This window comes from Pelobates fuscus, chromosome 9, assembly GCF_036172605.1.
Source record: "Pelobates fuscus isolate aPelFus1 chromosome 9, aPelFus1.pri, whole genome shotgun sequence".
NCBI classification, from domain to species: domain Eukaryota; kingdom Metazoa; phylum Chordata; class Amphibia; order Anura; family Pelobatidae; genus Pelobates; species Pelobates fuscus.
Window position 1 is genome coordinate 118456900 of NC_086325.1, and position 144179 is coordinate 118601078.

General features: G+C 43.8%; 1 protein-coding gene across 2 annotated transcripts; it reads left to right on the plus strand.

The window, feature by feature from the left end:
* The first annotated feature begins 16548 nt into the window (after positions 1-16548).
* On the plus strand, positions 16549-80862 carry ZBTB6 (zinc finger and BTB domain containing 6). 2 transcript variants are annotated; one of them, XM_063432336.1, is made up of 2 exons: positions 16549-16697; positions 77781-80862. In XM_063432336.1, the coding sequence occupies exon 2, from the start codon at positions 77791-77793 to the stop codon at positions 79042-79044; it is 1254 nt and encodes a 417-aa protein (XP_063288406.1). In that variant the 5' UTR covers positions 16549-16697; positions 77781-77790; the 3' UTR covers positions 79045-80862. The 2 variants fall into 2 exon arrangements, with proteins under 2 accessions (XP_063288406.1, XP_063288407.1); XM_063432337.1 differs by lacking the exon at positions 16549-16697 and adding an exon at positions 75150-75185.
* The last annotated feature ends 63317 nt before the right edge of the window (positions 80863-144179 follow it).

Below are 144179 nucleotides of genomic sequence, written 5' to 3' on the forward strand. Positions count from 1 at the left end.
TAATAAAATTAATCATAATAATTAGTAATAATAATGAATACGAATTAATAATAATAATTGTAATAATTTTAAAATAAAATACCCAGAGAGCACTGACTGAAATCCCAGGGTTAAGTAACCCTCAGGAATGTAGAAAGAATTACTCACAAATGCACTAGGAGTAAAGAGGGGAGCTGGATCCAATCACTAACTAATACTGGACACCAACTCTGATAACAGAAGAAGGGTGGTCCAGATAAAAAAAAAAACACGGGAAAAAATGGTTGCGCAATGGAGTTAGGAACCAAAAGATGGCCACCGGGGCAGGGTTTAACAGTGCTGGGACGTGCGTTCGGGGGAATACTGACTGCCGAAGCAACTGGAATAATGAGAATAAGTTGCTAAATGTGTTAGTGTTCGTATGAATGCAAACGCGACAAACTGCCGAATTCCAAGATGGCCGCCACACGTGTTCCTGACATAAAGCACAAGCGCGGCCGAATAGACAGCTCCGAGAAACAGAGCAAAGAGTAAGCAGGCTTCGAACAAGGGGAGAACCAAGTGGAGAGCGCGGTAGCGCAGTGTAGGTAGGAGAAACCTCCAAAAGGTCTGCCAAAGAGAATTAATGAAAGAGTGCAGCATATTAGGAGCCTCTGTGTCTTTAATAAAATCAGATGGCAAACTCCTAGAAAAGTCCTGAATCAAAATTATTCTTCTTCACCTTAGCTGTACCTTCTTTTGGATCAGCAGCAGTAAAATAGATATGTGAAAGGCCAAAGATGACGGGCTGTGACGAGACCAATCTCGCCACATTGCATTCAAGGAGCCTGGTTGCCCGCCTGCTGCCTTTGGATTATGGACCGGCAGTTAAAGGGTTAATTTTACTGTGCAGAAAGATTTATTTCTTCCTTTCTGCACAGCCGTTCGGTAGATTCTATCTACCGAACAAACAGCCTTCTATCAGCCTCCCCAGAGCCGTGGGAAGCAGTCCGGCACTGTTAATGGGCCACCCAGAAGCTGGCGTGTGCCTCCAATCGACCTCCCTGAAGCCGCGGTTAACCGTGGCTTAACGAGCGTGTGCCGGCAACTGACCACCCAGTAGCTGCGGTAAACCGCAGCTTAATTGATTGTTACTGGGTGGTCGCGGTTACACTTAGCCGCCACACGATGGCGGTGTTCTGGAGCTCCCCGGGCAGCCAGCGCTTTTCTGCACGGCTTTCATGCACTAAAAGCGGACACTTTTGCGTGCAGGCACCGCTGAGCCTCCAGCCCCCTGGTTCCTATTCGGGACATTTTAGCCAAACACCTGGAACTTCGGGAGTTTATTTTATGGGAATGTTGTAACCCAGATAGCTATGCCATGGAGCCTGTTCGTGGAATTAAAAGACTTTGGCTCCATGGCAATTAAACTGTATTCGAGTGGTCTGAGTGTCATTCACCTAATAATGTACACTCAGACCTGAGCTATCTGGGAATATGTGACATGTCTGTTTTATGTGTAAAAAGAGGACTTTATGTATTTTAAAGTGTTTGCTGTTTTTGTGTCCCCACTTGTGTAATGGAGTTTTGTCTTTGTCTTGGGAGATAATTGAATTACTTCTCAATTATCTCCAGGGTAGAAGAGAGGAAGCCAGGATGCATTGTGGGGATGTTTTACTGCTGTGTGTCTGTAATTGGTACTTGTCTGTCCGTTGTTACAGTCTTCCATCTGGTCCCCTAGGGGAGTGTCCACCAGGTGGGAGACCTGCATAAATACAGGGGCAGGTAGCCCTCAATACAGACCACTGCTTGACCCTCAACACGGAGCCTTGTCTCGTTCTTGGGGGGGATTCACTGTATGCTGATAGAGACTGATTGCCAGGTGAGGTTCCAGTTCAGGAGTTTGGAGTGCTACCTTATTCCCTTGTATGCAGTTCGGGGCTAGTAACCTAAACAGACACACTCACTGACAGGCTGTCGGGAGCTGGAGTGCTGGAGTGGATCCTTTCTCTGGGATCCAGTGTGGCTTGTGTGATCTTCAAGCTCTTTTTACTCTGCTCTTTCATGCACTGTTTAGTAATATGGGACTAGAGTTACATCATATTCTGGCTCCTGGCATCACAGCAGGGTGCGGTAGGGAGCAAAGCAAGAACAGTAGGAAGATTTCTGCTCCCTTGCCACCCCGCTCCACGCTCCTGCAGGCTGACACCAAGGTGGCAGGACAGAATCCCTAATTGCCTCTAGAGGCAGTATTGGCTCTTTAATGTAAACATTGCCATTTCTCTGAAACTGCAATGTTTAACATTGCAGGGCTAGGGGTGACAGGGACACTGCACTCAGACCACTTCAATGAGATGAAGCGGACTCGATGCCTATAGTGTCCCTTTAACCCCGTAAGGATCAAACTTCTGGAATAAAAGGGAATCATGACATGTCACACATCTCATGTGTCTTTAAGGGGTTAAAGCTGAAAATAACTTTCAGATAGAAATCGCTACCATTACACTCAAACAAGACACATCATACACATCCGTTCCTTGTTAAGGTTATCCTCTCTCAACTCTTTGCTGCCTACCTTGATAAGAACATGTAGCTGCAGAATAAACTGATATTGCTTCTCAAACTTACTTACTGTGACAGATCCATCTGTATAGACTGAGATTGCTGGTTCGTCTGTTTGCCCCTTTTTCGTTTATTTGCTTGTCCGTATGCCCCTGTTCGTTTGTTCCAGGAAATACCGATTAAAACTACCGAACGGACGGCCACCCAGGAGAGAAGTGTGCTGCTGGTTAACCTCTTGGCCCCTATTAGAACGTTGTGGTTAACCGCAGACATCTCTCCATTCTATCCGTATGCAGGGTGGTCGTCGTTCGTATGCCGACCACGAGGCAGCGGCCATTTTAAACACGCGAAAGACCAGTGGTGTTCGGCGAGGATTCTATGGAACTATAAACGGACACTTTATCTACCGAACACCGCTGAAACTACCAATCTCCTTCGTCTTCGTCGAGGCATACGAACACCGGTCCGTTCGGGAGTTTAGAACGTATGCATGGACTTAACCCAGATAGGCATCCCATGGAGTCAATCGTATACCGAAAGACATGTGAAAGACTTTGACTCCATGGCGATTGAACTGTGTGCATTGGATCTGAGCACTGTTTGGTAGAAATATGCACTCAGATCCATCCAGGCTATCTGGGGATATGTTGCACGAAGCATCTGCATTCGGTATTTGTATAATTATATATTTTTATGTGTTTTTACAGTTGTATTTAAAATGGTGATTTGCCTCTATCCCTAGATATAATTAAATTCCTTCCCAATTATCTCCAGGATAGAGAGGAGGGATTTATGCATGTAAAGGGGAGTGCTTAAACCTGAGCCACTGCGATTGGCTTCTGTCCAATATATGTCTCAGTCTTCCATCTGGTCCCCTAGGGGAGTGTCCACCAGGTGGGAGACCAGGGCCGTCGGTAACGCGGGGCAAACGGGGCAGCTGCCCCGGGCCCAGTTGCTCCAGGGGGGCCCAGAGCAGCTGCTCCGTGGGCCCCGCGATTTGCGCAGCCCCTATGGACCGGGCGGTGCGGCTCCCGCACACTGAGGCTCCCCGGGTGGCCCATGCACTAAGGGCCACCCGGGGAGCATGTGTCAGCAGGGGCCTGGTCGGGGCTTCCTGTTCTGCAGCCAGCTGGGAGGAAGTGATGTTACTTCCTCCCACCGGAGATAATAGCCGCGTGGGAGGAGAAAGGCACGGAGGGGAGTTCCAGAGGAGGACTCCCATCTGCCTCAGCCTGTCACTGGACCAGGAAAACCACCCTCCAGGAAAAGGCAAGAACCTGGAGGGTGGCTAAATGTATGTCAGTATGTCTGTGTGTCAGTATGTCTGTCAGTGTATGTGTCTGTGTGTGTGTATGTGTTTGTCAGTAGGCCTGTGTGTGTGTCAGTATGTCTATGTGTTTATGTATGTCTGTGTGTGTGTCAGTATGTCTGTCAGGATATATTTGTGTGTCAGTGCCTGTGTGTCAGTATATATCTGTGAATGTTTTAATGTCTATCTGTGTGTATGTGCCAGTACATATGTCTGTGTGTGTGTCAGTGTGTATGTCAGTATGCCTGTGTGTGTGTCAGCATGTCTGTGTGTGTGTCAGCATGTCTCTGTGTGTGTCAGCATGTCTGTGTGTGTGTGTCAATATTTCTGTCAGTGTCTGTGTGTGTCAGTGTATCTGTCAGCGTATGTGTCTGTGTATGTATGTATGTATGTGTGTGTGTCAGTATGTCTGCCAGTATATATTTGTGTCTCAGTGACTGTGTGTGTCAGTATGTATCTGTGAATATTTTAATGTCTGTCTGTGTGTGTATGTGCCAGTACGTCTGTCAGTGTGATTGCAGGTTGGGCGTAATTGGGGGGTGAGGCGTGGGAGGGGCAGGGCCCTGGGGGCCCAAGAAAATGCATTGCCCAGGGTCCTAATCATATTATAGACGGCCCTGAGGGAGACCTGAATAAATACCGTGCAGGTAGCCCTCATTAAACAGATTCCTGTTTTACCCTGAAGACAGAGCTTGGTCTCGTGTTTGGGGAGATTGCTACTTGGAAGGATTTATTTCGTCTGTTTTAGTCATGAAAGGAGTTCGGCTGATTTTATGTTCGTGAGTTACCGCATTCCCTTACACTCGGTTCGGGAGTTTGGCGGTCGGCCGTGCAGAGCCTGCATTTCTGTAAAGGGGGATTATCGGCTAAACGCCGGTTTCATCTATTTAAGCGGTGAGTGTCTTAACACTTACAATGAGCTAGGCAGGCATCGGGTGTTAGATGTTTTGCTCAGGGACACATACTGATGAGGTGGTCTGACTAAGTTATAAGGCAGTGATGTTACACTGCTTGAACTGGCATATCCGTTTTTGTGTTCGCCTGATAGTTTTACTCTGACTTTTTTTTGTAAAACACATTGCGGCGCTATTGATGTATGAATAAAGTGGTGCAAGATTGCACCTTTCCATCCAAACAAATGTTTCCATTTTATGTGACAGAAAGCAGTCATCATGATTTTCCTTTTCAAGGACAAAAAAATTCAGATTGTGAATGTGTTTTTTTTTGCAAATGTAATTTTTTTTTTTTAAATGTTCCTAGTAATATAAATCTTTATCTCAAAAAGGATTATTACGTATTATGCAAAAGACAGAAAACAATGTCCTAATGTATAAAGGTAGATTAACAGTTTCCTGAATTAGAAACTGGAGCATTCACACAAACCTCGCTCAAAAGTGATTGCTACTATTTTTATACTTATAGGAACACTATTGTGTCAGGAATGCAAACGTGTTTTCCTGACACTATAGTTCTACTAGCAATATTTAGGTCACTGGCCTCTGTGTCAGCAAGCTGAAAGCTGATTTACTCACCTTTTTTCCAGCTCCTCGTGGCTGGTCCCACCCGTGTTCTGCTACCTTCGCTGAGATTATCAAATTTGAAGATATCAGGCAATCCAATGCTTTCCCATAGAAAAGCATTGGGAGGCTATCATGCATGCGTGGCAAAATGCCACGCTGCGCCAATCAGCATCTCCTCATTGAATCAATGCATCTCTATGAGGAACATTCAGTGTCCCCATGCTGACCGTTGAGATGCTGAATGTAGCATTGACCCAAGGAAACACCTCTATTAGCCATCTGAGTGACTGTCACTAGAGGTGTTCCTAGGCAGTAATGCAAACACTGAATTTTCTCTGAAAAGGCAGTGTTTACATTAAAAGGCCTGTATGGACAGGCTGTAGACACAAGAACAACTACATTAAAGGATCACTATAGGCACCCAGACCACTTCAGCTTAATGAAGTGGTCTGGGTGCCAGGTCCATCTAGGGTTAACCCTGCCTGCTGTAAACATAGCGGTATCAGAGAAACTGCTATGTTTACATATGGGTTAATCCAGCCTCTAGTGGCTGTCTCATTGACAGCAGCTAGAGGCGCTTCCGCACTTCTCACTGTGATTTTCACAGTGAGGAGACGCCAGCGTCCATAGGAAAGCATTGAGAATGCTTTCCTATGGACTGACTGAATGCGCGTGCGGCTTTTGCCGTCCATGCGCATTAGGCCGAGGACGTTGGAAGGAGGAGAGTCCCCAGCGCAGAGGGAGCCCGGCGCTGGAGAAAAGTAAGTTTTTAACCCCTTCCTCCCCCTAGAGCCCGGCGGGAGGGGGACCCTAAAGGTGGGGGGGACCTATTGACACTATAGTGCCAGGAGGCGAGTTTGTTTTCCTGGCACTACAGTGGTCCTTTTGATACCGGAGAAACTGACGGAAGCCAAGCACAGAGAGATGGACACAGGTTTCTTCAGGAAGGAAGAGATTCTTTATTGGATCACCGATCGGGACTCAGAGGGACTAGCGTCACCAAAATACAGCAAAGTCTGAGTACTGAATACATAGAGTACATTCCTTATATAGCACTGTAGCTCCTCCCACAATTAACTACACCCACACATACCCTTAACCTATTTAATGAATAGAGTCTAAACTCATCCATCCGGTCTAACCACGTGGCTCATCTGATACAAAGGAGAGGGACGCGTAATTCCAGTTCTTACATTCCTGCACCTGGTCAGTACAGTGATGACAGTATCTTAGCTACGTGTTATTAACTAACTGATACTACAAACACATATACATACATATGCCTTGTGGCAATCTTAGCCTGCTAAACTTGTATTTTACTGGAATTACATCACATTCCCCCCTTTGATGCCTCTGATATTTCACAATTACTTGAGGCATCACTTAACCTTGGTTTGCATATACCTCAGGTTACCATGAACCAGACCAGACTTATCTTATGATGTGAATCTTCAACATTCATCTTCTTGCATTGGTTCTCCCTGATCTAGAGCCTTATACTTATATATCGCCATTATCTGTGCAGCAGCCTTCCTCTCTGCTATACTTCCTATCAGGCTTTGCACAGACCTAACTACTAAGGGTATAAGACACGGTAGGAGTAGACACAACAGTAAAATCAGTAGGACTCCACCTACCACTGCCTTAAGCCCTCCAAACCACTCATACCAGCTACCAAACCAACTACTTGGATTGTACCCTTTCCATACCTGAGTAGGCACATGCGCTAGTTTAACCATATGGCTAGTAAGCTCAGCTATTGCTTGCCCTTCGTCATCTATTTGAAGACAGCAATTACTTAGGTTAAACTTCCCACATACACCTCCCTCTACTGCCAAAAGGTAATCCAAGGCTAATCTATTTTGGTAGACTGCTGTCCTCATCCTGGTGTTATGCTTCGCTAGAAGATTGAGCGCTTGTGATGTCTCATTTGTGATAATCTCAACCACCGCCTGTAATCTTATAATACGGTTGAGCATATAAATAGGGGTTCTATAACCAAAGGTACCATCCTCAGCCCACGTGGCTGGCCCATAGTAATCTATAATACGCTGGGGAGGCCATTCATCATCTTCCCAGGCGCCTATCTCTATGGGTCCCCTTTTCTTCCTATGATTCACATCATACACTTTAACACCTAAAGTCTCACCTGTTTCAATCGGTAACAAGAAGAAGGATGGTTTGAGCATACCCAACACACATGCCCCTTCCCAGTCCTGTGGCAACTCCGAATAGGCTTTCTTACCACAGATCCAGTACAAATTTGCTGGGGCTCTCCAGGTAGATGTGATGGATAGATCAAACCACACATCCTTTAAATTGGCATATCTAGCAAACGGGTTAGATGGTTCTGAGACATTTGAAGCCGACCACCAAGTTGTATTCTTTGTATCATCATCATAAGCTTTTTGCCCTAGACAAGTTAATTCTCCTACAGAAGTATTATACATTATTCCTTTCCTTGCTATGCAAACATAACCTATGATGGAGGTCTTTAATCTCCACTCAGATTTACCTCTAACACTCATATGATAATCGGCTTGTGTAGATATTAATTGGTCAACTGCCTCAGAACCGGACATTACCTCCTTTGTTTCCCAAGGCCATTGGTCTCCCATGTTAGTACCTCCACACACATAGCAGTTGGTAACATTAAGACTACCGGCAATACTTTCAGCTAAATCGATGAACAGGTTTTTAGCATTATGGGGGATCTTATTATCTATACTCATCTCTTCGTAAAAGGAATGGTATACTTGATGAGTCTGGGAGGATACCGTATCAGTCTCTATTCCTATAAACAATAATGTCCCAGGATCTAAACCCGTCCCGTATATTTGAAACCCAAATAAATTTCCATACTTATCTAAGAACTTGTCGGGGTTATTAATGAGTATATGGACTGGGTTGCATTCCATAGACTTACAATAAGGGCTAGTCGGCAACTTAGTCACTATCATGTCTTTGTCTACTGTCTGTCCCCAAGTTGCCCACCCCACACAAGACCAATATGGGCAAAAGTTATAATCTCTATTTGGGCATCTAGGACTTACATATTTATTTTTGCTACTGGGACAAATATATTTATCGTTAGACCCATACGTCCTCTCCCATCTAAGATCCCCACATACATTCCACGGCTTTCTACCACTCGATATCGCTTTACACGCATCAAATAGCAGAACACCCGAAGAATGTACGGATTCTAACACCGTTTTCTTAATTAGGGTCCCCTGAGGATCTCCATTCCTGAGAGTCAACCAGATTGTACGAGGTTGATACTCCGGACTGAAGCACTTAGGTTCTCCTACTCCTAAATGGCACACACTATAATCTATATTTAAGTATCTACATCTCGATACATCTCCTTTACACTCGTATTGTGAATGCCAAATTAGGGTTTGGGAAATATGGTTACCTGTTCTCGTAGTCTTAATGCATACCTCACAGCTAGGAGTGTCGGTACCTCTACCTTCCTGAATATAAAAACACATGTAAATAAACACAATCAAAAGCACATCTTTCGCCGTCATCCTCAGTCTTCGTCCGTGCGATGGAACCTCAGCTTCCAGGATGTGAGGGCTGCAGGGAATGGAGTTCTGCTCGTCTTCACAGGTGTCCCTTCGAGACTTTCCTGGCTTATACACTATGTGATGGTAAGCGGACAGGCTTTATTATGGCCTTCTCACTCACACCTGTAACAATAAAATTTGTAATCCACAATAATTCCTCGTTACTCCGACTGAGTAGTGCGTTTTAACCGGATCTTGCAGGGATTCTCTGGATCTACTGTAACTTGCCAAGAATCGACTGCTGCTGGTTTAACCCTGGAGTGATGTATCCACGGAGTCACTTCTGCTACTTTTATTGCTGTAGGGGTAGACAAAAGAACAACATAAGGACCTCTCCACTTGGGCCCTAACGGTACATTATTCCACTCTTTAATCCACACTTGATCTCCTGGATGATAACTATGAACAGGGGGATAAATATTCACAGGTAATCTATCTTGTACCCATTTCTGTACCTCCTCCATAGTCTTACCCAACTCTACAACCTGCTGCCGGGTAATTCCTTCTCCCAACTGACTCAAGTCCCCCCTTAAGTTACCAAGTACGGGAGGTGGTCGCCCATACATGATTTCAAAAGGAGAGAGGCCCATCCTTCTGGTAGGGGTACTGCGGATTCGCAATAAAGCTATGGGTAAGAGAACGTTCCACTTAAGTTGGGTTTCCTGACACATTTTAGCCAACTGGTTCTTTATAGTTCTATTCATTCTCTCTACCTTACCAGAACTCTGGGGTCTATATGCAGTATGAAGCCTCCACTTTATACCAAGCATATGAGTCAGTTGTTGTAGGCACTGATGAACAAAAGCTGGACCATTGTCCGATCCCATAGAACAGGGTAGTCCATATCGGGGTATTATTTCTCGTAGCAGGAATCTCACAACTTCTCCTGCTTTCTCTGTACGAGTAGGACATGCTTCTACCCAGCCTGAATAGGTGCACACAATTACCAGCAGGTAACGATGTCCACCCGATTTAGGCATCACTGTAAAGTCTATTTGTAGATCGGACATGGGGAGTCCCCCCATAAACTGAACTCCTGGTGGCTTTACTGGTCCTTGTCTTGCATTATTCTTAGCACACGTTACACATCTGCGTACAATGGCCTGAGTCAAGTTGGACAATCTTGGTATGTAGAAATGTTTTCTAAGAGATTCTTCAGTACTGTCTCTCCCAGAATGTGTCCCGTTGTGATAATTTTGGACAATTTCTACCGCTAGCGATGCTGGTATAACTATTCTTCCATCTTCTAGCTGATACCACTTGTTCTCCAGATACTTTCCCGGTTCAGTCTTTAACCACTCCTCTTCTTGAGCTGTATAAACTGGAGTCCATTGGGACAGTGGAGTTGGTATAAGAGCAGCTATATGCCCTACATACTCCTGTCTTCCTGATTCAGCAGCACGCTTAGCTGCACTATCTGCCATCCGATTTCCCTTGGTTACATCACCATCACCTCTCAGATGTGCTCGACAATGAATAATACCGACTTCTTTCGGCTCCCACACTGCTTCCAATAGTTGTAGGATTTCAGCTGCGTACTTGATTTCTTTGCCCTCTGAATTCAGTAGTCCTCTTTCTTTATACAAAGCTCCGTGGGCATGAGTGGTTAAAAACGCATACTTAGAGTCCGTATAGATATTTACTCTTAAACCTTCAGCCAATTGTAACGCTCGTGTTAGTGCTATTAATTCTGCCTTTTGTGCTGATGTTCCTTTCGCCAGTGGCCGAGCTTCTATCACCTTGTCTATGGTTGTTACTGCATATCCTGCATAGCGGATCCCTTCTTTCACATAACTACTGCCGTCGGTGTAATATTGAACATCGGGGTTCTGGATGGGAAAATCACGAAGATCTGGTCTACTTGAGAATACTTCATCCATTACTTCCAAACAATCATGTTGACTTTCAGTAGGTTGTGGCAAAAGGGTAGCTGGATTTAAGGTGTTTACAGTCTCTAAATGCACTCTTGGGTTTTCACACAACATTGCTTGATACTTGGTCATACGGCTGTTACTAAACCAATGATTTCCTTTGTAATCCAACAACGTCTGTACTGCATGTGGGACTCGTACATAAAGTTCTTGACCCAGAGTGAGTTTATCGGCTTCAGCTACTAGCAGGGCGGCTGCAGCTACGGCTCTTAGACAAGGTGGAAGTCCGCTGGCCACTGCATCCAGTTGCTTAGACATGTAGGCAACAGGTCTTTGCCATGATCCCAAGTACTGTGTCAATACTCCCACAGCCATTCTTCTTTGCTCGTGTACATATAAGTAGAATGGTCGTGTGTGATCAGGTAGACCTAATGCTGGGGCACTCATCAAAGCCTTCTTCACATCTTCAAATGCCGTTTGCTGTTCTTGGGTCCATAAGAAGGGGTCGTGCTCTGTACCTTTGATAGCTGCGTACAGAGGTTTTGCTAGTATCGTATAGCTGGGAATCCATATCCTACAGAAGCCTGCTGCCCCCAAGAATTCTCGCACTTGTCTTCTATTCTTGGGTATTGGTATTTGGCAGACAGCTTCTTTTCTCTCTGGCCCCATAATTCTTTGACCTTCAGAGATATGGAATCCTAGATACTTGACAGTTGGCAAACACAACTGAGCCTTCTTTCTAGACACCTTGTATCCTGCCTTCCAGAGAATGTGTAGTAGATCGTGCGTTGCTTGCTGACAGATTTCTTTTGTAACTGCTGCTATCAACAAGTCATCTACATATTGTAACAATACACACTCTCCTGGGATGGACTCGAAATCCAATAGATCTTGACTTAGGGCTGAACCAAATAGGGTAGGTGAATTTTTAAACCCTTGGGGCAGTCTTGTCCAAGTCATTTGGCGTTTTGAGCCCGTTACAGCGTTCTCCCACTGGAAAGCGAAAATACATTGACTTTCTGCGGCAATTCGGAGGCAAAAGAAGGCATCTTTGAGATCTAAGACTGTGAAGTAAGTAGCCCCGCCCGGAATTAAAGCAAGCAGGTTATATGGATTGGGTACAACTGGATGTATGCTAACAACCGCATCATTGACTGCTCTTAAGTCCTGCACAGGTCGATACTCATCTGTGCCGGGCTTTTGAACAGGCAGCAATGGGGTGTTCCAGGGGGAAGTACAGAATTTTAGGATACCATACCGTATGAACTTATCCAGATAGGATTGGATGTTCTTCTTAGCCTTCTGCGGAATGTGATATTGTCTTAGGCTCACTGGATAAACCCCATGTTTCAGTTCAATTTTTATTGGTGGAATATTGCGGGCCAGTCCTGGTGGGTTGTTCTCTGCCCAAACTCCTGGTATGTTAAACAATGTCTCATCACTCCTAGGGTTTTGGCTAGTCAACACTGTATAAAGTCGCCACTCTTCTTCCTTTGGTACGGATAAAGTCATAATACCTGAAGGTCCATTAAACTTTAAAGATGTTGTTCCATCTGGTAGGAACGTAATCTGCGCTTGTAATTTGGATAGCATATCACGTCCCAGCAATTGGACTGGACATTCAGGCATATAAAGGAATTGGTGTTTTACTACGTGGCCTCCCAATGTACAGAGTCGACTTTTAAGAACCGGTTTTTCAGCACTTCTTCCAGTTGCTCCTATCACAGTAATAGTCCTTCCAGATGGAGGAGCAACTAGATTAGTCACCACTGAATGTTCAGCACCAGTGTCGATCATGAACGCACTCCTTTTCCCCCCTATTGATACATCGACCATAGGCTCCGCTCGACCAAGGGGGATGGAGCCCGGTCGGTATCAATAGTCCTCCATGACCGTGTCAGCCAATCCTACGAAGTCCCTACCTTCTCTATCGCGGGACCTTTGCGCTGCTGGAATATACCTATCTTCCCTAACACTTCCTCTGTTCCCATTACTCCCTCTATACCCATTACTCCCTCCGGGGCCTCCTCTACCTCTCGCTCTGCCTCTAAAGTTTCCGTAGCCTGCCCTGGGTTGGTCTCTCTCGTACTGCTCTCTTTGCGGACATTCGTTCCTCCAATGCCCTTCTTCCTTGCAATACGCACACTGATCCCTACTCAAAGGCTCCCTACTCCATCTATTATTGCCTCTATCTGGGCCCCGTTTATCTACGCCTGCGATCGCTACCGCTAGCATATCAGCCTTTTTACGCATCTTGCGCTCCTCCTCTTTCTTGCTTTCTGTTTCCCTATTCATATAGACCTTATTAGCTACCTCCATTAGTTGGGTGATTGACATACCTGCAAACCCTTCTAGCTTTTGTAGCTTGCGCTTAATATCTCCGTAAGCTTGGCTGACAAAGGCGGAGTTCACCATTCGGGAATTGTCTGCGTCTTCCGGATTAAAGGGGGTGTACAAGCGGTACGCCTCCAATAATCGGTCATAAAAGACACTGGGCGCTTCATCGCTTTTCTGGATCACCTCAACTGTCTTCGACATGTTAATGGCTTTCTTTCCTCCGGCTTTCATGCCAGCAATTATAGCGTCTCTATAGGCTCTGAGTTGAACCATATCAGCACCATTTACGTTCCAATCGGGATCAGTGTTGGGATAATGTGTTGCGGCCCATGCTGCTGGATTAGCTTGGTTCAAAGCACGGGCTCTATCTTCTAATGCTTTAATGGCTGCTTGATTTATTCTTGTCCTTTCCTCATTGTTAAATAAAGTCATTAGTAACTGCTGGCAATCAGCCCATGTCGGATTATGCGTCTGTACTATTGAGGTGAACAGATCAGTCATGGCTTGTGGTTTCTCAGTATACGAGGAATTGTGGGTCTTCCAGTTTAAAAGATCGGTTGTAGTGAAGGGAACATATACGAAGACAGGGTCAGCTTGTGCCATTTGACCTGCGGCATTAATATAGGCTGACCCGGGATTCAGACGAAGAGGCATCTGATAGTGTCTCAATTGTTGGGCACCGGTCAACTGTCGGGTCTGTATGGGGCTACGTGGAGGGGCGTCAGTCATGGGTTCCGGTCGGGGAGAGATAGGGTATGGGGATGTGGGAGGTTGGTTTTGGGAAAAGGTGGTAAATAGAACACTTCGGGCCGAGCTAGATGAAGCTTGACCGGAAGTCTGAAGTGGCGCCAAATCAGGATATTCGTTTCTAATGGAGGTTGGTCTATCTGGTTCCGGAAGGGGGGATTTAGTACGAGGGGGGGTGGATCCTGCACTGGAGGAGGAAGCGGAAGTGGATGAGGGTAATGAGGGAAGGGTTACAGGACTTCCTGTATTTGCGTCACTTCCTCTTACCGGAAAGTAAGGGGGCGGCAAAGGGATCTCGGACTCAGGGGGCGTGTCCAAAATGGGCCTAACACCAGTCCTAGTGGACGAACAAGTCCTAGCTACCATGAGGCGACACTGCTCCTCGTGGCATGTCCGGAGCCATTTTGGCGAGTCATTTACGGCCTGTCTCCAACAATCAATATAAGGAAACTGGCCGTAAAGTTCAGGCCTACCTGATACAGCCACGTGTAAGCGCTGTACCAGAGTTGGATCCAAACTGCCACGTGGCGGCCATGCCGCAACCAAAGTAGGCCACTCCCTAGTGCACAAAGTGACCAAACGTACAGGAGACATCTTTACCCCAAAATCACAAACTTTGAATCCCTTTTTAAAATTCTTAACCATACATCCTAAGGGATCCGGAATCGTTGACTGCGACGCACCCATATTTAACAGTGGAACGTCGTCGACAACGATTACTATACACGCGTACTATTCAACAGTCACACCCGTTTCCTCTGGCAACAGCACCACGTGGTACGGTTACCAAGTGAAACGTACACAATAACAATAAACACTCAGGGAATTCCCGTACACACACAGCTGCTACACCAGTCACTATATAATCAATATTATGCCCTTTGGCGTAACTACACAGTCACCCACGCTATAATTCTCTATATACGAATTACCCGTCTATAACACACCCCAGTAACATCGTCTTTTACAAATAGCGGTTACAGTACGGTTAGCATAGGTCAAAGCACAAGTTAAGGTCACAATACAATTATTAGTGGTTATGGTGTTAAACATGCAATGGACGACAATGATTAGTACTTATTATATAATGTCAGTAAATATACAGGGTTATGGTACCGTGCACTATAATACAGCAACACACTATTAACACTCTCGCTAGACGGCTGAGCTCGCGCTATCTAACAAGATATACACTTTACTAAAACAATCGTTAACACATTTACAATTCCCAACTAAACTATTGGCCAGTACCTTGAATGGACTACCTAAAACTATATACACCCGTTTTGGTTAGCCACACTGCCCAATCACCACATATACATAGCGAGCTAGAGAACCGAATTTACACAGGCGCCTCTTAGTCGCACTATACAACGAGCTAGAGATCCGAATTTACACAGGCGCCTCTTAGTCGTACTATCAAAAGTCTAGTGGGTTCCAAATTTACACGCCTTCCCACTTAGCCCAGATAGGATGAGAACTAGCGAACCGAATTTACACAGGCGCCGCTTAGTCTCCCGGTCCCTCCGACCTAGCGAACGTAATATACACCCTAGAACGCTAGTCTAGACAAGACACCGGTGTCCGGCTAGGGCTATCTTACACCAGGACCCCGCCTGACTAACCAAATCAAACGGTCTGACTAAAGAGCGTTCGATCGAGCGGTGCGCCTTCGCTCCTTCCCTCCGACAGAGGGGGCAGATACAGATTCAAAAACCCCTTTGGGCCTACCGCACAATCGGTATACCCCTAGCGGGTCCTGCCGTCTAAAACAGCAGTTATCTTACCTCCTCGTTCCTGAACCTGAGTTCACACTCATCGACGGGGACACCCCAGCACTTCTCACGTAGAGGCCGATGATCTCCTGGACAACAGACCAGTGGCGCCGAGACGAAGGGAGGTCCACGCAGAAGTTCAGGGGTGCAGCCGTAGAGAACGTGGGCAAAGATAGACCGTCTCACGCCTCTGCCTCTCAGCTACCGTTGAACGATGAGCCAATGCACCAAATGATACCGGAGAAACTGACGGAAGCCAAGCACAGAGAGATGGACACAGGTTTCTTCAGGAAGGAAGAGATTCTTTATTGGATCACCGATCGGGACTCAGAGGGACTAGCGTCACCAAAATACAGCAAAGTCTGAGTACTGAATACATAGAGTACATTCCTTATATAGCACTGTAGCTCCTCCCACAATTAACTACACCCACACATACCCTTAACCTATTTAATGAATAGAGTCTAAACTCATCCATCCGGTCTAACCACGTGGCTCATCTGATACAAAGGAGAGGGACGCGTAATTCCAGTTCTTACATTCCTGCACCTGGTCAGTACAGTGATGACAGTATCTTAGCTACGTGTTATTAACTAACTGATACTACAAACACATATACATACATATGCCTTGTGGCAATCTTAGCCTGCTAAACTTGTATTTTACTGGAATTACATCACACTTTAAGTTGTAGTTGTTCTGGTGTCTATAGAGTCCCTTAAACCACAATTGTGCTTACAGCCTTTTGAATTATAATAGATAATGCCATTTTCTCAGGTCAAACGGCTCTGTATTGAACCAAACACTTTTAAATTACGGTTTTCAGTACTAGCTGTAAACTATCAGATCTTCATCTAACGCTCTGGGGCTTTGAAGTTGCTCCACCAAAATGGCCATTGTAAAGGAGACATGTTTTTGTATCTACTGCTTAGAACTCTGTGGTCGTATCATGGTTGCTGAAACACGTCACGCTCAGCGCCCCTGTGACTGGAGTAGATCGGGCTAGAAGGGAACAGATGCTGGAGTTGAAAATCAAGTGGAATAAGGTATTTAATCAAGAACGGAGGTGATGTGGGAAAAGGTTCGCCGTGACAAAGGAGGAGGGTAATATTTTACATTCGGCAGCATCGAAATACAGCGATTACATGTCATCTATAGTGAGGAAGCGGCTATGCACTACAACTCCCTTGATGCTTAGCCTTTCATTTAGCTGGTTGAGCGAAATAGGAAATAAAGTCCACAACAGCTGGGGTACTAAACGCAGTTTATAATTGGCCCTGGTAACCGACACATCATCAGGTGTGTAGTGGCTGAATGGTAGATATACCCCTCTAACCCACAGCTAAATGGTAGGTTTATCTGTCTGATTCCTAGCTGAATAGTACATATATCATTCTGATTCCTAGCTGAATGACAGATATACCCCTCTAACCCACAGCTGAATGAAGGGTATATCTTTCTGATTCCTAGCTGAATGGTAGATATACGCCTCTGGCCTCTAGCTGAATGGTAGATATACCCCTCTGGCCTCTAGCTGAATGGTAGATATACCCCTCTGGCCTCTAGCTGAATGGTAGATATACCCCTCTGGCCTCTAGCTGAATGGTAGATATACCCCTCTGGCCTCTAGCTGAATGGTAGATATACCCCTCTGGCCTCTAGCTGAATGGTAGATATACCCCTCTGGCCACCAGCTGAATGGTAGGTATATCTCTATGGCTCCCAGCTGGGTTCTACCTGTACAACTTAGAAGATGCATTTCCCAGTTGTAACTCTATTGATTAGGACACCAGTGATTTAGGTTCCGTTTTGATTGTAATACCTCTATTCCCATTTGATTTTTTGTGTAGGTAACAATACGAAGGTATAGTGGGCAGGTTCCAGTGGGAATAGAGACAAAACAGGGAAGTCACTATATCACTATCTGTTATTTATCGATGCGTTAGTGGCTGCCCATGAGCAGTGGCTTCAATGACGTTGAAGTGATAACATACCACCATTCAGGCACTTTTTTTTTTTTTTTTTTTTTTTTTACAGCTATTTATTTATTGGATTGTTGAAATAAGGAAATTGAAGAACTTTACAAAAAAAAAAATTTAAAAGAGGGATACCTGAATTGTGTACCAAAAGACAATGCTGTACCTTGGGGCGAATAATTAAAAAAACCTTAACTGCCTTAAAGGGACACTATAGTCACCAGAACAACTTCAGCTTAATGAGGTTGTTGAGGTAAGTACAATAGATCCCTGCAGGCCTTTTCATGCAAACACTGTATTTTCAGAGAAAATACAGTGTTTACCTTAGAACCTAGAAACACCTCCAGTGGCAGTCACTCCGATGGCAACCAGAGGGACTTCCTAGTTAAGTCCTGCCTGATGCGCAGTACTCACATTTAACGTCTTCACATTTTAGCTTAAAATATCAAACATACTATCAGGACACAGCAGGCACTGTGAACGCGCTTGCTGTGATCTGTAATATAGTAACCCCGGAGGCTTTCAGCAGTCAGAGCCGACAGTGTGGGAGATAAGATCTTCTACACAGCGTGCCGACGTCAGACTAAGGGCAGTACTATGGGACGGATTTACAAACACCCTCTTATGTTTTCGGGGCATGACTACATTAATCACGTCCCCAAACACACAAAAGCTCAATGTTTCAATGCCCTGTTGTGGTTCCTAGCCTGCTAGTGTCCCAAGAGTGTGTTTGTATCTGGTTTAGGGTTTATCTGGTTTTGACTCTGCTTCTTCCCTGACTATTCTGATTTCTGGTTCCTTTGACTTGACTCTGATATTTCATATTTGCTGTTTTCTGGAGACCTATTTTCTCTTTTGCATATGCCATTGATGTGTGATACCACTCCAGAGACATCTTATTCAACATTTGAAGACTTTTAAAACCTCCAAAAGGACATTTTTATCACTTATAAATGTGAGATAGGAGTGGTGATGTTGGACTAGCCAACGTCAGAACCCCAAAGTCGGTTACAAGAGGTAACACTGGGGCTTAACCCCACACAAGTAAATTAACTACCAACTGAAAGAGTGGGATAGAAAAAAACACTCACTCAAAAGTGAATGGGATTCAATCTCACTCTAGAAGATTACCTCCTAAAGTAAACGTAACAAAGAAAATGGTAATAACCTTTTATTAAACTAAAATTAAGCAAAGAAAATATATATAATAGGTTTAAAGCTTACCCTGGATAGAAACACCATAGAAAGTTGTGTTAGTGAAAATCACATTAAGGTGAGGAATTAAAAACCTTAAGAGGATCAAATAAGACTATAGGGACATCCGATATGTGGACCAATATATAAGAGAAACGGAACATAAGTACAGACTGCTCCGTACAAAAGATGAAAATTAAATAAACCAAGTCGCGCAAAAACTGTAAAATCCGTAAGTAATATATATAGCTGGGATCGTGGTACCTAGCGATAGTAGAAATGCCGATTATAGTACTAGAGTTAAACTGTGGTCATTATAAATAGTGTCTCAATAGAGTATACAAGATAGCTCACTGGTGGAAAATAAATTCACAAAGAAGCACAAACGGGTGTAGAGCTATGTAGCCGACCCTGCTGTACAGCTATATGTCTCGTTTGGCAATATAAACTATAGGGGAAATCCATTAGTGATATATCCCCTAGTATGAGACTAAAAGATACATAAAATCCACAGCGGTATATAACAGCAGTACCTTAAATCAAAAAAAGCCCCCTCCGAAATTATTAACTTTAGAGGAAAGGAGACAATATCCTAGAAAACCCTGGGCTTACTATCTAGCCCACAGGCAGGCCATAGATACTAAACTGCCACTTAGCGGACTTTATACGTATGTGCACATACAATATATATATCATTTTCTATGAGATTAAGGAACATATCTGTAACGGATCACCTGGCACCCCGACTGGGTACCTCCGTTAAAGGATGCTCCTAGTGCTTCCTGAGGACTTCAAGCACTGCAGCAGACACCACAACCACCGAATCTGAGAAACATAAATCTTCTCAAGCCTCTGAATGCTGTAGACAGTTGAATAGGAACCATATGAATAGGTTTGCACTCCTAGCAGTCAAACTGAAACAGCATGCAATAAATCCTCCCCTAAGAATGAGACGACACTTCACTCTGAGGGTTAAAACAGGAACTCCAGATTTATTCACACAACCTCTTTTGAGACATTCTCCCATTTAAGATGGCTGCCGCCACGTGTTTATTTCCCGAATGGCGGCCACCCAGAGGACAAAGAACACATTACATAGATTGCCAATTACCCGTTTGCAACATTGTTGCAAACAGTAATTGGAGGCACACTTATTCCTGGGTGGTCTGGTTGTTCGGTAGTTTCACTCAATATAATGAATGGAGTGATTCTACCGAACAATCAGTTGAATGCTGTATACATGAATACAATTTAACCGAACACATAATAACATACATATATACTTAAGACAGTATTACTGCAATATGCTACAAAGTCTTAAAGGGACTTTATTCCCAAAAGTCCCAATATGTCCACAGATGATTCTAAAAGGGCCAGCAGCAATACAAAATACAACATGCCCAAATATAGTTCAAACGTACCAATTTTCCAGGGGCCATAGTCAGCAGGTAGGAGGCAGGCAGCCAGGCCCCTCCAATGCCCAGTGGCGAGGCGGGTTCCGCCACAATATCCCCAGGTTTTTAATTCCTCACCTTTATGTGATTTTCACTAAAACAACTTTCTATGGTGTTTCTATCCAGGGTAAGCTTTATACCTATTATATGTATTTTTCTTTGCTTAATTTTAGTTTTAATAAAGGTTATTACCATATACTTTGTTACGTTTACTTTAGGAGGTAATCTTCTAGAGTGAGATTGAATCCCTTTCACTTTTGAGTGAGTTTTTTTCTATCCCACTCTTTGAGTTGGTAGTTATTTTTATCTATTACTCTGTACCTTTTTTGATTACTTACCACAATATTGTATTTATTTTGGCGCTACCTGTATCCTTTTGTTCTGTTTGTTCGATTTATCCTTGAAGGTTTTGAGGGTTACCTTCCTATTTAGGTGTGCAGCCCCTTTGTGATCAGTTATTGCAGCGCTGTTCCACCCTTGCTTTTTGTGTTCTATCCCTTTGACTTTGGCCTGTTTTGACTATTATCTTTATTTTTACATTCAGTCCGGTTTTGGTAATTGTCCTTTTACCTATTGGATGGTTAATATTCCGTGTGTTGGGTCACTCCGTTTTCAGGGGGAGTAAGGGAGTGAGTGAAGGTGAGAGAGAAAGAGTTGGAGTAAAAGAGTCAGAGATAGATACATAGCTAGATACAGATAAAAAGTGATATAGACAGACAGAGATACTGTGGATAGAAATAGATGGATAGTCAGATATAGATAGAGTGATAGATATAGTGTGTGTGTTTGTGTACACTATTTACAATTTGTGTTTGTATACAAACACTATATATAGAGATCTCTATATATAGTGTTTGTATACAAACTTAACAGGGTTACAGGCATAGACTGCTAGGTGAGCTGTCAGCTCAGCTCGCGAATGCGCATACCGTGTACATGCGCGGTAGAGCGCTCAGTGTTTATTCATAGAGCGACATTTAACGCTTTGGCATTCAACAATTTGGTGCTGCGCATGCGCACCAGAAAGCGATTACTCTTCTCCAAGAGAAGCGTCTGAGCCGTGCTACTTCATCATTTTGACTAAAAAGGGGGCGTGGCCTGCAGAGGATCTTTGGCGCTGGACTCGAAAATATAGATTTATTTTTTTTCAAGAGAAAATTAAAGGGACACTATAGTCACCTGAACAACGTTAGCTGAATGAAGCAGTTCTGGTGTATAGAACATGCCCCTGCAGCCTCACTGCTCAATCCTCTGCCATTTAGGAGTTAAATCCCTTTGTTTATGAACCCTAGTCACACCTCCCTGCATGTGACTTGCACAGCCTTCCATAAACACTTCCTGTAAAGAGAGCCCTATTTAGGCTTTCTTTATTGCAAGTTCTGTTTAATTGAGATTTTCTTATCCCCTGCTATGTTAATAGCTTGCTAGACCCTGCAAGAGCCTCCTGTATGTGATTAAAGTTCAATTTAGAGATTGAGATACAATTATTTAAGGTAAATTACATCTGTTTGAAAGTGAAACCAGTTTTTTTTTTTTCATGCAGGCTCTGTCAATCATAGCCAGGGGAGGTGTGGCTAGGGCTGCATAAACAGCAACAAAGTGATTTAACCCCTTAACACCGCAGCCAAATGTACAAGTTGTGAACGAAACAAAACGTAAACAAAACCTGGCATTTGTGCTATATGTCTGTCCAACCGTAATTCACCTCTTTCTTATTAAATGCACCCCCCCTTATTATATATCATTTTATTCAGGTGAAACAGGGCTTTCATTTAATATCAAATATTTAGCTATGAAACATAATTTAATATGAAAAAAATGGGAGAAAATAAGATTTATTTAGTTCTACATGACATTTTAACTGTCAATGTCATAATACTGTTTGCTTTTACTGCAATAAAATACACATATTTGTATTCAGCAAAGTCTTACGTGTAAAACAGTACCCCCTATGTACAGGTTTTATGGTGTTTTGGGAAGTTACAGGGTCAAATATAGCGTGTTACATTTGAAATTGAAATTCGCCAGATTGGTTACGTTGCCTTTGAGACTGTATAGTAGCCCAGGAAATAAATTTACACCCATAATGGCATACCATTTGCAATAGTAGACGACCCAAGGTATTGCAAATAAGGGATGTCCAGTCTTTTTAGTAGCCATTTGGTCACAAACACTGGCCAAAATTAGCGTTAGTATTTGTTTGTGTGTGAAAAATGCAAAAAACGCCAATTTTGGCCAGTGTTTGTGACTAAGTGGCTACTAAAAAAGACTGGACATACCCCATTTGCAATACCTTTGGTTGTCTACTATTGCAAATAGTATGCCATCATAGGGGTAATTTTCATTCTTGGGCTACCATAGGGTCATAAAGGCAACGTAAGCAATCTGGCGAATTTTAATGTGAAAAAAATGAAACACAAGCCTTATATTTGACGCTGTAATTTTTGAAAACACCATAAAACCTGTACATGAGGGGTACTGTTGTACTCGGGAGACTTCGCTGAACACAAATATTTGTGTTTCAAAACAGTAAAAAGTATTGCAGCAATAATATCGTCCACGTAAGTGCTGTTTGTGCAAAAATGAAAAATGCAAAAAACGTCACTTTTACTGGCGATATCATGGTTGTAATATATTTTACTGTTTTGAAACACTAATATTTGTGTTCAGCGAAGTCTCCCGAGTAAAACAGTACCCCCCATGTACAGGTTTTATGGTGTCTTGGAAAGTTATAGGGTTAAATATAGTGCTAGCAAATTAAATTCCCTATACTTTCGGCATGGGTGGTCAGGCAGGTCCCGCTAATTGTAATTAATTAGGATACCTAATTATGTAAAATTATTACATAAATATATGTGTAGAATATATATATGTGTGTATGTATATATATATATATATATATATATATATATATTTTTTTTTTATATTTTTATTTATATATAGGTATATATATAGTGATATATACGTATATATTTATGTATATATATATTATTTCGTTCTACGTGTATTTTGATATAAATATATATATATATTAATATCACAATACAGTTAGAACGAAATAAAACACATCTATATATTTTTTTTATATTTTATTTTTAATTATTTTTTTAATTTTATTTTTTTACGTATTTACATATTTATTTTTTTATATTATTTATAAATATATATAACAATCATTATATATATTTAATCAGTATCAGTCTACGTGTAATTTGATATTAATATATATATATATATATATATATATATATATATATATAATTATATACATATTAATATTAAAATACACCTAGACGGTGTATGTGTGTGTACTTATTTGTGTATATATATAAAATAAAATCAAATAAAGTTAAAAGTGTAAAAAAAAAATATATATACTTAGATTATATATATATATATATATATATATAATCTAAGTATATATATTTTTTTTTTACACTTTTAACTTTATTTGATTTTATTTTCAGCCAGCAGGGGCACTAACTGTCATTACAGTTGGTCCCCCTGCTGGCAATGCCTGAGCCAGCTATACCGGCCATGTGATTGTGAGGTCCTCGCAAGGACCTCACTCTCACATAACCGGGAGGGACCGGAGGATGAAGATCTGCCGCGGGGGGGCTCCCTGGGAGTCCCCCCAACCGCGATCGCCGGCGTGGGACCGCCGGCGACCGGGTAAGTTACTAAAAACCGGAGGGCGTACTATTACGCCCTGCGGCGTTTAGAGCCGCTTTTAAAAGGACGTAATAGTACGCCCTCCGGTCTTAAAGGGTTAACTCCTAAATGACAGTGAATTGAGCAGTGAAATTGCAGGGGAATGATCTATACACTAAAACTGCTTTATTTAGCTAAAGTAGTTTAGGTGACTATAGTGTCCCTTTAATATAAAAGCAAGAAAGAAGTAATGGGGACCTGTCTTTCTTGCTTTTATATTTTGACTACAGTGTTCCTTTAATGAAACATATTGGCGGATTATTGATCACTCTTAAGTGAACCATAGACCTCTTGAAGATTTGTTAGCAAATACTGATTCTAAAGGCACCGAAGAAGGATAAAACAAAGTCATGGGAAAAAAGGTGTGGATCCCAAATGAATCTTTATGAACTAAACCCAAAATGTGTATAATTTTTTTTTTTTTTTTTTTTTAAGCTAGATCACCAAATAGCTGACAAGTTATAGAACATCTATTGTATTGAATAAAAAACTCTTTGGCCGAAGCTCCTTTTTAGAATTTGCTGAATGACAAACTCTTTAACCCTTTAAGGACCGAGGACGGATCAGGACCGTCATTGGCATTTTTGCCTTGCCGACCGCTGACGGTCCTGAACCGTCCTAACGGTCCAATATACTTACCCGATCGCTGTTGTTCCACCGGCGGCGATCGGCGTTGGTCCCGGTGTGGGGAGACTGCCTGCAGCCCAGTCACCCCATGGCGGATTAGGACCCCTGTGGCCATGTGATCGCCCAACAGGGAGACCACATGGTCACAATAGGTGTCCATGTGTCTGCCTGCAGGGGGACTGTCTGTGCTGACAGGCAGTCTCCCTGCTGCTGTAAAATCCTAAAAAAAATTAAAGTTGAAATTAATAAATAAAAATAATAATTATATATAGACGTATATTATATATATAATATACGTCTATATATCATATATATATATATGTCATACTAAGTGTATTTTTATATTAATATGTACATATATTAATATAAAATACTTATAATTAAATTACACACGTGTATATATATATAATGTGTATATATAATGTATATATATATATATAATGTATAATATAATGTATATAACTATATATATTATAAAATACAAATAATAAGTAATTTAAATTAAATACAATGTAAAAATAATAACAATTAAAAAAAATATTTTTCTATATGAAATTTTATTCTAACTGTATTTTGATATTAATATATATATTTATATCAAAATACTTAGAATGAAATTGTGTATATATATCTATGTATATATAAATAAATAAAAAGAATACGAAATATACATATGTCCATATACAAAACTACATAAATAATTATATAAATATACACGTAGACTTCAAATATTATAAATATGCATATATATTTAAATTCTACATGTGTATTTATGTAATATTTTTACATAATTAAGTAATTTTATTGATTGTAATTTAAGGGACCTGCCTGACAACCCAGGTCGAAAGTCCAGAGAATTTAATTTGCTATCACTGTATTTTACCCTGTAACGTTCTACGACACACTAAAACCTGTACATGGGGGGTACTGTTTTACTCGGGAGACTTCGCTGAACACAAATATTAGTGATTCAAAACCGTAAATCTTATCACAGCGATGATATTGTCAGTGAAAGTGACTTTTTTTTTTTCCACACACAAACAGCACTTTTACTGATGATATAATTGTTGTAATACATTTTCCAGTTTTGAAACGCTAATATTTGTGTTCAGCAAAGTCTCCTGAGTATAACAGTACCCCCATGTACAGGTTTTATAGCGTTTTTGAAAGTTACAGGGTCAAATATATGGGTCAAATATTTTTACATTGAAAATGGCCAGGTTGGTTACGTTGCCTTTGAGAGCTTATGGTAGCCGAGGAATGAGAATTACCCCCATGATGGCATACCATTTGCAAAAGAAGACAACCCAATGTATTGCAAATGGTGTATGTGATTAAGCCAGGATTATTATCTTTACACTTGAAAAAGCCTACTGTTTGGCGAAACGCGTTGTGTATTTTTACTCTATTTTATATTAAAGTATTTTGTTACTACCTTTTACTTTGGGTTAGTTCATTTACTTTATATGCTGCTGTCTTATCCTGGCTGATTTTTTTATCATCATTTTTAACGAGATCCAGTACTGCAAAAGAAATCCCTGGTGGGGATTATTCCACCTACGCCTGGTTCATAGAGCAGTGTGGCTGCTCTGAACACTGTAAGTACGTTTCTTTTTATTTCTTTGTCTTTTTTATATATGGAAAACACTATGGGCCTTGTCTTGTGATTTTATTTTTCATAAGACCGGCACTACAAGCATCACTAGAGGAATATCCTACACGTGGGGAGTTCAAATACCACTGTATGCTGTTTTACTCAGAGCTGGATATAGCTCTTTAGATTGTAAGTTGGCACTCTCAGGACATCTGTGTTGTCTGTTCGTTGCAGTACCAAAGTTATTGCACCATTGGGTTTTTCCTTTTATATATTTTATATGCTGACGTCTGTCTCAGAAGTTTTAAAGAATCGTGTGGAGACTCCAATTGCCCAGTTATATCCTACATGTGGGGAGTATCAAATACCACTGTAAGCTGTTTTACCTAGAGCTGGGCTTAGCTCTAACAATTGTAAGTTGGCATTTTTCTACGTCTGTGTTGTTGGTGATCCTCTCTACAATACGGTTTTGCACTATTGGTCCCCCCTTCTCTGCTTTTGTGTTTCATATTCAACTACTGCGATTCCAAAGCGAGAAGAAAAGAACAGTTACTCAAGGTCTTCACTGTACCTATAGAGACTTCCTTTTCCGTGTTTACATTTCCGTTTATTTTATCCAGCGCACCCTGTATTTGTTGTCTTTTGTTTTCTCCATTTTCTGAAGGGTTTGAGGGTTGCCCTTCCTCTCAGGTGTGCAGCTTTATTCCCCCTTGTGATCAGTACTATAGCGCTGTTCCCTTCCTACCTTTTCTCAATGCAAATGGTGTATGTCCAGTCTTTTTTAGTAGCCACTTAGTCACAAACACTGGCCAAAATTAGCGTTCAATTTAGTTTTTTACTTTTTTCACACACAAACAAATATGAACGCTAACTTTGGCCAGTGTTTGCGACTAAGTGGCTACTAAAAAAGTCTGGACATACCCCATATTGAATACCTTGGGTTGTCTACTTTAAAAAAAATATGTACATGTGGGGTGGTTTTCAGAGATTTATGACAGATAATAGTGTTACAATGTCACTATTGATACATTTTAAAAATGTATGTTTTGAAACCGCAATATCCTACTTGTACTTATAGCCCTATAACATGCAAAAAAATAGCAAAAAGCATGTAAACACTGGGTATTTTTAAACTCAGGACAACATTTTGAATCTATTTAGCAGTTTTTTTCATTCGCTTTTGTAGATGAGTAAAAGATTTTTCACATAAAAGTAAAAAAAACATGTATTTTTTTCAATTTTTCATATTTTTTCTTTTTTTTTTTTTTTTTATTAAATTACATGAGATTATAAAAATAATGGTATGTAAAGAAAGCCCCTTTTGTCCTGAAAAAAACAATATATAATTTGTATGGGAACAGTAAATGAGAGAGCGGAAAACTACAGCTAAACACAAACACCACAAAAGTGTCAAAAAGATGCCTGGTCGCAAATGTACAACATCGCAAAAACAGTCCGGTCCTTAAGGGGTTAAAAAGCTGGGGTTTTTTTTGTTTGTTTTTTTAAATAATACCTTTACCCCTTAACCCCTTAACACCGCAGCCAAATGTACAAGTTGTGAACGAAACAAAATGTAAACAAAACCTGGCATTTGCGCTATATGTCTGTCAAACTGTAATTCACCTCTTTCATATTAAATGCACCCCCCTTTATTATATATCATTTTATTCAGGGGACACAGGGCTTTCATTTAATATCAAATATTTAGCTATGAAACATAATTTAATATGAAAAAATGGGAGAAAATAAGATTTTTTTTCATTTTTTTAGTTCTACATGACATTTTAACTGTCAATGTCATAATACTGTTTGCTTTTACTGCAATAAAATACACATATTTGTATTCAGCAAAGTCTTACGTGTAAAACAGTACCCCCTATGTACAGGTATTATGGTGTTTTGGGAAGTTACAGGGTCAAATATAGCGTGTTACATTTGAAATTGAAATTCGTCAGATTGGTTACGTTGCCTTTGAGACTGTATAGTAGCCCAGGAAATAAATTTACACCCATAATGGCATACCATTTGCAATAGTAGACGACCCAAGGTATTGCAAATAAGGGATGTCCAGTCTTTTTTAGTAGCCATTTGGTCACAAACACTGGCCAAAGTTAGCGTTAGTATTTGTTTGTGTGTGAAAAATGCAAAAAACGCCAATTTTGTCCAGTGTTTGTGACTAAGTGGCTACTAAAAAAGACTGGACATACCCCATTTGCAATACCTTGGGTTGTCTACTATTGCAAATAGTATGCCATCATAGGGGTAATTTTCATTCTTGGGCTACCATAGGGTCATAAAGGCAACGTAAGCAATCTGGCGAATTTTAATGTGAAAAAAATGAAACACAAGCCTTATATTTGACGCTGTAATTTTTGAAAACACCATAAAACCTGTACATGAGGGGTACTGTTGTACTCGGGAGACTTCGCTGAACACAAATATTTGTGTTTCAAAACAGTAAAAAGTATTGCAATAATATCGTCCACGTAAGTGCTGTTTGTGCGTGAAAAATGCAAAAAATGTCACTTTTACTGGCGATATCATCGTTGTAATACATTTTACTGTTTTGAAACACTAATATTTGTTTTCAGCGAAGTCTCCCGAGTAAAACAGTACCCCCCATGTACAGGTTTTATGGTGTCTTGGAAAGTTATAGGGTTAAATATAGTTCTAGCAAATTAAATTCCTTATACTTTCGGCATGGGTTGTCAGGCAGGTCCCGCTAATTGTAATTAATTAGGATACCTAATTATGTAAAATTATTACATAAATATATGTGTAGAATTAATATATGTGTGTGTGTATATATATATATATATATATATATATATATATATATATATATATATATATATATATACATATGTGTATATATATATTTTTTTTTTTAAATATTTTTATTTATATATAGGTATATATAGTGATATATACGTATATATTTATGTATATAGATATATATATTCGTTCTACGTGTATTTTGATATAAATATATATATTAATATCACAATACAGTTAGAACGAAATAAAACACATCTATATATATTTTTTAATTTATTTTTAATTTTTTTATTAATTTTTTTTACGTATTTACATATTTTTTTTATATTATTTATAAATATATATATATATATATATATAACAATAATTATATATATATTTAATCAGTATCAGTCTACGTGTAATTTGATATTTATATATATATATATATATATATATATATATATATATATAAAGTAATATTAAAATCCACCTAGACGGTGTATGTGTGTGTGTGTGTGTATATATGTATGTATATGTATATATGTATATATAATATATATATATATATGTATATATATAATCTAAGTATATATATATTTTTTTTTTACACTTATTTAATTAATTTTAATTTGATTTTCAGCCAGCAGGGGGACCAACTGTCATTACAGTTGGTCCCCCTGCTGGCAATGCCTGAGCCAGCTATACCGGCCATGTGATTGTGAGGTCCTCGCAAGGACCTCACTCTCACATGACCGGGAGGGACCGGAGGAGGAAGATCTGCCGCGGGGAGGCTCCCTGGGAGTCCCCCCAACCGCGATCGCCGGCGTGGGACCACCGGCGACCGGGTAAGTTTTTAAAAAAAACGGCGGGCGTATATTTACGCCCTGCGGCGTTTAGAGCCGCTTTTAAAAGGACGTAAATATACGCCCGCCGGACTTAAAGGGTTAAGGACCAGCCTGTTTTTGCGATGTTTGTACGTTAAGGACCAGAGCAGTTTTAACACTTTTGTGGTGTTTGTGTTTAGCTGTAATTTTCCGCTCTCTCATTTACGGTTCCCATACAAGTTATATATTGTTTTTTTCACGACAAGAAGGGCTTTCTTTACATACCATTATTTGTATTATGTCATATATTGTATTAAAAAAAAAAAATATGGTGAAAATTTTTAAAAAAAACATGTTTTTGGACTTTTACTTGAAAAATCTTTTGCTTATCTACAAAAGCTAATGAAAAAAACTGCTAAATAGATTCAAAATTTTGTCCCGAGTTTAAAAACACCCAGTGTTTACATGCTTTATTGCTTTTTTTGCAAGTTATAGGCCTATAAATACAAGTAGGAAATTGCTGTATCAATAGTGACATTGTAACACCGTTATCTGTCATAAATCCCCGAAACACACCTAACATGTACATATTTTTTTAAAGTAGACAACCCAGGGTATTCAAAATGGGGTATGTCCAGTCTTTTTTAGTAGCCACCTAGTCACAAACACTGGCCAAAGTTAGCATTTATATGTGTTTGTGTGTTTAAAAATGCAAAAAACGCTAACTTTGGCCAGTGTTTGTGACTAGGTGGCTACTAAAAAAGGCTGAACATACCCCATTTGCAATACCTTGGGTTGTCTTCTTTTGCAAATGGTATGCCATCATGGGGCTAATTATCATTCCTTGGCTACCATACGCTCTCAAAGGCAACCTAACCAATAAAAAGTAAAATCAAGCCTTATATTTGACCCTGTAACTTTCACAAACACTATAAAACCTCTACATGTGGGGTACTGATATACTCAGGAGACTTCGCTGAACACAAATATTAGTGTATCAGAACAGTAAAATATATCACAGCAATAATATCCTCAGTGAAAGAGCTGTTTGTGTGTGAAAAATGCAAAAAACTTCACTTTCACTGACAATATCATCGCTGTGATATGTTTTACTGTTTTGAAACACTAATATTTGTGTTCAGCGAGGTCTCCCGAGTAAAACAGTACCCCCATGTACAGGATTTAGGGTGTCATAGAAAGTTACAGGGTATATTTAATTACATAAATATGCACGTATAATTTTAATATATATACATATTTATATATTTGACGTCTGTGTATATTTATGTAATTATGTATGTGGACATATGTATATTTCGTATTATTTTTATTTATTTATGCATAGATATATATATCATTACATTCTAAGTGTATTTTGATATAAATATATATATATATCAATATCAAAATACTGTTAGAATAAAATTGCATATATATATAATTTTTTTTAAAAAAATTTTTTTTGTTATTTATTTTATTAACATATTATTTGTATTTTATAATAATATATACCATATATATAGTTATTATATATATATTGTATATATTCGTGTGTAATTTAAATATAAGTGTATTTTTATATTGATATATGTATATATAAATATAAAAATACACTTAGTATGACTATATATATATATATATATATGATATATATACATATATTATATGTAGGTATATATAGATATAATACATGTGTGTGTGTATATACATCATATATATATATATATATATATATATATATATATATATATATATATATATATATATATATATATATATATATATATATATATATACATATTATATTTTTTTTTTTACACGGATTGTTTTTTTTTTTTGTAACAATTTTTTTTATTTTTCACTTGCAGGGAGACTGCCTGTCAGCACAGACAGTCCCCCTGCAGGCAGATACACAGACACCTATTGCGGTCATGTGATCGAGTGATCACATGGCCGTGGGGTCCTGATCTGCCGAGGGGGGACTGCCCGGGCATACAGGCAGTACCCCTGGACCGGGAGGAGAGCTGATCGCCGCCGTGGGACCGACGGCGATCAGGTAAGTTGCCGCAGACCATTATGACCGTTCAGGACCGTCAGCGGTCCAAACGCACGTTTTACCGCTGACGGTCCTGAACCGTCAGCGGTCCTTAAGGGGTTAAGGAAGAAGGGAAACCAAACAATTGCATAGTTAACCCCTTAAGACCGCAGCCAAATGTACAGGTTGTGATCCAAAAAAAATGTAAACAAACCACAGAATTTTACTATATGTCTGTTCAACAATAATTTACCTCTTTCATACTAAGTGCACCCACACTTATTATATATCATGTTCAGGGGAAACAGAGCTTTCATTTAATATCAAACATTCATATATGGAACTCCATTTTATATGAATAAAATCTAAAAAACTTGAAAAAATTATGAAATCTTGTTATTTTTCAATTTCAGCATGGCAATTTAACTGTTAATGTCAGAATACTGTTCGGTTTTCCTGCAATAAAACATACATATTTGTATTCAGAAATGTCTCACGAGTAAAACAGTACCCCCCATGTATAGGTTCTATGGGGTTTTGGAAAGTTAGTCAAATATACGGCTTGTCCATTATTTTATTTTCTGCATAGAAATTTGACAGATTGGTTTGAGTGACCTAGGTTGCCTTTTAGACCGTATGGCAGCCCAGAAATGAAAATTACCCCCATCATGGCATACCATTTGAAAAAGTAGACATCCCAGGGTATTGAAAATGGGGTAGTAGCCACTTGGGCACAAACCCTAGCCAAAGTTAGCGTTTTTGTTTTTTTACATAAAATCTGTACTTTCACTGATAATATTATTGTTAGTATATTGTTTACTGCCCTGAAACACTCCTAGTTCTGCTCAGTGATGTCTCACGAGTGCCATGGTACCCCCCATGTATAGGTTTTATGGTGTTTTGGAAAGTTACACTGTCATATATACGGCTTATCCATTTAGGCTTTATTACATTGAAATTTGGCAAAGTGATTTTCTGGGCATATATCGCATTTGAGAGAGCATGGCAGCCTGGGTAATAACATTTCCACTATTATGGCATACCATTTTCAAAAGTAGGCAACCCAGAGTATAAGAAATGGTGCATTGCAAGATGTTTGGTCTAACCACTTTATCAGAAATTAAGGGCCCACATAGCGGTTATAGCTTTATTTGTGCTTTTTCACAGGACATTTCATATTCCTGATATGAGTTATTGCAACAAAGCCTCACTATTTGTATTTAACATTGTCTCCTGAATGTAACAGTACCCCCATGTACTAGATTTTCTGTTTTGGGGGGGGGGGGAAGTCACGGGGACAAAAATATTAGATGTCCTTTTCAAAGTTGGCAATTTGACAAAGTGATTTTCTGGGTCTATCTCGCCTTTGAGAGAGCATGGCAGCCTGGGTAATAACATTTCCACTATTATGGCATACCATTTTCAAAAGAAGGCAACCCAGAGTATAACAAATTGCATAATTTGAGATGTTTGGTCTAGCCATTTTAACAGAAATGCTGGGCCCATGTAGCGATTTCTACTTTGATTTTTGTTTTTTTTAATCAGATAAATTGCATTTTCACTGGAAATGTCATAATACTGATATTAGTTAGTGCACTAGAGACTTGGGATTTTGATTAAACACTGTCTTCTGAATATAACGGTACCCCCAAGCACTATTATTTCAGATTTTACTGATAAGTCACAGGGCGAAATATATTAGATGCCCTTTCAGCTTGTAAGTTTGCCAAAATTATTTTCTGGGCCTATGTAGCTTTTCAGAGAGTATGGCAGCCTGGGTAATAACATTCCCACCGTTATGGCAAACCATTTTCAAAAGTAGGCACCCCGGAGTATAACAAATGGCATAATTTGAGATGTTTGGTCTAGCCATTTTAATAGAAATGCTGGGCCCATGTAGCGATTTCTACTTTGATTTTTGTCTTTTTAATCAGATAAATAGCATTTTCACTGGAAATTTCATAATACTGATATTAGTTAGTGCACTAGAGACTGTGTTTTGATTTAACGCTGTCTTTTGAATATAACAGTACCTACATGTACCATGTTTCCAGGTTTTTAATATATCACCTGAATAGAACAGTACCCACATACACTTTGATCTGAAGGCAGAGAGAGGCAGATAGATCTTTGATATCACATAGAGAGTCACTGTGTGAAAAGTTTGAGAAGTGTAAAAAAAATATTATTTTTTGTAACCCTTTCAGTGCTAATCACAGCATTAACCCTGTGATCACTTTTTTATTGGGAAGTCACATTTCAAGTACTACAAATGTAGTATTTTGAGTTGTTTGGTGTAACCACTTTAGAATGGCTAGCGTAAACAGGGACAGGCCAAGGTCAGGGGAATCCAGAATTCAGAGTAGTCGGTAAAACAAGCCAATGGGTCGGTACAGGCAGCTAACAAAGCGTAGTCAGGACAAGCCGAGGTCAGAAATCCAGGTAAATCAAGCAAACAAACTGCCAAAGTCCCATACAGAGTGATTCAGAAGTTCAGCTCTGTATGGTAGACTTTGAAACAGTCTGTTATGCAGAGGGCGGGTAGAGATGGGCAGGTTGGACAATAATAACTGGAGTCCTTTCGGACTTCTTTCTTGTAGCAAACACGGCACTTTCTTTGGGGAGCTTTTTTACTAGGAGTGGATGGAATTTGGGAAGGGAAGTGTTTGCCACAAAGTCTTTGGAGATCTCCTGATTCCAAAGTGGGATTGGGGGGCTGGGTAAATAACATACGGGATAAAATGCTTAATGTGAATTCGAGGAAAGGGCAGGGCCTACCTATGATCTCTTTTGTATAGAGGACATAGGCATTGAAAATTGCAATCTGGCTCACGTAGATTGCAATTTTCTTGTACCAGGTCCTAGTTTTTCGGTTCAGCAGATAGGGCTGTATGCATTGGTCAGCCAAGTCTACTCCCCCCATAAACTTGCTGTAGTCTACAATGCACTTCGGCTTTTCCAGATGCTCAGTGCTACCTCTCACAGACACTGGCACTGTACTTTCGTCATGCATCGTAGACAGCATGTATACCTCTTTCCTATCTCTGAAGCGAAGAGCAAGCAACTCATCCTGGCGGAGAGCTGAAGAGGAACCTCTACTGCTTCTGCCTCTTGCCAGGGCTTGGGGGAAACCCCTGCGATTCTTCCTCACTGTGCCACAGGCTAGGGTTTCAAAACAATATAAATTTTTAAATAATTCTATACTGGTATAATAATTGTCAACCCATAGCCTATATCCCTTATTCAACAAGGGAAGGATTAGATCCCAAACAATCTTGCCACTTGTACCCACAGAATCAGGGCATCCTGGTGGGTCAAGATGGCTATCCTTCCCCTGGTAAATGCGAAACGCCCATGTGTAACCAGTACAGGATTCACATAATTTATAAAATTTAACGCCATACCGGGACCGCTTCGATGGAATATATTGCTTAAATAGCAGTCGACCTTTAAATTTCATAAGGGACTCGTCAATTTAAATATCTTTATCGGGGACATAATTTTCAGAAAATCTGTCTGACAGGAGTTGAATAAAGGGCCGAATTTTATATAGCCTGTCAAACAGTGGGTCGTTTCTAGGGGGACACAGCGAGTTATCATTAAAATGAAGGAATCGCAGCAGTTGCAGGTAGCGATCCCTCAACATAACCTCAGGGAAAAGAGGTGTAGCCAGGATACGTTGCTTGCTCCAGTAGGACCTGATACTGGGCTTTTTAACAATACCCATCATTGGGGTTAAAGCCCAAAACCGCTTCATCTCTGCGACATCCGTGGGTCTCCACATATTCCTGCGACCATGATGGGACCCCGGATGTGCAGAGAGATATTGCATAGCAAACAAATTTGTTTGCTGAGCCATGAGCTCAAATATATCGTCTGACATAAAGAGCTCAAAAAAACGAATTGGCTCGCAGTCGTCCACTGTTACAGTGATGCCAGGTGTAACAGTGAACGGCGGTATTTCTGGGGCCATCATATTTGGAGGCACCCAGTCTCCGCCTGGCATTGGGCTTGCTGAGCGTCCTCTTGTGAGTGGTGGTGGGGCACCATCACTTGAGGTCTCACTCAGAGGCTCAATGTCAGAGGCAGTGATAGTGGCATACGCCTCCTCGGCTGAGTAGCGACGTGCCATTCTAGGGGGACTAATTAATTATCTACCTGCCTAACACCTACTACCCGCCCTCAAAAAATATTATAAATGTACTGATCACAGTATAGGCAGCTGCAATCAGTACACTGAAAGGGTTATTTTTAGATCTATAAAAATAACCCTAACAAAAAAAGTCAGTCTGATCAGAGAGCCCTCTGATCACAGTGATCACTGATACAGTACTGTACAGCAACAGTATAGTGATCACGGCAGCGGGGAAAGGGTTAACCCCTTAAGGACACATGACATGTCTGACACGTCATAATTCCATTTTATTCCAGAAGTTTGGTCCTTAAGGGGTTAAGGGAGATTTGGGTTGCTGCGACTGACACAAAGGGTAAAAAAAAAATTAGAAATAATTTAAGTAACATGCTGTGATCAGCACTGAAAGGGTTAAATAAAATGTAAATTTTAAAACTTTTAAAAAAATGTAAAACTTTATTTTTCCACAGGAGCTGCAAAAGCAACGATCTCTTTGCCTCTCTCTCTCAGATCGAAGTGAGGTGAGGAGAGGGGCAGAGACAATGTGTCAGCCAGTGATCTGAGATCATTGGCTGACACATACTAACAGTGATCACAGTGACTGGCTGTCACTGTGATCACCTCCTACAGATCGCGGTAATTGGCCACAGGTGGAGTGCCTGGGTGGTACAGGCATGCCCCCCACCGCGATCTGTAGGGGGCTAATGGCTGCAGTTACATGTGTCAGCCAATAGGCTGACACATAGTAACACTGATCGCACTGACAGGCTATGGCAGCCTGTCAGTGTGATCAGACTGTAGCCTGACAGTGCAGATCGTGGTCACTGACGCCTGGGGGGCCAGGCATGTCCCCCGACCGCGATCAGCTGCAGCAGAATGCGTCCGGCTCCATGTATCAGCCGATTTCAAATCGGCTGACACATGTTAATACCGATTGCAGTGACAGCCTGTCACTGCAATCAGAAGCTGCAGACCGCGGTCCCCAGGCACAGGGGGGCTGCCTGGGGGGCCAGGCATGCCCCCCGACCGCGATCTGCAGCGGCCATGTGCCACCGGCCACGTGGGGGGTAAGACCGCACAGGACGTTCTATGCCGTCCTGCGGCGTTTAGAGCCGGCCAATTAAGGACGGCCTAGAACGTCCTACGGTCTTAAGGGGATAAAGGGACTCTCCAGTGCCAGGAAAACATTTGTTTTCCTGGCACTGCAGGACTCTGCAGTGCCCCTCTCCCTCCCACCCCCCATTCCCATGTTGCTAAAGGGGTAAAAACCCCTTCAGTGACTTTAAAATTTATATTTTATTTAACCCTTTCAGTGCTGATCACAGCATATTACTGTGATCAACCTGATTAGGGTATTTATTTATTATTATTTTTTTGGATCAAAAAAAAAATATTTCTAATTTTTTTTGATCCTTTGTGTCAGTCACAGCAACCCAAATCTCCATTACCCTTTCCCCGCTGCCGTGATCACTATACTGTACAGTATATCTGCTGTACAGTACTGTATCAGTGATCACTGTGATCAGAGGGCTCTCTGATCAGACTGACCTTTTTTAGGGTTATTTTTACAGATCAAAAAATAACCCTTTCAGTTTTAAAAACTTTTTTGGGTCAAAAAAATTATTTCTAATTTTTTTTGACCCTTTGTGTCAGTCGCAGCAACCCAAATCTCCATTACCCTTTCCCCGCTGCCGTGATCACTATACTGTACAGTATATCTGCTGTACAGTACTGTATCAGTGATCACTGTGATCAGAGGGCTCTCTGATCAGACTGACCTTTTTTAGGGTTATTTTTACAGATCAAAAAATAACCCTTTCAGTTTTAAAAACTTTTTTGGGTCAAAAAAATTATTTCTAATTTTTTTTGACCCTTTGTGTCAGTCGCAGCAACCCAAATCTCCCTTAACCCTTTCCCCGCTGCCGTGATCACTAAACTGTACAGTTTATCTGCTGTACAGTACTGTATCAGTGATCACTGTGATCAGAGGGCTATCTGATCAGACTGACTTTTTTTTAGGGTTATTTTTATAGATCTGAAAATAACCCTTTCAGTGTACTGATTGCAGCTGCCTATACTGTGATCAGTACATTTATATTATTTTTTGAGGGCGGGTAGTAGGTGTTAGGCAGGTAGATAATTAATTACCCACTTTAGTATATAAATTAATTAATTTGTCCCCCTAGAATGGCACGTCGCTACTCAGCCGAGGAGGCGTATGCCATTCTGGCAGGCAGTGATAGTGACACTCTGCAAGACAGTGACACTATCACTGCCTCTGACATTGAGCCTCTGAGTGAGACCTCAACTGATGGTGCCCCACCACCACTCACAAGAGGACGCTCAGCAAGCCCAATGCCAGGCGGAGACTGGGTGCCTCCAAATATGATGGCCCCAGAAATACCGCCGTTCACTGTTACACCTGGCATCACTGTAACAGTGGACGACTGCGAGCCAATTCGTTTTTTTGAGCTCTTTATGTCAGACGATATATTTGAGCTCATGGCTCAGCAAACGAATTTGTTTGCTATGCAGTATCTCTCTGCACATCCGGGGTCCCATCATGGTCGCAGGAATATGTGGAGACCCACGGATGTCGCAGAGATGAAGCGGTTTTGGGCTTTAACCCTAATGATGGGTATTGTAAAAAAGCCCAGTATCAGGTCCTACTGGAGCAAGCAACGTATCCTGGCTACACCTCTTTTCCCTGAGGTTATGTTGAGGGATCGCTACCTGCAACTGCTGCGATTCCTTCATTTTAATGATAACTCGCTGTGTCCCCCTAGAAACGACCCACTGTTTGACAGGCTATATAAAATTCGGCCCTTTATTCAACTCCTGTCAGACAAATTTTCTGAAAATTATGTCCCCGATAAAGATATTTCAATTGACGAGTCCCTTATGAAATTTAAAGGTCGACTGCTATTTAAGCAATATATTCCATCGAAGCGGTCCCGGTATGGCGTTAAATTTTATAAATTATGTGAATCCTGTACTGGTTACACATGGGCGTTTCGCATTTACCAGGGGAAGGATAGCCATCTTGACCCACCAGGATGCCCTGATTCTGTGGGTACAAGTGGCAAGATTGTTTGGGATCTAATCCTTCCCTTGTTGAATAAGGGATATAGGCTATGGGTTGACAATTATTATACCAGTATAGAATTATTTAAAAATTTATATTGTTTTGAAACCCTAGCCTGTGGCACAGTGAGGAAGAATCGCAGGGGTTTCCCCCAAGCCCTGGCAAGTGGCAGAAGCAGTAGAGGTTCCTCTTCAGCTCTCCGCCAGGATGAGTTGCTTGCTCTTTGCTTCAGAGATAGGAAAGATGTATACATGCTGTCTACGATGCATGACGAAAGTACAGTGCCAGTGTCTGTGAGAGGTAGCACTGAGCATCTGGAAAAGCCGAAGTGCATTGTAGACTACAGCAAGTTTATGGGGGGAGTAGACTTGGCTGACCAATGCATACAGCCCTATCTGGTGAACCGAAAAACTAGGACCTGGTACAAGAAAATTGCAATCTACGTGAGCCAGATTGCAATTTTCAATGCCTATGTCCTCTATACAAAAGAGGTCATAGGTAGGCCCTGCCCTTTCCTCGAATTCACATTAAGCATTTTGTCCCGTATGTTATTTACCCAGCCCCCCAATCCCACTTTGGAATCAGGAGATCTCCAAAGACTTTGTGGCAAACACTTCCCTTCCCGAATCCCATCCACCCCTAGTAAAAAAGCTCCCCCAAAAAAGTGCCGTGTTTGCTACAAGAAAGGAGTCCGAAAGGACTCCAGTTTTTATTGTCCAACCTGCCCATCTCTACCCGCCCTCTGCATAACAGACTGTTTCAAAGTCTACCATACAGAGCTGAATTTCTGAATCACTCTGTATGGGACTTTGGCAGTTTGTTTGCTTGATTTACCTGGATTTCTGACCTCGGCTTGTCCTGACTACGCTTTGTTAGCTGCCTGTACCGACCCATTGGCTTGTTTTACCGACTACTCTGAATTCTGGATTCCCCTGACCTTGGCCTGTCCCTGTTTACGCTAGCCATTCTAAAGTGGCTACACCAAACAACTCAAAATACTACATTTGTAGTACTTGAAATGTGACTTCCCAATAAAAAACTGATCACAGGGTTAATGCTGTGATTAGCACTGAAAGGGTTACAAAAAATAATATTTTTTTTACACTTCTCAAACTTTTCGCACAGTGACTCTCTATGTGATATCAAAGATCTATCTGCCTCTCTCTGCCTTCAGATCAAAGTGTATGTGGGGTACTGTTCTATTCATGTGATATAATAAAAACCTGGAAACATGGTACATGTAGGTACTGTTATATTCAAAAGACAGTGTTAAATCAAAATACTAAGTCTCTAGTGCACTAACTAATATCAGGATTATGACATTTCCAGTGAAAATGCTATTTATCTGATTAAAAAGACAAAAATCAAAGTAGAAATCACTACATGGGCCCAGCATTTCTGTTAAAATGGCTAGACCTAACATCTCAAATTATGCCATTTGTTATACTCTGGGGTGCCTACTTTTGAAAATGGTTTGCCATAACGGTGGGAATGTTATTACCCAGGCTGCCATGCTCTCTCAAAGGCGAGATAGACCCAGAAAATCACTTTGTCAAATTGCCAACTTTGAAAAGGACATCTAATATTTTTGTCCCCGTGACTTCCCCCCCCCCCAAAACAGAAAATCTAGTACATGGGGGTACTGTTACATTCAGGAGACAATGTTAAATACAAATAGTGAGGCTTTGTTGCAATAACTCATATCAGGAATATGAAATGTCCTGTGAAAATGGAGTTCATGTGCGTGAAAAAGCACAAATAAAGCTATAACCCCTATGTGGGCCCTTCATTTCTGATAAAGTGGTTAGACCAAACATCTTGCAATGCACCATTTCTTATACTCTGGGTTGCCTACTTTTGAAAATGGTATGCCATAATAGTGGAAATGTTATTACCCAGGCTGCCATGCTCTCTCAAATGCGATATAGGCCCAGAAAATCACTTTGCCAAATTTCAATGTACTAAAGCCTAAATGGATAAGCCGTATATATGACAGTGTAACTTTCCAAAACACCATAAAACCTATACATGGGGGGTACCATGGCGCTCGTGAGACCTCACTGAGCAGAACTAGGAGTGTTTCAGGGCAGTAAACTATATACTAACAATAATATTATCAGTGAAAGTACAGATTTTATGTGAAAAATGCAAAAAAAACAAACAAACACTAAATTTGGCTAGGGTTTGTGCCCAAGTGGCTACTAGAAAAGACTGGGCATACCCCATTTTGAATACCCTGGGATGTCTACTTTTTCAAATGGTATGCCATGATGGGGGTAATTTTCATTTCTTGGCTGCCATACGGTCTCAAAGGCAGCCTGGACACTGCAAACTAATCTGACAAATTTCAAGGTGAAAAAGCATAAATGGATAAGCCGTATATATGACCCTGATACTTTCCAAAACCCCATAAAACCTATACATGGGGGGTACCATGGCGCTCGTGAGACCTCACTGAGCAGAACTAGGAGTGTTTCAGGGCAGTAAACTATATACTAACAATAATATTATCAGTGAAAGTACAGATTTTATGTAAAAAAAAGAAAACACAAAAAAAAACGCTAACTTTGGCTAGGGTTTGTGCCCAAGTGGCTACTACAATAGACCATACCCCATTTTGAATACCCTGGGATGTCTACTTTTTCAAATGGTATGCCATGATGGGGGTAATTTTCATTTCTGGGCTGCCATACTGATACCGGAGAAACTGACGGAAGCCAAGCACAGAGAGATGGACACAGGTTTCTTCAGGAAGGAAGAGATTCTTTATTGGATCACCGATCGGGACTCAGAGGGACTAGCGTCACCAAAATACAGCAAAGTCTGAGTACTGAATACATAGAGTACATTCCTTATATAGCACTGTAGCTCCTCCCACAATTAACTACACCCACACATACCCTTAACCTATTTAATGAATAGAGTCTAAACTCATCCATCCGGTCTAACCACGTGGCTCATCTGATACAAAGGAGAGGGACGCGTAATTCCAGTTCTTACATTCCTGCACCTGGTCAGTACAGTGATGACAGTATCTTAGCTACGTGTAATTAACTAACTGATACTACAAACACATATACATACATATGCCTTGTGGCAATCTTAGCCTGCTAAACTTGTATTTTACTGGAATTACATCACATTCCCCCCTTTGATGCCTCTGATATTTCACAATTACTTGAGGCATCACTTAACCTTGGTTTGCATATACCTCAGGTTACCATGAACCAGACCAGACTTATCTTATGATGTGAATCTTCAACATTCATCTTCTTGCATTGGTTCTCCCTGATCTAGAGCCTTATACTTATATATCGCCATTATCTGTGCAGCAGCCTTCCTCTCTGCTATACTTCCTATCAGGCTTTGCACAGACCTAACTACTAAGGGTATAAGACACGGTAGGAGTAGACACAACAGTAAAATCAGTAGGACTCCACCTACCACTGCCTTAAGCCCTCCAAACCACTCATACCAGCTACCAAACCAACTACTTGGATTATACCCTTTCCATACCTGAGTAGGCACATGCGCTAGTTTAACCATATGGCTAGTAAGCTCAGCTATTGCTTGCCCTTCGTCATCTATTTGAAGACAGCAATTACTTAGGTTAAACTTCCCACATACACCTCCCTCTACTGCCAAAAGGTAATCCAAGGCTAATCTATTTTGGTAGACTGCTGTCCTCATCCTGGTGTTATGCTTCGCTAGAAGATTGAGCGCTTGTGATGTCTCATTTGTGATAATCTCAACCACCGCCTGTAATCTTATAATACGGTTGAGCATATAAATAGGGGTTCTATAACCAAAGGTACCATCCTCAGCCCACGTGGCTGGCCCATAATAATCTATGATACGCTGGGGAGGCCATTCATTATCTTCCCAGGTGCCTATCTCTATGGGTCCCCTTTTCTTCCTATGATTCACATCATACACTTTAACACCTAAAGTCTCACCTGTTTCAATCGGTAACAAGAAGAAGGATGGTTTGAGCATACCTAACACACATGCCCCTTCCCAGTCCTGTGGCAACTCCGAATAGGCTTTCTTACCACAGATCCAGTACAAATTTGCTGGGGCTCTCCAGGTAGATGTGATGGATAGATCAAACCACACGTCCTTTAAATTGGCATATCTAGCAAACGGGTTAGATGGTTCTGAGACATTTGAAGCCGACCACCAAGTTGTATTCTTTGTATCATCATCATAAGCTTTTTGCCCTAGACAAGTTAATTCTCCTACAGAAGTATTATACATCATTCCTTTCCTTGCTATGCAAACATAACCTATGATGGAGGTCTTTAATCTCCACTCAGATTTACCTCTAACACTCATCTGATAATCGGCTTGTGAAGATATTAATTGTTGAACTGCCTCAGAACCGGACATTACCTCCTTTGCTTCCTAAGGCCATTGGTCTCCCATGTTAGTACCTCCACACACATAGCAGTTGGTAACATTAAGACTACCGGCAATACTTTCAGCTAGATCAATGAACAGGTTTTTAGCATTATGGGGGATCTTATTATCTATACTCATCTCTTCGTAAAAGGAATGGTATACTTGATGAGTCTGGGAGGATACCGTATCAGTCTCTATCCCTATAAATAATATTGTCCCAGGGTCTAAACCCGTCCCGTATATTTGAAACCCAAATAAATTACCATATTTATCTAAGAACTTGTCGGGGTTATTTATAAGAATATGGACTGGATTGCATTCCATAGACTTACAGTATGGATTGGTAGGCAACTTAGTAACAATCATGTCTTTGTCTACTGTCTGTCCCCAAGTCGCCCACCCCACACAAGACCAATATGGACAAAAGTTATAGTCTTTATTTGGGCATCTAGGACTCACATATTTATTTTTGCTACTGGGACAAATATATTTATCGTTAGACCCATACGTCCTCTCCCATCTAAGATCCCCACATACATTCCACGGCTTTCTACCACTCGATATCGCTTTACACGCATCAAATAGCAGAACACCCGAAGAATGTACGGATTCTAACACCGTTTTATTAATTAGGGTCCCCTGAGGATCTCCATTCCTGAGAGTCAACCAAATTGTACGAGGTTGATACTCCGGACTGAAGCACTTAGGTTCTCCTACTCCTAAATGGCACACACTATAATCTATATTTAAGTATCTACATCTCGATACATCTCCTTTACACTCGTATTGTGAATGCCAAATTAGGGTTTGGGAAATATGGTTACCTGTTCTCGTAGTCTTAATGCATACCTCACAGCTAGGAGTGTCGGTACCTCTACCTTCCTGAATATAAAAACACATATAAATAAACACTATCAAAAGCACATCTTTCGCCGTCATCCTCAGTCTTCGTCCGTGCGATGGCGCCTCAGCTTCCAGGATGTGAGGGGCTGCAGGGAATGGAGTTCTGCTCGTCTTCACAGGTGTCCCTTCGAGACTTTCCTGGCTTATACACTATGTGATGGTAAGCGGACAGGCTTTATTATGGCCTTCTCACTCACACCTGTAACAATAAAATTTGTAATCCACAATAATTCCTCGTTACTCCGACTGAGTAGTACGTTTTAACCGGATCTTGCAGGGATTCTCTGGATCTGCTGTAACTTGCCAAGAATCGACTGCTGCTGGTTTAACCCTGGAGTGATGTATCCACGGAGTCACTTCTGCTACTTTTATTGCTGTAGGGGTAGACAAAAGAACAACATAAGGACCTCTCCACTTGGGCCCTAACGGTACATTATTCCACTCTTTAATCCACACTTGATCTCCTGGATGATAACTATGAACAGGGGGATAAATATTCACAGGTAATCTATCTTGTACCCATTTCTGTACCTCCTCCATAGTTTTACCCAACTCTACAACCTGCTGCCGAGTAATTCCTTCTCCCAACTGACTCAAGTCCCCCCTTAAGTTACCAAGTACGGGAGGTGGTCGCCCATACATGATTTCAAAAGGAGAGAGGCCCATCCTTCTGGTAGGGGTACTGCGGATTCGCAATAAAGCTATGGGTAAGACAACGTTCCACTTAAGTTGGGTTTCCTGACACATTTTAGCCAACTGGTTCTTTATAGTTCTATTCATTCTCTCTACCTTACCAGAACTCTGGGGTCTATATGCAGTATGAAGCCTCCACTTTATACCAAGCATATGAGTCAGTTGTTGTAGGCACTGGTGAACAAAAGCTGGACCATTGTCCGATCCTATAGAACAGGGTAGTCCATATCGGGGTATTATTTCTCGTAGCAGGAATCTCACAACTTCTCCTGCTTTCTCTGTACGAGTAGGACATGCTTCTACCCAGCCTGAATAGGTGCACACAATTACCAGCAGGTAACGATGTCCACCCGACTTAGGCATCACTGTAAAGTCTATTTGTAGATCGGACATGGGGAGTCCCCCCATAAACTGGACTCCTGGTGGCTTTACTGGTCCTTGTCTTGCATTATTCTTAGCACACGTTACACATCTGCGTACAATGGCCTGAGTCAAGTTGGACAATCTTGGTATGTAGAAATGTTTTCTAAGAGATTCTTCAGTACTGTCTCTCCCAGAATGTGTCCCGTTGTGATAATTTTGGACAATTTCTACCGCTAGCGATGCTGGTATAACTATTCTTCCATCTTCTAGCTGATACCACTTGTTCTCCAGATACTTTCCCGGTTCAGTCTTTAACCACTCCTCTTCTTGAGCTGTATAAACTGGAGTCCATTGGGACAGTGGAGTTGGTATAAGAGCAGCTATATGCCCCACATACTCCTGTCTTCCTGATTCAGCAGCACGCTTAGCTGCACTATCTGCCATCCGATTTCCCTTGGTTACATCACCATCACCTCTCAGATGTGCTCGACAATGAATAATACCGACTTCTTTCGGCTCCCACACTGCTTCCAATAGTTGTAGGATTTCAGCTGCGTACTTGATTTCTTTGCCCTCTGAATTCAGTAGTCCTCTTTCTTTATACAAAGCTCCGTGGGCATGAGTGGTTAAAAACGCATACTTAGAGTCCGTATAGATATTTACTCTTAAACCTTCAGCCAATTGTAACGCTCGTGTTAGTGCTATTAATTCTGCCTTTTGTGCTGATGTTCCTTTCGCCAGTGGCCGAGCTTCTATCACCTTGTCTATTGTTGTCACTGCATATCCTGCATAGCGGATCCCTTCTTTCACATAACTACTGCCGTCGGTGTAATATTGAACATCGGGGTTCTGGATGGGAAAATCACGAAGATCTGGTCTACTTGAGAATACTTCATCCATTACTTCCAAACAATCATGTTGACTTTCAGTAGGTTGTGGCAAAAGGGTAGCTGGATTTAAGGTGTTTACAGTCTCTAAATGCACTCTTGGGTTTTCACACAACATTGCTTGATACTTGGTCATACGGCTGTTACTAAACCAATGATTTCCTTTGTAATCCAACAACGTCTGTACTGCATGTGGGACTCGTACATAAAGTTCTTGACCCAGAGTGAGTTTATCGGCTTCAGCTACTAGCAGGGCGGCTGCAGCTACGGCTCTTAGACAAGGTGGAAGTCCGCTGGCCACTGCATCCAGTTGCTTAGACATGTAGGCAACAGGTCTTTGCCATGATCCCAAGTACTGTGTCAATACTCCCACAGCCATTCTTCTTTGCTCGTGTACATATAAGTAGAATGGTCGTGTGTGATCAGGTAGACCTAATGCTGGGGCACTCATCAAAGCCTTCTTCACATCTTCAAATGCCGTTTGCTGTTCTTGGGTCCATAGGAAGGGGTCGTGCTCTGTACCTTTGATAGCTGCGTACAGAGGTTTTGCCAGTATCGCATAGCTGGGAATCCATATCCTACAGAAGCCTGCTGCCCCCAAGAATTCTCGCACTTGTCTTCTATTCTTGGGTATTGGTATTTGGCAGACAGCCTCTTTTCTCTCTGGCCCCATAATTCTTTGACCTTCAGAGATATGGAACCCCAGATACTTGACAGTTGGCAAACACAACTGAGCCTTCTTTCTAGACACCTTGTATCCTGCCTTCCAGAGAATGTGTAGTAGATCGTGCGTTGCTTGCTGACAGATTTCTTTTGTAACTGCTGCTATCAACAAGTCATCTACATATTGTAACAATACACACTCTCCTGGGATGGACTCGAAATCCAATAGATCTTGACTTAGGGCTGAACCAAATAGGGTAGGTGAATTTTTAAACCCTTGGGGCAGTCTTGTCCAAGTCATTTGGCGTTTTGAGCCCGTTACAGCGTTCTCCCATTGGAAAGCAAAAATACATTGACTTTCTGCGGCAATTCGGAGGCAAAAGAAGGCATCTTTGAGGTCTAAAACTGTGAAGTAAGTAGCCCCGCCCGGAATTAAAGCAAGCAGGTTATATGGATTGGGTACAACTGGATGTATACTAACAACCGCATCATTGACTGCTCTTAAGTCCTGCACAGGTCGATACTCATCTGTGCCGGGCTTTTGAACAGGCAGCAATGGGGTGTTCCAGGGGGAAGTACAGAATTTTAGGATACCATACCGTATGAACTTATCCAGGTAGGATTGTATGTTCTTCTTAGCCTTCTGCGGGATGTGATATTGTCTCAGGCTCACTGGATAAACCCCATGTTTAAGTTCAATTTTTATTGGTGGAATATTGCGGGCCAGTCCTGGTGGGTTGTTCTCTGCCCAAACTCCTGGTATGTTAAACAATGTCTCATCACTCCTAGGGTTCTGGCTAGTCAACACTGTATAAAGTCGCCACTCTTCTTCCTTTGGTACGGATAAAGTCATAATACCTGAAGGTCCATTAAACTTTAAAGATGTTGTTCCATCTGGTAGGAACGTAATCTGCGCTTGTAATTTGGATAGCATATCACGTCCCAGCAATTGGACTGGACATTCAGGCATATAAAGGAATTGGTGTTTTACTACGTGGCCTCCCAATGTACAGAGTCGACTTTTAAGAACCGGTCTTTCAGCACTTCTTCCAGTTGCTCCTATCACAGTAATAGTCCTTCCAGATGGAGGAGCAACTAGATTAGTCACCACTGAATGTTCAGCACCAGTGTCGATCATGAACGCACTCCTTTTCCCCCCTATTGATACATCGACCATAGGCTCCGCTCGACCAAGGGGGATGGAGCCCGGTCGGTATCAATAGTCCTCCATGACCGTGTCAGCCAATCCTACGAAGTCCCTACCTTCTCTATCGCGGGACCTTTGCGCTGCTGGAATATACCTGTCTTCCCTAACACTTCCTCTGTTCCCATTACTCCCTCTATAACCATTACTCCCTCCGGGGCCTCCTCTACCTCTCGCTCTGCCTCTAAAGTTTCCGTAGCCTGCCCTGGGTAGGACCCTCTCGTACTGCTCTCTTTGCGGACATTCGTTCCTCCAATGCCCTTCTTCCTTGCAATACGCGCACTGATCCCTACTCAAAGGCTCCCTACTCCATCTATTATTGCCTCTATCTGGGCCCCGTTTATCTACGCCTGCGATCGCTACCGCTAGCATATCAGCCTTTTTACGCATCTTGCGCTCCTCCTCTTTCTTTCTTTCTGTTTCCCTATTCATATAGACCTTATTAGCTACCTCCATTAGTTGGGAGATTGACATACCTGCAAACCCTTCTAACTTTTGTAGCTTGCGCTTAATATCTCCGTAAGCTTGGCTGACAAAGGCGGAGTTAACCATTCGGGAATTGTCTGCGTCTTCCGGATTAAAGGGGGTGTACAAGCGGTACGCCTCCAATAATCGGTCATAAAAGACACTGGGCGCTTCATCGCTTTTCTGAATCACCTCAACTGTCTTTGACATATTAATGGCTTTCTTTCCTCCGGCTTTCATGCCAGCAATTATAGCGTCTCTATAGGCTCTGAGTTGAACCATATCAGCACCATTTACGTTCCAATCGGGATCAGTGTTGGGATAATGTGTTGCGGCCCATGCTGCTGGATTAGCTTGGTTCAAAGCACGGGCTCTATCCTCTAATGCTTTAATGGCTGCTTGATTTATTCTTGTCCTTTCCTCATTGTTAAATAAAGTCATTAGTAACTGCTGGCAATCAGCCCATGTCGGATTATGCGTCTGTACTATTGAGGTGAACAGATCAGTCATGGCTTGTGGTTTCTCAGTATACGAGGAATTATGGGTCTTCCAGTTTAAAAGGTCGGTAGTGGTGAAAGGGACATATACGAAGACAGGGTCAGCGTGTGCCATTTGACCTGCGGCATCGATATAAGCTGACCCGGGATTTAAGCGAAGAGGCATCTGATAGTGCTTTAATTGTTGGGCACCAGTCAACTGTCGGGTTTGGATGGGGCTACGTAGGGAAGCGTCAGTCATGGGTTCCGGTCGGGGAGAGATAGGGTATGGGGATGTGGGAGGTTGGTTTTGGGAAAAGGTAGTGAATAGAACACTTCGGGCCGAGCTAGATGAAGCTTGACCGGAAGTCTGAAGTGGCGCCAAATCAGGATATTCGTTTCTAATGGGGGTGGGTTCTGGTTCCGGAAGGGGAGATTTAGTACGAGGGGGGGTGGATCCTGTACTGGAGGAGGAAGCGGAAGTGGATGAGGGTAATGAGGGAAGGGTTACAGGACTTCCTGTATTTGCGTCACTTCCTCTTACCGGAAAGTAAGGGGGCGGCAAAGGGATCTCGGACTCAGGGGGCGTGTCCAAAATGGGCCTAACACCAGCCCTAGTGGACGAACAAGTCCTAGCTACCATGAGGCGACACTGTTCCTCGTGGCATGTCCGGAGCCATTTTGGCGAGTCATTTACGGCCTGTCTCCAACAATCAATATAAGGAAACTGGCCGTAAAGTTCAGGCCTACCTGATACAGCCACGTGTAAGCGTTGTACCAGAGTTGGATCCAAACTGCCACGTGGCGGCCATGCCGCAACCAAAGTAGGCCACTCCCTAGTGCACAAAGTGACCAAACGTACAGGAGACATCTTTACCCCAAAATCACAAACTTTGAATCCCTTTTTAAAATTCTTAACCATACATCCTAAGGGATCCGGAATCGTTGACTGCGACGCACCCATATTTAACAGTGGAACGTTGTCGACAACGATTACTATACACGCGTACTATTCAACAGTCACACCCGTTTCCTCTGGCAACAGCACCACGTGGTACGGTTATCAAGTGAAACGTACACCATAACAATAAACACTCAGGGAATTCCCGTACACACACAGCTGCTACACCAGTCACTATATAATCAATATTATGCCCTTTGGCGTAACTACACAGTCACCCACGCTATAATTCTCTATATACGAATTACCCGTCTATAACACACCCCAGTAACATCGTCTTTTACAAATAGCGGTTACAGTACGGTTAGCATAGGTCAAAGCACAAGTTAAGGTCACAATACAATTATTAGTGGTTATGGTGTTAAAACATGCAATGGACGACAATGATTAGTACTTATTATACAATGTCAGTAAATATACAGGGTTATGGTACCGTGCACTATAATACAGCAACACACTATTAACACTCTCGCTAGACGGCTGAGCTCGCGCTATCTAACAAGATATACACTTTACTAAACAATCGTTAACACATTTACAATTCCCAACTAAACTATTGGCCAGTACCTTGAATGGACTACCTAAAACTATATACACCCGTTTTGGTTAGCCACACTGCCCAATCACCACATATACATAGCGAGCTAGAGATCCGAATTTACACAGGCGCCTCTTAGTCGCACTATACAACGAGCTAGAGATCCGAATTTACACAGGCGCCTCTTAGTCGTACTATCAAAAGTCTAGTGGGTTCCAAATTTACACGCCTTCCCACTTAGCCCAGATAGGATGAGAACTAGCGAACCGAATTTACACAGGCGCCGCTTAGTCTCCCGGTCCCTCCGACCTAGCGAACGTAATATACACCCTAGAACGCTAGTCTAGACAAGACACCGGTGTCCGGCTAGGGCTATTTACACCAGGACCCCGCCTGACTAACCAAATCAAACGGTCTGACTAAAGAGCGTTCGATCGAGCGGTGCGCCTTCGCTCCTTCCCTCCGACAGAGGGGGCAGATACAGATTCAAAAACCCCTTTGGGCCTACCGCACAATCGGTATACCCCTAGCGGGTCCTGCCGTCTAAAACAGCAGTTATCTTACCTCCTCGTTCCTGAACCTGAGTTCACACTCATCGACGGGGACACCCCAGCACTTCTTACGTAGAGGCCGATGATCTCCTGGACAACAGACCAGTGGCGCCGAGACGAAGGGAGGTCCACGCAGAAGTTCAGGGGTGCAGCCGTAGAGAACGTGGGCAAAGATAGACCGTCTCACGCCTCTGCCTCTCAGCTACCGTTGAACGATGAGCTTCCCGGCCAATGCACCAAATGATACCGGAGAAACTGACGGAAGCCAAGCACAGAGAGATGGACACAGGTTTCTTCAGGAAGGAAGAGATTCTTTATTGGATCACCGATCGGGACTCAGAGGGACTAGCGTCACCAAAATACAGCAAAGTCTGAGTACTGAATACATAGAGTACATTCCTTATATAGCACTGTAGCTCCTCCCACAATTAACTACACCCACACATACCCTTAACCTATTTAATGAATAGAGTCTAAACTCATCCATCCGGTCTAACCACGTGGCTCATCTGATACAAAGGAGAGGGACGCGTAATTCCAGTTCTTACATTCCTGCACCTGGTCAGTACAGTGATGACAGTATCTTAGCTACGTGTAATTAACTAACTGATACTACAAACACATATACATACATATGCCTTGTGGCAATCTTAGCCTGCTAAACTTGTATTTTACTGGAATTACATCACAATACGGTCTAAAAGGCAACCTAGGTCACTCAAACCAATCTGTCAAATTTCTATGCAGAAAATAAAATAATGGACAAGTCGTATATTTGACCCTGTAACTTTCCAAAACCCCATAAAACCTATACATGGGGGGTACTGTTTTACTCGTGAGACATTTCTGAATACAAATATGTATGTTTTATTGCAGGAAAACCGAATAGTATTCTGACATTAACAGTTAAATTGCCATGCTGAAATTGAAAAATAACAAGATTTCATAATTTTTTCAAGTTTTTTAGATTTTATTCATATAAAATGGAGTTCCATACATGAATGTTTGATATTAAATGAAAGCCCTGTTTCCCCTGAACAAAATGATATATAATAAGTGTGGGTGCACTTAGTATGAAAGAGGTAAATTATTGTTGAACAGACATATAGTAAAATGCTGTGGTTTGTTTACATTTTTTTTGGATCACAACTTGTACATTTGGCTGCGGTCTTAAGGGGTTAAAACACTTCATCTCTTTTTATCCATGGTATATACTGCCATACGTCAAAGATACTAATAAATACTGTTTATAAACACAATATCCGGCACATAAACGTCTGTACTATTCATTTTCCATATAATCACGCTGTCACATATTTTTGGCTTTACAGACTGCATCGGTTTCTTGCTTTTTCTGCGCTAAAGTTGTTTATTTCAAGGTCTTTTATTACAGGAACAGGTATTGTATTTTATCACTTTGCGTTATAAAGCCATAGGCCTAAAATGTTTATATTGGGTTTTATTACTTACCGTCACACCTGTCGTTAACTATGGAATTTTTCTTCGGTTAACCCTTAGCTCCAGTATTATTCTAGGCTTCCCCCGGTTCTACACAGTTAAACCATTTCGCATAACGTAATTTCTTTACGTCAAACCAAGGTATAGTTCACAACTCGTTTGTTACTACACCTCATATAAAACCTATCACGGTCTCAAGTTCATTACTACTTTTCCACGGGCTTACGCCCACGGTACGTTAATTCTTTACTATTATTTCTACTCAGACTTACGGTCATACAGCCATCAGGCTCCGGAAAACACCAAAACCTGACCCGGTACTCAGCCATACCTTCAGGTACTTACGTCTATACCCAAATATGTCCAATCGTCACCCCAAGGCCTCATCCAGCCTTCTCACAAATATCTATTTCAGCCCAGTCACACACTTAAACCTTCCAGATCCCTCAATGCAGGATCTCACGTTGCGCCCCTAACAAACAACCTACTCCCAATTCAAACCATACGCCACCACGATACGCATAAATACGTCAACATCCGTCTTAAATCCTCAGGACTCTTCCTCAAGGACAGCATAAGACGAGACTTACCACACTTATTACCACCAGAAGGTTCCAGATACCATTCGCAAGAAGTCAAGGTTAGTATCAACACAACATTCCAGTCCTCTCACCTTATCCTTAAATATACAACCGAACTGGCTACAGGGTCTAGGCTAATGCCTATCAGAAAACGCACCCTATCAGAAAACCCGTCCCAGCGAGGCCTTCCATCCCCCCCCCACCTCAACACGGAGGTACGGCCCCACGCCCAAATCATAGTTACAAGCCTCGCATGCCCTACTACAGGGCCTCACCTGTCACGGCCACACGTTTTGATTTCGCTCTACTGTCACCGAGAGGCCAACATCCCGCCACCACATCTGTGGCAACTACGTCATAAGCCAAATCATAGGTAGAGCCTCTCACCGCCACTTGGCATTAGCAGGGCCTCACCTATCCAAACATTCAACAGTTAAGTTTTTCGCTTTGGCATCTAGCATTACAGTCCAGTTCTTCCATATACACCACCCCACATACACCGCCTACTTACCTTACGCCCCTTCTAATATATCTTTCACATAATCATTCCTTTTAGAATGTCCCAAGAAAAAAAAAAAAACCCTCAATAGCAGGCTATCTAAGGTGGAAAGCGCCATCTCCTCCCCAGGTACTACCACGGTAGTCCCAGTCGCTATCACGGCTGTACCTGCTATACCAACATGCCCTCCTATACTCCCCCCTCCAGCACCGGGCACAGCCATTACACCATTTGAGTCACCAGCACACTCCGTCCCTGACTCTATCAGGAAAGATATCCTAGACGGGAAGGATGTGTGTCTGGTGTCCTTGCTCATAGCCTCACAGGATGTACTTGAGAACAAGGCATTCAATTACGGTGATATCTCTGTGGTGCTCAAGACAAGGGATCCCAGGCTTAATAAAAAATTGTCCATACCCCAGTTTGTGATAGCTTTCGGGATATACCGAGACGTCATTTGCACGGTGTATCCCCACAGGAGAGAAGAGTTAGACCTTTATCTGCACAAGGTGGTGGATCTAGGCATCAAGTACGGGGGCTCCTCTTTCTATGACTACCACAAGTCAGTTTCAGCGAAGGCGGCGACCCATCTGAAGCAGTTCAATATTAAAATGAACTGGGGTCAGATGGACACAGAACTGTTCTGTCGCCACTTCGCTGGACTCAGGCCCCCAGCTTGTGCCATATGCAATTCGACATCCCACATGGCGGACTTATGTCCCGTCGAAGCAGATCCCACCACCTCCACTCCCACCCCTCATTCTACTTTCACACCTCACTCCACTTTCACCCCTCACAACAAGTCAGCGGGTGGTCTTCGGGATAAGCTAGGTAGGCCCATCTCCTTTTTAGGGAAGGCGCAGGTGTGCAATAATTTCAACGCAGGCTCCTGCAGTTTCAGCGCCTGTAGATTATTGCACATCTGCTCCATATGTTTCAGGGCACATACCAAGACCATGTGCCCAGCCAGGTTGTCACCAAACAAATGACTAACCGACATAAACATTGACAACCTGTTTTTTTACCTAAGGTCTCACCCTAGCAGGCATCTGGTGGATTATCTCACCACAGGGTTCACTAAAGGGTTTCTCACGGGTATTGTAGCCATTCCCACAGGTACACTAGAATGCCCTAATCTCCAGTCAGCACGTTTAGACCCAGTCTCCATAGACACTCTCATTGCCTCTGAAATCACCAACGGTTTCATGATCAGGCCCCTTCACCTCTTCACCATTCTCCTCCTGGCGCACTAACCCCATTGGTATTGCTATTCACAAATATTCTAATAAAAACTATTGATTTATCGGCACCGCACTCCTCTTTTGTTCCAAGCATAAACACACTCATTCCAGCAGACAAATTCTCACTTCAGTACGTAACCATCGACGACGCCATACAGTCCATCATATCATCTGGTAATCGACCCTGGCTTAGCAAAACGGACATCACAAACGCGTTTAAATTACTACCCATGCACCCCTCACTCTGGCACTTACACGGTGTTAAATGGCGAGGGAAATATTACTTCTCTACACGACTCACTTTCGGTTCTCGAAGCAGCCCCAAACTGTTCGACATTTTCGCAGAGTCACTATGCTGGCTGCTTCTGAACGTCATCAGGTGTCACTCCGTTATCCACTACCTCGACGACTTTTTACTAATAGAGCCAGGGTCACCTTCACCCACAGCAATCAGAAGCACATCCCGGGTATTCACAACACGGCCGCTGACGCTCTCTCGTTCTCAATTCCAGGCATTCTCTCAGGCACTCCCAACGGCTCACCTACAGCCATCCAGGACACCACGGTTCCACGAACTAATCCTGGATTAAGCACACTCTTGAATCACGCTAGAGCACTCACTCACCAAGCATTATCACCCAACACTGCTATCACTTACAATAGGGCAATTCATATATTTAACAAATTCACTGCAGAATTCGGTCTACAAGGTGACTTCTCTATTCAAACCATGGTGTCTTTTGCCTCTTTCTGCCACCTACACCTTAAACTATCTCACAACACCATTAAACTTTATCTCACGGGGGTTCAGCACCACAGCCTCACCTATTTTCCTAACAATACTCCTTTCCTGTCATCATACCCCATCAAAAAGGTCTTGAAAGGTATATCAAAGGTTTCACCTCCACTCACTACCACTAGATTACCTATAGATGGGCCTATCTTCAGGTCACTTAGCAATCTCCTTGACACAGCCCCATTCGACATCGGCACAAATACGGTGATCAAAGCTGCTATATATCTCGCTTTCTATGGTTTTCTCAGACCTAGAGAGTTCACCGTGGTTTGCCAAGGAGATATTACGCTAAGCCTTAAAATATCACACCTCACTAAGATAGAGGACCACTATCTGCTTTCGATCCCTACCACTAAAACCAACCGATCACTACACCCTACTATAATTCCTCTCTTCCCTACTGATAATGCCTGGTGTCCGGTAAAAGTACTAGACCACCTACGGTCAACTCTGCACGGTCACCTACCGGACTCTCCGCTCTTAACACTACAAGGGCACCCGTTAACCACAGCAAAATTGATGGTTCACATCAGATCTCTGTTATCTAAGCTCGAACACAACCCGACTGCATTCTCCGGGCACTCCTTCCGTATAGGAGCCGCCTCTGCAGCCTCTAGCACTAACACACCGGTCCATATCATCAAGAGACTGGGGCGGTGGAAATCCTCCATATATACTGCATATATTCCACAGCCGGAGAAAGAGCTTCGCCAAGCTTTCAGGAACTTGGTCTTGTAAAAAATGCAATAAAGTGTGTATTTCTCGAATTTATCTTTTGCCCTCTTTTATTTACAGGCCCACTCGTACGTTGGTTTCGGCACACCACAACCAACTTTGCTCACAGTTACTATCCATTACGTATTTAAATTCCGAGCACAAGTTAAAAGGCCTGAACTTGTGGAGGCCTGAATTTGTGGGAGGAGTAAGTCCCCTACTTAAACTCCCAGCCCCTACTCACCTCTGCCGTTCAGCTGATTGTCCCCACGCACCTACACCCTGTTATAATTACATTCTCCTTGGTGGGCCCTCTTTTATTTACAGGCCCACTCGTACGTTGGTTTCGGCACACCACAACCAACTTTGCTCACAGTTACTATCCATTACGTATTTAAATTCCGAGCACAAATATATATATATATATATATATATATATATATATATATATATATATATATATATATATATATATATATATATATATATATATATATATATATATATATATATATATATATATATATATATAATAAATATAAATAAATAAATATTTCATTAGTCCTTTCCACGCTCTGGACAAATGCCTGAAAAAGACGTAGGCATTACCCTTGATTCAAATTTGAATATGCCCAAAACAGACTGTAACCTCTTAACTGTTGTATTATTAACAGGTTACAGAGGTTAAATAGAACTTTTCTTGTTTTATTTTGCCGATCTTATCAGGTACACAATTCAATTAACATGTATTTACTTTTTAGAGTCAATAATCACTTCTAAAGCTGTAAGAACTGTAAGCAGGTCCTAGATTAATCAGTTTTTTTTGTTTTGTTTTGTTTTGTTTTTTTAAACCAACCAATTCCGAATTGTAGCATTATAAGCATACAAAACTGTACTAAATGAATGCACTCAGAGGATCCTCCTGCTTTACCCATGAAAAGGAAATCATCCAAACAGTGAATTGTTTGTAAACCATAAACTTGCTTAAGCACCCACTTTCAAAAACATTCAAATGTCTCAAAATAAAAGTAAGAAGCAGACCAGCCCATATGCAATCATTTGACAAAGTTAAATATGCCTCAAATTTGAAATCCTAATGATCCAAAACAAACAGGATGACTAGGTAAAAATCTAAATACTGCCTCAATGTCAACTTTAGTCATGAGTGCACACTGACTCATTTTAAAGCATCTTCAAAGGAAGTGTATGAAACGGAAATGATGGATGCATCAATTTCATCATTAAATATACACCATCTGGGTATGAAAAGTGAATAAGCCTGAAAGTTCCTTTCCCTTTTTTTAATTTTTTTTTTTTGATTATTATTTATTTATATATTTCTTTATTATTTTATCTCTCTAGCAGAGCTCCCTGTTCCCTGGCTGGGTACCTCTGCCAAGGATCGCTTCCTAGCTGGAACAGGGGACAAAGCGCAGCACTTCTGCCCACAGTCGCCGTGGCTTGACTGGGGCCCTGGAACCGCTCCCTCCTGGAGCCGAATGTGGAATTCGCTCTAGACACCCCCAGGCACAGGACGACACTCTTGGGCGCTCTAGTCCTTACAAGGTCTTTCCCCGTTGAATCCCCTGCAAGCTGGAACAGCAGACACAGGGTTAAATCAACACACCGTTTTGGAGTCCAAGCTGGAATCTTTAATGGCAGCCACAAGTGGCCTTATATGCATGTCCCCCCCTGGACCTTGTGGGGGACTGCAGCACAAAGTCACAGACCAATGACAAAGGTGTTTAAATACATGACACTCCCATATACAATCCATGCCCTCTGTCTTGAAGATAATTGGATCAGTAACTGTACTAATACAATTATCTCCAAGCACAGAAAAAACAGACTAAACTCCAAAAGTACCCCTAAAATATATGGAAACCCCACGAAAGTCATATCCCCTGATAGCCCCGATCCGGGGGACCAATATATCCAAAAATCACCCAGATCGGTTCGGGATTTCCATGAAAGTCCTAATTTTGACCGATCATGTACATGGTCCTATGCCCAAAACAGTTCCATGAAATCAGTGCTAACGGTCAGTCAACTTTGGTAGTCTTTTTTTTACAGGTTTCCCTGCAGGGCCCATAGTCTGTGGGCAGGAGGCTGGCAAGCAAGCTCCTCCAGGAGCTTGTGGGAAGGGGAGTTTGTCACAATCTCTAATTATCTTGAAATGTATTTAATAGAACTAAGATTTACAACAAGATGCCAAAAGATTTGCAACTGCAAACAGGAATCCTAAAACCCAAATGGCAGCCATCATCAATTTTATTAAAGACCCGGAGGCTCCTATTATGCTGCACTCTTTCTTTATTTCCCTCAGCAACAAAGAAACATTATTGAAAAAAAACATTAGAAACAGGTCTGCCTTCCAACAGGCAATGTCCGCCTAGCAACATGCTCATCCAATCAGCGACATCCTTTCCCTATAGCTGGCGGAGCGTTGATGACCATTTCCTCTTTCTTTGCTGCTTTCCCTCAGATAAGTAGATCTCTCACAGTTCTCCAACTGTGGGATCCTCTAATGATTATTATAATTGATTTACTATTAGTACTTTAATTGTTTGTGATTGTTTTGCTAATTACTGTATTAGTTATTGAATTATCTGTAATAGTACCCTGTACCTTTATTGGTACTAATTGGTTTCATGTCTCATTTCTTTGCATTTACTCAGGACTTAACACTTTAGTGGGTGCCCTGATTTGCAGGACTTTACAGGTCCTGGTTGCCACTTAACAATTGCCCGCTTTATTTTCGCGGGCATCTGACCCGACCGCGCATGCGCGCCCAATCAGGGAAGCCCCAGCGGGAATCCTCTGGTCCGGCTGTATACCGCGGTCGGATTTAATTATGACTGCACTGTCAGCCGCACACCACCTCTCTCTCCCCTGCGGTTGGGTAGCTAACAGTACCGCGATCGGCGGTTACTAGTTCTGTAGTTTTCTTCCGCGGCGGCCATCTTTTTGGTTTCCGTCGTCGCGGCGGCCATTTTCTTTCGTTTTTTTCCCGCCCTTTAACCCTGGAACGCCCACTCCGTCCCTTGATCGGAGTTGGTGTCCAGTATTAGTGGCGGACGGTCCCCCCTTTCTCCTGCTCCCCCCATTATTTGATAATACCTGTGAGTAGTTTGTATTTGCCTGCTTTTTCAGTCTTGTGTATCTGGTAGTGTTTTCTGGGTTACTTAACCCTGATCTAACTTAGAATTAAAGTCAGTTAACTATTTTCTGCCTGTCATTTCAATTGCAATAATGCAATCCCCTAATGATATACCTGGTCCCTCAGGTACAAAAGCTAACCCTCAAACAGCCTTGGGGTTTCCCCCTGTAGTTTCTGGGGATGAATTGGATTTCCCAGCATCAGAGGAAATTCAGGCTATCATGGACACTACTGTGTCCAAGTCTGTCTCTAAAGCCCTGGCATCTGCCATGGACATTATGTCTTCCTCCATATCAAAGTCATTTACCCAAGCACTAAGGCAGGCCCAACAAATGGTCCCTCCGACCGCCATGCCAGTCGCGATACCATCCACTTCTCACCCACCACGCCCCGGCCGCAAAGCCTCGGCAAAAATAAAGCACTCCTCCAAACCAATGATGGCCAGAAAAACAACCTGTCACAGATGGCGCAAATATTAATCTACCGCGCAAAAGAGCCTCTAGCCGGGCAAAAGCGGCTAGACAATGGAAGTGGGCTAAAGCCCAACCTGAATATACTGAGTCAGAACTCCGTTCGGATGAGGAGAGTGCCCCTAACATAGACTCTGATCAGTCTAATGATTTATCCGACTCAGACTCGGACTACGGAATGGATGAGGAGTTTAATCCCTCCAATAAAATAGATAACACTGGCACGTCCAGTTCTGATTTAAACAAACAGGGAAAAATCCTTGACCCACAGGGCGAACCATTGTTCGAGCCGGATGATTTACGTCACCCCCGCTCTGCGGAATGGTCACCGGCCGAACATGTGGCGCAATATGTTGCTTCACGGATTCGTAAGCCTTTGGATAAGGCGACACGAAATAAGCTGAGGGCCGAATGCCCACGCCCAACCGTACCAGACGAGGTCGGTAAGACACCCCAAGTCGACCCAAAAATCATACAATTTCTGAGCAAAACGGGTTGGAAACCTAAGAAAGGCTTAGACTTTTCGCTCTATAATTGCCAAGACAAAGTCTTGGATATCTTAGGTCCAGCAACAAAAATTTTTGAAGCCGTGGAGGAATCCTTGGCGCAAGACAAGGCCTTAGACCGCCTCACTATTAGAGGTTGGATTCAGAGGGTGATATGCCTCATAGGCAATGCCAATACAGCTCTTGCTACAGAGCGTCGCAAATCTATACTGATTAAAATAGAGCCCAAACTCGTAAATATGGCTATTACTGAACCAGGTGCCCAAGCAAAAGGGTATCTTTTTGGAGAGTCTTTCGTGAAAGACCTGGGCTCATACGTCCAAACATTCACGGTCTTGGACAAGGCACAATCAAATCTAAAGAGGGTGTTCCACCCAAAGGTTTTTGTTGGGGCCGGCAGAGCAAGGGGCCGTCTGTCCGGCAGAGTCAATAGAGGCTCGCGCCCGAGCTGAGGCTCCTATATGGGGAGAACCCCCTTTCCTGACCAGAGGTCCGCACCGACCTTCTTCCCCCAACGAGGCAGACCTTGGGTGTCGAGAGGTGCACAAGGCGCTCCTTCAGGAAGACGTCCTTACGGTAAGCTACCTTTCTCACTTTTCTTCGCATATGGCGATAGGGGGCAGACTCACACATTTTTCCCACGTCTGGGCTCTAATTACGTCAGACGTGTGGATCCTCAAGGCAGTCCAAGGGTATCTCATAGATTTTGTGTCCCTGCCTACTCAACTCTCCCCACCCAGGGAGATTGCTTTTTCCCCAATAGACACGACCCTCGTCTCCGAGGAAGTTCGAGATTTGGCACTCAAAGGTGCTATTCAAGAAATCCCAATGTATACCCCGGGTTTTGTGAGCAACTTATTTATTGTCCCCAAAAAAGGAGGCGGATCCCGCCCGGTCATCAACCTCAAACATTTAAACACCTACGTAACCTACCATCACTTCAAGATGGAAGGCATCCATTGCCTACGGGATTTTCTCCAGCCAGCGGACTGGATGGTCAAACTCGACCTAAGAGACGCGTACCTCACAGTACCCATTGCGCAGGCGCACCAAAACTTTCTGCAATTCACATGGCAGGGAAGGAAATGGCGGTTCCGCTGCCTTCCCTTCGGGCTCTCTTCCGTACCTTGGTGTTTCACCAAGCTCATGAAGCCCGTTATCGCGCTACTACGCAGTCGGGGGATTCGTCTAATCATATACTTAGACGACATCCTGCTGTTATCCCAGTCAGTATCACTACTCCATATTCACCTCGGTTGGACCACAACCTTGCTACAGAATTTGGGCTTCATTATAAATTGGGAAAAGTCCATCCTAGTCCCCACTCAACAAATAGAGTTCCTAGGTCTCTTGGTGGACTCAGAAACGCAAACATTGCATTTACCAACCTCCAAGATGAGAAATATAAAGAAAGAGATAAGACGAGTTCTTACCTTTCCGCAAATATCGCTCAAACACCTGGCCAGAGTGATTGGGCTTCTAACGGCCTCCATACAGGCCATATTTCCAGGCCCCTAGCCTAGAGTTCACTCTCACCACTGGACCACCAGGGAAGGAAGCATGGCAGCACGGCACCCCCCCTCCCCCCCAAGGCAGCACGGCACCCCCCCTCCCCCCCCCCCTCCCAGGCTAAAGGTAAGAAAAGAGGGGGGGAAATATAACTTTTTTTTTATATATAATAAAAAATATATATTTAAATTTAAATAAATACATTCACTCACACACACACACAGCACAACACCCTCCTCAGACACACCACCCAGACATACACAGCGCACAGTCACTCACACACTCATATACATATATACATACACACACACACACACACATATATAAAATAACCCTCAGTGAGTTAAAAGACAAAGAAAATTAGAAACCTAGAATGTGACGGCAGATAAAAACACCCTCACACACAGCACCCCTCTTACATACACACACACACACACACACTTCTTCCATTTTATATATATATATATATATATATATATATACACACATACATACATACACACACACACACACACACACACACACTACAGCACCCCTCACACAGCACAACTACATACATTACACTCCAGATACACGCTAGATCCCTTACACACTCTGGGTCCTTTACACACTAGATCTCCTACACACACACACTGCACCACCTAAACACACACTACATTCCTTGTCAGCAAACACATACTACATTCTCTAAACACACCCTCTCTACAACCCCTACACACAATACGTCACCTATACACACACACTACAGCCCGTAAGCACACACTCGCTACATGCCCCATATACACACACTCTGTACAGCCCCTAGCCACACATTACACCACAAACACAAATGAAATTGACATATTTACACAATACCACACCACACTCTACACACACGCAATCCCACAAGCAGGCTCCAAACACATGCACCATACACTTTCCTGGCCCTTTTGTCCTCTGGTATCCCACTTGTGGAGACACCAGAGACAATTTAAAAGCCAACTCAGTGCAAGCATGTTATTAAATTTGCTTGCGCTGCGCAGAACAAATTCAGGGTCTTTTTCTAATGCTAGAGCTCTTTAGCGGGGCTCTGCGCATTGAACCAACATGCTCACTTTGAGGGGGGCGTGCCTTTCATTAGTGATGACAAAACACATCCTCTCTGTCCCCGCCCCCTTCTTAGGGGGCCACTCTGATTGAAAAATGAAAATGCCCGGGCCTAATTTTTTTCCCAGTCCGGCCCTGCTTACCCAGCTTCTGAAAGCTGACAGGATTTTTTCTTCTTTCTTCCTGAATCTCTTGTTTTCTCTTGCTTCTTCTGGTGGAGGATTTTTTTTTTTAATAGATATTCCCATGCCATAGTAGTGACAGACATTTGTTGCGCTTCCTCAGTTATCCCCTTTACAGCCTCCTCCTCTTCAGGTTTTACTACTAATTACAGCTGGCCGTTCCTATGGGTGTGATTTTTTTTTTTTTTTTTTTACAGGAAAGGGCACTTATTAGGCACTGCATCGGCCATTCAGCCACTCCATTGCTGTGTCCTCCTTCCTTTCCTACAGGAAAAGCTCCATACTAATTCAGTATGAGAGAATACCCACAGTCAGCAGCAGGGAGAAGGCATAGCAGGAAAAGGCAAGCAGCTGATCCAGCATAAGATTTTGAAGGCGCCCAGTTGACTGTTTCCTTCATTTGGTGCCAAGCAGCTACCACACACCTGCTTATATACCACATTTTCCCACCAAAGTTGCAGACAAGCTCTCCAATTGGAGCGCTGACCGCTAGGACACTAAAGATAACTGCCGACCGCGTGGGCATCATGTAAAATGTAATGCCCTCGAGCTGCTGAGCGAGCGCATGCAGCATGCGGCGCAAACTAACTTTCCCAACCCCGCAGCGCACATGTGTACATGGTCAATTGACCATGTACAGTCTGTCTTTGCAAACTCCTCCCCTTTCCTCTGACACAGACTTTCAGTATGTGCTGTGGAATTTATCAAAGGCGTCTCATTGATAAGCCTCTGTGCTAGAGTAGTGAGTAGTGATGTCACGAACATAACATTTTCGGTTCGCGAAGGGCGAACCACCATAGACTTCAATGGGCAGGCGATTTTTAAAACCCACAGGGACTCTTTCTGCCCACAATAGTGATGGAAAAGTTGTTTCAAGGGGACTAACACCTGGACTGTGGCATGCTGGAGGGGGATCAATGGCAAAACTCCCATGGAAAATTACATAGTTGATGCAGAGTCTGGTTTTAATCCATAAAGGGCATAAATCACCTAACATTCCTAAATTGTTTGGAATAACGTGCTTTAAAACATCAGGTATGATGTTGTATCGATCAGGTAGTGTAAGGGTTACACAGTGACAGACCAAACTCTCCGTTTAACGCACCGCAAACAGTCCATTTGCACAACCGCAAACTCCCCATTTGCACATGTTTTAGTGCAAACTAGTCTAACTACTAATATAGTTGAAACATGCTACTTTTATTCATGCCATGTATTCTCTATATACAGAGTAAACATGGCTCCCCTCTATATACCGTGTAAACATGGCTCCCCTCTATATACCGTGTAAACATGGCTCCCCTCTATATACCGTGTAAACATGGTTCCCCTCTATATACCGTGTAAACATGGCTCCCCTCTATATACCGTGTAAACATGGCTCCCCTCTATATACCGTGTAAACATGGCTCCCCTCTATATACCGTGTAAACATGGCTCCCCTCTATATACCGTGTAAACATGGCTCCTGATCTGCGGGTGGGGGCCCTACTGTCCTCCCCCCGGCCCCCGCTACTGAGCGGCGGGTGGGGGCCCTAAATGAAAATCCCCCCCCCTCCCCCATCAAAGGTGACTAGGGGTCCCCAAGCCCCTAGTCACACACCCAAATAAAAAAGCCACCCGCACTAAAAAATAGTGAGGGGGGAATAAAATTACTACCCTGTAAAGTAAAATTCAACTTCCTATTCAACATCTTCGTTTTTCTAAAATCTTCATTTTTCAGCCCCAAAAAAGGCCATCATACCCGTCGAACTTAAAAATAAAGTAAAAAAACCCGAGCGCAAAAAAAAAATGAATCCATCTTCACCCATGGAGGGCTCCGCGCAGACTAGGGTATTAACATATACCCTATTGTTACTTGAAAAGCAGGAGGAATGCCGTTGGGGTACCAATATGCTCATTTGTTATACCTCCATGCACTACAAAAATAAAGAATAAATAAATAAATAAATGTATGCAGCTTCCAAATGAATCTAAAATGGATGCTGTCCAGGAGGTGGGAGGGTCTGCTAGGGAGGGTGTGCTGCTGATTGTCTGGAATGTGTCTGCTGACTGCGAGGTACAGGGTCAAAGTTTACTCGACGAATAGGGGGCGGATCGAACCGCGCATGTGTTCGCCCGCTGTGGCGAACGCGAACACACTATGTTCGCCAGGAATTATTCACCAGCGAACCGTTCGGTACATCACTAGTAGTGAGCGAGCATAGACTTTGGGGACTTTCCAATGACTCCAATGTGGTTCAACTCATTGAGAAGGGAGGGGAGGCAGACATGCTGTAGCCCAGCACGCACCACTTCTCTTAGCTCTCTGGAGGTGATGGAAGCAAAAGAAAATTCCCCGGCTGTATGAGTGATAGGCAGGGAGGCATTTTTGCTCCAGACTCCAGAAAAATAAAGGAATTCAGCAAGCTCCTTTTTTAAGCTTGCAAATTTTAGTAAGTATAATCCACACGATTGAAAACTTAAATGTGAGCACCGCAAAGTACTTAAAAGATCTTCATGAAATGCTCATAAGCACTGTCTTTGGAATTTCACTGCGGGACTTTTGTCAACACCTCCCCTGACATCATCAGCGCGAGGGGCATACTAATGCGCATGCGAGTGCCATGCGTGCATTAGACCTCAGTGCTTTCCTCTGGGGATTTAGTAGAAGCTGGGCGTACTCATGCAAAGTGTGGGGATGTCCAGCGTCGCTCCACGGAATTAAACTTTGTGAAACAGGAAGTGTCTCTAGTGGCTGTCTTGTAGTGTTTTTCTAAAACTGCAATGTTTTCAGCTACTGGGTTAAGGGGACACAGACAGTGCACCCAGACGATTTTAATGACCGGAAGTGTTCTGGGTTCCTATAATGTCCCTTTAGAGAAATACTACATTGTTCAGCCACAACATTGACACCACCTGCCCAATATCATATAGGTCCCTCTCGTGCGGCCAAAACCGCTATGATGCGTCAAGGCATGGACTCCACCAGACCTCTGTACATGTCCTGTGGTTTCTGGCATCAAGACATTAGCAGCAGATCCTTTTAGTCCTGCAAGTTGCGAGGTGGGGTCCCCATGGATCAGATTTGTTGCTTCAGCACATCCCACAGATGCTCAATCGGATTGAGATCTGGAAATTTGAAAGCCAAGGCAACAATTTGAACTCTTTGTTATGTTCCTTAAACCATTCCTGAGCAATATTTGCAGTATGGCATGGTGCATTATCTTGCTGAAAAAAACTGTCATCAGGGAACACAATAGCCATGAAGGGGTGTATGTGGTTTGCAACAATCTCTAAGTAGGTGGTCCATTTTAAAGTAACATCCATGTGAATGCCGTGATCCAAGGATTCCCAACAGAACATTGCCCGCCATCCTTCCTTCCCATAGTGCATCCAGCTGCCATCTCCTCCCCAGGTAAATGGGCAATATGCAGCCATCCATCTGATCTAAAAGAAAATGTGATTCATCAGACGAGGCAACCTTCTTCCATTGGTCCAGTTCTGACGTTCACATCCCAATTGAAGGCACTTCCGGAGGTTGACAAGGGTCATCATGGATACTTTGACCAGTGTGTGGCTAAGTAGCGCCATACATGGCATACATTGATTCACTGTGTATTTTGACACTTTTCTACCATTGCCAGCATTAAGTTTTTCAGTAATTTGAGTTACAGTCGCTCTTCTGGGTAATGGGACAAGACATGCTAGACTTCGTTCCTCACATGCATCAATGAGCCTAGGGGACCCTGACGCCTGTTTGCCTGTTGTCCTTCCTTGGTAGTTACTAACCACTGTATACCGGGAACACCCCGCAAGACTTGCACTTTTCAAGATTCTCTAATCCAGTCTTCTGTCCATCACTATTTGTCCCTTGTCAAAATCACTCAAATCTTTTCGCTTGCCCATTTTTCCTGCTTCCAACACATGATATTCAAGAACTGACTACTTGTTGCCTAACCTATTCCTTTGGCAGGTGCTATTGGATTCAGATCTCCCTTTCCCAATGAGCTGCTTTTCATGATGCTTGATGTCCTCGCACAATGCATGAGGATGTTGCACATTACATGTGTCAAACTCTGTTATCGCAGTGGAAGTTTGTCACTGCAGTGCTAAAAATACAGTGCCACTGCACTCAGACCACTTCATTTAGATGGAGTGATCTAGTTAACTTTTAGTGGTTCTTTAATGAACTCCTTCTTGACTAACACTGTACATCACCATTACCAATACAGTTAGTGGTAATGACATACAGGCAAAAACAGCAGCTTATACCCCAAAACTGGGGGGGCGCTCACCAATCCCGATTGTATAGTCGAGAATGTTACTAACATATTAATCTTGCAAAAAGTGCAGGGGAATAGCAGTTATCCAAATGTAGCACATAAAGCTATATTGGATTGCATCTCCATATTTGGTCATTATTGACATTTTAAACCATAGCTGTTTAAAAGCCAGAGGCTATATATCAGTGTAGTAGGATTAGAGAAACTGTCACTGTTGAGATTTGTGTACATCATCAAATAATCTTTTATCTATTTATTTTAAATTTACATGCCATTCCAAGCATGGCATTTAAATCAGATTAACCCCTGTAGTGGCATGCATGCACACGTAGAGAATGAATGAGTTTGTGCTTTTAACATAAGTTCTTATTTTTTTTATTTTTTTTTATTATTCTTTATTTTTGTAGTGCCTACGTAAGAACCACAAAGTGGACATGACCGTAATACAAATACAAGCTTAGGTAGGCAATATAGTTAATACATGTCAAAGGTTCAGTACTTTTTTTATAATAGTGATTTTAAAATCCCAGGTTACTTTTGGGAATTAGACATAATGTAGAAAACTGAAAGTCCAAAAGCCTCCGGGAGGAAAAAAGAACATAGTTATCACTGTCTAGTACTGTTTAGCTGAATTTAGACCATGATAAGTATGGGTAAAAGTAAATATATGTAGATGTGTGTAGTGTACGAAAGCCAACCATCAAACTAAAAGTTGACAGAACACTCGCTCTAATGCTGAGTGGGCATATATTAGTGGCGGTATCGTGGAAGGCTTATCTAGCGTGGGATCATTTTAACTGCAAGGCAAACCTTAAAGGACCACTCCACACTTCCAAACCCTGTGGCTTTTTAAATTGCAATTAGTGTCTGTGTATAAATAGTCAATGCGTTTGTCAGCTCACACGTGTATGCACTAAGCAGACTAAATACTAAGCCAAAAGAAATGTCAAAAGACCTGTGTAACAAGGTAATGGAACTTTGTAAAGCTGGAAAAGGATATAAAATGATATCCAAAGCCTTGAACATGCCAGTCAGTACTGTTTAATAACTTATTAAGAAGTGGAAAATTCAGGGATCTCCTGATACTAAGGTAGACCAAGAAAGATTTCAGCCACAACTGCCAGAAGAATTGTTTGGGATTCAAAGAAAACCAGTCTTTACTGCGCCAATGACATAAACAAGCCAGTTTCAATATGCCTGACAACACCTAGACACGGCTTCTGGCCCACTGTAATTTGAAGTGACGAGACCAAAATAGATTTATGGTCACAACCATAAGCGCTATGTTTGGGGAGGGGTCTATAGTGAAAAGAATACCATCCCCACTGAAGCATGTGGTGGCTCACTGATGTTTTAGGGGGGTGGGGGGAATGAGCTCTAAAGGCATGGGGAATCTTGTGAAAATTGATGGCAAGATGAATGTAGCATGTTATCAGAAAAATACAGGCAGACAATTTGCATTCTTCTTCTGCACAAAGGCTGTCCATGGGACGCTCTTGGACTTTCCAGCATGACAATGACCCTAAGCACAAAACCAAGTTGACCCTCCAATGGTTACAGCAGAAAAAGGTGAGGGTTCTGGAGTGGCCATAGCAGTCTCCTAATCTTAAAATCATGAAGCCACTCTAGGGAGATCTCAAACATTCGGTTCATGCAAGACAACTTTGCATGACCTAGAAACATAGAAACATAGAATGTGACGGCAGATAAGAACCATTCGGCCCATCTAGTCTGCCCAGTTTTCTAAATACTTTCATTAGTCCCTGGCCTTATCTTATAGTTAGGATAGCCTTATGCCTATCCCACGCATGCTTAAACTCCTTTACTGTGTTAACCTCTACCACTTCAGCTGGAAGGCTATTCCATGCATCCACTACCCTCTCAGTAAAGTAATACTTCCTGATATTATTTTTAAACCTTTGTCCCTCTAATTTAAGACTATGTCCTCTTGTTGTGGTAGTTTTTCTTCTTTTAAATATAGTCTCCTCCTTTACTGTGTTGATTCCCTTTATGTATTTAAATGTTTCTATCATATCCCCCCTGTCTCGTCTTTCCTCCATGCTATACATGTTAAGATCCTTTAACCTTTCCTGGTAAGTTTTATCCTGCAATCCATGAACCAGTTTAGTAGCCCTTCTTTGAACTCTCTCTAAGGTATCAATATCCTTCTGAAGATAGGGTCTCCAGTACTGTGTACAGTACTCCAAGTGAGGTCTCACCAGTGTTCTGTACAATGGCATGAGCACTTCCCTCTTTCTACTGCTAATACCTCTCCCTATACAACCAAGCATTCTGCTAGCATTTCCTGCTGCTCTATTACATTGTCTGCCTACCTTTAAGTCATCAGAAATAATCACCCCTAAATCCCTTTCCTCAGATGTTGAGGTTAGGACTCTATCAAATATTCTGTACTCTGCCCTTGGGTTTTTACGTCCAAGATGCATTATCTTGCACTTATCCACATTAAATGTCAGTTGCCACAACTCTGACCATTTTTCTAGTCTACCTAAATCATTTTCCATTTGGCTTATCCCTCCTGGAACATCAACCCTGTTACATATCTTAGTATCATCCGCAAAAAGACACACCTTACCATCAAGACCTTCTGCAATATCACTAATAAAAATATTAAAGAGAATGGGTCCAAGTACAGATCCCTGAGGTACCCCACTGGTGACAAGCCCAAGCTTCGAATATACTCCATTGACTACAACCCTCTGTTGCCTGTCACTCAGCCACTGCCTTACCCATTCAACAATATTGGAATCCAAACTCAAATATTGTAGTTTATTGATAAGCCTTCTATGTGCAACAGTGTCAAAAGCCTTACTGAAATCTAGGTAAGCAATGTCTACTGCACCACCCTGATCTATAATTTTAGTTACCCAATCAAAAAAATCAATAAGATTAGTTTGGCATGATCTCCCTGAAGTAAACCCATGTTGTCTCTGATCTTGAAATCCATGTGTTTTTAGATGTTCAACAATCCTATCCTTTAACATGGTTTCCATCACTTTCCCCACTACTGAAGTTAGGTTACTGGCCTATAGTTGCCCGACTCCTCCCTATTACCTTTCTTGTGAATGGGCACAACATTCGCTAACTTCCAATCTTCTGGGACTACTCCTGTTATCAATGATTGGTTAAATAAATCTGTTAATGGTTTTGCTAGTACACCACTAAGCTCTTTTAATAGCTTTGGGTGTATTCCATCAGGTCCCATTGACTTATTTGTCTTTACTTTTGACAGTTGAAATAGAACCTCTTCCTCTGTAAACTCACGTGTAATAAATGACTCATTTATCCTTTTTCTTAACTGAGGTCCCTTTCCTTCATTTTCATCTGTAAATACAGAACAAAAATATTCATTGAGGCAGTCAGCTAGACCTTTATCCTCTTCTACATACCTTCCTTCTTTTGTTTTTAATCTAACTAATCCTTGTTTTACTTTTCTTTTCTCATTTATGTATCTAAAAAAGGTTTTGTCCCCCTTTTTTACTGACTGTGCTATTTTCTCTTCTGTGTGTGATTTGGAAGCTCTTATAACTTGCTTAGCCTCTTTCTGCCTAATCTTATAGGTAATTCTATCTTCCTCACTCTGGGTTTTTTTATAATTACTAAATGCTAACTTTTTGTTTTTTACTATTTTGGCTACATCTGTGGAGTACCACAGTGGTTTCTTGAATTTTTTGCTTTTACTGACAAGCCTAATGCAATTTTCTGTTGCCTTCAGTAGTGCAACTTTTAAATAATCCCATTTCTTTTGGACTCCATTTAAATTGCTCCAGTCTGATAATGACTCCTTTACACATATTCTAATTTTGGAAAAGTCTGTTTTTCTAAAGTCTAAAACTTTTGTTTTTGTGTGGTGTGACTCAGTCACTGTTCTTATATTAAACCACACTGACTGATGATCACTGGATCCTAAACTTTCACCTACAGTAATATCTGATACCAAATCTCCATTTGTTAACACTAAATCTAGTATGGCCTCTTTACGAGTTGGCTCCTCAACGACTTGTTTTAGAGACAATCCCAGTAGGGAGTTTAGAATATGTGTGCTCCTGGCACAAGTAGCTATTTTTGTTTTCCAATTTATATCAGGAAGATTAAAGTCACCCATGATGATAACTTCCCCCTTCATTGTCATTTTAGCTATTTCTTCAACTAGTAGATTATCTAACTCTTCAATTTGTCCTGGGGGCCTATAAATCACACCTACACGAGTTACTGTGTGATTACCAAATTCTAACGTAACCCAAACTGACTCTGTTCGCCTCACTAACCTTTATTAGGCTAGATTTTATGCTATTCTTTACATACAGGGCCACCCCTCCCCCTTTCTTGCCTTCCCTGTCTTTTCTATATAAAGAGTACCCTGGTATTGCTATGTCCCAGTCATTTTTCTCATTATACCATGTCTCAGTAACAGCGACTAAATCTACACTATCAGTTGCCATTATTGCCACAAGTTCATGGATCTTATTCCCTAAACTGCGAGCATTTGTAGACATGACTCTAAGCTTATCATTTTTTAACACACTTGCTACAGGCACCTTCTGTCCTTGTTTTGGGGGACAATTGGATTGATGTTTTATCACCCTTTTGCCCCCCCCACCTGGAGGCATTTTGCCAAGACTACACCACCTGGAAGAATTAGGGGCCTCATAACTATTACAAAAGACTGCACAAGGTATTAAGAACTAAGGGTCTTTTAAACAAGGGTCGTTGAATTTTTTTCTTTGTTGCCATGTTTTGTTTTATGATTGTGCCATTCTGTTATAACCTACAGTTGAATATGAATACAGTAGAATATGTTTTGCCTGCTCACTGTTTTCTTTAAAAACTTTTGAGCACAACTGTATGGAAAGACAACAAAAATAGTCACAAAATTCTTAACAAAACTTTCCTACCACACAGCGGGATAAATAAAATACACAATGCCCAAACTACAAAACTCACCTCAGCAGTGAACAACTGTTGTAGAAACTCACAAGGTTGAAAAACAGTAATTTCCGATGTTCTTTTCTTGTTTGTATTATTTCTTTTCTTATATTCCATTACGCTGTGACACTCTTTTCCATCTTTCAATAAGACTCACTTATGAGGGGACACTACCTACCAAACTGGTCTCTGTACCACAGGGCAACATATGATCACAGCACGATAAATAAACCATAACATATCCCACTAGTACAGGGGTGGGGAACCATGGGCTCTCCAGATGTTTTGGACCACACCTCCCATGATGCTTTGCCAGCATTGTGTGTAAGAGCATTATGGGGGATGTAGTCCACAACATCTGGAGAGCCGAAGGTTGCCTATCCCTGCACTAGTACGATGTTCATGATTGCCAAAATGTTTGTATGAAAAGGATCTGTATTAGATGCAAACTTACGACTGTACAATTAATGTAAATGTGTAATTATGCATATATGAGATCTGTTAAAAAAAAAAAAAAAAAAATGTAATGTGAAAACTCAATAAAATATAAGTTGGGGGTGGGGGGGGTCAGAAAACCAAGCTGCAGTTCTTATGACTGCCTATGCCCTCCCCTTTTTGCCCGGAAGAGTCTTTCATTCTCCTCAAAGAGCAATAACCAATCATTGCGCAGCCTCCGACTTGGTTCCTACGTGCACGTGGGCTGGCTCTTGCACACATGCCGACTTATGCATACACTGCTGCGTGTGTACTGCTGAAACCAGTCTGTTGTCTGTGAGGAAGAGGAGGCAGGCACACGCAAGTAGAGCTCAGGGAAGCTAATGGAAGTACGAAGGAATCCTCCTTGGCTGTATGACAACCAGGGGGAGTTCCCTAGTTAAATTATAAAAGTGCTGATTTCTCATAAAAATCAGCACTTTTATAAACTGGGGTTAAATGAGGATACTCCTCACTCATAAAGCACTTCAGCAAGCTGAAGTGCTTTTGGGGTGTGGAGTGGTCCCTTTAATAAGGGCGTGGCTGCATGATTGAGCATTGTGTCACGCTGTGCTGCACCTTGTGAAGTAACTAGGGAATAACTTGGTGACTGCCTATCCCTCCTTCTAATGTGTGTAAGGCGAATTTACGGACCAACGGAGCTTGATATAAAATGAATGGGAGCAGAGGATCACTGAAGCGGAGCTCCTATATACCATAGCTGGGTATCTCCGCTGGAAGTTGTTATAGCCCTTATTCCCCCCACACATCAGACGACACTTGATGTTGGGACAATAACAAAGTTTAATGGGACATGGGGGTCTTTTATACACAGACCCTCAGCAGTGGGTTTCAATTGTGCACATAGGTAGTTCCTCCCTAGCCTCTGTGTGTCTGGGAGATAATTGAGTCACCTCTTGCTAAATCAATTATCTCCTGGATACAGAGCACCTTAAATATGGGGTGAGGGGGTCCCCTTGTAGTACAGTCAGACTGGAAATGGGGTGTGGGTGGCGTTCAGCATATCTATGCACATGTCAGGAAATCATATTTAAGGTTTTGCAACATTAAACAAACACAAAATCAACTTTGAAATGTATTTAAAGGCTTAATGAATTATATAGCTGGCGTCCGGTTGAGCATCTCTGACTGTGAGGCAGCATATGCTCTCAGGCATGGCTAGGTTCCGCTGTGAAAAAATAAAAGTATACTGTGGGAGTCCAAAAATAATCTTGAGGAACTTCAAACCGCAACAGGGGAATGTCCTTAGGCCTGTAGTATAACCTACAGAGCTGAGCGTTCCATGTAGGTGTCAGGCATCCCTCCCTGTGGAACGAATGGCTTAATCCTCGCTGGGTCCCAGTGGTGGGTTGTTGATGCTGTTTCTGGGGGGCCCGTGGTGAGTGAGAGAGTCCTCTGGAAGGCTAAGAGGTGTCGGCAACGGTTCAGCTCCCCGCAGGTCTGTAAGTGAGTGGACCAGGTTGTTATGTAGAATTTGCAGCGTCCTCGGTGACCACCATCTGTATCCTATATCTTTACTCCTGAGAAGTGCTGTGAAGGGTAGTAGCGGCCATCGCCATTGCAGGGTATAACTGAACAGGTCAGCATAGAAGGATAGGGTTATATTTTCGAACTTGTATGGTGTCTTCCCCAGGATCGCTGCCTTGTTCGCAGGGGTGCAAAATTTTGCCACCAGGTCCCTGGTAGCCGATGCTGGGGTTCTCTGAGGTTTGTGGACCCTGAAGACTGCTTCAATAATCATTCCTGGATTGTTTTGGCATGAGGTGTGGGTGTTCTTCCGCTGGTATGTCTTCAGGGACACCTCGGATTTTTATGTTGTTGCGCAGGTCTGTTATCTCTTTGTGCTTCTTGAGCTACCATGACTGTCAGGTCGACCCGAAGCTGGGCTATATCTGCCTGAAGTATTTTTTGCAGGTCCCCCAGCATAGCCTTCAGTGTGTCTGTGGTGACCGGGTTGGATTTCCCAGCTTTGGGGTTTGTGGCATCAACGAGGCAAACATACTGCCAGAGCAGTCTTCCAGACTCAGGTCATTAGAGGAGTCTGTGAATTCTTCTAGGCCGGCGGCCATTTTGGGCCCATGTGCGCCTCGCACTTGGTAGAACAGATCGCTGATATTTGCCCCTGGTCTGGGTTTGTCTGGCTTTTGTTTCTTTGTTTTTCATCCCATCTCCCCTGTGCAGCAGTGGGTTGTAATCACGGCTCCCTGGCTTGTCGGAATTGGTAGTAATGTCGGTAATGTAGCAGAGCCCATCTAGTATGTGTCCGTTCAGTGCCGTTGCCAGGCCCCACCCCCTCTGATATTATTTTTAAGAATGTCCTCTTGTTGTGGTAGTTTTTCTTCTTTTAATGTACTCTCCTCTTTTACTGTGTTGATTCCCTTTATGTATTTACATGTTTCCATCATGTGTCCTTTATCTAGTCTCTCCTTTCAGCTATACATGTTAAGATTCTTTAACCTTTCTTGGTAAATTTTACCCAGCAATCAATGAACCACTTCCCTCTTTCTACTGCTAATACCACTTCCTATACAACTAATCATTCTAACATTTCTTGCTGCTCGATTACATGCCTACCTTTAAGACATCTGAAATTATTACATATATTCATATGTGTGTGTGTGTTTGTATATATAATATATTTCCATGGGATTAGAGGGAACAAAGTTTTATATCATATTGATGTTTTTCTTGGATACCATTTAACTTTAACAGTAGTCTAATTTAAAGGGGCACTATAAACACTTCAACCATAGCCCACTGTAGTGGTTATGGTGCTAGAAGTCCATATAGTTAAACTTAATAGTGGACTGCTATAGAGAACAACTGACATGCTAAACACTACAGCGCTCTGTAGTCGTTATAGTGCTTAGTGCCAATTCAAAAGGTTGCTCCAACATCTATGCCCACTTCAGCTTTTAGAAGTGGTCATTAGGGAAGGAATCTGCACATCCAGAAATATTTGCACTTTTGTCAGTTCTGTGCAAAAAATACATCTGCTACAAGTGTGCACGGTGCCCTGGCGACAGACATCATCGTTGCCTCTTGCAAGCAGTGCTGGGAGCGTGCTTGCAAAGATAAACATCTATGCCCTCTCCCTCACTTGTTTAAGCTCTCCCACCTATACTTTTAAATTGCTGCAAGTTTTTGTCCACCCCCCTCTCCAGCTCAGGTTGTGCGCATGCACTCTGAGCCAGAGAGAACGGACCAATACAATGCGATTGGACCATGAGAAGGTATCAGTGATGATGCTCCACGTTGGATTTCAGGCAAGGTATTGCTTTATTTTAAAGTTTTATATCGGGGAACCTAGTAAATAATGCCCAATCGGGAAAGAAAATACTGAAAAAAGGGTTGGAGTAGCCCTTTATGTGTACGTATGATCTGCCTGTCTATCCATACATATACACTTACAGAATTGTTGTTTTCATAACATACTTTCAATTTAATCTTCTGCATTGGTATTTTAGAATCAGTTAATTTACAAATATATAAAAACCTTCTAATTCGTCAACACTTCACAGCCAGAGCACATGCCAGCGTTCTCACTGGTAACTAGCTTGCAATCAAGTGCATGAAGGCAGTAAAGCATATGCACAATACAGTGTTCCTCCATTTAAGATTTTAAAAGGTATACATATCATGAGATCAAAGTTTTGTGAAGCAAGAAAGGGATTGAGTTTTAGAATAAGGGTAAACAAAAAGCTTGGCAGTAAAGTTTGTTCTGTACTTTGTGTAAGCTCTTTAACTCTTTGTACTCCAGTAATGTAATTTATTTATTTTTTTTAAATGTGTTTTATATATAGCAAAATATGGCATGAGAGATACAAAAAGAAAATGGAGTGCAACAAGGGCTCCCAAAACTAAGCAAAAGGAATTTGGTACAACTTTATGATTATATGTGACAATTTTGTAAAATATGCAAATATAGAATCCATCACTATCGCTGGGTCCTGCATTCAGGACTTAAATACCATACTCCAAACGGATTGAAATCCTCAGAGGAAAACACGTTGGCATCTCCCTTCTTTGTGCCCCTCCTTGCACATTATGTCCAAATATAATTTTGTTTTTGATTAACGGATGATTTTAATCTGCTTAATGTAGTACAACTGTTAAAGGGAATAATACCGGCATCAAAACAACTTTTAGCTTAATTAAGCAGTTTTAGTGTATAGATCAAGCCCCTGCAGTCTCTCTGCTCAATTCTTCGCCGTTTAGGAGTTAAATTACATTTGTTTCTGTTTATGCAGCCCTAGCCTCACCTCTCCTGGCTGTGATTCACACAGCCTGCATGAAAAGTTTTTCATTTTCAAGCAGATGTTAACTTGCTTTAGACGTTTTTATCTCCTGCTCTGTAAATTAAACTTTAGTCAAACAAAAGGAGGCTTCTACAGGGTCTAACTGGCCATTAACAGAGCACAAAATAAGATATTCTAAATTAAACAGAATGTGCAATAAAGGAAGTGTAAACATTGCATCTCTCTTTACAAGAAGTGTTTAGGAAGTCTGTGCAAGTCACATGTAGGGAGGTGTGACTAGGGTTCATAAACAAAGGGATTTAACCCCTAAATGGCAGCGGATTGAGCAGTGAGGCTGCGGGAGCATGTCCTATACACCAAAACTGCTTCATTAAGCTAAAGTTGTTCAGGTGACTATAGTGTCCCTTTAAAAGTTGCAAGCATCCATCAATTAATACAAATAATCTAAATCTTATGTTGTTTCTTAGATCTGTCGACATGTCTGATTCTGAAATCCTGCACTTTCGGTTTGATCAACAAGAGGACGGTGTCCTGCACAAGATGAACATTCTAAGAAAACAAAATCTGTTTTGTGATGTCTCCATCTATATTAATGACGCAGAATTTCATGGACACAAGGTCGTGTTTGCCGCTCGTTCCACATTCATGAGAGATCAGTTCTTGTTAAATCAGTCGAGGCAAGTTCGCATCACAATATTGCAGAATGCAGAGGTAGGGCAGAAGCTACTCATGTCTTGTTATACAGGGGTTTTGGAGGTAAGAAAGAAAGAGCTTTTGAAATATTTGATAGCGGCTAGCTATTTGCAAATGGTTCATATTGTGGAGAAATGCACAGAAGCGTTGTCCAGGTATCTGCAAAACGAAGATACCTTTGATGCCGAGGCACAGGAACCAATAAAAGATGTTTCTTCTGATAATGAGCTGGATACTGCAGAAAATTTGAACAAAGATTGGGAAATTATTGAATTGTCTGCGGACAGCCCTATAAATGTAGAATTCCCAGTTAAGAAGGAGGGAGACTGTCAGGAAGAGCTGCATAGTCCTGTATCTGCAAAAAATGATCTGTCTTCTGTGGAAATTGATTACAAGGATAATGAAATATGCATTTTCAGGATGGACTCTCTATGTGACAGTGCTAATAATGCAGATAGTGATCAGTTTACCCAGCCTTGCACATCTTCTAAGTCAAATCTGTATTTTTCAGAAACTCAGCATTCTTTAATTAATTCAACAGTAGAAAACCGTATGAATGACCTGCCAGGGAGTCAGGTTCAAGGTTTGCAAGATGGGGGGAATCAGTCTGGAATGATGCAAGGACTTCAAACTGGAGCAGAAGGAGCGTGTTTGTGGCGGCACCAATGTCCCAAATGTCCCCGTGGATTTCTACATTTGGAGAACTATCTACGCCACCTAAAGATGCATAAGCTTTTCCTTTGCTTGCAGTGTGGAAAAACATTCACTCAGAAAAAGAATTTGAATCGACACATCCGAGGTCACATGGGGATTAGACCCTTTCAATGCTCAATTTGTATGAAAACTTTTACTGCCAAAAGCACTCTACAAGATCACCTCAATATCCACAGTGGTAACCGACCATACAAGTGTCATTGCTGTGACATGGATTTTAAGCACAAGTCTGCTCTTAAAAAACATCTCAATTCGGTTCATGGAAGAATTGGGAGCGATAAGGCAAATTTAGACATTACGGAAATCACAATAGATTATGATTAGTTTTTGGTGACGCAATTAAAGCATAAGAAGGTATTTTAAAGAGACATGTTTATTTGCCAAAAACTTCGATGGTAGAGAGGTAATCATTGTAAATATTAGATTGTGAAATAGTTAGACAGATTAAAATCATTTTACATTGTAAAGTAGCCCCTGCACTTGCTTGTTTGTTCAACAAGATATGCAGATTAAAGGAACATTCCATTGATTTATTTTTTTTAAACCTATATAGTAGATATACCTCCAAAGAAAAAACTGCATTGTTTTCCTGCATGTTTTCTTTGGTGGTATATGGGGGGAAAAACAGCTTACTAAAGCTGCAAACCTGCTGTCTGCAGCCATTACAAGCCCTACCCTCTTCGTCACTAAGCCTGTGTGATTTTGCCACAAGTGCATGCACATGATTGCGGCTGTTGTACAAATCATTGAGAAGGTTAAGGGCAGTCACAGTTTAGCTTAGCACGTCAGCCACGTCCTTTAGCTCTGTGGAAAACCAGGAATGTGATTCTATTCCCGATTATAAAAGTGCACATTTCTATTGAAACAAGAATTTTCATAAATGGTCACAAATATGACAAAACAGACATATAAAGCACTTTAGCAAGTTGGAGTGTTCCTTTAAGTATACTTCTTGTAAGTTGTGCCTGGTATTAAAGAGCATATTTAATATTTAATTTTAAATACTTTTGTTTTGGCTGCAGCTTAACATTTTATATTGCTATAAGTATTTTTAAAAAAAAAATGTGGGGGAAAAAAAATGGAAAATACAAAAATACTAAAATGGAGATTGTACAGCATGCTATGTTAGAAACATAGAATGTGACGGCAGATAAGAACCATTCGGCCCATCTAGTCTGCCCAATTTTCTAAATACTTTCATTAGTCCCTGGCCTTATTTTATAGTTAGGATAGCCTTATGCCTATCCCACGCATGCTTAAACTCCTTTACTGTGTTAGCAGGCAGTTGGAAATGTTACCATAGTCAAATATGTTTTGATTGGAACTTCATGATTGGAAAATCATAATTCCTCCCCCAAATAACTCACTGTATATACACAAGATTTTTAGCCAGAAGCCAAAACACTGCCACGGAATTAAAATAAATTAGAAATATCATAGCAAAATCAGGTTGAAAGTGTTATCTTTATTTTCATATAGAGTAGACATTAGAACAGAGATTCTAACTACCGTATATCAGTCCTTAGGCATTTTGCCAAAATAGCAACACTCAAAAGTCTGTTTTATTAGGATTAAAATGTTCATCAAAACGGTGTTTAATGAAAAATACTTGAATGTAAAAAGGTACGAAGTCATAAATGTGCAGGAATAAATATGGATCATAAAATAGTGAACTAGGGAAGGGAATAAAAGCGCGAATACACTGTCCAGATTCAGATCCCAAATATTGGTCTCCATGTCATTTCAGTGGGTCCCAACTGGTAAGAAACATGTGCAGCTGCCCACAATTAATTAACTGTACAGACATTATTTTTGGCAGTGTATAAGGATGCATTTGACACAGGGAGATTCTAATTTAGAAAGTGTTACGCAAAATGTGTTTCAATTAAAATTATATTACATTTCAAGAATTCAGTAAAATAATGCCATATACACAACTGGGTCCCTAACAAGTTTAAGAATCACATTCTAACTTTTTAAATAACTATGAGAAACATTAAAAAGATTAGTTTGATAAATCTATTCTAAGGTCCATGACACACACCAATACTAATATTGAAAGAATCATTGAATATAAATAAAACAAAGTAGAATGGCAAAATAGTACCTTAAAGTCTCTTCTCTATTCCCTTTTTTTTATATATATTTCTGTATCTCAAGGTAAGGTTCTGCATCAGAACTGCAGGATCTACCTCAAGCCATTTCTCACTTCACCACGGGCCACTAAAAAAAATGAAAATTTCCTGGGGTGTGCCCTAGGCTGGGAGTCTACTGGCAGTGATTTGTTGTTTTTTGGGGGTTTTCGTTTTGTTTATACATACATGCATATATATCATACAGTATATATATTAAAGGAACACTGTAGGCAGTGTGTTTTGTATTGGTTATTGTTTTTGTCTGTGTTATGGTTTACTGTATGCTTGTCAGTGTTTATGGGTCACTATATGTGTGTGTGTGTGGATCACTGTGTATGTGTCAGTGAGTGTCAATGTATTTCTATGGGTTACTATGTGTTTTTGCAGTGTGCATTATATGTGAGCGTCATTGTGCATGTATGGATCGGTGAAACTGTATGCCAGTGAGTTGTGTCAAAGAGTGCATTTATTCCTCAAATAGATCCTTTGAGATATATAAGGTGTAAGGAAGGCAGAGTTCAAACTCTTGTTCCAGGCTGGCTGATGGTGCCCCAATTAACCTGTTTGAGGTGGCGCTACATCTCCGGCAGCAAAGGGGTCTAATTCTGTATGTGCATTGTTTCAAAGCAAAACAGACTGCAGGCACCATGAACACTTCAAATCACTGAAGTGGTAATGGTGCTTGGAGTAACCATTTAAGTAAAATAGTTTTCATTTGTAATGTGTATATATATATATATATATATATATATATATATATATATATATATATATATATATATATATATATATATATATATATATATATATATATATATATATATATATATATATATATATATGGGATTCTATTGGGTAAGGAATACAAATCTGTATTCCTTAAGCCATAGTTCCCTCGGGTCACTCCCCCTCTCTCTGGTCTTCCCCCAGCATGTAAAGGGTTAAGCCCTTTGTGTATTCACTCAATTCCAGTTCTGTTTTTCCTAGGTGCTGGGTTGGTGCTCTGCCTCCGGCGTCATCCGACAGGGTGGCTAATGAGCATGCACGGCGAGTGCATTAGGCTCTCCCCATAGGGAAGCATTGCTTCAATGCTTTCCTATGGGGATTTAACTGATGCTGGATACCCTCATGCAGAGTGTGAGGATGTCCAGCGTCAGGTGGCCAAAAGTTGCATAGCCACCAGGATCAGCCTCTAGTGGCTGTCTGACAGCCAATAGAGGCATTTAGTAGTGAATAAAATAATAGAGGTCCAGGCACTCCTTGGTTCAAGACAGGCAGCCAATAGAGGCAGTCTTAGTCCTGCAATGTAATCATTGCAGTTTCTCTAAAACCGCATTGATTTACATTGCAGGACCAAGAGGGACAGGGTCAGTGAGCTGAAGTGGTCTGCATGCCAATTGTGTCCCTTTAAGAAAATGCATACACTTATATAAAATATAATGAAGACTACATATTCCTTACATGGTTATTCACTGAATGTTGAATTGTAAGAAGTTAAATGACATCATCTAGGATAAATTGTCCAGGACATACTTGAAAACAAGAGAAATCTCAATGTATCCATCCTGGTAAAATATATTTTATAAATAAATACATCTATACAAATTCTCAAACTTTGCTAAATAGACAGTTTGGCTATTTTAGCCTAAATTTTTCAATTTCTATTTTCATTTTTAAAAAATTTTGTTTAATGAATAACATTGCTTCACTCACTCTTTCTTGCCCTTGTGTCAAACTCTGGCCCTGTAGTCTATTTGATGAAGAGAGCATGAATAAAAAAAAAAAAAAAAGAAAAGCCTTGATTTAATATGGGGATAGAAGGTATATGCAAGTGTGGCGCTTCTTAAAGACAAGATGTACATTGAGGGTGTAAATAGGTGTTTCCCCAACATCTGTACAGTGAAAATACAACCAAACACATGAAAAAACACAACGTAAAATACTTCCCCAAGAATCAAAATGAAATAAATACTCATACACAGAATGTTGCTGGCAAATGAGTATCACAAACAATACATAGAAAAGAATATAGCAATTCATTTCTAATTGGGTAGACTATACTGTATTTGTGTTCTCTTTGCTACGTGTGTTAACCACACGGATCACTAATAATTGCATGTTTTTGAATTGAACACATGCTCCACTTTTTTGATATATGAACAGTTCTTATATACTCTAGTCCTTTTTGTTGTTTCAAGTAGACCTGCTTTGTGTGCAATAAATGCAGAATACACACCAGTAGAGAAAGCTGATGTATCCAATAACAAATATTTAACTTAAAATATATAATGTTCTTGAAACTGTTATGTAGTATTATTTTCTTTATACTGTGCTTTGAAAGAAGAAAAATGTTCTTAATATTTTTGATGCCAGAATCCACTACCAGTATATGTGAATCTAACATATTTAATTTTTTATTTTTTTAAAGGGGAAGTGGGTGGGTAAGGAATGTCCTAAAAAACCTCTCCTCCAAAAGCAACACAAGGCTAAAACAGTGCATTTTTGCACTTCTGCATTTCCTCAACATCAGGGACACTGGTTGGAGGTAAAGAGGGGGCAGTGATGCAATTGCATCAGTAGCACTGCCCAAAGGGCCTGGGGCGCCCAAATACTGACAGATCAGCCAGCACGTTAGGCTTCCTGCTACTCAAGTAGGCCACTCCAATGAGGGCAGACCAAGCAGGAAGCACTATTTCACTGCTCTCTGTTGGATCCTAGATCCCTCATTGTATTTCGAGAATATCTAGTGACGCGCTTGTGCTAAGCTTTATGCGGACAGTTTCCCAAAAATGGGACACCAAGGAACAAAGTCAGGATGGTGGGATGGGACCCATAAAATGGGACTGTTTCAACAAAATAAGAAGGTTTGGGAGGCATACTTCTGCAATATTGCGCTCATTAGCATCTCTGGTTGGTTATGTAGCATTTCCCCCTTCATTCTCTCGTGCATTAACATGTCAGTGTACTCACCAGACCTTATCCTTCCTTTGTTACTAGCCAGGAATTAAGTTACTTGCCACTGCAAGCCATAGCATACTCACCAGGAATTACATTATACTGCCATAGCTAGTGGCGAGTGGAGATTTTGAGCACTGTTCATAAAATATTATGCTTGGTATCAATTTATTATAGTCTAAATCAATACAAAATGTGCTCTTGTGTGACATTTGACATGTGGTCTCCAAATTTTTTTTTTTTTTTTTTTGTTTGGGGTTTTTTTTCCATTCAACAAAATACATAGTTTTATTTCTAAATATTGTAAACATTTCCACTTGGTGTGTTTGTATCTGAAAAGTGAGCGTGTTTATATAAAGTTTTACATTAATTCACTCGAATGTGATTATGTCTATCATACATGAAATTTACTTATTTTTTGGGGGAACTTGAGAATTCTTGTTTTTGATGCACCACTTTACAATATGTTTCAGCATTCTATATAGCAGTGATGGGCAAAACTTTGATAGCTACCCAGGTGTTCTAGAACTGCAACTTCCTTCATGCTTTGCCATTCTAAATGCTGGCAGAGCATCATGGCAGCTGAAGTTCCGCAACATCTAGAGCTGTACCTTCTGTCCGGCACTGCTGTATAGCTTGTGAAAATTCTACAGATGAGTTCTAACTACATTATGGTTTATTCTTAATAAAGCAGTTACATTTGATACTATGTATAGTAACTTGTAAACTTTTTTTGAAAATTTTTTTGTGTGTAATTAGTGAATGTTTAAAGCTCTATTTGTAATTGTGAGGTGTTCTAAGTACACTGTAATACAAATTATTGTTAATGGATTTCTATTAAAAATATCTTGATCACAAGCATTTTTACTTTTTTGGGGGGGCTGGGGGTGGATATTTTAATTATTTTCTTGTGTGCCCTTTTAGACTTATTTCCATCAGTGAGTACTTTTGTGATATGTCATAAAATTATGTGTAAATCAGATTTTCTAAAGTACTACTGTTTATAGAAGAGTCGACATGCCTTCTATTTGTAATAATCCCAGTTTTAATAAAGCTTAAAAGAACACTATAATAACGTTAGGAATACAAATGTGACCTGGTAACTGTTTAGGTTTCTGACCTCCGCCTATAGGATGTAAAAACAGGTAGTTTATTTATGATGTCTCTCTCGCAGCTCAGTCTCCGCATTGCAGTCCCACCTCCTCAATGATCTCTGCCAACCCAATGCTTTCCCAGAGGAAAGCATTGGGAGGATAGTGCACATGTGCAGCAGAATGCACCGCTGTGCTAATCAGATGGTCTCTATGAGACCGTCTAATTAAAAAAGCTGAGTTAAAGGGACACTATAGTCACCCAGACCACTTCAGTTCAATCAAGTTGTCTGTGTGCCAGGTGCCTCAGGTTTTAACCCTTCAGATGCAAACATAGCAGTTTTAGAGAAACTATGTTTACATTTGGGGTAAAGCCAGCCTCTAGTGGCTGTCTTCCGGACAGCCGCTAGAGGCGCATCTGCGACGCTGGAGGCATATTATGCTTTCTTATGGACACTTTGAATGCGCATGCGGCACTTGCCACGCATGCACATTCGGCTCTGCTAACGGCGGGGGAGGAGAGGTCACCAGCGCCAAGGGAGCCCGGCGCTGGAATAAGGTAAGCTGCTGAAGCGGTTTTAGCCCCTTCAGCGCCACGGGAGTGGGACCCTGAGGGTGGGGGCACCCTCAGGGCACTATAGTGTCAGGAAAACCACTTTGTTTTCCTGACACTATAGTGATCCTTTAAGCTGAGTTTTACTTTTATTTTGTCGTAAAATTACTGAGCTGTGAAAATACATGGACATTATATATGCACTAAAGTCACACCACTAAAGCTGTCTCCTCTTTCACATTCTTTGATGCATGCCCTGCATGCCAGGGTTCAGCCTCTTATCCCTGAAGACCCAGCAACAGGCCAGCTTGGGTACCCCCTAAGGGGATGTATGTGATCTACTGTCTACATGAAGCCCAGCCAACAGCATACCGGTAAGAGTTGCCAGCCTGGGTACATGCTCCAGCATCCAGGGGTCTGTCCTATCTCTCTTGGAAGTGATGACAGTTGTCCACTGCATATATCAGGCCCAGTTGAGTCTAAGACTTTATCCCTGAAGACCCAGCAAACAGCACATGTGTAGGAGTTGCCAGCCTGGGTACCTCCTTCAGCAATCAGTCTAACCTATCACTCTCCCTTAAGGGTTGACAGCGGTACACTGCATACATGAGGCCCAACAGAGCTGTGACTGCCGGGGTATACCTATTCTTTGTGTTCCACCTTGTATGGTAATGATGAATGGTATAAAGATGTTTGGTGCAGGTATATGTACCCAAAAGAGTGCTGATAATACAAGTATGCATTGGGCAAAGTAGTGCTGATAATGCAAAAAGAGTGCTGATAATGCAAGGAGGCATTTTGCAAAGGAGTGCTGATAATGCAATGAGACGCTGTGAAAAAGAGTGCTAATAATGGATATCCTGGCTGTATAAAGTCTGCTGGAATTCCACAGCCTGGTGACAGAGGAATATCCAAGGTAAGATAACCTTCCTGGGTGTCTGTTTGAAGTACACATATGTATATGACAGGTTTTGAAAAACCTAACTCCAAGTCCACACACACACTTGTTTCTATCAAGGTATGTGACATTGATTGCTGTTATCTGTGCATTATCACAAATTAGCAGGCTTTTGCAGACAGTGGAAGAATATACTGCACAGACCACCACCAGGCCTCAGTATCTGTACATGAACTGGTGGTGATACAGCATCGGTATGTTTCCACTATATGCTCTAATGTATGAACAGTGTGTGTCCGGTATATGAGGTATGAGTTGCTATGAGGACACAGCCTCAGTATTTGTATCCACTATATGCTCTAGGTATAGGTTACTGTGGGGACACAGCCTCAGTGTATTTGTCCGCTATATGCTCTGTGTATGAGTTACTGTGGGGACACAGCCTCACTCTATGTACCCACTCTATGTACTGTGAGGACATCACCTCAGTATAAGTATCCTCTATATGCTCTCTATAGGAATTACTATGAGAACACAGCCTCAGTGTATGTATCCACTATATGCTCTGTGTATGGGTTACTGTATGGAAACAGCCTCAGTATATGTATCCACTATATGCTCTATGTATGAGTTACTGTATGGACACAGCCTCCGTATATGTATCCACGATATGCTCTATGTATGAGTTATGGTAAGGACACAGCCTCAGTATGTGTATCCATTATATGCTCTCTATGGGAGTTGCTATGAGGACACAGCCTCAGTGTGTATGTCCACTATATGTTGTTGTGTGTGAGTTACTATTAGGACACGGCATCAGTGTATGTATCCACTATATGCTCTATGTGTTAGTTGCTGTGAGAGCACAGCCTCGGTATATGTACCCACTATAGGCTCTATGTGTGAGTTACAATAAAGATGCTCTGTGTGTGAGTTGCTGTGGGGACACAGCCTCAGTATATATATCCACTATATTGTCTGTGTATGAGTTGATCTGAAGACTCTGCCTCAGTGTGTGTTCTTTGTATGCTCTGAGTCGCTGTGAAAACACAGCCTCAGTATATGTCCTCTACATGCTCTATATGAGACATTGCTTCAGTGTATCTGTTCCCTATATGATTGATGTATTAGTGGAAACACAATATATGTGAATGATATAGGGCACATTCGCTATATGAATCCAAGCTAATACTAGTTCTATGTGTGGGTTGTGAGTCACAACCTCAGTATATGTGAGTAGTGTAATATGGGCATGACAGTGGCGTACACACAACCCATGGGGCCCCGGTGCGAAAACTGATCCGGGGCCCGCCCCTCCCCCTGCGCGAGCGCTTACTCTGCGCATGCTGGGGCCTCAACACATGGCAGCGGGCACCTGGTCGCAGGGCTGCGACCCGTGCGACTGCGGTATGTATGCCAGTGCATGCATAAACACATACACTTAAAGGACCACTACAGACACCCAGATCACATCAGCTCAATGAAGTGGTCTGGGTGCCAGGTCTCTCTAGTTTTAACCCTGCAGCTGAAAACATAGCAGTTTCAGAGAAACTGCTATGTTTCACTGAGGGTTAATCCAGCCTCTAGTGGCTGTCTCATTGACAGCCGCTAGAGGATTTTCTGCGATTCTCACTGTGAAAATCACAGTGAGAAGACGCTGAACGTCCATAGGAAAGCATTGAGTAATGCTTTCCTATGGGCGGTTTGAATGCGCGCGTGGCTCTTGCCACGCATGTGCATTCGGAGCTGAGAGGCGGATGGGGACGGAGCGCTCCCCAGCGTTAAGGGAGTCCGGCGCTGGAGAAAGGTAAGTGCTTAAGACACACACTCAGTGACAGACGCACACAAACATACTCAGTAACAGAGACACACACACACACTAACACACACACACACTCACTAACACACACACTCACTAACACACACTCACTAACACACACACACTCACTAACACTAACACACACACTCACTAACACTAACACACTCACTAACACACACACACACAGGGCCGGCGCCACCTGTAAGGCGACCTAGGCAGCCGCCTAGGGCGCAACTTACCAGGGGGCGCCGGATCCCTGTCCCCGCTGCGCCTCCTCATGCTGCGCCGCCTGAGCGCTTTAGCAAGCCCCAGGCGGCGCAGCACTGCTGCATGGAGGGCGGCCGGGTTTATGACCGGCAGGAGGGAAGCGCAGAGCGCTCCCTCCTGCCGGTCTCTCCATGTAGCGTGGCCGGGCGGTGCGGAACGCGGGACAGGAACCTTTGTTTCCTGTACCCGGCCGCCGGCGGAATGACAGGAAATGCTCACTGATGCTCACGCTACATGGGCAGGAGGGGAGGGTAAGGACCACTAAGGGGGGGGGGTTTAAGGACCACTAAGGGGGGGTTAAGGACCACTAAGGGGGGGTTAAGGACCACTAAGGGGGGGGTTAAGGACCACTAAGGGGGGGGTTAAGGACCACTAAGGGGGGGGTTAAGGACCACTAAGGGGGGGTTAAGGACCACTAAGGGGGGGGAGGGGGGGTTAAGGACCACTAAGGGGGGGGAGGGGGGGTTAAGGACCACTAAGGGGGGGAGGGGGGGTTAAGGTCCACTAAGGGGGGGAGGGGGGTTTAAGGTCCACTAAGGGGGGGAGGGGGGTTTAAGGACCACTAAGGGGGGGAGGGGGGTTTAAGGACCACTAAGGGGGGGGAGGGGGTTTAAGGACCACTAAGTGAGGGGGGGGTATAAGGACCACTAAGGGAGGGTGGGTATAAGGACCACTAGGGGAGGGATGGGGGGATAAGGAGCACTATGGGGGGGGGGGGATAAGGATCACTATGGGAGGGGGGGATAAGGAGCACTATGGGAGGGGGGGATAAGGAGCACTATGGGAGGGGGGGATAAGGAGCACTATGGGAGGGGGGGGATAAGGAGCACTATGGGAGGGGGGGGGATAAGGAGCACTATGGGAGGGGGGGGATAAGGAGCACTATGGGAGGGGGGGGATAAGGAGCACTATGGGAGGGGGGGGATAAGGAGCACTATGGGGGGATAAGGAGCACTATGGGAGGGAGGGGGGATAAGGACCACTATGGGAGGGAGGGGGGGATAAGGACCACTATGGGAGGGAGGGGGGGATAAGGACCACTTTGGGAGGGAGGGGGGGATAAGGACCACTATGGGAGGGGGGGATAAGGACCACTATGGGAGGGAGGGGGGGGATAAGGACCACTATGGGAGGGAGGGGAGGGGATAAGGACCACTATGGGAGGGAGTGGGGGTAAGGACCACTATGGGAGGTTGGGGGGGATAAGGACCACTATGGGAGGTTGGGGGGGATAAGGACCACTAAGGGGGGGAAGGTCCACCAAAGGGGGTAAGGAGGGAGGACTACTAAGGAGAGGGGAGGAGGGTGATTACAACTAAGGGGGTGGGGGGAGTAGGGGAAGGTCTACTAAGGGGTTTGGGAGAGAGAGGACCACTAAGGGGTTTGGGAGAGGGAGGACCACTAAGGGGGGAGGGGGGAGTGAGAAGACCACCAAGGGGGACTGCAGAGGGACAGGGGGCCAAGGGAGAGCACTAAGTGACAGAAGGGGAGAACACGGAGGGACAGAAGGGAAGGGGAAATCAATAATTGAGGGGAGAGCACTATGATTTAAAAAAAAAAAAGAAAGCTGTTCCCATCTCAGTCCCTATCCTACCCCACAAACCCTCTCTTTTACACTACACACATACACAATGCATCCCCCCCCACACACACACAGAAACATACAATGCATTCCTACTCACACACAGACACACCCGAAACACACAATTCATCCCTTACGTTCTCTTACATAATTAATGCACCCCTTACAGACACACACTGCATTCAATTACATACACAGAAACAAACCTTGCACCCCTTACACACACACACACACACACAGAACCATACAATGCATTCCTTACACGCAAACACACACTACATCCCCTATAAACACACTACATCCCTTACACAAATTGCACACATAAAACATCCCCAACTCATGGATGGGCCATGTAGGTGGATTTATGGGTGGGCATTGTAGGCGTATGCCCCCTGGGGGCCCAGACCTTGAGCTGTGTAAGGGGCCCTAAAAAATGGAGCTGCTTCCTGTTCGTTAATTGTTGTGAGCACTGTTAAAAACAGTCTCCAGAGAGCCTCTTCTACACCAGACCTGTGGAGCCAGACTGAGCCCATCATCAGCCTCTTGTCCTCATCTGGTGGTAAGTAGGCAATCCAATATATTATTAGTGGCACTAATCTCACATTAAATGGATACTATAGTCACCAGAAGCACTACAGCATAATGTAGTGGTTCTGGTGTCTATAGCCTGTGCCTGTAGGCTTTTTAATGTAAACACACTGTCTTTTCAGATAAGACACTTTCTGAAGACTGGCGTTGGCCCATATGGCAGAGCATATGGGCGGGGCATTGTGATGTCACATGGTGGGCTGGACATATGGGGGGGCGGCAAAAATGTTTTTGCCTAGGGCGGCAAAAATCCTTGCACCGGCCCTGCACACACACTCACTAACACACACTCAAACGTTTTTTTTTTGTTTCTTTTTTTTTTTTAATTTAATCCCCCCAGCCTCCTTACCTGTGGGAGAGCTGGGGGGATTCCCTGGGGTCCAGTGGTGTTGCTGGCCAGGCTGTCACCCGGCTGGCTGGCTGGCGGGCGAGGGAGCACTGTCCCGAGTGCTCCCTCTTCAGCTCCCTCGCGCGCCGCGTACTGATGCCGGAGCCGGAAGATGACGTAATCTTCCGGCTCCGGTTTCAGTGCGGTGCGCGAGGGAGCTGAAGAGGGAGCACCCAGGGGACAGTGCTCCCTCGCACGCCCGCCAGCCAGACGGGTGACAGCAGGGCCAGCCTCGGGGGGCCCGGAGGTGGCCGGCTCCTGGGCCCCCCAGCAGAAGAGGCTGGCCCTGTGGGTACATCCCTGGGTCGCAGGGAGGCCGGGCCCCCTGGTGAGCCGGGCCCGGTCGCAGCCGCGACCCCTGCGACCCTGGTATGTACGCCACTGGGGCATGAAGTTCGGTTAAAACACAGCCTCAATTTATCTCACTCATATAATCCTAATATGTGTACAGGCATAGTGTCACTGTAGATAGCGGAGGTAGGCTATGTATGATTACTGTTTCAACAGACTCAGTATATGTAACTGATATATCTGTGCATAAGGTGCTGTTAGAATCTCTCACAACGTATGTGATTCATATAATCTGTATGCAGGTTGATAGTATTATATAACCCCAATCTATATACGGCATTGGTAGATTTAGTATATACGAATGATCTAAGGTCAGTTTTGCACTGAAATGTAGCACTGCCCAATTCTAACAAATACAAATTGACTAGTATACTGGGTAACTAATTATTGCCTACTGTGGATTTTCAATTTCAGTTTTTTAAATTAAATAAATAAGGGAACATACTGCTGTTGGCTTTGTATTAGATTCCTTCTCCCACAGGTGTTTCATAAGCAATTAACACATTTTTACCACTTCAGGTAGATTGCAGGTGTTACTGAACCTGTCTGAGTGCCTCTCCCAGGAAAGAAAGAGACCTGATTTTCCAAAATGAAGCATGGTACTGTTTAACCCCTTCAGGACCGGCCTGTTTTTGCGATGTTTGTACGTTAAGGACCAGAGCAGTTTTAACACTTTTGTGGTGTTTGTGTTTAGCTGTAATTTTCCGCTCTCTCATTTACGGTTCCCATACAAGTTATATATTGTTTTTTTCAGGACAAAAGGGGCTTTCTTTACATACCATTATTTGTATTATGTCCAATATTGTATTTAAAAAAAATAATAAAATATGGTGAACAATTAAAAAAAAAAACATGTTTTTGGACTTTTACTTGAAAAATCTTTTACTTATCTACAAAAGCTAATGAAAAAAACTGCTAAATAGATTCAAAATTTTGTCCCGAGTTTAAAAACACCCAGTGTTTACATGCTTTATTGCTTTTTTTTGCAAGTTATAGGCCTATAAATACAAGTAGGACATTGCTGTTTCAATATATATATATTTTAAATGTATCAATAGTGACCTTGTAACACCGTTATCTGTCATAAATCCCCGAAACACACCTAACATGTACATATTTTTTTAAAGTAGACAACCCAGGGTATTCAAAATTGGGTATGTCCAGTTTTTTTTAGTAGCCACTTAGTCACAAACACTGGCCAAAGTTAGCATTTATATTTGTTTGTGTGTTAAAAATGCAAGAAACGCTAACTTTGGCCGGTGTTTGTGACTAAGTGGCTACTAAAAAAGGCTGAACATACCCCATTTGCAATACCTTGGGTTGTCTTCTTTTGCAAATGGTATGCCATCATGGGGCTAATTCTCATTCCTTGGCTACCATACGCTCTCAAAGGCAACCTAACCAATCCGACAAATTTCAATAAAAAAAAAAAGTAAAATCAAGCCTTATATTTGACCCTGTAACTTTCACAAACACTATAAAACCTCTACATGTGGGGTACTGTTATACTCAGGAGACTTCGCTGAACACAAATATTAGTGTATCAGAACAGTAAAATGTATCACAGCAATAATATCCTCAGTGAAAGTGCTGTTTGTGTGTGAAAAATGCAAAAAACTTCACTTTCACTGACAATATCATCGCTGTGATATGTTTTACTGTTTTGAAACACTAATATTTGTGTTCAGCGAAGTCTCCCGAGTAAAACAGTACCCCCATGTACAGGTTTTAGGGTGTCATAGAAAGTTACAGGGTTAAACACAGTGCTAGCAAATTAAATTATCTGGACTTTCGGCCTGGGTTGGCAGGCAGGTCCCTCAAATTGCTATCATTAAAATTACTTAATTAGGTAAAAATATTACATAAATACACATGTAGAATTTTAATATATATACATATTTATAATTTATATATTTGACGTCTACGTGTATATTTATGAAATTATTTATGTAATTATGTATATGGACATATGTATATTTCGTATTGTTTTTATTTATTTATTTATACATAGATATATATATCATTACATTCTAAGTATATTTTGATATAAATATATATATATATATATATCAAAATACTGTTAGAATAAAATTGCATATATAAATATTTTTTTATAATTATTCAAAATTATTTTTATTTTTTGTTATTTATTTTTATTAACATATTATTTGTATTTTATAATAATATATATATACCATATATATAGCAATTATATATATATTGTATATATGCGTGTGTAATTTAAATATAAGTGTATTTTTATATTAATATACGTATATATAAATATAAAAATACACTTAATATGACATTATATATATATATATATATATGATACATATACATATATTATATATAGATATAATACATGTATATATATCATATATATATATATACACATATTATTTATTTATTTTTACACTGATTTTACACTGTTTTTTTTTTTTTACTTTATTTTTTCGATTTTTCACTTGCAGGGAGACTGCCTGTCAGCACAGACAGTCCCCCTGCAGGCAGATACACAGACACCTATTGCGGTCATGTGATCGAGTGATCACATGGCCGTGGGGTCCTGATCTGCCGAGGGGGGACTGCCCGGGCAGACAGGCAGTCCCCCTGGACCGGGTGGAGCACTGATCGCCGCCGTGGGACCGACGGCGATCAGGTAAGTAGCCCCAGACCGTTATGACGGTTCAGGACCGTCAGCGGTCCAAACGCACGTTTTACCGCTGACGGTCCTGAACCGTCAGTGGTCCTGAAGGGGTTAACAGAATCAATGTTATTTTTTTTTATGTGTGCACATCTATGTAATTATTCATGAGACAAGAGGTTTTCTATTATCAGGTATCCTCTCCTCTCTGTCCATGATAGGGAATGTTTTTTCAATTGGTGACAGTGTTTTACCTTTAGATATATGCTGATTACTAATTCACTGCTTAGTAGATCATACTAGCTGCAAGAGTACAAATTGGGCTAATAATTGATCTCACAAGTAGGTAACGCTGAAGCCATTACCTGATTTAAAAGCTGTTAATATAGATTTTTCTTTCACCTGGTCATAACCTTTTAAGTTCAAAGATTTTTTATTGAGGTTTTTTAGAAGGGGTAAGGGGTACAGAAAAGAAAGTGGGATTTAACAATTCCGTAATACAATTTAAACGCCTTTGGTCATATATGGGTCCTGCCCTCCGTTACCTTCCGCCATTAGGCGCTCTGTATTTTTTTTTTTTTTAATCATATATAAGATCATTTATTCTCATCAGGTAACTGGAGGGAGGTATTGCATAACTTTCAGTGTGGTACAGCAGTAGTAAGCGTGAAAGAGCTACTGGGTTCATCAGTATCAATCTATTGACATCATCTTCAGCAACATGTAGGTGTTGTCAGTAATCAGGTGAAAATACCGTGTACATTCATAGCAGCTCACCTATAGCGTTTTACCACAGAGATATCGGGTTGTGTTGGTGGGCGCGCCCCAACCTTTGTGGATGAGACGGTAGCCTGTGTGTCAGCGTGAGGACCCTGTCTGTCAACCGTCAGGGTTGCTGCGGTATAACGTGTATCACAGACCCTCCTGTTATGGGCTGCTGGTGTGCAGTTGGGGGGGTATACAACTATGTTGAAGAGTCGGGAGGAGGTAAGGTATGTCGTATCGTGTAGGTTAGGAAGTGCTCTGAATAGTTGGGGACCGCTGTGTCGCGGGCATGTAGTGGTGATGTAATGTGCGTTAGACAATTGTAGCCTATCGTGGGGTCGTAACTGTAGGTTGTAGGGTGGGTAAGGTCGTAGCGTTGGAGCAGTTGTGCAGGTGTGCGACTGGTATGACAATTGTATCAAAGGCTACATAGTAGCGTCATCCCTGCAGTCAGGATGATGTACGACAGTCTTTGAGTGCGTTAGCTAATACCGTCCAGTGCAGATACATATCTTTTGGGGGTAGGGTGGATTATCTCCGCCTCTATCCGTCGTAGTGTATGTTGTGTAAGTTGGGGTGGTGAACGGTTAGTGTAACGTTGTGCGGTTAAGGCGTGAGCGGTAGTATCCTAACTGTGAGAGTGGTCCGTTCGGGCCGTGTATGATCAGGGGGAAAGGGGGGGGAGAGGGGGGGAGGTTTAAAGGGAGGCACCTAGGCCGATGCCCACGGGACGCATCGCCCCATCCTCCACCGCAGGCGCCCCAGGCCGGGGCGTGGGGAGGTCCCCCAGCCGGGCCTCTCATCTGTACTGATCATGGTCCCGCGTTTCCCCTCGCCTCTGCTGCCCTGTCTGCCACATAGACCAGCCACGGGTACCATCTGTCCGTGTGTTTCTCCTCCGTGCCTTTTAAGGTGGCCTGTACCGATTCCGCTGTGTATATCTCATCCACGCAGTCCAGCCATTGCGGTATGGTTGGGATGGTAGTTTGTTTCCAGTATTGCGGGATCAGGGCTTTGGCTGCGTTCAGGAGGTGTCGGAGTATAGATTTCCGATATGTTCCCATGGGGGTTGGTGTGGCGTGAAGCAGGGCCAGTTTTTTATCGAATTCGCCGGTATCCCCTAGTATTACCTTAATTTCTCGCTGTATCCCTTCCCAGTATGTCGTGATGAGGGGACAGTCCCACCATATGTGTGTTAGCGTTCCTGGGCCCGCTCCACATCTCCAACACACGTTCGGTATAATTTGGAAGATTCTATGTAATTTGTCAGGGGTTTTGTACCACTTGGCTAGAAGTTTGAAGTTTATTTCCTGGTAATAGGTGCTGGACGAACTCTTATGGTGTAGGATCAGTATCTTTTCCCACTAGGCCTCTGTGAATGTCGTATCCAGTAGTCGCTCCCAGCTTCTCTTGTGTGCGCTTTTGGTTTCGAGTTGTCCAACTAGAAGATGCTAGTAGAGGAGAGAGAGGGCTTTATCTGGGGTAGTTTTGTTGTCGCATAGGCTCTCGAACCACGTTAGGTCCCGGTGGATTGCGTCCCTATTTGGGAGAGTCCGATAGAAGTTTTTGAGTTGTGCGTAGCGGAATGTTTGCATGATTGATGCCGGAGAGCCATCAGTCAATTCCCGCAGTGGTTTCAGGTTGGCGTTAGCTAGCGCTCTGTGTATGGGAATGTTGTCGCCCTCGGCAATGAAGTCCCAGGTTTGTGGGGGTATTCCCCCTCCTATTTTGGGGTTGTGTTGGACTTGAATCATTGGGCTCGGAGTCAGGGACACTTGGGAGGCTCCCCTGAGACGGTCCCAGACCCTTAGCGTGTGAGCTACATTAGAGGCGGGGTCGAGGGCAGTGGGTGATGAGCCACCCGTGTTCCACACTCTTGGGAGCAAGTCCGGGTGAAGGTGTCCCTTGTCTAGCGTGACCCATTGTTTGTGGTGTAGGTGTGCATGCCAGTCCAAAATCCTCTGCAGGATGGCCGCCTGATGGTATTTGCGCATGTCTGGTAACGCTAGGCCACCCCAGGGTCTCGGGAGGCAGAGGACGTCGTGGCGAATTCTTGCTTGATGTCCGTTCCAGACATATCTAATCATAGCGGTACGTAGCGAAGAGAAGAATGCCGTCGGTAGTGCTAGGGGTATCGTTTGATATAAGTAGAGTATCCTGGGGAGCACGTTCATCTTCAGTACTGCTATTCTGCCCAGCCAGGATACGTGGGGATATGTCCATTTCTTAAGATCTTGTAAGATCCGTTGGAGAAGGGGTACGTAGTTCATTTGGTATAGTTCTGATATGTCTGCGGTGAGAGCTAGTCCGAGGTATCGCATGTGGGACGAGCACCATCGGAAAGGGTATTTGCTTTTATGGGCTTTGACGTCTGGGGCAGATATCGTGAGGTTTAATACTTCGCATTTTGTTGTGTTTAGCTTAAAATTTGACAGTTGTCCGTATTCCTCCAATTTTGTCATCAGTCCGGGCAGTGTGTTTTCCGGCTCGACTACATAGAATAGGAGGTCATCAGCGTATGCGGCTACTTTATGTGTGGAGGCCTGCCACGGGAAACCCTGCATTTCTTCCGACTGACGGACCGCTTCCAGGAAAGGTTCCAGAGAGAGTGCGAAAAGCATTGGGGACAATGGGCAGCCCTGTCTCGTACCGTTCCTTATCAGGAATGAGTTGGTGAGCGCGCCATTAACCCTAACCCTTGCATTTGGCCGGTGGTATAGTGCTTGGATCCATAGCATCATGTGGGCACCTAGTCCCATTTCCCGCAGTGTGGTCAGAAGGAATGACCAGTCAACCCGGTCAAATGCCTTCTCAGCATCTGTAGACAGGAGGAGGGTCCGAATCTTATGGTGTCGTGCTAGATGGTGGATGGATAGAGTTCGCAGGGTGCTGTCCCTGGCCTCCCTCCCAGGTATAAATCCGGTTTGGTCCGGATGGACTAGCTTGGGCAGCAAGGGACCTAATCTGTTGGAGAGTATTTTCGTGAGTAATTTCACGTCCACATTAAGGAGTGAGATTGGCCTGTAGCTGCCGCATAGTTCGGGATTTTTCCCCGGTTTGGGGAGGACCGTGATAGTGGCCGATAGTGACTCCTGGTGGAACTGGGCCCCTGTTGTGAGGGCGTTGAGGGCTAGGGCGAGTTTCGGGATGAGTATGGTTTTAAATTTTTTATAATATTCCAATGTGAATCCATCCGGTCCGGGTGCGCATCCTGTTTTAGCGACCTTGATAGCCCCCTCTATCTCCGCCTCCGTGATCTGGGCTTCCAAAGCATCCCTTTCGTCTGGTTGGAGCTTAGTCGTGATGTACGTCCTCAGGTAAGCTTGCATCCGTCTTTGTCTGTCTTCCTCTCCCATCTGTTGGGCGGGTGGAGCGATGTTGTAAAGAGCTGCGTAGAAATTCCGGAATTCGGTCGCAATCTTGTCTGGAAGTTGGGTGGTTGTTCCATCTGTCGTACGTAGTTTATGTACCTGAGCCAATGTTTGGGGTCCCTTGAGCATTTTTGCCAACAATTTTCCACCCTTGTTGGCGTGTTGGTAGAAGAGCGCCTTTGATCGTTTGATTGAGCGGTGGTGGGTTCGGGTGATGTAATCCCGCAAGAGCCTACGCGCCTCTAGTAGTACGGCGTGTGTCGTGATTAGTTGGGATCGTTTGTGTTTCGACTCTAATGCCGCAATTTTTTCTATGAGGTCGGCCATCTGTTGTCGGGTTTCTCGTCGCTTCTTGGCAGTTAGGCTGAGTAGGGTGCCCCAAATGACGCTCTTGTGCGCCTCCCAGATGGTGGTGGCTGTTAGGTCATCCGTTGTGTTCAGGTCAAAGTAGTTATTCAGTTCCTCGCTTACCTTTTCCCGTATCCCTAGGTCTAGGAGGAGAGAATCCTGTAGTCTCCATGTCCGCGCGGCGGGGCGTACCAGCGGTGAGTCCACCACCATGGTTACCGAGCCATGGTCCGACCATAGGGCCGGTTCCATCTCCACCGACTGCAATTTCGTGAGGTGGTCTTGTTGCAGAAATAAGTAATCTAATCTGGCGTACCACTTGTGAAGAGCCGAGTAGTGGGTGTATTCCTTATCTGTGGGGTGGGTTGCCCTCCAGCTATCTACCAGTCTCAGTTTACGTAAGGAAGTTTGTATGTTCCTCAGGGCCCCCTGCGGGATGCTGCTGTGTCCTGTGGAGGAGTCCAGCAACGGGTGCAAGGGGGTGTTGAGGTTCCCTCCCAGCATCAAGGTCCCCTCTGTGAATGAGGAGAGTTTGGACAAGATCCTGCGGATGTGTTGAGCTTGGTTGCAGTTCGGCACGTACATCGTCGCGAACGTATATATGCGTTCTTGGATTTCGCCTTTTAAAAAGAGGTAGCGTCCCTGGGGATCTGTCAGTCTGTCTAATTCTCGGAATTGAAGTTTCGCCGCGAGGAGTATCGCCACCCCTGCTCGTTTTGCGGATGGGTGGTTGCTGAAGAACCCCGTCGCGTAGTCTCGGCTTTTCAGCAGAGGAGCAGATCCTTCTTTAAAATGTGTTTCTTGCAGAAAGGCCACCATGACATGGTTTTTGCGCAGATCTCGGAGCAGTTGCGTTCGTCTCTCTGGGATATTTAAACCCCTGCAATTCAGAGTCATGACTCTGTATGGGTCCGGGAGGTAGGTCGTGTGGGCTCTGGTTGTTTGCGCGGCACTTGCAGGACGCGAGGCGGGGGGCGCATCCATGTGTCTCAGCAGCTGTGTCGCTCCTTCGGGAGCCCCGGCAGTGGCCGAGGGGGCAAACGCCCGGCGGCACGCCCGGCACCTAATTCGGGTGGGGGAGGGGGGAGAGGGGGAGGCGGGGTACGGGTGGGTATTGTGTGTATGAGGGAGCGTCTCAGGAATGAGACGGATACGGCACCAAGGATTGGTGACAGTGGCCCTTCCCGATCTGGGAAGGAGTTCGTTTGCCTGCGGCAACAGACGGCGATGTGACCCACCGGTTATTCAACCGCGGTGTCCCGCCGGCGGCTCCCCGCAGGTTTATAGTGTGCACACGAGCTGGAGTGGGGGAAGTGGTCCCTCCTTCTAGGGTCGTGTCCGATGGCCCCAGTGAGTGAATCCTATTGGTATAGTCACGGGGGTGGTTATCCACCATCGCTCGGCCACCGTGTGTGTAGCTATATTCCTGTGATTGCTGTTTGTGTAGTCATTGCTCGTGTTAGGGGTTTGTAACGGACCGTTTCACTTACAAGAGGATAAAACCCAGTTTAGGCGATAATCCCCTTTTCCATAGACAGGCACAGCTGCTGCAGAACACCAAACTCCCGATCTGGATACGAAATAACACTCCGAACTGGAACAGCTGAACAAGAAAAGCATACAATCGGCTTACACTCTTGGCAGTCAGCTTACAATCCAATTCCCCCCAAGAACGAGACGACACTTCATTTTGAGGGTTAAACAGGAACTCCGGACTGGCTCATCCAGCCTGGCTTTTATTTCCAACTCACACATACAGGCCACACCCAGGGGGAGGCATAAAAGAACCAATGACATAGATGTTACCTCCCACACATCCCCTCCCCTTAGTGTGACACATAATCCCATTATGCATACAGTGTAAAATATACTTTTACACAACTTTCATAACTTTAAAACCATACATCACATTCACATAAAAATACATATCCACAATCAATCCATTCAGGGGAACAACATATTAAAAAATGGCATGGATCCGACCAGGGGTTTAAAAGTTACTAAAAGTTGCTAAAAGTAGCAGCATGGCACAATCTGCCTCAAACAGAAGTAAAACATCCCCCACAATGCATCCCGGCTTCCTCCCTTCTGCCCTGGAGATAATTGGAGAAGTAATCCAATTATCTAGGACTAGAGTCAGACTCCATTAACCACATGGTTGCAAAAAGACAGTAAAAGACATAAAATTACATACTGATACATTTAACACATAAAACACACATTTCTACATATCCCCAGTTTAACTGAACACATAAATACCTACATAATATTTAGCAGGGTTAAAGTACCATGTTCTACAGTCTTAAAGGTACAGTATCACAAAAGTCCCAATAAGTTCACGGAGGACCCTTAAAGGCCCAGTAGCAGTAATATAAATCATTACATGCCCACATATAGTTTTTATAGAGCAATATGTCCAGGGGCCGTAGTCGCAGGGCAGGAGGCTAGCAACCAGGCTTCTCCAGTTCACAGTGGCGAAGTTGGTTTCGCCACAATTCTCCCCTTTACCAATTAGACTAACAGGGTATCTGACCTCCTGCCGGTCAGTGCCCTGGTTAGTCCAGCAACCCACCCACAAAACAGAAATAACAGAGCAGCCCACCCACACTAACCGGTTACTACATCTGGGTGAGGAAGAATTTTGTCCAGGTTCTGGTGTTTCACCGCTGCTGGGTGGGAGACTGGTAGGCTGCCTTGGTGGGTTGCTGAGGGGGCAGAGACCAGCGGTACTCTGTCCGGTTGCCAGCACTACCACGGGAGTAGTCTGGTGGGCGCCTGGTTGCTGGAGACTGACTGTCTCCCCTTTAGGTGCACAGCTCGACTGCCGGAGGGGGAGACCGACTGTCTCCCCTTTGGATCCATCACACTGAGGCTGGGGAACAAGACCGACCGTCCCTATCCCTTGTGCTGTAAGTGCAGAGACTACGGTCCCATCTGCACAGTTGTGGGGCTTAACATCTCCCCTTGGTGGGTTAGGTTGCCGTGGGAGAGAGGGTGTAACAAGTTCCTCTCTCTGGATGGCAAACTGCCGCTGGGGAGAAAGGATGGCACCTTCTGCTCCCTGGGGTACACACTGCCGCTGGGGAGGAAGGATTGCACCTTCTGCTCCCTGAGGTACACACTGCCGCTGGGGAGGGAGGACGCTGCTCTCCTCTCCCTTCACCTCACACTGCCTTCCTGGCACATCACTTTGTTGCTGGGGGGCAGGAACAACAACCTCTGCCCCCTGTAACTCAGCCTGCCGCTGGGGAGGAAGGACGACACCTTCATCTCCCTGGGGTGTACGCTGCCACTGGGAAGGAAGGACGACACCTTCATCTCCCTGGGGTACACACTGCCGCTGGGGAGGGAGGACGCTGCTCTCCTCTCCCTTCACTTCACACTGCCCTCCCGGCACATCACTTTGCTGCTGGGGGGCAGGAACAACAACCTCTGCCCCCTGTAACTCAGCCTGCCGCTGGGGAGGAAGGACGACACCTTCATCTCCCTGGGGTTGCTCACAGGACCAGTCTAAGAACTCTGCTACCTCGGGTACTGCTGGTTGCTGTTGGGCGGGAGGACCGGTTGTCTCTTCCCAGGCCTCATTGATGAGTCGCAGGTAATCCCCTTCCAGGTTCCATTCCTTGGTGACCAAATATCGTAGGTCTGCCTCGAGGTCCACAGCGCCAAAGAGACCCAGCATGTTCTCCCGGATGCCGTACAGGTCCCAAAAACGATAGTCGGCATCTTCCCCAAAGTCCTCGTCACCACTATTATCCCAAAATAGACCGGGGCCAGTGTATTCTCCGCCTTCTGGGAACTCATACTCTGCCATCCTGGGGACACACTGAGCCGCGTACCACTGTAGCGCCTGGTATGCGTCGTCGAGCACCAGTTCTGCGTATACTAGAATCTCGAGTCTAGTCACCCACTTTTCTGTGGTCTGTTTTCTCAGGAGGGGCATCCGCTCTGCCATTCTAGCCAGAATTCGCTGCCTTCTGCTGCGGCGCTGATCCCCTCGTGAATACTGTACTTCCTCTAGGGCTTCGTCCCACAATCCGGCTCTGGCAGTCTCTCTGTACATCAACATGTCCTCTTCTGACATTGCTCTAGACCTCCGGAATACGGAACCGTACAATCTATCCTGCAACTTCTCCTCCATTTTCTGAGTTCCTTTGTAGATAGGGTCGCTGTACGGATACTAGCGTTGCCCTCAATTTGTAATCCAGAAATGGTGTTGTCTGTAGCTGTCCCTCTGGTTGTAGGAACGATCCCGCCGCTTGCCACCAATTGTAACGGACCGTTTCACTTACAAGAGGATAAAACCCAGTTTAGGCGATAATCCCCTTTTCCATAGACAGGCACAGCTGCTGCAGAACACCAAACTCCCGATCTGGATACGAAATAACACTCCGAACTGGAACAGCTGAACAAGAAAAGCATACAATCGGCTTACACTCTTGGCAGTCAGCTTACAATCCAATTCCCCCCAAGAACGAGACGACACTTCATTTTGAGGGTTAAACAGGAACTCCGGACTGGCTCATCCAGCCTGGCTTTTATTTCCAACTCACACATACAGGCCACACCCAGGGGGAGGCATAAAAGAACCAATGACATAGATGTTACCTCCCACACATCCCCTCCCCTTAGTGTGACACATAATCCCATTATGCATACAGTGTAAAATATACTTTTACACAACTTTCATAACTTTAAAACCATACATCACATTCACATAAAAATACATATCCACAATCAATCCATTCAGGGGAACAACATATTAAAAAATGGCATGGATCCGACCAGGGGTTTAAAAGTTACTAAAAGTTGCTAAAAGTAGCAGCATGGCACAATCTGCCTCAAACAGAAGTAAAACATCCCCCACAATGCATCCCGGCTTCCTCCCTTCTGCCCTGGAGATAATTGGAGAAGTAATCCAATTATCTAGGACTAGAGTCAGACTCCATTAACCACATGGTTGCAAAAAGACAGTAAAAGACATAAAATTACATACTGATACATTTAACACATAAAACACACATTTCTACATATCCCCAGTTTAACTGAACACATAAATACCTACATAATATTTAGCAGGGTTAAAGTACCATGTTCTACAGTCTTAAAGGTACAGTATCACAAAAGTCCCAATAAGTTCACGGAGGACCCTTAAAGGCCCAGTAGCAGTAATATAAATCATTACATGCCCACATATAGTTTTTATAGAGCAATATGTCCAGGGGCCGTAGTCGCAGGGCAGGAGGCTAGCAACCAGGCTTCTCCAGTTCACAGTGGCGAAGTTGGTTTCGCCACAGGGTTGAAATGTGAGTGCGTGCTGGTTTTGCTACGGGGAAAGGGTGGTATCTCCCCCCCTGTGTGGAGAGTTGTAGGTGTCCCTGCCTCCACATCGGGGTGGTGTATGCCGCGCGGAGAACTCCGAGATGGCGAGTGGATTATCTGTATTGGTCATCTCTGCTGGGTTGGGAGTGGTACTGGTCGCCCAATGCCTTCAGGGGCCAGGGGGTCTCAGGTATGGGAGCGTGATCTGGGATACCTGTCGCCCCCTTGCCACCTCCGGGTGGTCGGTGGGCGGGTGTGGCTAGGCCCAGTGTGGCGAGCCTCCGGGTACGGTTATGTCAAGTCCCCCATTGGGCCGTCTGTGTCGTCTTTTTGTACAAGGTGTGTGGTGCGGCGGCCAGCATCGGGCTTGCACGGCCACTAGATCTCCGTCAGTCGGAACATGTGTCAGCTCAATGTGATAGTGAATACCGTGTTGCCTACGCAGAGGCACATGTTTTTGAACCTTTAGTATGCACAGTACATATTGCACAAGAACATTGTTTTAAATGACAATCGTCCATACACATTATTCAGAGATCTAGTCTGCGCTTGCCTGTAGTATCCATTAAAGCCAAGTCTAAGCCGCTGATTACCAACTTATTGGGGCATGTTAGGGGACTTGCGTGGAGTTTGGCGTAAGTCTGGCATGCGAGTTATCATGGGTGGCTAACAGGGGGGAGCGTTGTCAGCCCAGGCCGCAGCCCCCACGGGTGTCAGTCATCGGATTTCCCTAGGTTGGACCGGGGTGCGCTATCAGCTGCGCAAACCTTATGGGGACTGGGGAAGCAACAGCGGTCATTGGAAATACTTCAGCAGCACTAGAAGTAATCAATTCATGCTCATTGTGAGCTTGTTTAGTTGAGCAGTGAATATGGTTTGCACCCCCCTCCCCCCCCCGGTGTCCCTGAGCTAGGGTGGGCGTCCCGGTAGGGGATCCCGCTCCATCCAACCTTCCCAAACCCCGGGTGGAGGGCTGTACCCACCAGATAGCTACCTGATAGCCCCAGGGGACGGGGGGTAAGGGGGTCTGGTCTTGCTACAGGTCTCCTTGTCGCTGTCCATCCCCGCTGTGCGGGTCGTCTGGGGGTAAGTGCGGCATGGGGGAAGGAGGAGCCGACACCCCTCAGTCCAGGTATCAACGTCGGTACAGCCTCAGGGGTTGTTCACGGGAATTCGAGGGCAGTGCGCCGTTCAGCTTCCAAGTCCCCAGTAGTCCCAGTCTAGGGCTCCCCGTCCCACTCCCCACCCCAAATTAGGCAATCGGTTTGGTAGACGTGGTATCATGGCAACAGTGATGGGTAAATATGACTCGCAGTTTAGGCAGAGTTCTCCGGGCCTGGCAGGGCCCCTCCCCGTGTGGCCTGGGGTTAATCTCCGACAGGGACAAGGGACCCCCTACCCCTCCCCCCCCGCAACCTGTTACTCCTCCGGTTCAGTGGGATGAGCGGATGATGTTGCGCGGCTGGTTTCCCCCGGGCCTTTGCGTGGGCCTCTGGGTGGCCTTTGGGGTAGCGTAGTGCGAGTGAGCGGTCCGAGGACCCAGTTCTGTACGGGTATAGGCTGAAGGCCGAGGCGTTGTAAGAAATGCGGGATGTCTTCGGGGCATCGCGCCGTGACCCATTTGTTGCGGTGTCGGGCCTGGAGGCTGAATGGGAAGCCCCACTTGTACGGGATGTTCCTACCTCTAAGCGCCGTGGTAACGGGCCTCAGGGCTCTTCGCGCCTCCAGGGTCACTGGGGAGAGGTCTTGGTAGAGTAAGACCTCTGCCCCCTGGTACCTCCATGTTGCCCGCGTTCTGGCTGCCCGCATGATCCTGTCCTTCAGAGCGTAGTTGTGGACACAGCAGATGATGTCCCTCGGGTCACCGTCCTGTAGCCTCGGCCTCAGGGCTCGGTGTGCCCTATCAAATCTAATTTCCGCGGGAGCTTCTGCACCAAGGATAATGCGGAAGAGGCCTGCCAGTTTCTCCTCCACGTTTTCTCCATCTTCTGGCTCCGGCATTCCTCTGACTCTAATGTTGGAGCGACGGCTCCGGTTGTCCAGGTCTTCCACCTGTCTTCTCAGGCTAAGTAGCATTGTTCCTTGGCGAGTTATAGCAGTATCTGCCGCAGCTGCCTGCTGTTGCGCGGTCCGGGCCTGTTCCTCCAGCGTATGGAATGCGACCTTTATGAGTGTCCACTTCAGCTTGGAGTGTGGCGACTGCTGTTGTGACCGTGGCTGTGATGGATGTGACCATTACCGCAGCCAGCCTCCTGATTTCCGCGCTGATGTCAGCCAATGTCGGTTGCTCTTGTTCCGAAGAGATGGATGCCGGCGAAGTTGGCGCCATGGCGGTGAGTTGGGCCTCGTGGGGAGGTCCCGGCGCAATCTGCAGGAATCCGTCCATCGGTCCCGATTGTGGACCCGAAGGTGCCCCCCTGGGGGTTGGGGGTTTTTCAAGCTTCTTATTGCGCCCCATATTTTTGTGAATATCGAACAGTATATTGCTATTAGGAGCTTGGTTGCGAGGAGCTCAGGGTTTAGACGTCCATTTCGCTCGGAGTCTCTGGTCATAACCTTTTAGTCTTTAAATCTGAATTCATTTCCTTAAAGCATAACTTTTATTATCTTTTATCCCTTGGGGTCCTGGAAGTTTGGCAATCCCTTTCGTATATGTCAGCAGTGGCATGCTTTTGGTTCTTAATGAGTTAATGATCAGAAACTTCTGACCAATTCCCCTGTTGTATAGGGGAACATTATAAATTCCTTTCTGCAATAAAGGTATTCTTTTAGGCTCATATGCTCAGGTAACCTTGATGCTGTGTATTGCACGTATTTTAAGGTCTTTCCAGTCCCCAGTCCTTTCTACCAGGTTTATTATTTCAGGTAAAATTCACCTGCTACCTGAACTATAGAGGAAATCCCTAAACAGGTAGTTCCATTTCATACCTCTCTTTTGATATTCATGGGGTTTATTCTAGGTGTCCTTATATCTGGAATTACAACCAACGTGTGGCTTTAAGTGGTTGATTCATCCTGCATAATGTAATGTGATGCAACTTATTGATGACAAACATTTGACTGATATGTTTTACATGGTCTCTGTACCTAGATCTGTATAAGTTACGGTCACTCCTAACATTGCATTACTTTTTTTAATACTTGTGGATTATATGTTTGGATTGGTGTTGATATTTTGCAGATATAACATGCTGCTTATTATCGCCATAGGCTCTGCCATAAGTCCTTCTTCACTGTCTGAAGATAAGGTAAGAGTAAGTATGTGGTTGTTGTTCTCATAAAGATAACTGAATATCTTCTACTACCCTGCTTATTGTGTCTGTTGCCACAATGTAGAATGTGCCTCTGGTTACCACCTTCCCATCAGTATCTCGCCTCATATGTGTGTGTATATATAGATATATATATATATATGTATGTATGTATATATATATATATATATATATATATATATATATTTGTGGTCGGCTAATATTAAATAGTGAAAACCTTGTGATGGGGTTTAAGTCGGTGTGGTGTGCCGGAACCGACGTAGGGGGTAGGCCTGTAAAAGAGGGCCTCCCCAAATGAATTGTATGAGAGGGAGAGGTGGGTGGGGTGAACAGCGTGCGTACGGCAAGGTAGGAAGGGGGGAGTGGCGTTCATATAGGAACGTTTAACTCCTCCCACAAATAAAGGCCTTACGGCCTTAAACTTGTGGTCGGCTAATATTAAATAGTGAAAACCTTGTGATGGGGTTTAAGTCGGTGTGGTGTGCCGGAACCGACGTAGGGGGTAGGCCTGTAAAAGAGGGCAAAAAGGAATGCAAGAAAACCCACTTATAGCACTATAATTATCATGTAAATCCATTGCCTTACTTCTTATTCGTTAGGAATGATCCTGTAAAATGTTGCTAACTTTTAGTGACTCTAATTATGTGTACCGGCATACTGCTACTGGGTGTCGTGCTTATGAAAGGATGTGCTAAAATAGGAGTCGGTGGCCCACCCCCTACTCTAAAGCCAGGACTATGAACGTAAACCGTGTTAGAAGTGGTTAGGGAGTGATTAGTATGGCAAGTGTCATGATTGCCTGGTTTGAATGTTGGCGTGACATGACATAGTGTTTGTACCTTCTTAATCCTCCTTGAGGAGACATGACTTGCCAGCCTGATTGGTTGTGATCGTGAAGTTGTAGGGATCTGGAACCCTTGTACGGTTGCGGGCACATAGATTTAAGACCTGGTTGTGAGGCGACCAGAACCTTTGGAAGGCTGAAGGCCCCGAGGATTGACACTAGGTTTGTGTGTTATGGATACTGTTAGGGAGTCTGATACTGCCCGGGATTCTCAACTGTGGATGTATGTTGTAGTAGGGTGATGCCCCAACTATCTATTCCTTGATATTTATATAGGGCATTCAAAAAGACGGTTGGAAGGCTTGTCATAAGGTGTTATTGTAGGTCATTGGTATGGTGCGATAGTGCTGTCTGAAGCTGAGAAAGAAAAAAAAAAAGTGGCAAAATGGTAGAATAGACTACAATTGAACGGTATGTATGTGCACGTTGTGCCGTCACTGAGTCATGGAAGAATGTCATGTTCCAGTTGAACGTAAATTTAGTCGCCCTCGAACAACGTAATCGGTGATAGTTGTCGACGAGTCCCAGTAGCTGGGCGACTGAACGAGGATGTCTAAATGCGGCTATGAAGTGCGTAAAGTGACCGGTGAATCGGGTGTTGTCAGAAGGGAGGAGTACAAGGACAAGTGATTCTAGGACGGGAATCCCCAAAAGCTGTGGGGATGCGCCACCCTGGATAGTGGTTCCACTGTACACTTGTGAGTAGGTCGGAACCAGGCGGGATGAACACTTAACTAGAGCACAAAATACTCCCCCCCACCTGAACAGGAATGTCACCCGAAGGACCTTCTAACCCTGGCACCGTAGAACGGTCTGCGAACCATGTAACCCTAAGGACTGAGGACAAACTAAAGTGTAGAATATGGTGCAGACCGCTATGCAGTCGGCCTAACCATCAACTGGCCTGCATGACCAGGGTCCTGACTGTAGATGCTGCTGCCTCTATCAGTACTTCCCCAATGCCGACGTTGCTTTAGGTGGGAAGACTGAGCGTTACTAAATCGGCAACCACAACCAATAGTTGTAGGGACGAGTGGCAACGTGAGGAGTTGGCGATGTCCGTCCTGCTAGGCCAAGTGGTTACACCTGCCCGTAACATAACTACAATCCTTAGAGATATAGTAAGGAGAGAACTGGGTATTGATATGCAAGGCAGAGGATGCGACAGAAAGCGGAGCAGGCAGAACAAAGCTGAGGCAGTGTTTATTAGAATCCTGGTGTTCCACTTTAGGTAACAAGTGATTAGTTGAGGAGATGGGAACAACTAGAGCGCACTCTGAGAGTGACTCCCACCTAGTGTAGCACCCGTGAGACTAACCACCAAGTGCAGGACAGACTTGACAGCCATGGAACTTTAAAGCTCAGACCTCATGTATATTTTACAACATATACGGGCAGACGGTCTTACCATGAGCCCCGAGGCAAAAGGCACATACATGAAGTAACACACAGTTGGCAGTACTACAAGTGCTAGAGTTAAAATCGGTGCAAATAAGCGGGTGAGAACCCAGACCGTGAGGAGGGGTGAAAGGTGCAGTGGGGGGCCACCTCTGCGGGGTGGATGGAGCGAGTGTGAGTGGTGCGCCAGTATGCGCCGGGCTGGCATTCTCCAAGGCGGATAGTCTATCATTGAGGGACTGAAGAGTGGTTAGAATGGTATTCAGACTTTCTATTACAGCCGAGAGTTCTCCTTGTGGGCTGGTCCCTGACCCGGAATCTTCTAGGATCGATTCAGCGGTTGTACTAAGGAGGAATGGTTCGTCTCCCATATCACCTTCTTGGACATACTGAAAAAGAACATCACAATAACAAAGCAATGATTAATAACCAAACAGTAGAATAAGCATAGAACTGGCTGGCTAACTAGTGCCGAAGCGAAAAACTCTCTACCCCATGACAGGTGAGGCCCTGCTAGTTGCCGAGCGGCAGGCGAGAGGCTCTACCTATGAATTGGGCACCCAACAGGCTAGATGGCCTTTAAACGGAAACAAATTAGCTGCACATGTAGAAAAGTAATGCAGTTGGTTATACGAGTAGAAGATAGTAGGGAACATCTATTGTGAATTCCGTGACAGTACATATAGAATTATAACAAAAGGTCCTGTGCATAAAAGAGACTAAGGACCGTAGCTAAAACACCCTATAAGGGGACACCCTAAAATAGTAGTAGCGAGATAGTGCGTTGATTATAACGTATGACGAGTAGTCGAGTGACGCCGTGGCCTGACGAGGCCAGGCGAGTAACAACCTTGTATGTCAACGACCCCGTATGTAAATTATAAAATAAAGGAGTAACAACCGAGTTGTAGGAAATGAATGAAAGGAGGGCACCATAATACAGTAACTGTCCTAATGGTTGACAGGAAGCAATACCTTATATACAGCAGTGAACTACATTGATAAGCCCAACGTGTAGTAATAGTATGAATTAACTAGGTTGACAAACGTTATTGTCACCCAGTGAAACGTTGCACCAGGTAGTGATGGAAAATTGCTTAACCTTAGAATAAACGAATAACAATTAATTCCCGCAACATGTAAAAGCCATTTGGAGATGTTGTGCATTAACCTTGTTTGGTAATAATTGGCCACCTGCATGCACAGTGAATTCATCAGGCCGGCAATGGGTTAAAAGGCTGGCAAGGAGCCCAGTTTGCTGCACACAATAGGCGTTAATCCCTGGAATGATAGCAGGCAATTCCAATGGGTTTTTAAGTATTTATCCCTGAGCATACTGGGAATGTGACAATATGTAGAAGTGATCTACAGTGCATATGAGACAGCAATTAACACAATAAATCACAACCACTTAGTAAATTCAGTTAAAACCTTAACGCACAAAGATAATGTCAAATAACTGTGACAAATGTTCTCACTAAGTTCACTCTGTACAGTATAAAGCAACAATGTAAATAGTTAAATGACTTAGATAAATGTACAATGACCACCCATGCATTATGTAATGTTTATCGAGGTTCCTCGTTTAAACGCTGAGGAAGGGACATCAGGACAGTTGCAAGAGGCAGGATGCCATGGAAGTGTAGGATGGGGGAAAAAAGAAATCGGAACGGCGGAAATAGCCCGAACGCGGCTAAATCCGCCGATTACCTGGTGTTCGGTAGTTTGGTTTGCGGCGGTGTTGCTTGACTGCAAGCAGTAAACGAGTGACGGGACCGGAAGCGTGCTGTCGGGAGCCGGATATCCGGTTTGTACGAGGAGTGAACAGCGTGCGTACGGCAAGGTAGGAAGGGGGGAGTGGCGTTCATATAGGAACGTTTAACTCCTCCCACAAATACAGGCCTTACGGCCTTAAACATATATATATATATATATATATATATATATATATATATCTTATGTTGCACAACAGTCTCTGATAAATGTGATTAAACTGTTTGGCATAATCTGTACTATTTACAAATATAGGTACTGACATGGTTGGCCTCTTTATAAATTGAAGATTATGCTAGCGCTAGTGTACCTATAATCTTAATTTTAATAATGACAGGAGGCGAGTATTTTGCATTAACTCTCTTTACTAACTCCAAATAGCAGTAAAGAAAAGGAGTGAAAACATTAACCAATCAAAAAATAGTAGGAGGTATAGTATTCACAGTGATGAGGCTCCTCCCCCTCTTTCCAAGCGACATCAAAGACACATAAAATATTCAAAGAAACGGAGAAAAGTCTTGAAACATGCACCAACGGGTGACTTTCCAAAGTGCGAAGTCCTAGAAGTTAGAGGATGGTCCAAACATGTAACAACGGGTGACATTCCCAAATACGAATTCCCGGCAGTTGAAGGAAGGTCCAAACATGTCCATCCTGAACGTAAGTTGTAACGTCTTGAAGTTATGCTGGAAAAGAGCGTGAAGAAGGTTAGGAACCGGTCTGGTAACTGGTTGCAGTGATGTAATAAACCCAACACAGATTCCACTAACAATTTTGTAAAACTAGTCTAAGTATGACGGTGATTAGAAAACAAAGCTGTATCTAAACAAGGTACAAATCTGATTAAGATAGCTGAGTAAGGAGACAGAGCAAAAGGAAGGAATATACAGAGTATAGGTATACTTACGTGAGATCTCATCCTTCAGAGTATAGGTATACTTACATAGGATCTCCTTCCTCGAGGGTGTGGAGGGTGGGAAAATACTCGCCTCCTGTCATTATTAAAATTAAGATTATAGGTACACTAGCGCTAGCATAATCTTCAATTTTACCACATGACAGGAGGCTTCATATTTTGCATTTTTAACGCTGAAATAGGAGAGACGTGGTTGCCCCCGGGTTCGGGCGGAAATAGAAGGTCCGAAAAGTAGATTCTCGTGACCAATCTGCGGCTCGTAGGATGTCTGCCAGGGACGCGCCTGCGGTGAAGGCTGATGAGGCCGCCGCATCCCGGACGGAGTGGGCTCCGAAGGTCTCCTCTATGCCCGCCAGAGATAGAATCCATCTTACCCACCTGGCCAAGGTGGTGGTAGAGACTGGTACGTGAGGTCTAACGTAGGATACCAAGAGTTGGCCCGAAGGTGAGACCCGCAATCGGGATGTGACTTCCACGTATCGATGTAGGGTGGACACCACGCAGAGAAGCGGCTCTGTAGGGAAAAAAGGGTAGAAGACCGATGTGGAATCGGATTTCGTACGGCGTGAAATTTGGAAGGTAACTCCCTCTGGGGAGACCGAAAAGGCATCGATGTCGAATGCTCGTACGTCCGAGACTCTGCGGAATGAGACCAAACAAAGTAGAAGTGTCAGTTTAGCTGATAGCTGTCGGAGCGAAAGTCTGTTGTTGTCCGGCCAGTCCCTAATGAATTGTAGAACAATCTCGACGTCCCATAGTCGGGAGTATTTAGGTTTTGGAGGCCTCTGTAGTCTGATGCCTCTGAGAAGACGGCATACCAGTGGGTCTTTTCCAACGGGGATCCCCTGGGTCGGAACGTGGGCTGCCGAAATAGCGGATCGTATGACGTTGAGGGATCGATAAGATCGGCCCGTGGAGAAGAGGTGCGAGAGGAAATTCACAATGGCTGTTATAGGTGCCGTAAAGGGATCGAAATTCCGTTCACTGCACCAAGTAGACCAGGAGTTCCAAGCTGATAGGTAACATCGTCTGGTTCCTGGTGCCCATGAGTCCCAGAGGAGGTCTCGAGACGTTTGCGATAAGTCTTCGGTTTGCCAGGCTCCCCTGAAAGTGTCCAAGCCATCAGCGTGAGACGGCCTTCCAGGATGAGCGGGTGTTGGTTCCCTTTGGGATCCGTAAGGAGTGTCGGGTAGGACGGTATGAGGAGAGGATCCTTGTAGGCTGCTGCCAGAAGATCCGGGAACCATGGTTGGCCCGGCCATAGGGGTGAGATGAGGATCAGGGACCCGCGTTGGGTCTTCAGGTATTGCATCGTCCTCGCCACCATGGCGAATGGGGGAAAGGCATACACCCCCGTGGGTGGCCAGGGTTGTAGAAACGCATCTACTGCCTTGCTCCCTGGATCTGGGAGCCAGCTGAAGTACTCGTCTGTCTGCCTGTTGTTGCGTGAAGCAAAGAGGTCTAGGTGGAGGGGACCCCTCCTGGCCGAAAGACGTTGGAAGATCGCTGGGTCCAGTCTCCAGTCGCTGATGTCCCGCCAGTGGCGTGAGAACCAGTCCGCTGTCAGGTTCGTGTCTCCCGGGAGGTATTCTGCCACCAGGGAGATTCTCCGGGGTAGGCAAAATTCGAAGATGTCCTTCGTGATTTTTGATAGGAGCCTGGATCGTGCTCCTCCCAGGCGATTGATGTAGCGGACCGCTGAGACGTTGTCCATCCGGAGGAGGATGCAGCAGTCCGTGCGGTCTTTTGCCAAGCTGCGGATCGCAAACGACCCAGCCAGGAGTTCTAAGCAGTTTATGTGGAGGTTGGTTTCTCGTGAAGTCCAAGTGCCTCCTGTCGATCCGCCCTCGCCTGTGGCGCCCCAGCCCCAAATGCTGGCGTCTGATTCCAGAATGATGTCGGGAGAATTCCCGAAGATGGCTCGGCCGTTCCAAGCCTCCATGCTGTCCAACCACCATCCGAGTTCTTCCTTGATTTCTTCCGTTACCGGAATGTTCTGGTCGTAGGAAGGGTTCTGGCGAAGAAAGGAGGCCTTGAGATGTTGCATCGCCCTGTAGTGTAGTGGGCCTGGGAAAATCGCCTGAATCGAAGCGGACAGTAGGCCCACTATCCGAGCTAGGGTGCGGAGGGGAATGGTGTGGCAGCGGATGACCCTGCGTAGTTCCTTCTTGATGGCTGTGATCTTCGAGCCTGGGAGTCGTAAGGTGCTGGTCCTGGAGTCTATCTCGAAGCCCAGGAATTGAATCGTCTGAGTTGGGGATAGTTCCGATTTTTGGTAATTTACCACGAAGCCTAGGGACGTCAGGAGTTGAATGGTATATCGTGTGTGTTGCCTTAGACTGTACCTGTCTGAGGAGAACAGTAGCAGGTCGTCCAGGTATATAATGCACCGAATTCCTTGCGTTCGTAGTCGTGATACAACTGGTTTGAGAAGCTTTGTGAAGCACCACGGTGCTGAGCTGAGGCCGAAAGGGAGGCATGTGAACTGCCAGGGTTGGTTTTGCCATAGGAATCTGAGGAATGGACGGCAAGATGTGTGGACGGGAACCGACAGGTAAGCGTCCTTGAGGTCTAGCCTCGTAAACCAGTCCCTGTCTTGTAGAAGATCTCTCAGAAGATGGATGCCCTCCATCTTGAAGTGCCTGTACATCACGAAAGCGTTGAGTCCCTTCAAATTTATAACCGGACGGAACTCCCCAGATTTCTTCTTTACTAGGAAAATGTTGCTGAAGAAACCCTGTCCGTCGTGAGCCGGTTCTATCGCCCCTTTCGTTTGGAGCTCTCGTAGTTCGTCGTCGATCAGACGGCGGTCCTCCTGGGAGCATTGAATGGGGTGTGGAGGAGTGAGTTGGTATGGGGGTTCTACGAAGTCGATGACGTAGCCCCGAACTGTCTGGAGGATCCATGCGTCTGTGGAGATGGTTATCCATTCCTGAAAAGACAGAGCAATACGGCCTGCAGTATAAGGGGAAAGTGAAACAAGAGGCATGATGTTGCTTACCTGTGGGGAAGCGTGCTCTGCCACGGCTACGAGGTCCTCTGCCTCGGTCTGCTCCTCGGGTATAGGAGAATGGAGGTCTGGAGCCCACTTCTGGGTAGAAGGGCTGTGGTCTGTATGACCGGGGGCCAGAAGGCCAGAATCGGCTGGCTGCGCGGCCCCTGTAGCGGCCAGCCCGTCCAAAAACACCCCGGCTGGGGTAGCCTCTGAAGACTCGCTTCATGGATGTCTGAGCCTTATTCAGGGACGTAAAAATATTGACATGCTTGTTCAGCTCTTTTAAGAAGGGTTCCCCAAATAGTTTGCCCTGTGCCAACGGTCCCAGTTCTTTGGTGCCCAATTCCACCAGTTTTCCGTCAATACGGAGTAAAGCTGCCTTGCGCCTCTCAGAGGAGAGTGCTACGTTGGTATTGCCAACGAAACAGAAGCACCTTTGTGCCCATTCTCTGATGTCATGTGCCCATTCTTTGACCATGCTAGAGTCGAATTGATCGGCCCTAGTGAAAGCATCGTCTGCTAGGTATAGTATGCGGGAGAGCGGGCCGATGGCGTCCAGCAGTTTGTCTTGGACCCCGTGGAATCCCTTCTCCACGCCCCGTCGGGGGTCTCGGCCACCTCGGGACATAAAGGTGTTCATCACCTGGTCAAACTCTGGGGTTTGAGTAACATGGTCGGGAAGTGAGGGACGTGGGCATTCCGAGCGTAGACGGTTGCGCACCGTTTTATCCAGTGGTTTGCGAAGCCAGCGGTGCATAAATTGGGAGAGGTGGTCGGGGGGTGTCCAGTCCCCGGAGCGTGGGTGGCGGATATTGCGAGGGTCAAAAAGACGTTTCCCTGTGGGGTCTAGGATGGCCTCGTCTTCCTGGGTAGGAGCGAGGTCGTCTGGTAGCTGGCTGTGATCTAGGAAGGTGCCTCGTAAGAGGCCCGTATGGGAGCCGGAGTCCGAGTCCCAATTGTCATCTTGCGGATCAGAGTCCGCGGCCTGCCACTCGTCTAGTACGGCCATAGAATGTGAGTGTTCTTCCCCCTCATCCGAGGAGTAGTGGGCAGGTGTGGGTGGGGCTGGTCTATGGCGTTTGGGTGCTTTACCCTTAGCTGGAGTATCGCCCGCTTTCTCCCCTTTCCAGTGGCGTTTGGCGGGGCGAGGGTCTGCCAGTACGTGTGACTCTGAGGCCTCAGAGTCCTCGTCTTGAGGTAGCGTGAGCGTGGCCTTTTTGGGTTTGTCGGTAGATGCCGACATGACTCTGGACAGTGCTTTCTCCATAGAGGTGGAGATGGCTTCTGCAATCATGGACTGGAAGTCCGCAGGTGTTTGAGATGCTTCCATAGTGGTTATGGTGTTGGCACAGGGAAGATGGGCTAGGGGTCAGTAGATATAATATGCACTCACACGAGTAATAAGATCGGTAGTAACACCCCAGCAGGGTGTGATGTAGTGTAGTTACAAGTACCAATACTCGAAAAACCCCAGCAGGGTAAATTGGGTTTTCTTGCTGGGCCGCACCCAGAAATATATGTATAATAACTGAGAGGATGGCACGAAATCCACCTTAAAATGACATCAATATGGGGTTGGGATGCCCCTGTAGCATATACATATATGTAGGTGGCACGAAATCCACCTGATGGCAGCAGTGCATTAAGGGCTTCACCCTGTTGTAATAGATGGTGGCACAAAATCCACCCGGTCAGTGAGTAGGAATAGGAAATAATAATGACAGTGGACTCACCACTGAGGAAGGGCCAGCAGCCTCTTTATCCTACAGAAAACGTCTGTGACCCCTGCCTGAACAACAAAGGGAGCTGAAGGAAGGATATCGACGACTGGATGAGCTCTGCAGGCCGACACTGCGGAGATCGAGGAACTCCCAAAATGGCGGCCGTGAATCTCGCGAGACGCGAGATCCAAGATGGCCGCCGGAACAAAAACCGGGAGAGAAGTTTCCCGGCGTGTCGGCGAACAGAATGCGGCTGGTGAGCCGCGAGGGAGTGCTAGGGAACAGGGTGAGCGTTACCCTGAGGGAGAAACAAGCTGGGGGGACAGCGAAAACGAGGAATGAAAAACTGAGGTATCCTGAGGGGAAAGTCTAACACATATACACATATAAACGTAAATAACGTTAAAATAAACTTAAAATGAAAGGGGAAAAAACCCCCCAGGATAGAAGGGAGAAGATTCCCAGAAGAAAACAGAATAAGGAAATCGAAAATTAGCATATAAATAGAGAATACAATCTAAATAAAAGGGAAGAGCCTGAAACTCTGACCTGTCTGCTGATGGAGCAGTAAAGAAAGAGGGGGAGGAGCCTCATCACTGTGAATACTATACCTCCTACTATTTTTTGATTGGTTAATGTTTTCACTCCTTTTCTTTACTGCTATTTGGAGTTAGTAAAGAGAGTTAATGCAAAATATGAAGCCTCCTGTCATGTGGTAAAATTATTATTTGCTCAAATTCTATGGTTCATACCGATATTTATTATTTTCCTCAACTAATCTGTATATGGTTCTTCTTGCCTTTGCCTAGTAATGTTATTAGTTTATTCCTCTCCTGTGACTGATCATTGCTGTATCAATTCATCCACTGGGTGAGGTATTGTTGTGAATATGAATTTACCAACATCGGGTCATTGTTGCAGTGTTTTAATAACAGACTCTTATTTCTCTACTAGGCTCTGCCTCTTTCTGACAGGCAGATATTGATTTGTTCCTGTATCTTCAGGTAAGTAGTTCACAAGGCAAGAGGAAGCGGTGTGAATCGTCTTTCTTAAATACATCCAGAAAGTAGTAAGATTCTCAGTGTAATTCTCCCCATGTTTAAAAGCATGGTGTGTCCGTTCTCATCCAGCATTATCGGCTTGTTCCAGTATGATCTCTGGAAGTTATGCCTTTGTTGAGGTTTTGATTTGATGATATCCATTCGGTTTTGTATCAGTAACATTTTCCTTCTCTGGCTTATGCTATTATGGCCTTAATTCCTATCTGACTCGATTTCTATTCAGGATATTTCAGATATTGAATGCCAGGAGGTTGCTGACCTTGCAGCCTCTAGGGTAAATTGTCTTGTCTGAGCAGATTTTATGACAATTTTTGATTCTTGTTTGGCTTTGTAAAATCTTCTATGATTTATACAGCTCAATAATGGTTTTATAGCTATTGGCTGTTTTAAACTCTGACCCTCCCTCTATATGTATTGCTTGGGTATTCCCCATGAGTAAATGCTGCCATGAATAATGGTCAGGAAAACGGAAAATTCCTTCATACTTACCGTAATTTTCATTTCCTGATAATTATTCATGGCAGCATTACGTTCCCACCCATATACTATAGGAGGTGAAGCTAGTTACAAAGACTGCCTGATGGGTAGGGGGACGATCTATATATACCAGTTTCAGAGTTCTATTTCCTGTCCTTTCTGCTGTGAGGGGAGGAGCTACCCAAGAGTAAATGCTGCCATGAATTATTATCAGGAAATGAAAATTACGGTAAGTATGAAGGAATTTTCCGTTATACAGATTACGCTATATGTGCTCTTTTTCTTATTTATCTCTGTGATGAAACCACCATGTTGTTTGGGACTTTTATGTTTTACTGGTTCAGTAGCTATAACTACCGAACACTGTGGCAAATACAGCCACTATATATTGTCCTGTATGTATAACCACTGTTAATGTATGTGTATACCCCTTTAAAAGAACCAAGCGTGTATTTATTATGTATATTTTGGTTCAGGGGAATGCTAGCATTCGTATGCTGGCGGCATGTAAACCGCCAGCCTTCAGGTAATCGTTTCACGAACGGTGAATTTCAACACCATTCGTGAAACAAACAGACTACCGAATGGAGACCACACACAGGAGGTCGTGTGGCCCCAATTAAGGATTGCAACAATGTTGCAATCGGTATTTAAGAGGATTCAGGGAGGCCGTCGTTCGACTACCGACCATGCGGCGGTCGGCCATTTTGGATCCTTTGTTCGTCCAGCGGTATTTGGTCGTCGAGCGCCTGGAACTAAAATCGGCTACTCGATGGCACGAATACCGCTGGACTTCCAAGCCGTTCGGGAGCCCCGGTCTTTCGGTAATGTGGTCTCCTAAGCTCAATCGGTAGTTTGAAGCAAGCAAAAGTATAATATGTATATCGTGCGGCGTTCGGTTAGATAAGCTGGGATCACAGCGGTACTTTCACGAAATGTGCGCTCAGACCCCAGCTATCTACCAAACGTCCAACCATTACCCAAGTTATGTATTTTAAATGTAAACTGTCAGTTCTGCTGCACGAGGGGATAATCCACTTAACTGTATATTTCAGTGGGAGTATCCCTCTCGTCCAGCAGTGCCTGATGGGAGAAATGCAATGCATGATGGGAGAAATGTGGGAAATACCCCTGCTATGTCATTATGGAAACCCCTTGCATGGGGACCTGCATAAATGCTGCAACTTGGAATAAAGCACTCAGTTGACTCCCAGCCTAAAGTCTCGTCTAGTTCTTGGGAGGGAAGGATTGGTATTACGCTACCTGGAATATTGTATGCTGTACCTGCCTATGCTGATTATCACCTGTGTTCCTGTATACCAGCGGAGATCTTGCAGATGGTACTGCCTCTCCGCTACAAACACCAACCACCCTCCTGGCTCATTAACTTCAAAGAGAACCGTCCATTAAGTGCTCTCCCTGTGTGGCCATCTTGTTCGCACGAAAAGAGGCAGCGGGACTTGGTCGCCGAGTGTCTGGAACTAAAAACAGACACTCGACTTCCCGAACACTGGTCAAACTATACGAACGCCTGCTTCCTTCACCCAGCCAGGAAAGCGCTGTTTAGTAGTTTGGTTCCCACAAACTAGGGGAATAATCGCTACTATGAGCCAGGGGGTACCATTCTTGCATTTGTTCGTTTTTGAGACTTTCCAAAATAGACTGACCGCACAACCTAAACTCATGGAACTATTTCTGGGCAGGAGCCTGTATGCGATCGGTCAAAATTAGACTTCCATACAATTCCAAAACCCCTGAACTGATCTGGGTGATTTTTGGATATGTTGGTCACCCAGATCAGGGCTACCAGGGAACTTTAAGTTTTATGAAAAATGTGTTTTTTCTGCCTGGATATAACTGAGTTATTACAGTATCTGACTCAATTATCTCACAGGCAGAGAGGAGGGAATTATCTGTTTGTATTGGGAGTGTCACACTTTGCCTCTTGCACAGGGACTTGCATAAAAGTCAGTGTGGCACCAATAAAATTCCTGTTCCTGTTGTACCCTTCATCTAGTCTAGGCTGATGTTTGGGTAACTGTCTACTTGCTGGGGAGAACCTTACTTGGATGCTGCATTCATCTGGAACCGTTCAAATCTACACCTGAACTGCAAGCTATAATCACTCAGGCTCAGCAGTTCAGGAGGAAATAGTGAATAGGGTATCTACCATACCACCGTTCGTAACAATATCATTGTAATTTTATGATGTTTTTGCCCTGGATACTGTAGGACCACATTTTTGGATTTATTCATAAAATAAAGTATCTGTTTGTGTATGTACACATTGGGTGTTTTTTTTTTTCACGTTTTGTATTTTATCTTAGTACCAAGGTAAGGAAAAGGGCATTTGCATCAGATAAATCAGAGTCATCCTGTATAAAATATCAATATGCCAATATCAAGGTGTAAAAAAGTTGATAAGATGAACCAAACTAGAAAATGAAAAAGTAATAACGGACCTCTTATAGAGAGTGAAAGTACCCCTGTGTACATGAAATGAGGTGTATACAGAGTGGAAATATTATTAGTAATTGAAACACAAACAGTGGTTGTGGTAAAACAAAGCACAATCTGTAGGTATACTTGCAAACTTGGAAATCACTCTGACACAAGATTGGAGTGGTAAAAGCACCACTCGTTGCTATCGCACTCAGGGAGGATCAACCCCTAGAGTGCGTGGGATCCGTGGAAAAGAAGCTTGCAATCCGGATCTCAGGTAAATATACTTTATTAATAGCAATTTAAAAACAGCAAAACTTGTTGTGGAGTTAGTATACTTACCTGAGATCCGGATTGCAAGCTTCTTTTCCACGGATCCCACGCACTCTGGGGGCTGATCCTCCCTGAGTCGAAGGGGAGCTGTGGTTTCTGTATACCTCATTAGTGTCCTGACAACACATAGTTTGGGGTCTGACCCAAAATACGGGTATGACCCTGAAGATGAATCTGACTTAGTTCGTCTCGATATGGAAAAGGTAACTCCTGAGAGAAACCGTCCACATCGAACCGTCCGTGTGAGAGAAACCGTCCACATCGAACGCTCTAATGTCTGCCACCCGTCGAAATGAGACGAGGCATAACAAGAGGGCCAGTTTGGCTGAGAGTTGTTTCAGCGACAGATAGGGGTTGTCCGGCCATTCCCTAAGGAATTTCAGCACCACATCCACCTGCCAGAGGCGTGAATACTTGGGTGCTGGGGATCTCGTTAATTTGGCACCCCGCAGTAGCCGACAAACCAGTGGTTCTTGACCTGCTGATCTGCCTTGTATCGGAACATGTGCTGCCGATATGGCAGATCTGATCACATTGAGGGATCGATATGATCGTCCCAGCAAGAACAGATGAGATAGGTAGTTCAGGATCAGTGAGACAGGGGCAGTAAAGGGTTCGGAATCCCTTTCCACACACCAATCACTCCAGGTCGACCAGGCGGAAATATAGCATTTTCTGGTGCCGGGAGCCCCTGAGTCCATAGGAGGTCTTTAGTTGATTGTGATAGGCCGTGGACTGACCAGGATCTCCTGAAATCGTCCAGGCCACTAGCTCCAGTTGTCCTTTCAGGACGAGGGAATGGGCTTCCCCTCGAGGTCCTGTCAGAAGTAGAGGGAAGGTAGGAAATAGTAGGGGTTTTTCGTGAGACATCTCCAGGAGATCCGGGAACCACGGTTGGCTCTGCCAGAGGGGTGTTATGAGCAGGAGCGATATCTTGTGGGTGCGTGTGTATCGAAGCACCCTTGCCATCGTGGAGAACGGCTGGGCCACGTTTGCAGGTATCCATCCACCGCTTCGCAGTTCGGATCCAGAGGAAGAGCCAAAGATCGCTTTGCCAATCCAAGCTTGTATGTGAAGTAACCACCATCGAAATTCCGTCCTCACTTCTGCTAACAGTGGGATCCAGTGGTCGTATGAGTGACCGGTGCATAGGAGGTATCTCACCTTCAGTCGTTGCATGGCCCTGTAGTGTAGTGGGCCCGGGAATATCGCTTGTATGGAGGAGGAGAGGAGTCCCACAATCCGAGCGAGTATCCTGAGAGGAATCATATCAAACCTTAGAGCGCGTCTGATATCTTTCCTTATAGAGGCGATCTTTGCAGTAGACAGACGCAGAACGCAGTTCTCCAAGTCGATGTTGAAAACGAGGAACTGGCCCGACTAGGAGAGAGAAGCGATCTTTGTCTGTGCACTACAAAACCCATGGATTCCAGAAAGTGAACGACAAATTTTGTCTGCAATCGTAGCCTGGATTCGCAAAGGATCAGCAAGTCTTCCAGGTATACGAGACATCGCACGCCCAAATTTTCGGATGCGTGCTTCGTGAGCACCACGGAGTCGTAAACTGCCATGTTTGTCCTCTCCACTGGAATCGGAGGAAACGTCAGCAGTCTAGGGCAACGGATACTGACAAGTATGCGTCCTTGAGGTCCATATGTGTAAACCAGTCGTTATCGCTTAGGAGGTCTTGTAGAAGATTAATTTCCTCCATCTTGAAGTGTTTGTATACCACGTAGGAGTTCAATTGATGTAGTCTCCTGGCTTCTTCTTGGCCAGGAAAATATTGCTGAGGAAGCCTTCCCCTCCGGTGCATATTGAATTGCGCCCTTCTTGAAGAGGGTGCGGATTTCCTTGTCCACAAGGCGTTCCTGTTCCGCCAGCATGTGTATTGGAGGTGAAGGGGCGACCTGAACGGCTGTGATAAAAAAAACTCTATGACATAGCCTTGTACTGTCTGGAGAACCCAGGCATCTTTTGTAATTGTCTCCCAATTCTGTAAAACAGAGACAGGCTGCCGGTCATAAAATTGGAAACAGTTAGGTATGTAGGTGGACTCACTAGTAGAGAAGCGGCCGCGGCCCCGACCTCTGAAGCCTCTGGTTCTATCTGCGCCTCTGTAGGATGAGGTCCTTTGTGTAGTAGATGGGAGAAATATGAGGACTGTGTATACGATCTGGAACCTGTCGCCCAGAAGCGGCTGAGGCTCAGTTCCGCTACCGACCAGTCCTCCCAAAAACACCTCTCCCTGTAGGGGTTGTGAAGACTTGTTTTAGAGAGGTTTGGGCTTAATTTAGTGTGGCGAATAAATTCACGTGTTTCTTGAGTTCTGCAATGAACGCTTCGTCAATTTTTAGGCCTTGTGCTTTTGGACCGAATTATTTCGTTCCGAAGTCCAAGAGTGTGTTGTCGATGTGGACCAGTGCAGATTTGCGTCTTTCAGCGCATAGTGCGTCATTTGCGTTGCCTAGGGGGCATATCGAACGTTGAGCCCATTCTCTGATGGTGTTAGGGTTGCGTTGTGTACCCTGGTTGAGCGCCAGATCCGCAAAATAGAGCATCTTTGCAATTAGGCCTGGTAAATAAAGTACTTTACAGTGTGTCGACCTCAGGTCTTTCTCCCCACCAGGGGTTTCGTCCCGAGCGTGCAATGAAGACTACCACAGTGTTGTTGAACTCGGGCGTAACTGCCACTTTGTCTGGAAGCAGTGGTCTGGGGTAATCGGCCTTGAGACGTACTTCCATCTCCAGAGGGTTTCGCAGCCAATAGTGCACGAAACGTGCTAGGTGGTCCGGGAGGCTCCACTCTGAAGACCGCGGATGCAGGATGTTGCGGGGGTCTAAGAGTGGGGCCCCTTGTTCGGCCAGGAATGTTCAGTTTTTGGCTACTCTGGTTTAGTGCCGCTACTGCTATCTCTGCCTCAGCCGTCGTCACCGAGTAAGGTTTCCCTAACGTACTTCGAGGAAGTGTGGGGTAGGTCTTGCCATTCCTCTTCCTCAGATGGCGAGTCGTCTTCGTGCCACTCATCTACCATGTCCAAAGTGCGTGGAGGGTAATAGTCTTCTTTGTCAGAAGATTGTGGTGGACGGGGTTTGGATTCCCAGTGCTCCGTCCACTTGGTCTGTTTGATGGGCGTCTTGCCCTTAGTGGCAGGGGGCTGGAGCCCTTCCCTTGCCGTTTTGACTTGGAGACTTCTGGGCCTGAGGCCTCTATCAAGTCTAAAGGGTTTGCATCATCGTGGGTTTGGGGCAGAGCTCATAACAGAACCTTCTCCACTGAGGCCGCTACTGCGGCGTTTATCATTGCCTGGAAATCTTGGGAAGGTTGAGAGTGTCCTCCATGACTCGTTCCCGTCCTGTTGGGAGATAGTGACAGTCAGTGGGAGTAGTGTTGGAGGGTCAGCACATAGGGGTGCTAGACTCCTGGTAGAACTGGGGATCGCCCAGGTTAAACAGCTTGAATTGCCTGCGTGTATGAATACTTGTGCCAAGTGTAGAGGGGTCACCTCTATTAGTTTAATCTGGCTACTGAGAGCCGTGGTGCAGGCGTGACTGACTGGTAGTGGTGTTGGTCTGGTTAGCCGGGTTCACCACAAATGTACGCCAGAGCTGTATGCACGGTTTTTAACAATCAGGCTTATTATAGAAGTGTGTGGGGTCTGTCTCCTTAAGGTCTGCAGCCGCAGGACCCTCGTGCATTCAGCTGGGGTTCATCCCAAGTGGTGTGCCATGGTAACCCAGAGGACACCCATGTTAAAATTATTGGCACCTTACAAGCATTGCATGAATACCTGGGGGTCACCCCAGGTGGTGTGCCATGAAAAATTACTGTCACGGGTGGCGGTCCAGTGCCCGGGACCCAGACACTATCCGGGCGGCGGTGCAGGACCGAGACCCAGTATACCTGATGTTCAGAGTAGGAGTCACAGTGTGGAGGTGGATTAGCAGGGTCTGGTGCAGGGTAACCGCACACCCCCTGGTGTTGAGCACCAGCGTTTGTGCAGCCACATACCAAGACCCTGAATCAGCTTCAGCGGATACCAGGAACTAGGAGCTTGGAAATTAAGCAGACCTCCCAGGAGCTGAATAGGGAGACTCTGCAGCAGGATTGTATCCAGTACTAGAAACAAGGCAAGACTAGAGATAGGCACCTGTGACGAAACCAACCTCGCCACTGGGCATTGGAGAAGCCTGTTTGCCCGCCTCCTACCTGCTGACTATGGCCCCTGGAAAATTGGTACATTTAGAGAACTATATTTGGACATATTGCACTGTAAAAACTATATTTGGGCATGTAATAGTTTATATTACTGCTACTGGGCCTTTAAGGGCCATCCGTGGACCTATTCGGACTTTTGGGATACTGTACCTTTAAGACTGTGGAGCATATTACAGTAATACTGCCTTTAGTCCATTAATATCATGTATGCATTTATGTGTTCAGTTAACCTGGGTTATATGTATGCAGCATTCAGCTGATTGTTCGGTAGAATCACTCCATTCAGTATATTGAGTGAAACTACCGAACAACCAGACCACCCAGGACTAAGTGTGCCTCCAATAACCGTTTGCAACAATGTTGCAAACGGGTAATTGGCAATCAGTGTAATGTATTCTTTGTCCTCTGGGTGGCCGCCATTCGGGAAATGAACACGTGGCGGCGGCCATCTTAAACTCCCGAACAGCGGTGTTTTGCCGTCGAGTGTCTGGAACTAAAATCGGACACTCGACTAGGCAAACACCGCTGAGACCTCCATACTTCCAGAAATTCGTATGGAAACTACCGAATGGCCCGCCGTTCGGTAGAAAGAACCCCACAAACAAGGGAATTCATTCAAACCCTCTCCAGGCTCTATAACACAGGCAATTCGTCTGTTTTCATTCCCTTGTTTGTGACCGACCGCAGGGCCAAAATGCCTGGAACTGTTTTCGGATACTTTACCCATGCGGTTGGTCAAATCTTTGGAACCCTATATCTCCCGAACCGTTTATCCGAATGAACTGATTTTTGATATGTTGTCCCCCTGAATAAGGGTTATCCAGCGATGCTGGATTTAAAGGTGTACCCCCTGGTTTTGGGGTACATCCAGAACTTAGTTAAAAATGTGTACTGTATAATTGGGTTTACTGTTATCTGAGGGGAGGGGATGTGTGGGCTGAACCATGTATGTGATTGGTTATTTTATGCCTCCCCCTGGGTGTGGCCTGTAAGTGTACAACTGTAATAAAAGCCAGACTGGGTGTGCTAGCACCTCAGATCATCTTGTACCTTCATGAAGTTTCGGCTCATGTTTGGGGGATTGGAGAACTACACTCTGGGGATTGCTATAATCACTATACTCCCCAGGGTATTATCGCTGAGCTCTGCTAAGAGCTTGTTCCTGTTCCTGCTCTCTGGAATTCGGATAGGTCCATCTACTGGAAGCTAGACCCTGGTCTTGGGTCCAGAGTGGGTAGCGTGGCGAGACCCCAACCAAGCTGCGGCGGTTCGTGGGAGTCTACAGTGGTTATGGTGTCTGGTGGAGTGCTTGGAGACCTCGGAAAGCACTAGGAGCATCCGTCAGCGGAGGGTACCCGGTCGGGGTGCCAGCGGTTCCGTTACAGTGGTGGCAGCGGTGGGATGGCGTCCTAGTGCGAGGTAAAGCAGCTCAGAGACACAGTTCGTTTGGAGTTATAATTGAGGGCAACGTTTGTATTCGTACAGCGGCCCTGTTCACAACAGAATGGAGAGAGTTAGCACCCGGGCAGCACTCACCTACGAGGAGGCATTCCTTCGGGAAATGCGATGGCGACTGGCGTATTTTAGCAAGGATGTCCCGGACAGCGTTGTCCGGATACTTGAGGCTCACGTGGCCGAGGATCTGCAATACCAAGCAGAACGAGCCGGGTGGGGGACACCCAAGCCACAGCGGCAGTGTGAGTCCCAGAGAGCAGAAGGTGTCGTCCTTCCTCTCCAGCGGCAGTGTGTACCCCAGGGAGCAGAAGGTGCCGTCCTTCCTCCCCAGCGGCAGTGTGTAACCCAGGGAGCAGAAGGTGCCGTCCTTCCTCCCCAGCGGCAGTGTGTAACCCAGGGAGCAGAAGGTGCCGTCCTTCCTCCCCAGCGGCAGTGTGTACCCCAGGGAGCAGAAGGTGCCGTCCTTCCTCCCCAGCGGCAGTGTGTACCCCAGGGAGCTGAAGGTGTCGTTCTTCCTCCCCAGCGGCAGTGTGTGTCCCAGGGAGCAGAAGGTGTCGTCCTTCCTCCCCAGCGGCAGTGTGTACCCCAGGGAGCAGAAGGTGTCGTCCTTCCTCCCCAGCGGCAGTGTGTACCCCAGGGAGCAGAAGGTGCCGTCCTTCCTCCCCAGCGGCAGTGTGTAACCCAGGGAGCAGAAGGTGCCGTCTTTCCTCCCCAGCGGCAGTGCGTATCCCAGGGAGCTGAAGGTGCCCTCCTTCCTCCCCAGCGGCAGTGTGTACCCCAGGGAGCTGAAGGTGCCGTCCTTCCTCCCCAGCGGCAGTGTGTATCCCAGGGAGCTGAAGGTGCCGTCCTTCCTCCCCAGCGGCAGTGTGTACCCCAGGGAGCAGAAGGTGCCGTCCTCCCTCCCCAGCGGCAGATCATTAATGTGCAGGGAATTGGGAGCCCAGTCTCCATTCCCCAGCGGCAGAGTGTGCTATCGGGAGAGGAGCCTGTTACCCCTTCGCCCCAGCGACAGCTTAGTGTACCAGGGGGAGACTGTAAGCCCCACAACTGTGCAGATGGGACCGTGGTCTCTGCACCTACAGCACAGGGTGTAAGGACAGTCCGTCCTGTCCCCCAGCAACAAGGCTGCTTAGTCAAAGGGGAGACAGTCGGTCTCCCCCTCCAACAGCGGAGCTATGTATCCAAAGGGGAGACAGTCGGTCTCCCCCTCCGGCAGCAGAGCATGCATCTAAAGGGGAGACAGTAGGTCTCCAGCAACCAGGCTCCAACCAGACTACTCCCGTGGTAGTGCTGGCACCAGGGCAGAGTACCGCTGGTCTCTGCCCCCTTAGCAACCCACCAAAGCAGTCTACCAGTCCCCCACACAGCCGTGGTGAGGCACCTGGACCTGGACAAGTTTTTCCCTTACTCAGGTGTAGTAACCATGTATTGTGGGTGGGCTGTACTGCTGTTTCTGTTTTGTGGGTGGGCGGCTGGACTAACAAGGGCACTGACCGGCAGGAGGTCAGATACCCTGTTAGTCTGTTTGGAAAAGGGGAGAAATGTGACGAAACCAACCTCGCCACTGGGCATTGGAGAAGTCTGTTTGCCCGCCTCCTACCTGCTGACTATGGCCCCTGGAAAATTGGTACATTTAGAGAACTATATTTGGACATATTGCACTGTAAAAACTATATTTGGGCATGTAATAGTTTATATTACTGCTACTGGGCCTTTAAGGGCCATCCGTGGACCTATTCGGACTTTTGGGATACTGTACCTTTAAGACTGTGGAGCATATTACAGTAATACTGCCTTTAGTCCTTTAATATCATGTATGCATTTATGTGTTCAGTTAACCTGGGTTATATGTATGCAGCATTCAGCTGATTGTTCGGTAGAATCACTCCATTCAGTATATTGAGTGAAACTACCGAACAACCAGACCACCCAGGAATAAGTGTGCCTCCAATTACCGTTTGCAACAATGTTGCAAACGGGTAATTGGCAATCAGTGTAATGTATTCTTTGTCCTCTGGGTGGCCGCCATTCGGGAAATGAACACGTGGCGGCGGCCATCTTAAACTCCCGAACAGCGGTGTTTTGCCGTCGAGTGTCTGGAACTAAAATCGGACACTCGACTAGGCAAACACCGCTGAGACCTCCATACTTCCAGAAATTCGTATGGAAACTACCGAATGGCCCGCCGTTCGGTAGAAAGAACCCCACAAACAAGGGAATTCATTCAAACCCTCTCCAGGCTCTATAACACAGGCAATTCGTCTGTTTTCATTCCCTTGTTTGTGACCGACCGCAGGGCCAAAATGCCTGGAACTGTTTTCGGATACTTTACCCATGCGGTCGGTCAAATCTTTGGAACCCTATATCTCCCGAACCGTTTATCCGAATGAACTGATTTTTTGATATGTTGTCCCCCTGAATAAGGGTTATCCAGCGATGCTGGATTTAAAGGTGTACCCCCTGGTTTTGGGGTACATCCAGAACTTGGTTAAAAATGTGTACTGTATAATTGGGTTTACTGTTATCTGAGGGGAGGGGATGTGTGGGCTGAACCATGTATGTGATTGGTTATTTTATGCCTCCCCCTGGGTGTGGCCTGTAAGTGTACAACTGTAATAAAAGCCAGACTGGGTGTGCTAGCACCTCAGATCATCTTGTACCTTCATGAAGTTTCGGCTCATGTTTGGGGGATTGGAGAACTACACTCTGGGGATTGCTATAATCACTATACTCCCCAGGGTATTATCGCTGAGCTCTGCTAAGAGCTTGTTCCTGTTCCTGCTCTCTGGAATTCGGATAGGTCCATCTACTGGAAGCTAGAACCTGGTCTTGGGTCCAGAGTGGGTAGCGTGGCGAGACCCCAACCAAGCTGCGGCGGTTCGTGGGAGTCTACAGTGGTTATGGTGTCTGGTGGAGTGCTTGGAGACCTCGGAAAGCACTAGGAGCATCCGTCAGCGGAGGGTACCCGGTCGGGGTGCCAGCGGTTCCGTTACAGCACCAAACATGAAAACAAGACAGAACTAATAGAACCCAGAACCAGAGAAAGATAGTAAGCTAAACCCAGAACATATACACAAGACATGAGGAAAGCATGGGCATGACTGGACAGGACTGTACATGGACTGGGTATACAAACTAAAACAAGACAAGATAACATAGGCAAAACCAGAGGAGAAATAACTAAGTACTACATATGAAAATCATGGGGATTTAGTCACACTATATGATCATACATTGCATAAGCCTGCCAACAACGCCAATGTACCCCATATCTGGCAGGTCCTACACTGCCTATTGTATGCTAAAACAACCAAAGACATAGGGCAGAAGCCTTGAGGAGCTGCCTGCAGGAACTCTGAAACAGAGGGAATGATGGAAAACAAACGGGTGTGGCAACATAAAACAAACATTTAAATGAAACCTGGAGACTGGGAATCCCAGGGATGGATTACAGGAATGAACCCAGAAATCCCAGCATAAAGAAAACCAGACATAGCATAGAAAACCAAAAAAACAAGAAAAACCAAACAAGAATTGTAACAAGAGTACTGGATACCAGAAGCCATTGCCAGACATCTCCACAGAACAGAGCAGGACGTGGCAATTACCCAGAGGACACCCACGTTCAATATGTACACTAGGTACAGTAAATGTACATATATGTATCCCTGTGAAGGGTACTCTGCAATACACTCAGTTTCCTTAATGATCCTGAATTCAAATCGTATCCAGCAAGTGGAGTGTTACTGTTGCTTTAATGTAAAACTGACAGGCAGTGTTTAAACATCCATATATGTATGTGGAGATCAGTTTGAGCTGAGCTGATTTACTGTGGAGGCGATCCTGAGAAAGCAAACCAATGCTAAGGTGCAGATCGGGTGGTGTGCCATGAAAATATACCCATAGGACACCCACGTTTAGAACGTACACTAGGTACAGTAAATATATATGTATCCCTGTGCAGGGCAATCTTTAATACACTCAGTCTCCTTTAATGATTTGCATGCTCAAATGTCCAGCAAGTGGATTGTTTATTAGTTCATATATTTGAAACTGACAGGCAGTGTAAAACACTCATCACCAGTACATGGAGCAGTTTGATATAGTGAAAGTGTATTGGAAAACTGACAGGTAGTGTTACACATTCATCATAAGTATATTTGGTGATGTTAGATTTATAACAGTGAGTAGCAATCCTGAGGAAAAGGCAACACTAAAGGTGCAGATCGATTGATTCTCGATCTGTAAAGCAAGAGGGATGGCGGCCGTCGTGAATCTCGCGAGATTCAAGATGGCCAGCGTTCGCGCGCAATTGTCCGCAACAGTCTCGGGTCCGTTGCGCGAAAAAACGCCCCAGCCTCCTCCACCCGTCCCCACACAGTCCCAACCAGTGCTGGTAAATGAAATACAAGGAGAACAGGTCCGCGGAGCGGGTACGGCATAGGCAGCCATGACCGAGCAATGGAAACAAAACTTCTACAGGTAATGCACCAGTATACCAGGGGACGGTGAGAAAACAGTCATGGATGCAGTATAAGTCTAGGAGGGACAGGTATAGGAGAGCCAGGAGTATATTAGCAAGAAGTATGAAAGGAAAAACTAATACAAATAGTCTGTAAAAATTACGTTACATAGGAGAGGCAAAATACTCTGACCTGTTGTAGGCTGGAGCAGTAAAGAAAGAGGAAGTGATGTCATAGACAGGGCCTTTTATGGGCATCATAACTTTTTTCTGATTGGTTGTTATGTTTCTATGCTGCTGGAGTTTTCAGTAAAGAAAGATATGCAAATATGAAGCCTCCTGTCATGTGGTAAAATTTTCCTCAGCATATATCAAAGAGGTACGTCTGGCAAGAGATATGCAAATGTTTACGGCAAAAAAATACAGAAAAATTGTGAATGAATGACTAAAGAGAAAGTTCTGAAGTAACTAGAGAAAGTGAATGTAAACAAAGCTCCAGGGCTAGATGGTATTTGTAACGGATCGCCTGCACCCCGACTGGGTACCTCCGTTGAAAGATGCTCCTAGCGCTTCCAGAGGACTCCAAGCACTCCACCAGACACCATAAGCACCGCAGGCTGCAGCTATCTCCCTTCAGAACGAAGCAGGAACAAGCTCTTACAAGAGCTCAGTGATTATAGCAAGGGAATATGCCTAGCATAGCAATCCCTTGTAGCAGACTCCCCCAATAAGAGACAGGACTCAAGTTGAGGGTAAAAATAGAACTCTCTGGCTGCTAGCTTGCAGCCCTTTTTATTAGGTGCTCCCATGAAGGGGAGGGACACACACAGTAACGTACATTAACCAATCACACAATAGTTACATCCCACACATAGCCCTCCCCTCTACCTGTAAACTAATTATCTGTACACACAGGAAAATACAATTATCCTAGGTAGGGAAAATACAGTTTTTACACAACATTCATAACTCCCAAAATATACATCACATTCGCATAAAAATACATATACACAATCAATCCATTCGGGGGAACAACATACTCAAAAATCATACGAATTGGACCAGGGGTTCAAAAGTTAGTACAAATGTGCATTTGACCTTCTGGAAGCATGGTTTTTAGAAGCTCAAACTAGTTCCCCAGAATTCTCTATCCTGGAGACAATGGAGAAGCTGATTTAATTATATCCAGGGACAAACACAGCCTCCATTAAGCACATGTTACCAGCAACCACCAAAAGACATAAAAATACATAACTCCTGTTATACTAAACAGAACCCCCACATTCAACCTATCCCCAGATGGCTTGGATCTGAGCGCTCAACATATCCAAACAGCGTTTAGATGCCACAAACACAGTTCAAACGCCATGGGGTTTAAGTTTCGTATGGGCTGATGAGAGGGCCCATAATCCTGGGGCAGCCCAATAACCCACAGTATGCCCAAATACCGTGCATAAAGGGCCAAATCGCCCAGGGACCGTAGTCACAGGGTAAGAGGCGGGCAAGCAGCCCCCTCCAAACCACAGTGGCGAAGTGGCTTTCGCTACAGTATTCACCTCAGATTGTGTCTCTGGGTCAGTTTTGGGACCACTTTCAACCAGTTATAAATGATCTTGAACTAGACTTTGAAAGTCACATGTCAGTGTTTGCAGATGGCACTAAACTAGTGGCGAACATATGCGATGTTCGGTCCGCCCCTATTCGTCATCATTGAGTAAACTTTGACCATGTACCTCACAGTCAGCAGGCACATTCCAGTCAATCAGCAGCAGACCCTCCCTCCCAGACCCTTCCACCTCCTAGACAGCATACAATTTAGATGAATTCTGAAGCTGCATTCTTTTTTTGTTTATTATACATTATCCTCCATAGCCAGTAACCTGTGTTTATTATACATTATCCCCCAGAGCCAGTAATCTGTGTTTATTATACATTATCCCCCCATAGCCAGTAACCTGTGTTTATTATACATTATCTCCCCATAGCCAGTAACCTGTGTTTATTATACATTATCTCCCCATAGCCAGTAACCTGTGTTTATTATACATTATCTCCCCATAGCCAGTAACCTGTGTTTATTATACATTATCTCCCCATAGCCAGTAACCTGTGTTTATTATACATTATCCTCCCATAGCCAGTAACCTGTGTTTATTATACATTATCCTCCCCATAGCCAGTAACCTGTGTTTATTATACATTATCCCCCCATAGCCAGTAACCTGTGTTTATTATACATTATCCCCCACAACCAGTAACCTGTGTTTATTATACATTATCCCCCCACAACCAGTAATCTGTGTTTATTATACATTATCCCTCCATAGCCAGTAACGTGTTTATTATACATTATCCCTCCGTAGCCAGTAACCTGTGTTTATTATCCATTATCCCCCCATAGCCAGTAACCTGTGTTTATTATACATTATCCCCCCATAGCCAGTAACCTGTGTTTATTATACATTATCCTCCCATAGCCAGTAACCTGTGTTTATTATACATTATCCCCCCATAGCCAGTAACCTGTGTTTATTATACATTATCCCCCACAACCAGTAACCTGTGTTTATTATACATTATCCCCCACAACCAGTAATCTGTGTTTATTATACATTATCCCCCCCATAGCCAGTAACCTGTGTTTATTATACATTATCTCCCCATAGCCAGTAACCTGTGTTTATTATACATTATCCTCCCATAGCCAGTAACCTGTGTTTATTATACTTTATCCCCCCCATAGCCAGTAACCTGTGTTTATTATACATTATCCCCCACAACCAGTAACCTGTGTTTATTATACATTATCCCCCCACAACCAGTAATCTGTGTTTATTATACATTATCCCCCATAGCCAGTAACCTGTGTTTATTATACATTATCCTTCCCATAGCCAGTAACCTGTGTTTATTATACATTATCCCTCCCATAGCCAATAACCTGTGTTTATTATACATTACCCCCCATAGCCAGTAACCTGTGTTTATTATACATTATCCCTCCATAGCCAGTAACCTGTGTTTATTATACATTATCCCTCCATAGCCAGTAACCTGTGTTTATTATACATTATCCCTCCATAGCCAGTAACCTGTGTTTATTATCCATTATCCCCCCATAGCCAGTAACCTGTGTTTATTATACATTATCCCCCCACAACCAGTAACCTGTGTTTATTATACATTATCCCCCCACAACCAGTAACCTGTGTATTATACATTATCCTCCCAAAGCCAGTAACCTGTGTTTATTATACTGATTTAGATCAAAGCAAACTTTGATTAATTGTCTATCTACTCCTTCCAAATTGATTAATTAATGCGCCCTTCCTAGAAGCAATTCACACCGGAGACAACGTTTCTGATAAGTGAAAAACCTGAGAAGGAATCCTTTATTCCCTGGAGTGGGTGCTCCTTTTAAAGCAGAAATACGTCATGTACAGAGTCACAGTTAAACATACAGTATACATTCAACAATTGGTTACCAGTCTAAGGGGTCTTGTCTAAACCCACCCTACAGGATGTGATGTCATCATTACAGAGTTCTCCCACCCATATTCCAGCTCCATCTTGGTTACACGATGGGAGGGGGAGTGAGTAGTTTCTTTCAGTTACTTTAACAGTGATTCTCCATTTTGTTACACGTGGCATATAGCTGTTAACTGGCACAGAGGAAGTGGGGGAGGAGTTAGTAAAGGAAGCTGTTCTTTAAACACAGGAATTTGTTACACGAGGCTTGCTCGATGGGAAAGGGGGAAGGTAGGAGGATGGGAGGAATTTGCAGAGGAAATAGTTACTGAGCACACATGTGTAAGACATTATGACCCTCTTACAAGGATATTAGGGAATGTGTGACAAATAAGACACAAATGTATAATAGTAAAAAAGACATTTTAGTATTTTATCCATAACAGTCCCCCCTTAAAATGACTATTTTACTAACAACTACTATCTCTAACTCTAATACTGTCCCTATAGAAAAATAACAAAAAGGCTATCTTGCACATCTGTCTGAACAGGCCTCGAATGCTTCACTGCGCGGGTGACCCATAGCAGCTTGTCCACTACTTCTCCCGCGACAGACTTCTGCCCGTAGAGACATACGCTATCCCTGAATGTCCTTAAGAGGAAGTAGCTGTTGATTTAGTGCGGTGGGACTGTAAGGGTGTATGTGGTGTATCACGGTCTATGTCGTCAATCTCTTGGTGAAGGAAGGTCGGGGTGGTCTGGTCGATTGTCTGATCAACTGTCTTTTGCAGGCATTTCTTAAGACAAGGTAACACACAACAAACAAGAAGAGCGAGGATGATTATCGTTATTAAAATGGCAACACCTATTTGGGCCAGAGCACCTTGCCATCCAGACATCCATCCAAACCATCTTGCCCATGGATACGTGGCCCCAGAATTCCGTTTCAGTTCATTGGACAAACTCTTTAACTTTTCTATTACCAATGTTACCTTACCATTAGGGCTTGTATTATCTGGGATATAGGTACAGCATGTCATGGTGTCTGGGAGTATTTTACATACTCTCCCTTTTCCTGCCAAAATCATCTCTAAGGCCATTCTATTCTGGAAGGTCATCTGAGAGGTAGCTTGTAACTGCCCTATCCCACCATATATCCCATAACCAGTATAGTTCCCTGGATGCCTTCGTCTGGGTTAATATTTTTAGTAATGATTGGGTATTCATTTTCCATGACTCGCATGCTGACCGCTTAGGTTTAAATATAGTGTAGAGACTTAAAAAGCATACCTCATATCCGGAGGAAGGTTCAGGGATACAGTACCTGGGTGAGGCCTCGCTCCTCCGCAGACATAGCAGTAGACTTGTTATGTTTAGTAGCATTGTATTTCATCCATTCAAGTCATAAGTTAGTGTCAGAGAAATCTGTCTCTACAGCCATAGTATCCTCAAATATGGGATGACTACCATGTCTTTTAAAGTCCTAATGTGTGGTTTGAGGGGATTAACAGTCATGTACGTGGCACCTACCCATTCAGGTGAGTCCTACATGTCCCATAAGTAAAAGGTCTGTTTATTGTATGAACCTCCTACCTTCCAATTCAGATTTTATTAGCTGTAATGCTTGGGAGAATAGATTCAAACTTAGTTTATTACCTTAAACTAATTTGGTGCCCCCCTTGACACCCCTATGGCATTAATATATTTGTGTGGGTAAAACCGCCCTTTATAGGGGTGCTCCTTTTTGTCCTGGAGCATGAATGTGGTGTGTCAAGAGTACCTTGGTGATAATACATGACGTATTATGTGTATGGACATAATAACCTTGGCTATGGCACATTTACTTATTCTTAATCTTATCAATCTCACCCTAGTACTAGCAGACTCAGATCATTTAAAAATTCAATATTAATATCACCACAAACTCAAGATAAGCAGATGATGCGTAGGCACCTCCGACGTGAGGGCTGCAGAGTAAGGAGTATGTCTGTTTCTCTTTTAGTTTCACGAGGTCCCCTTTTGGGGTATTCGGCTTTCCAGCGATGGCAGGTGGTCAGGCATTATTATGGCCATCAAAACACCCACTTGTTGATATTTTCTTCAACAAGTATCTTTGCTCTCTAAGAATGGAGTTTCAAAAAGGGTTGTCAAGATCAACAAATGCTACTTCCTATGAAGCAGAGGTGGGCTTTATTCTTGAATGATGAATCCATGGGGTGATCTCTGTAACTTTCACGGTGCACTACTCAGCATGTGGTCTTGGTTATCACGTTGGTGGCTGGGTAGGCCTATGGCCATCCTGAAAACATGTCTACTATAACTAGTGCATATTTGAACCAGCCACTCTTTGGCATTCTGGGTGTAGTCAACTTGACTCTTCTGGAAGAGATAGTGAGGTTTGGCTAGATGCTTGGGGCTTTCCTCCATTCTTGCTGAGTTGCCCTTGGCACAAATGGCACAAGATCTACAGTAACTGTTGGTCAGAGAGGTAATTCCTGGTACTTCAGAGTATTTGTTGATCAAAAGAGTTCATGAGGGTTCTGGACAGATATGATGCTCCGTAGGCCCACTGGACCACTGCTGAGTATATGTTCTTGGGTAAGCAGAACTTGAAATTGTTGGGGTACAGCCCGTCTGCAAGGGTTGCCCTTTTCTGTTTCCAGCTTGTGTTTCTTCAGGGTCAGTAGCTGCTTGTTATTCCTTCAGGAGCTTGAGGTCTGTGGGTAGGATCTTACATGGTGAATATTGGAGTTTCTTCAGCAGACACTCTTCTGTCCACTTCCCTTAGTGCACTTACAACTTATTGGACAACTTGGTCAGCCAAATAGTTGCCACATGCTTCCTCTGAGTTCAGTCTTCCGTGAGCCTTTATCTTCAGTACGGCCACTTCTTCAGGAAGGTGTAGGGCATCCATCAGCTCTTTTTTAGCCGTGCTGTACTTAACTGGTGTGCCAGTTGCTGTAAGAAATCTTCTTACTTCCAGATTCCTTCCGGAGTCATGTGCCACACCTAGTGCATACCTTGTGGCAGAGTAGATATTGGCGTGTCTTCCTTCAGAGGTCTTGCATGCTGTGGTGAGAGCCTATAGCTCAGCTTCTTGTGCAGACATTGTTGAGGTGAGATACTTGGTCCACTGTAGTGACAGCAAATCTGGAACAGATCTGTTATGGTGAGTTGCATCTCCACCAACTGGAACAGGTCTTCTTCATAATGAGGTTCAGGTCCTTGTATATTTCTGAACCACAAGATGCAATGAGGAAAAGGCTGAAAATAATAGTCAGTGTCTTATCATTTCCCCCCCCCTGGGAAGTGGCAGAAGAGTGGCCAGGTAATAGAGTATCATCTCTGCAGGGTGACAGTGTCCTGCACAGAATTAGTCTATTACAGGGAGAAGTCTCAGGGAACCAGGGCACCATTTGACACCAGAGCCTTAACCTGTTAGGGAATAGCAAGAGCTTGGACAGGCTTTGGGGGGGGGAGAGTGGGTAGTATGGCTTAAGGGACAGACTGGCCCCTGGGATCAACTTCACAGGAACTGGGGGAGGGGAAACATGGAGGTGTACACAATCTTCAGGGCCTGGATATAATTAAGGTAAAGGGGAACTAGCTAGGACCCTTGCCTCCTGGTCAGGTTTCACTGCGTGGAGCAGAAGAAATAATAAGCAGAGTGCTGTTTCATCAGCAGCGGAGAGTGGTGCAGACATATGAATCCGGCCATCAGGCATAAAGGTGGGGGAAGGACATCTGCACCAAGCAGATTGATTGGACAGGTAGAGGTAACCACAAAGCAATGCTTAGTTTACAGGCTACTCCAAGGAGAGCCATCTACACTTATACAGGAGACAACAACATTAGACAGGAATGAGGAGTCAGGCAGGTCTCGCTTGCTACATATAGATTCCATGTGGCCTGCTATACAAGGCTGCATATAACCGTTGGGTATGGGCCTAATTATGTACTAAAACCTAAGTCAGAGGAAAATTTTGGACAACCTGAAGTGATACTTCTCCACAGATGCTAACTCATCGTGGATGACATTGGTAATACAGGTAGCCTAATCAGCCAATTTATCTTAGGCTTAAACAAGTCACTCCATGTAGTGGAATTGGTCATTAGGATTCGGGCAATTCTACAGTAAAAGGGCATAGTAAGAGTGGAAGTGATGTTACGTTAGGAGTAGGCGTGGCTGTGGATAGTAGTAAATCTGCCTTATCCGTTCTCATATATTATTCCTTTCGTCTTCTGTATATCCAAAACATGTGTATGTCCAGGCGTTGCAATATACAGTTGTGGCGGAACCAACCTCGCCACTGTGAACTGGAGAAGCCTGGTTGCCCGCCTCTTACCTGCTGACTATGGCCCCAGGTAAATTTGTACCGTGGAATGCAATATTTGGGCATGCAATATTTTATATTGCGGCTACTGGGCCTTTAAGGGCCATCCGTGGACATATTGGGACTTTTTGGGATAATGTCCCTTTAAGACTGTGTAGCATATTGCAGTAGTACTGTCTTTTAAATTGTACATGTGTATGCAGCATTCAACTGATTGTTCGGTAGAATCACTCCATTCATTATATTGAGTGAAACTACCGAACAGCCAGACCACCCAGGAATAAGTGTGCCTCCAATTACCGTTTGCAACAATGTTGCAAACGGGTAATTGGCAATCAGTGCAGTGTGGTCTTTGTCCTCTGGGTGGCCGCCATTCGGGAAACAAACACGTGGCGGCGGCCATCTTAAACTCCCGAACAGCGGTGTTTTGCCGTCGAGTGTCTGGAACTAAAATCGGACAGTCGACTAGGCAAACACCGCTGAGACCTCCAGACTTCCATGAATTTGTGTAGAAACTACTGAATGGCCCGCCGTTCGGTAGAAAGCACCCCACGAACAAGGGAATTCATTCAAACCCTCCCCAGGCTCTATAACTCAGGCAATTTGTGTGTTTTCATTCCCTTTTCTGTGACCGACTTCAGGGCCAAAATACATGGAACTATTTTCGGATACTTTTGCCATGCGGTCGGTCAAAACTTTAACCCTCCATAATTTCCGAACCCCTGGTCCGATCTGGGTGATTTTTGGATATGTGTCTCACCCAGATCTGGGCTACCAGGGAATGTAACATTTAAAGGGGTAACCCTATGTTTAGGGGTACATCCAGAAACCTAGGGAATTTGTGTCTGGAATAATGGGATTATGTGTCACACTAAGAGGAGGAGATGTGTGGGAGGTAACTGGTACATTATTGGCTGTGGTACTAATTGTTGTGGATCCCTCCCTTGCATGGGAGAATGTCTTAAAAGGAGGTTGTGTGAATAAATCTTGAGTTCCTGTTTTAACCCTCAAAGTGAAGTGTCGTCTCATTCTTGGGGGAGGATTTATGGAATGCTGTTTCAGTTTGACTGCTAGGAGTGCAAACCTATTCGTATGGTTCCTATTCAACTGTCTACAGCATTCAGAGGCTTGAGAGGATTTATATGCTTCTCAGATTCGGTGATTGTGGTGTCTGCCAGAGTGCTTGGAGTCCTCAGGAAGCGCTAGGAGCATCCTTTAACGGAGGTACCCAGTCGGGGTGTCAGGCGATCCGTTACAACAGTAATCCATTATCGGTCATGATATTAAAATCTCATTCTCATGAATTAAATCAAAGATTTTAATCCAACCCCAGAAGTAGTTTTTCCTTCTGTGAAATGAGTGGAGGTACTGTATAAGCGTGTACACCCAGAATAACATACATTGCATGTTCCTAACAACTGTTACATTAGTGTCTTTCATTCTGAGACACTTGCAACCTTAATGTAAATTTATTTTAATTAATTAACCTAGTACTTTCCTATAACATACATAGAAACAATGAAAAACCCAGTACAGACTAACAATTTAGTAAAACAACAAACTAACATAGATCTCTATTCTTGTGCTGGTTTTAACTCTAGAATCAAATATCTGCAAGATCTTAAAAATGTTTATTGGACCAAAAACAAATAACTTTAGGAGTTATATTCTGCCTTTGATTGATAACTTTGCAGTTTCTAGTAGAACAAATTTGGAGGGGCTCAGCTGTCTATATCACTCTTTACACTAAGTACGTAAGTCATAGAGATTAGATAAAAAAAAAAATTATGAGAGAGAGAGAGAGCACAAGCAATGGCTGTCAGCATTTGCAGCCAGAGAGGTTAACTATGTGAGTGCTGTACAGAGACGGAAAGAATACAAAAGAACAGGAAATAACTCTACATTCATTGCAAACAAAAACTCAAGGAGTTACATCACATTTACCCTTGTTCTCATTAGAATAGAGGAGTAAAGTAACAAAACAGACAGACTTAAAATCAGTGTAAAAAAAAATAAAAAAATAAAAATAAGTGCACAAACATAAATCAAGGATACATCAAGCTGCACACACACTTGCAATCACATCACAAACAAAGGAATTCCAACTGAACAATCATCAGAGAGTCAGAGGAAGGAGGGAGGGGTGGAAGGGGGGGAACAAGTAGCAAGCACAAAGTTTTTAACCATGTGATTGCCTAAGCACAGCTCTCCCTAGGACAAAAGATAGAATAGGAGAGCGACAAGACAGAGACTTATAGTTCACAATTAACATATATGGTACCCAAAAAGACATATACAGACAAAAGCACAATATACAGATGTAATTAAATCAGAAATAGCTTAAAATAAATGCCGGCTAATAATAAACTCAGGTCACACACACACACACTCAGTCATATACATTAACTTTTCCTTTCCTTTTATTTGTAACTCTTCACCGAGCTTTACTAAAAGAAAAGGCACCAGTTCTTACTTTACCAAATAAACTTAGCCAAAACAAATGAAACCTTTAACCCTTTAAGTCCGGAGGGCGTACTATTACGTCCTTTTAAAAGCGGCTCTAAACGCCGCCGGACGTAATAGTACGCCCTCCGGTTTTTAGTAACTTACCCGGTCGCTGGCGGTCCCACGCCGGCGATCGCGGTTCGGGGGACTCCCAGGGAGCCCCCCCGCGGCACATCTTCCTCCTCCGGTGCCTCCCGGTCATGTGAGAGTGAGGTCCTTGCGAGGACCTCACAATCACATGGCCGGTATAGCTGCCTGCTGCATTGCCAGCAGGGGGACCAACTGTAATGACAGTTGGTCCCCCTGCTGGCTGAAAATAAAATAATAAAATGTTAAAACAGTGTAAAAAAAAAAAATTATATACTTAGATCATATATATATATTATATATATATGATCTAAGTATATATATACACATATACACACATACACATACACCGTCTAGGTGTATTTTAATATTAATATATATATAATTATTTATATATATTAATATCAAATTACACGTAGACTGATACTGATTAAATATATATATAATTATTGTTATATATATATTTATAAATAATATAAAAAAAATTAATATGTAAATACGTAAAAAAATTAAATAAAAAAAATAATTAAAAATAAAATATTAAAAAATATATAGATGTGTTTTATTTCGTTCTAACTGTATTCTGATATTAATATATATATATTTATATCAAAATACACTTATAACGAAATAATATATATATCTATATACATAAATATATACGTATATATCACTATATATATACCTATATATAAATAAAAATATTAAAAAAAATATATATATATATATACGTATATATACACATATGTATATATATACATATATTAATTCTACACATATATTTATGTAATAATTTTACATAATTAGGTATCCTAATTAATTACAATTAGCGGGACCTGCCTGACCACCCATGCCGAAAGTATAGGGAATTTAATTTGCTAGCACTATATTTAACCCTATAACTTTCCAAGACACCATAAAACCTGTACATGGGGGGGTACTGTTTTACTCGGGAGACTTCGCTGAACACAAATATTAGTGTTTCAAAACAATAAAGTGTATTACAACCATGATATCGCCAGTAAAAGTGACGTTTTTTGCATTTTTCACGCACAAACAGCACTTACAGGGACGATATTATTGCTGCAATACTTTTTACTGTTTTGAAACACAAATATTTGTGTTCAGCGAAGTCTCCTTAGTACAACAGTACCCCTCATGTACAGGTTTTATGGTGTTTTCAAAAATTACAGCGTCAAATATAATGCTTGTGTTTAATTTTTTTCACATTAAAATTCGCCAGATTGCTTACGTTGCCTTTATGACCCTATGGTAGCCCAAGAATGAAAATTACCCCTATGATGGCATACCATTTGCAATAGTAGACAACCAAAGGTATTGCAAATGGGGTATGTCCAGTCTTTTTTAGTAGCCACTTAGTCACAAACACTGGCCAAAATTGGCGTTTTTTGCATTTTTCACACACAAACAAATACAAACGCTAACTTTGGCCAGTGTTTGTGACCAAATGGCTACTAAAAAAGACTGGACATCGCTTATTTGCAATACCTTGGGTCGTCTACTATTGCAAATGGTATGCCATTATGGGTGTAAATTTATTTCCTGGGCTACTATACAGTCTCAAAGGCAACGTAACCAATCTGGCGAATTTCAATTTCAAATGTAACACGCTATATTTGACCCTGTAACTTCCCAAAACACCATAAAACCTGTACATAGGGGGTACTGTTTTACACGTGAGACTTTGCTGAATACAAATATGTGTATTTTATTGCAGTAAAAGCAAACAGTATTATGACATTGACAGTTAAAATGTCATGAAGAACGAAAAAAATCAAAAAAAATCTTATTTTCTCCCATTTTTTTCATATTAAATTATGTTTCATAGCTAAATATTTGATATTAAATGAAAGCCCTGTTTCCCCTGAATAAAATGATATATAATAAGGGGGGGTGCATTTAATATGAAAGAGGTGAATTACGGTTGGACAGACATATAGCGCAAATGCCAGGTTTTGTTTACGTTTTGTTTCGTTCACAACTTGTACATTTGGCTGCGGTGTTAAGGGGTTAAACTCTAAACCGAGTTGTATTAAACCAAAATAATCACCAGTTTTTTTTTTACCAAAACGAGGCTAAAACATCATTCGCTAGCTTCTTCACCGAAACTTAGCTACAACAACAAATAAACTTTTAAACTCTCAACCGAGTAATATTAATAATCGCCAGGTTTTTTCACCAAACGAGGCTAAAACAACAAAATAAACTTTTAAACTCTCAACCGAGTAATATTAAAACAGAATAATCGCCAGGTTTTTTCACCAAACCCGAACTTGGCTAAATATGCCAGCGCTTAACCGCACTTGGCAGTATTATATAACAGTATTAAGCAAGTAGTAAAACAGATTCTCAAGCAGACACTTTCACACATAAAACTCACACTCAGGATGTAGATAAACAATTGACAGGTTCTATTCAAATAAAGGGGACATGTGGGCATACTATATATCTGTCGAAGACGTTAACCACAGGAAGCCGAGTGAAGGCACGGAGAATAAGCGAAGTCCAAAGAAAGGAAAATATAGGGTAAGTAACTCATTTACCATATGCAGAGGTGATCAGGCTCTTTTTCCAATCTCTGGGAGTCTTTTCTCCGGTC

What these genes read in the sequence shown, in the direction of transcription:
- ZBTB6 (XM_063432336.1), top strand. Translation starts at nt 77,791, where the DNA reads ATGTCTGATTCTGAAATCCTGCACTTTCGGTTTGATCAACAAGAGGAC.